Source organism: Triticum urartu, chromosome 1A, assembly GCF_056163025.1.
Source record: "Triticum urartu cultivar PI428250 chromosome 1A, HENAU_Tu73, whole genome shotgun sequence".
NCBI classification, from domain to species: Eukaryota; Viridiplantae; Streptophyta; class Magnoliopsida; order Poales; family Poaceae; genus Triticum; species Triticum urartu.
The window spans coordinates 268,182,720-268,326,898 of NC_141873.1; positions in this window are offsets into that span (position 1 = coordinate 268,182,720).

Sequence of the window (144,179 nt, forward strand, 5' to 3'; positions counted from 1 at the left end):
CCCGGCTTTATCAATCCTAAGAAACCAAATCATGTTTACAAACTTCACAAAGCTCTTTATGGTCTTAAACAAGCTCCTAGAGCATGGTATAAATGCTTGACCAAGTTCCTTACTACAAGTGGTTTTGAAACTGGTAAAATTGATTCTACTCTTTTTACTAAAAGGGTTAATGGAGAACTATTCGTATGCCAAATTTATGTTGATGATATCATATTTGGTTCAACTAACCCTCTCTTTAGTGAAAAGTTTGGAAAGCTAATGTCAGAGAAATTTGAGATGTCTATGATGAGTGAACTCAAATTCTTTCTCGGGTTGCAAATCAAGCAAACTAAGGAAGGTACATTTGTCTCTCAAACAAAGTACACCAAGGACTTATTCAAGAAGTTCAATATGCAAGAATGCAAAGGTATGTCTACACCCATGCCTACTAGTGGACATAATGATTTGACCAAAGATGGTGAACCGGTTGATCAAAAGGTTTATCGCTCTATGATTGGTTCATTGTTATACCTATGTGCTTCACGTCCCGATATTATGCTAAGTGTGTGCATGTGTGCACAATATCAAGCTGCTCCTAAAGATTGTCATCTTAAGGCCGTGAAAAGGATAGTGAGATATTTAATCCATACACCAAATTTTGGCATTTGGTATCCTAAGAGGTCTTCTTTTGATCTTGTTGGCTATTCTGACTCGGATTATGCCGGAGACAAGGTTGATAGAATGTCCACTTCGGGTACTTGTCAATTTCTTGGTAGATCTCTTGTGTCTTGGTCTTCCAAGAAACAAAACGCAGTATCCTTATCCACCGCTGAAGCGGAATACATTGCCGCCGGTTCATGTTGTGCTCAATTACTTTGGATGACCCAAACTCTTAAAGATTACGGGATTTATGTGAAACATGTTCCACTGCTTTGTGAAAATGAAAGTGCTATCAAAATTGGTCATAATCCTGTATAACATTCTCGAACTAAGCATATTGAAGTTCGTCATCATTTCATTCGAGATCATGTTGCTAAGGGTGACATCAATCTTAAGCATGTTCGCACCGATAAGCAATTAGCGGATATATTCACTAAACCGCTTGATGAGAAAGTGTTTTGCAGGTTGAGAGGAGAATTGAACATCATTGATGCTTCGAACTTGGAGTAGAAACTCCACTGGATACATGCAAGACATGAGCTTATGACTAATCCATGATATATCTCTTATGATAACTATCCTATGTCTTGGATATATTTGCACCTTGCATGTTGTCTAACCCATGTAGGTGCTTGCTTGAATCTTATTCCATGACATTGCGACTCACTCATATCTTGAGCAATCTCTACATCACCAAGACTCTACACAATAGTGGTTGAAGACAAGGAAGCACAAAACCATTCAAACATATCCTTTGACAAATTCTATATTAAGCTTCATGATTGTCATTTTTGGATACACAAGTGCTCTTCCTTGCAAGAACTAACCCATGTAGGTAGATGAACTCAAACTCCAAGTGGTGCTCCCAACTCTTGATGAACTGCATCAACCTTGAGCACCCACACAAGTTCAACTACATGAGCAAGAACCACATCACCACCCAAGGTATGTTATTCCATCTTAGAGAAGCTTTACTCCAAGACATGAGTCAAAGAAACTCAACAAGATGTGAATACATCAAGATGCTTAAATGAAAAATTGTAACCCCATTTTGAGCTTAAACGATGAGTATGACCTATGATCAAGTGTCCTCACTTGACTCCTAAGTCAATATACTCTAACATAGGTGACTATGTCACCGCCCAATTCCAGATGAAGTTCTCTTGTGTTCTTTTCTGCGTTATTGCACTCGTCCCTTGCATATTTGTTTATTTCTTTTTCAATCCAAAAAAAACTTCATCTAGAAACTTTCATTTTTTTTCTTTTGATCTTTGTTCTGCATATTTCTGCATCAAATTCCTTGCAAATCTTTCAGCTAATTCCCTGTAAATCTTTGTGAGATCTTACTTGTGTAGTGAGCTGAGGTGACAAGCGTTTTTGTCTGTGTAAACTCGGTTTCACCGACTTGCAATTTTCGGTCCAACCGAATCTTTCGGTACCACCGAAATATGCCACTCGGTGCCACCGACTTTGCAATCAGAAAAACAGTTTGCCACTTGTTCTACATTTCTTCTGATCCAGCTCCACTCAATGAATCTTGTCCTCTACAAGCATCACAATTTTATCCTCTGCTTTGTGCTGAATCTCAAGGACCAAACCTATTCGACGGATTCCAGGAAAAACCTTCTTGGAAATTGATGTCAAAGGGGGAGAGAGAGATCACATCAAAGCTTGTAGGAGAGAGAGATCACATCAAGGGAGAGAAACAGTCTCAAGGACCAAACCCACAAGAGAGAAAGTATTAAGGGGGAGAGAGAGACCTCAAGGGGGAGAGAAATACTCAAGGATCCCAGATGCTTGATGTTCAAGAGGAGAGATGCCACATGTCTTTTTGGGGGAAAGACATGTTCATATGAACTCATCTAAGTTCTATTCATATCTTTCAGCTCTGATTTTCTGTTTTCTATCTTCTCCAACATCCCATGTAAGATTCAGGGGGAGCAAGACACCTAAGGGAAAGAAATCAGTCGAATTCATTGCATATCTTTATTCTTGGGGACATGTTTAATTCAATATGGTACCTTGTACTCACTCTCTACATGTCATCCCAGTCTTGGTAGTCTTGTGGTTTCTTTTGTTTGCTCTTGCTAGTGGACGTATCTGTGTTATCTAACCTTGTTGTGCAGGTTCATTCCATCCTAAGCCAACTCAAGACCACAAGGTAAGTATATGCATCAAAATCATGAGTATGAGGAGTTCTTGCTTATGTACATACTGTTTGCAAGAAGGACTCATGAGCATGAAGGTATTTTCCTTGATAATCTTTTGCTCTGATGTATATGGCCAAGATGCATGTAACACATTGCCTACTCTGTCATGGTTATGCTCTCACATGTCTCTATATTTCATATTTACATGAGTGCATACATGTAGGGGGAGCCTATGCTTGTTACATGTCCTTCCAAAGCTTTACTTGCTGTTCTTTATATCTTTATCTAAAGCTTTGATGTATGTTGCCATCAATTACCAAAAAGGGGGAGATTGAAAGCACAAGTGCTCCCTAGGTGGTTTTGATAATTCATGACAACATATCTCTTGTTGGACTAACACTTCTATCTAGCATGTTTCAGATAAGTTCAACAATGGAGTGGCATGGACTAAAGGTTGTGGGAACTCCTTAAAGATGCTAAGCACAAAGGATCGGCTAAAGCTTCAAGCTCAAGACTCTTCACTTTTACATTTTAGTGATCCAAGATCACATTGAGTCCATAGGAAAAGCCAATACTGTCAAGGAGGGATGAGGTGTTGCTTAATGAGCCTCTTGCTTCATGTGCTTAGTGATATGCTCCAAAACCCTCAACTACTTTCCCATAATCCACATATGACCTAAACCCTAAGCCAAACTCGGTCCTACCGATTCTTCCTATCCGGCGCCATCGAGTTTCACTTGTCATAAGCCACTGCCAAACCCTAATCAGTTCGGTCTCACCGATGGGATCTCGGTCTCACCGAGATGGGCTTGCAAACTCTCTGTTACCCATTGCAATATTCTCGGTCCCACCGAGATATGCAATCGGTCCCACCGAGTTTGCTTGACCAAATCTTAGTTTCACTTATTACCCAAATCGGTCCCACCGAGTTTGAGTAATCGGTCAAACCGAGTTTTGGATTTACCCTAACCCTAGCACATCGGTCCCACCGAGTTGATCCAGTCGGTCTCACCGAAATCACTAACGGTCACTAGGTTTACATTTTCGGTCCGACCGAGTTTATTGATTCGGTTCCACCGAGATTGGAAAACTGTGTAACGGTTGGATTTTGTGTGGAGGCTATATATACCCCTCCACCTCCTTCTCATTCGATGAGAGAGCCATCAGAACACACACACCATTCCAACTCATATGTTCTGAGAGAGAACCACCTACTCATGTGTTGAGACCAAGACATTCCATTCCTACCATATGAATCTTGATCTCTAGCATTCCCAAGTTGCTTTCCACTCAAACCTTCTTTCCACCAAATTCAAATCCTATGAGAGAGAGTTGATTGTTGGGGAGACTATCATTTGAAGCACAAGAGCAAGGAGTTCATTACCTACACACCATTTGTTACTTCTTGGAGAGTGGTGTCTCCTAGATTGGCTAGGTGTCACTTGGGAGCCTCTGACAAGATTGTGGAGTTGAACCAAGGAGTTTGTAAGGGCAAGGAGATCGCCTACTTCATGAAGATATACCTCTAGTGAGGCAAGTCCTGTGTGGGCGATGGCCATGGTGGGATAGACAAGGTTGCTTCTTCGTGGACCCTTTGTGGGTGGTTGCTTCTTCGTGGACCCTTCGTGGGTGGAGCCCTGTGTGGACTCGCGCAACCGTTACCCTTGGGTGGAGCCCTGTGTGGACTCGCGCAACCGTTACCCTTCGTGGGTTGAAGTCTCCATCAACGTGGATGTAGGATAGCACCACCTATCCGAACCACGGGAAAAACATCCGTGTCTTCTATTGCGTTTGAATTCTCCAAACCCTTCTCTTTACATTCTTGCAAGTTGCATGCTTTACATTCCGCTGCTCATATACTCTTTGCATGCTTGCTTGATATGTATTGTGTGTGTTGAAATTGTGCCTAAACTCCACTTAAACCGAAAAAGCTTAAAAAATTGCAACTTTAGCACTAAGTGTCTAATCACCCCCCCCCTCTAGACACCTCTACTTCTAGATCCTACAGAAAGGGACACGAAGTTTTACCCAGGTTCAGGCCCTCTCGATGGAGGTAAAACCCTACATCCTGCTTGATTAATATTGATGATATGGGTAGTACAAGAGTAGATCTACCACGAGATCAGAGAGGCTAAACCCTAGAAGCTAGCCTATGGTATGATTGTTGATGTGTATGTTGTCCTACAGACTAAAACCCTCCGGTTTATATAGACACCGGATAGGGTTAGGGTTACATAGAGTCGGTTACAATGGTAGGAGATCTTTATATCCGTATCGCCAAGCTTGCCTCCCACGCCAAGGAAAGTCCCTTCCGGACATGGGACGGAGTCTTCAATCTTGTATCATCATAGTCCAGGAGTCCGGCTTGAAGGTATAGTTCGGCTATCCGAACACCCCTTAATCCAGGACTCCCTCACCCACTTCTAAAATGATTTTCGAAAAGATTTTCCTTTTATTCGCCTCTCTTCCGTTTGTCTTCTTCCTTTGCTTTTTGTGTGCTCGTGTGTTTGATCTCTTGTCTTTCTCCCAGGGCTAGTCCCCCCATCATTGTTAGCACTCCCGATAACGAAGTTCTCAATTTTAAACAAAGGGAGAGAGAAAATTTAAAAGATGCTTGGTATAGAATTTGCAATGCTCAAAATAGATCTACTCAAAAGCAATCTACTGACGTTCTTCTTCGCAATTTTTATGTGGGTATTACTCCTTGGAATAGATATGTTTTAGATACCATTACCGGGGGAAATTTCTTGGGGAGCCATACTTTTGATTCTTAAAATGCCATGATAGATTTGCTAGGCCCACCACCTCTTTTGATCAATGGAACTGCTTTAACCTTGGAACATGTGATGCAAAGGGTTGATATTATTGAGAATAAAATTGTTGCTGTAGAGTTGATTGAAATTTTGGATAAAAATATTCATAATCAGATTACTCAATATGGATCTAAGGTAGGAGTTAATTTAAAGAACCTTAGTGAAAAGGAACCCATAGTTAATGAAAAGATAGATCAAGATTCTACTAGAACTGGCAAGTTGTGTTCCGCTTTTTCCTCCATTAAAACTACTCAAAATCTTCCTCCTACTAAGATTGCCAAGTTTACTTACGTTCCTAAGAATAAAGGTGAATCTTCTAGTAAGGAAAATCAAGATCTCAAAACAATAAGTGTTCACCCCAATTTTTTTGATATTATTAAGGAACCAATTGCTACAAGTGAATTTCTTGATTTCTTGTCTAGGAGTTTGGTCATTACCAAAGAACCTACTAAGGATTACAAGGGTGCAATTGAAGAATTGCATACCAAATATGACAATACCTAGATCCATTCGTGTTTTTATGCCTAGCTAAGGGCATTAAACAATAGCGCTTGTTGGGAGGCAACCCAATTTTATTTTTGTTTTTACTTTTTAGGTTCTGTTTTGCAATAAATAATTCACCTAGCCTCTGGTTAGATGTGGTTTTTGAGTTTTATTTAGTGTTTGTGCCAAGTAAGACCTTTGGGATGGCTTACGGTGATAGTTGATTTGGTCTTGCTGAAAAGCAGAAACTTTTGCGCCCAGGAAAATAATTATCATTTTAACAGAAGCGTGATAAAGCACTAATTCATTTTTCAGAAGATTAACAAACAAATTGCTTAGGTTTTCCTACTTTTCAGAATTTTTGGAGTTACAGAAGTATTCGAGAGTTACAGATTACTATAGACTGTTCTGTTTTTAACAGATTTTGTTTTCTATGTGTTGTTTGCTTATTTTGATGATTCCATGGGTAGTATCGGGGGGCATGAACCATGGAAAAGTGAATGAGTTCACAATAGTACCAAAAGTGGTGATTGATACGTCTCCAACATATCTATATTTTTTATATATTATCTATCTTGGATGTTTATATGCATTTATATGCTATTTTATATGATTTTTCGGACTAACATATTAACCTAGAGCCAAGTGCCAGTTTCTGTTTTTTCCTTGTTTTTGAGTTTCGCAGAAAAGGAATATCAAACGGAGTCCAATTGAACTGAAAATTTACGATGATTTCTTATGGACCAGAAGAAGCCCCCGAAGCAAAAGAGTTGGGCCAGACGAGCCACGAGGCCTCCACAACGGTGGAGGGCGCACCCTACCCCCCGGGCGTGCCCTATGACCTTGTGGTTGACTTGTGGACCCCCTTGACTTGTTCTCGACGCCAAAAATTCCAATAACTATTGATGTGTGTCTTAAGGTGTTATTTTAGTATAAACTCTAGGGTTGTTTGTGACAGTTATAGGAATAGCCCAATAGATTGATCCGAAAGAATAACTTTGAGGTGGTTTCATACGCTACAATAATCTCTTCGTTTATTCTCTGCTATTAGTGACTTTGGAGTGACTCTTTGTTGCACGTCGAGGGATTGTTATATGATCTAATTATGTTATCATTGTTGAGAGAACTTGCACTAGTGAAAGTATGAGCCCTAGGCCTTGTTTCCAAGCATTGCAATACCGTTTTCACTCACTTTTACTACTAGTTACCTTGCTGTTTTTATATTTTTAGATTACAAAACCTATATCTACCATCCATATTGCACTTGTATCACCATCTCTTCGCCGAACTAGTGCACCTATACAATTTACCATTGAATTGGGTGTGTTGGGGACACACAACAGACTCTTTGTTATTTGGTTGCAGGGTTGTTTGAGAGAGACCATCTTCATCCTACGCCTCCCATAGATTGATAAACCTTAGGTCATCCACTTGAGGGAAATTTTCTACTGTCCTACAAAACTCTGTGCATGGAGGCCCAACATGAGTCTACAAGAAGAAGGTTGCATAGTAGACATTAGTGAATTATTTTCTTATACTAATGGAGCTTATGAGATTTTCTGTTGAGTTTTGTGTTGTGAAGTTTTCAAGTTTTGGGTAAGGATTTGATGGACTATGGAATAAGGAGTGGCAAGAGCCTAAGCTTGGGGATGCCCAAGGCACCCCAAGGTAATATTGAAGGACAACCAAGAGCCTAAGCTTGGTGATGCCCCAGAAGGCATCCCCTCTTTCGTCTTCGTCTATCGGTAACTTTACTTGAGGCTATATTTTTATTCACCACGTGATATGTGTTTTTCTTGGAGCGTCTTGTATGATTTGAGTCTTTACTTTTTACTTTGCCACAATCGTCCTTTTTGTACACACCTTTTAAGAGGGACACATATGAATCGTGATTTATTAGACTACTCTATGTGCTTCACTTATATCTTTTGAGCTAGGCAATTTTGCTCTAGTACTTCACTTATATCTCTTTAGAGCACAGCGATGGTTTTATTTTATAGAAATTATTGAACTCTTATGCTTCACTTATATTATTTTGAGAGTCTTTAAACAACATGGTAATTTGCTTTGGTTATAAATCTAGTCCTAATATGATAGGCATCCAAGAGGGATATAATAAAAACTTTCATATAAACTTCATTGAATACTATGAGAAGTTTGATTCTTTATGATTTTTTTGAGATATAAATATGGTGATATTAGAGTCATGCTAGTGAGTAATTGTGGATTGTAGAAATACTAGTGTTAAAGTTTGTGATTCCTGTAGCATGCACGTATGGTGAACCATTATGTGATGAAGTCGGAGCATGATTTATTTATTGATTATCTTCCTTATGAGTTGTGGTCGGGGACGTGTGATGGTCTTTTCCTACCAATCTATCCCCCTAGGAGCATGTGTGTAGTACTTCGTTTCGATGACTAATAGATTTTTGCAATAAGTATGTGAGTTCTTTATGACTAATGTTGAGCCCATGGATTATACACACTCTCACCCTTCCACCATTGCTAGCCTTTCTAGTGCCGCACAACTTTCGCCGGTACCACACACCCACCATATACCTTCCTCAAAACAGTCACCATATCAACCTATTATGGCATTTCCATAGCCATTCCGAGATATATTGCCATGCAAATTTCCACCGTTCCGTTTACTATGACACGTTCCATCATTGTCATATTGCTTTGCATGATCATGTAATTGACATCGTATTTGTGGCAGGTAGCGACCCGGCCGCAAATCGGTCAAGTCTCTGTGTAGCTTTACTATCCCAAGATCATGCTGGCACACATAGTACATTCATGAAAAGATTCAAAGTTCAATCACACCTGAATTTATTACACGATTCTCATATCGAGTCTTTATTAAATCATAATAAATTCGGCTGAAGGCCAACTCATGAGAAATAAACTAAATAAAGCCGAGGAAGTATAGATGATAAGCGAGTCCATCCGAATCCATAGGGAAATCACCGAGCGTAGATCATAGACTCACTCCTCGTTGGAAAACTCCTCTGCAACATGAGACGTTGAAGATGTGTAGGTCAGCATTTTGAATATGCTGGGAAGTCATAGAGAGAACAACAATAATAATGCTACCACTATATGCAATTCGGCTGTGGGGCTCTAAGTTTTATGTTTTTGCGAAAAAGCCAATTTTTTCCTACAACAAAGGACTTGCATGCAATTACTACAAAATGTTAGTTGTTAATGAGGTGGTTCTGCCAACCAGTGTCTCATACCCGAAATCATTAATAACACATCAATTAATAAATTAAGTTCGGTGTTGAGATTTCCGAAATACTCTGATTACATAGGCTCAGTTGTCCGTAACCGGGGACACGGCTAATCGATTAGGTTTCTACTCTGTAGAGTCTTGTGCACTTTACCCGCAAGAATCGTTCCCTCCTTTATTTCCTCGCACTGCCTGGTGTTTGAAGACGGGAAGAACGAAACAGGGTCTTCAATAGAGTTCCTCTGGGCCACTGCCTGTGCCCATCCGATCCTACCATTCTTCTACATCTCGTAGCACCGTCCGGCCAGAGTCACGCCTAGAGTCAACCAAGCCAGAGCCCACAATGGCTTGCGGATGCACAGGTAAGCTTCCGGTCAAGGTGTATCCATCCATCTCTTCATGGTTGGGTGAAGCTTTCCGCAATATGTCATGGCGCTTCTCCATGCATCCCGGCCATCCGCTGGTTGCTCCAAGGTGCCCGTCAACCGTCCTCCACCCAGTAGTGAATTTGAAGTCCATCTTGATCTTGAAATCATGGGGTTGTCATCATATTGACTCTCACATCTCCCTTATGAATCTCTCAACCACCCCGTCTACGAGCATAGCAAAATAAACTACATTGTCCCGGGGAATGGTAATAAGGGGAATTAGGTTCAACCTACCACATGATACTACTCAAGAACATAACTTAAAATTCTCCTACTGCAAGCATGGTGGGGAGGAATAATTGTAATGTAACAAATCATAAGTATTGTAGAACATGATCAAATGACTTGCCTGGCTGACGGTCTTCGAAAGCTAGCGACTCGTAATAGCATGCCTCGCACTCCGGGAATTCTATCAAGTCAAACAATAGCGCAAATAAGTACAATATAACAACAAGCACTCAAACCAAAACCAAAGAGAACTCGAAGAACTCCAATCAAAGTTTTCATTACTTCAAGCAAACAACTAGGAAATAGTTTTATCCTACTAAAACTTTTCTTAACAGAACCAAATCAAGGGTTTTGCTAACTAACGGAAAGGAAAACATCATATAAACTAGGTGCAAAAAGAATCACATCAAAAGCTATTATAGAACTCCTATTATGCCTAAAACAAAACTAGTAAGAAAACAAAATACAACTTTTTATTTTGCTGTAATTAAAAGTTCACCCTCTGTAACTACATAAACTAATCTAAAATAAGTTATAATAGAGGTAAAATAAAATTTGAAAATAACTAGAACAACAGAAAACAACAGCAAGCTAAAAAAACTAGAAAAGCTTGTTTTCGTGTAAAACTATTTTTAATAAAGACTAAAAATACCCAAATAAATTCCTACTGCTAGGCAATTTAAAACAATCAGTGACAAAAAGAATCACTAAAAAAAGAATAATCCTAGCTCAATTTATAGCAAAAATACTAATCTGACTAAAACTCATATAAAACAATTTTTCAAAACTTAAAGATGGCCGAATCTATTTTCTACAGATACTATAGGAAATTTTTAAACTAACAAAAAAAGAATCAACTAAAAATAATAAATAACCTAAAAGTTGTAGCTTTTACAAAAACAGAACTATTCTGCTAAAAACAGAAACTGACCTAAAAAAACTAACGCGCTAACGGGCCGAAATAGTGAGCGCTCTAAAACTAAACAGCGCCTAAGCGCTTAATAGACCAATATGTCCACGGGCTAACAGGAATAAACCGATCGGCCGGTCTAACTAAACAGCAATTAAATAAACCAATCTAACCAGGAATAAACTGAAACTAAACCGATCTACTAAAAAACTCTTCGTGTGATCTAATCTAGGCCCTAGATTCGAGATCTAATGGTGGAGGGGAGGCCGGCGGCTTACAACGGCGGTCGACGGCGAGGTTGGCTCAGGCGTCGGCGGTGGAGGTGATCCAATGGTCCGGGGCGACGCGACGGAGTGATTCAAGGTCGAGGGTGGCGGCTGTTGCAGTCGAGGACAACGGAGATGACCGGGGTGATGACGACGAAGTTTGGGTGCTCTGCGACTCTGGCGAAGTGCGGTGATGATCGGGGCGGCGGTGTTGGTGGGTCCTGGGTAGCGAAAAGATGTCAACGGGTTGCGCCTGGTCGAGGGCGATGCGTGGATGGAAAGAGGGGTCGAGGTGGTGCTCACCGGCGTCGGAACGGGCGGCGGACCGCGGCGGCGGCGACGAGATCCGAACGAAGGTGGCGTGGGATGTGGTGGGTTTTGGAGTAGGTGTTTAGGGGGCTTCAGGAGAGGAGAGGTAGGGTCTTTTATAGGGCACGTTACTTGGGCGAGGGGAAGCCTCGGGCTAGGGTTTAGACGAGGGCGCGAGCGCGGCCGGCGTCGGGCTGGCGAGATACGCGGGCGAGAGAATCGGGAGGTTGAGGACGAGGTGGGGTCGGGGTGTCGGTGACAGAGAGAAGGGAAGGTGCGGTCGGGCGACCGAGGGGGAGAGGGTTCGGATGTGGCGCGACGCTGGGCTAGCTGGCTCGGCTCGCTGGTGGGCCGCGGCTCGGGCGGCTCGGCCTGCTGGCCTGGCGCCTGGATTTTTTTTGAATAAGACATATATATCAAAATAATCAGGGAAATAAATCCTAAAAGATGAACTATTTTCTTGTGGTGAAAAACATGCTTTATAAAAAAAAATTTTTTTGAAAACTCCAAATAATTCCAAATTTGAATTCAAACTTTTGGAATTATTTTCTTCTGACATTTTTGGAGTGTCATTTTAACTCTTCTCATACTTTTGAACAAGTATTTGTCTGGTATTTTTGAAATGAATTTCAAATGCCAATTTGAATCCACATTCAAACAAAACTCAAATGCCTTTGAATTTTTTTCAAATGTCACGCAATTCAAACAAAATGCATAGATGCTTAACTAATAATTGTAAAACATTCCAAATTGGAAATTTGGGATGTTACATGGCAAAGCCACCGTTCGTAATTCTTCCATACATGTCACTCTTGATTAATTGCACATCCCGGTACACCGCCGAAGGCATTCATATAGAGTCATAATTTTGTTCTAAGTATCGAGTTGTAATTCTTGAGTTGTAAACAAATAAAAGTGTGATGATCTTCATTATTGGAGCATTGTCCCATGTGAGGAAAGGATGATGGAGACTATGATTCCCCCACAAGTCGGGATGAGACTCTGAACGAAAAAAATAGGCCCAAAAAATTAGAGAAGGCCCAAAGAAAAAAATGAGAGAAAAGAGAGAAGGGATAATGTTACTCTCCTTTTAAAACACTTGTGCTTCAAAGTAGCACCATGATCTTCATGATAGAGAGTCTCCTATGTTGTCACTTTCATATACTAGTGGGAATTTTTCATTATAGAACTTGGCTTATATATTCCAATGATGGGCTTCCTAAAATTGCCCTAGGTCTTCGTAAGCAAGCAAGTTGGATGCACACCCACTTAGTTTTGTTTTTGAGCTTTCATAAACTTATAGCTCTAGTGCATCCGTTGCATGGCAATCCCCACTCACTCACGTTGATATCTATTGATGGGCATCTCCATAGCCCATTGATACGCCTAGTTGATGTGAGACTATCTCCCTCTTTTTGTCTTCTCCACAACCACCATATTCTATTCTACCTATAGTGCTATATCCATGGCTCATGCTCATGTATTGCGTGAAAGCTGAAAGCGTTTGAGAACATCAAAAGTATGAAATAGTAGCTTGGCTTGTCATCAGGCTTGCGCATGATTTGAATATTTTGTGTGATGAAGATGGAGCATAGCCAAACTATATGATTTTGTAGGGATAAGCTTTCTTTGGCCATGTTATTTTGAGAAGACATAATTGCCTTGTTAGTATGGTAGAAGTATTATTGTTTTTATGTCAATATTTGTAACACCCACGATGCGGCTATATCTCCCATGTGTCGGAGCACGACTTAGAGGCATAACCGCATTGTAGGCATGTCGCAAGAGGGGTAATCTTTACACATCCCATGTACTGAATAAGAAAGAGGTACAGAGTTGGCTTACAATCGCCACTACACACAAAACATGAATAAAGCATTACATCATCCAGATACAATCAAGGTCCGACTACGGAACCAAAATGAAAGAAGACTACCCCTAATGCAAAAGATCCCCAATCGACCCCAACTGGGCACCACTACTGATCAACTGGAAACGAAACAAGACTACAAACACGATCTTCATCGAGCTACTCCTTAAGCTTGGTTGCGTCACCTGCACGGTATCATCGGCACCTGAAACTGGTTTTGGAAGTATCTGTGAGTCACGGGGACTCAGCAATCTCACACCCTCGCGATCAAGACTATTTAAGCTTATAGGAAGGGTAAAGGTATGAGGTGGAGCTGCAGCAAGCAATAGCATATATGGTGGCTAACATACGCAAATGAGAGCGAGAAGAGAAGGCAAAGCACGGTCGAGAAACTACAAAGATCAAGAAGTGATCCAACAACTACTTACGTTCAAGCATAACACGAGACCGTGTTCTCCTCCCGGACTCCGCCGAAAAGAGACCATCACGGCTACACACGAGGTTGATGTATTTTAATTAAGTCAAGTGTCAAGTTCTCTACAACCGTACATTAAAAAATTCCCATCTGCCCATAACCGCGGGCATGGCTTTCGAAAGTTCAAAACCCTGCAGGGGTGTCCCAATTTAGCCCATCACAAGCTCTCACGATCAACGAAGGATATTCCTTCTCCCAGGAAGACCCGATCAGGCTCAGAATCCCGGTTACAAGACATTTCGACAATGGTAAAACAAGACCAGCAAAGCCACCCGATGCGCCGACAATCTCGATAGGAGCTGCACATATCTCGTTCTCAGGGCAACACTGGTTGTGACATCCTACGAGTAAAACCAACCCTCAAGTTTCCCCGAGGTGGCCCCGCAGTCTACTCAGTTCGGACCAACACTTAGACAAGCACTGGCCCAGGGGGGGTTAAAATAAAGATGACCCTCGGGCCGGCCGACCCGAGGGAAGGGTAGGTGGGGGTGGGGCAAATGGTAAAACCAAGGTTGGGCCTTGCTGGAGGAGTTTTATTCAAGGCAAACTGTCAAGGGGTTCCCATAACACCCAACCACGTAAGGAACGCAAAATCAAGGAACATAACACCGGTATGACGGAAACTAGGGCGGCAAGAGTGGACCAAAACCTCAGGCATAAGGCCGAGCCTTCCACCCTTTACCAAGTATATAGGTGCATTAATATAAATAAGAGATATTGTGATATCCCAACAATAAACATGTTCCAACAAGGAACAACTCCAATCTTCATCTTCACCTGCAACTAGCAACGCTATAAGAGGGGCTGAGCAAATCGGTAACATAGCCAAACAACGGTTTGCTAGGACAAGGTGGGTTAGAGGCTGAACATGGCAATATGTGAGGCATGATAAAGCATGTGGTAGGTATCGAAGCATAGGCATAGCAAAAGAGCGAGCAACTAGCGAGCAAAGATAGAAGTGATTTCGAGGGTATGGTCATCTTGCCTGCAAAGTTCTCCGAGTAGACGAAAGCTTGATCCTCGTAAACGTACTCAATGGGTCCTCGAACACAAACTCGTCACCCGGCTCTACCCAAGGCAATAACACAAGCAAAAGAGTCAACAGTCAATCACGGTGCAATGTGCAACCAACATGATGCAAAACATGGCATGATATGCGGGATGTGATATGCAATGCATATGCATGCTTCGGAAAGGAAAGATTGAACCTGGCCTCAACTTGGAAAACCAAGAGTACCGCTGTAAAGATGAGTTGATTTCGGTCGAAATCGATATAAAGATCACCGGAATCGGATGCACGGTTTGCAAATGGCAAGCAAAACAAATATGGCACCGATCTGCGATTAACGGACGAGACCATCTAAATGCATCAAGAACAACAACCTACTGCACTCTAACATAACAACAAAGGACATGGCAGTGATCCACTCAAGATGCTTGACAAAATAGGAACACTGAGCTACGGCTAAATCATACAATAGCAGGTTCAAACAAGCATGGCAAAAGTGCAAAAGATATCAGGTTACAGACTTAGTAAAAATAACATGTCAGGAATTTAACATCAGGAAGCAATGTTTTGAGCAAGATAACAACATGCTACAAGAACATATCATGGCAAAGCAAGGCATGGCATGAAGCTACTCAAAGCATACAACAAAAGTCCCTTACTGACCATAAGCCAAAAGGGATCAGAAAATACAATGGCAGCCAAGTAAACATAGCAATTATCGTTAACAGATTTGACTTAGCAGAAAACTGGAGCATGGCAAAACAGATATTAAGTAGGCATATTTACGAGCTCGATACACTCACCACAAGGCAAAGCATGACAAGCTAAGCATACACCCAGCAAGTAGACATGGTATAGAAGCTAAACATGGCAAGAACAACCTCATAGCATGCATGGATCAACTACAACAAGCTTGGAAAAAATGCTTAACACGTGAACAATCCGCCAGGAACATTTTATAGCAAAAGTAGAGCTCAATTGACTCAAGCTAGGGTGCTCCATAATTTCAAACAAAGACATGGATGGATAGAGAACCACAATATCTACAAAACATCCTTACTGATCATGCTCAAAAGAGCCATGGATCAAACTGTAGCAACATGAATACATGGCATAAAAATATTAACAGGGCAAAGACTTTGAATATTTCTAAGTCCCTGAAATCAGCAACATTATGAGAGCTACTTAACATGCTTGTGCTAGTCACTACCAAGATCACAAAAATACATGGCATACACCCCTGTAAAGATGACATGGCATACTTCAAAACACATGCAGGGCTCAAGTTCATAGGAGGCACACATTAATCATGGCAAAAATGTCAAAGTCCAATTACAGATATGAATCTGAAACTAACATTACATAGCACTCTTGCAACAGCATTTAGGGCATCAAGATGAACTCAAATGAACATGGTGCAATGGGATGAAATGAAGTACTCATCGAGACAAACAATTTGATATGCTACACGCTCAAAACGGAGCCACGGATGCAAAGATATGGCATGATGAAGTATGCTCAAAATACTGGGGACTTAGTCGAAAATTAGACCTCCGAGAAGTCAACGGGATAAAGCGGTGCGGGACGACGAGATCCGGGACGGAGGGGCGCGTTTGGTTCGTGGAGCGGGTGGATCTAATCCACTCACTCCGGATCCGGCCGGAGAAGACTCCGGCGAGCTCCAGGTCGGTGACGAGGGAGACGCGGGGCCTACGGCGAGGACGGCAGTGGCGAGGCGGGCGCCGGCGGAGGCGGTCGGCGCCGGCGAGCTCGGGCGGCGAGGCGCGGCTCCCGATGGCGGCGCGGGGAGGCGCATGGCGATAGTGGTGGAGCAGCGCGGCGGAGGCGGTCGACGCCGGCGAGCGTCGGCGGAGGGCGGCGCACGGCGGTGCAGGTGGCGGGGATGGGCGGCGCGGCGAGGTATGGCCGGTGGGCGGCGCACGGGACCTGGCGGCGGCGGGGATTGGGCCTGGAGGGCCAGATCTGGGCACGGCGGCCCGCGCAATGGAGAGAGGCGGCGGTGAAAGGTGTCGGCATCCGATTGGACGAGAGAGGCGGCGGACGCGTCCGGTCCGGGACGGACATGTCCGGCGGCGCGAGGAAGGAGAGAACTAGGGTTTCGTCCGCGAATTTTGACGGGGTGCACATATTTATAGGTAGAGGGAGCTAGGAAGCTCCAAATGAGGTGCGGTTTTCGGCCACGCGGTCGTGATCGAACGACCTAGATGATGGAGGGGGTTTAGGTGGGTTTTGGGCCACTTTGGAGAGGTGTTAGGCTGCAACACACACGAGGCCTTTTTGGTCCCTTGGTTAACCGTTGGAGTATCAAACGAAGTCCAAATGGCATGAAACTTGACAAGCGGTCTACCGGTAGTAAACCAAGGCCGCTTGGCAAGTCTCGGTCCAATCCGAGAACGTTCAACACCCGCACACGAAAAGATGTAAAAGGGAACACTGTATGACATAGGAGCGCCGGATTGAGAAACGGACAATGGGGAAAAAGCTCGGATGCATGAGACGAACATGTATGCAAATGCAATGCACATGATGACATGATATGAAATGCATGACACGCAAGCAAATGACAAGGCAACAACAGCGAATAACTGGAAGACACCTGGCACATCTGTCTCGTGGCATTACAATACTCCACCACTACGAGAGGATCTCGTCCCGAGATCTAGGATGGCACCGGAGGGAAAAATGGAAGAGGAAAAGGAGAGGTAAAACTAAGTTGCTTCTTTGACGAACGAGTGAAACCAAAGAACCTTGCGAGGTTGAGCAAATTGAAAGAAAGAAAGCAACGACGATGAACGAAGTTGAAAGCACTCCGTTAAGAAAAGAGGAACAAGGAAGAACAAATTCGGACAGCACTCCGGTTGGAAATGGAGGTTAAAGAATATGAGCTTTGCAATATGAAAGCACTTGGATGAGACTCCGGTTAGAAGAGGAATGATAGACACAACACTCCGGTTAAAACAAGATAGACAAGGAATAAGACTGATATAATTTGGACAGCACTCCGACTGAAAATGGAAGGAATTGAAGATGAGCTTGACAAGATGAGAGGATACTTGATGAAATCAACAACACAATGCCTCCGGAACTATTGAAAGAATGGCACAAGGGTTAAGAAGGATTTCGGACGGCACTCCGGTTGAGAATGGAGGCAAAACTTGATAAGATAAGAGAACTTGAATGAAGAAAATGACACTCCGGTTGAATGGATAGGCACGAAAAGAAGACTACCCTCACCATTCGAGATGATGATTGAAAAGAGAAACATCACAAAGCCTCCGGGAGAAAGAATAGAAGATAGATAATTGAAATAAAAGAATGGAGAGGAAATGCCAACTTCTGCACAATTGAGCTTGAAAAGGCATCCTTAGGAGAAGGGTCGAACGGAATTGTTGGAAAAAACCAACAACGAAAGGAGCAAGCTTGAAGTGGGCTTATGGAAAACATCTCAAAAAACTGAGTTGAAATTCTGCCACTAACGGAAACAATAGATTGGATTGATAAGAACAAGGAGACGAGAAACTAATTCACCAGGAGGATAAATGAAGAACTTGGGTCATTTATACGCACCATAAATAGCAACAATCCTTAGGGAAAGCTTTAGGTGAAATATAACCCAAGATAATCCCAAAGAAGATATTGATGGATTTAAAATACCTCATTCTTAACAACATGTGAATCATGAAGCATGAACTCAAGTTATCAAGAATGACATAATACCACCTCCAATGATACGGTAGAAAGAATTGGACTTCGAATTGCAAGATGAAGAAAACTTGAGCTCCTCTGAAAAGAATCTTGATTAACACTTCGAGAAGGAATTGAATCCTTTATGAACTATCAAGTAGATCCTCCATGAAGAACTCCGGTAACAAAAGGATGATCAAATGAAAGGGAAGTTGAGAATATAAGGTGAAGCATTGCAATGATTTAGATGGATCTCAGTGATAATTAGAGCTTGGAACTCCAGGAAGGAAAGATGAGCACTTGAAACCAAGAATTTAACCATCGTGAACAAACTCCGGAAGAAGGGATTAACATATGGATGAAACAAAAATAAGAATTATGTTATGCGTATCCTTCACCAATTAAATTGATGACAAACAATGGATTTGGCATACTACTTATTCTCGTAAAAAGGATTAAGAGAGATATAGTGCAAACTTGAGAAAGGACTTCGAAGAACCACCGGTAGGATTTGAAACGACGAATGAAATGATATGATACCAAGAGAAAAGGAATCTTGAATGAACCACCATAAGAATTGAAATGAATGAAGTAAAGGAATGAATCACTGGTAAGAATTAGCAGATGAACAAAGATACATGAGAGAGTTTAGATACAAGAGAACGAAGAGATCTCGAGCTAATTAGAGAACACTTGAACGATGCACTGGTAAGATTTAGAGAATGAGACCTGAAAGCTGGAATGAATAATTCTGAGATGATGGCCTCCGAAGAATCAAACTGAAACGACTCCTGAATTGCTCCGGATGGGAGAAAAGAATTATCACAATTGAAAACAATTATGAGAGGATGGCATCAAGCTAGAGCCATGAATCCTTGAGAGAACGGATAAGATATGGAGGAAAACTCTTCTTTGGTCTTCAAATGTTGAAAATGATGATGAGAAGCACCACCATGAATCGTTGCGATACTCCGGGATGAAAATTAGAAAGGTTGAACCAACGATGATAGAATTTTAAAGATCTTGAAGAAAGACATATGACTGATGGCAAAACATTCTTACGTCAAACTTGGGAAATTTTTGATAAGCTCCGGGAAAATAAGAAGAGTCAGGTAAGATCGTGGAAGAAGACCTGTGGGTTAGGGCCCACTCAAAAGAAACATCGTTGAAAAGATTGCTTGAAAAGAGATATTGCACTGGTTGAATTAAATGGCTTGAAAGAGATAAGACCTCGAGATATCTTGAACGAATTAGGAATGAGAACACGAATCTCCTGAGATACCTTCAGCACTCTGGAACAAAAGAATAGTGAGAGGTGAATGATTAAGAGGTGCACCGGTATGAGAAGGCATTTGAAACGAGAAAAGGATATGATCAACAAAGCTTGACTTGAATCCACTGGAGAAGAAAAGAGAACGAAGAATGATAACTAGAAGCTCCGTTAGTATCCTCCTGAGAATCACCGGATAAGAGCACTGAAAGAATGGAATGAAGAGACTTCACATCCATAAAAGGATACTTGAATAAGAAATCTGAGTCCTCGAAGAAAAAGGGTGGGAGGGCGGGAAAATAAAGGCAACTTGGGATGGATGAAGCAAACACCATTGAGAAGAACTGATAATTGATCTCGCGAATGTTGAAATGATCGGATCCACCTGAAGAGAAAACACGCCGGATGAAAAAGGATTGACATGACAATCTCGATTATCATGAAGGATTAGTATTCACATAGGAATATGAGAACACCACTTAGGAAAGGTATGGAATCAACATTTGACTTCGAAGCAACTCGAATACCACAACTCAAAACAAACAAAGGATTGGCTCGCAGAATAAGCCAGAAATACCCGCGTGATCCTAAAAAAATCGTGAAATTTGAGAAGAGAAGAGTCAAAACTCTACGTCAGGATGCCTCACCAGAGCGACGAAGGGGCTGAGGAGTAAAAACAATCCTACTCTCCGATATATATAATCCTAAAAGACTCAAAACATTTTTCTAGACTCAACAACGCCAGCGGTTCGATCAAGAAGGGGGCTCCTAAGTCGGGGAAGGCTCTGATTACCAACTTGTAACACCCACGATGCGACTATATATTCCACGTGTCGGAGCACGACTTAGAGGCATAACCGCATTGTAGGCATGTCGCAAGAGGGGTAATCTTTACACATTCCATGTACTGAATAAGAAAGAGGTACAGAGTTGGCTTACAATCGCCACTTCACACAAAACATGAATAAAGCATTACATCATCCAGATACAATCAAGGTCCGACTACGGAACCAAAATGAAAGAAGACTACCCCTAATGCAAAAGATCCCCGATCGACCCCAACTGGGCACCACTACTGATCAACTGGAAACGAAACAAGACTACAAACACGATCTTCATCGAGCTACTCCTTAAGCTCGGTTGCGTCACCTGCACGGTATCATCGGCACCTGAAACTGGTTTTGGAAGTATCTGTGAGTCACGGGGACTCAGCAATCTCACACCCTCGCGATCAAGACTATTTAAGCTTATTGGAAGGGTAAAGGAATGAGGTGGAGCTACAGCAAGCACTAGCATATATGGTGGCTAACATACGCAACTGAGAGCGAGAAGAGAAGGCAAAGCACGGTCGATAAACTACAAAGATCAAGAAGTGATCCAACAACTACTTACATTCAAGCATAACACGAGACCGTGTTCTCCTCCCGGACTCTGCCGAAAAGAGACCATCACGGCTACACACGCGGTTGATGTATTTTAATTAAGTCAAGTGTCAAGTCCTCTACAACCGCACATTAACAAATTCCCATCTGCCCATAACCGCGGGCACGGCTTTCGGAAGTTCAAAACCCTGCAGTGGTGTCCCAACTTAGCCCATCACAAGCTCTCACAGTCAACGAAGGATATTCCTTCTCCCAGGAAGACCCGATCAGGCTCGGAATCCCAGTTACAAGACATTTCGACAATGGTAAAACAAGACCAGCAAAGCCACCCGATGCGCTGACAATCCCGATAGGAGCTACACATATCTTGTTCTCAGGGCAACACCAGATGAGACATCCTACGAGTAAAACCAACCCTCAAGTTTCCCCGAGGTGGCCCCACAGTCTACTCAGTTCGGACCAACACTTAGACAAGCACTGGCCCGGGGGGTTAAAATAAAGATGACCCTCGGGCCGGTCGACCCGAGGGAAGGCTAGGTGGTGGTGAGGCAAATGGTAAAACCAAGGTTGGGCCTTACCGGAGGAGTTTTATTCAAGGCGAACAATCAAGGGGTTCCCATAACACCCAACAACGTAAGGAATGCAAAATCAAGGAATATAACACCGGTATGACGGAAACTAGGGCGGCAAGAGTGGAACAAAACACCAGGCATAAGGCCGAGCCTTCCACCCTTTACCAAGTATATAGGTGCATTAATATAAATAAGAGATATTGTGATATCCCAACAATAAACTTGTTCCAACAAGGAACAACTCCAATCTTCATCTTCACCTGCAACTAGCAACGCTATAAGAGGGGTTGAGCAAAGCGGTAACATAGCCAAACAACGGTTTGCTAGGACAAGGTGGGTTAGAGGCTGAACATGGCAATATGGGAGGCATGATAAAGCATGTGGTAGGTATCGAAGCATAGGCATAGCAAAAGAGCGAGCAACTAGCGAGCAAAGATAGAAGTGATTTCGAGGGTATGGTCATCTTGCCTGCAAAGTTCTCTGAGTAGACGAAAGCTTGATCCTCGTAAACATACTCAACGGGTCCTCAAAAACGAACAAGTCACCTGGCTCTACCCAAGGCAAGAACACAAGCAAAAGAGCCAACAATCAATCACGGTGCAATGCGCAACCAACATGATGCAAAACATGGCATGATATGCGGGATGTGATATGCAATGCATATGCATGCTTCGGAAAGGAAAGATTGAACCTGGCCTCAACTTGGAAAACCAAGAGTGCCGCTGGAAAGATGAGTTGATTTTGGTCGAAATCAATATAAAGATCACCAGAATCGGATGCACGGTTTGCAAATGGTAAGCAAAACAAATATGACACTGATCTGCGATAAACAGCACGAGAACATCTAAATGCATCAAGAATAACAAGTTACTGCACTCTAACATAACAACAAAGGACATGGCAGTGATCCACTCAAGATGCTTGACAAAAGAGGAACACTGAGCTACGGCTAAATCACACAATAGCAGGTTCAAACAAGCATGGCAAAAGTGCAAAAGATATTAGGTTACAGACTTAGTGAAAATAACAACATGTCAGGAATTTAACATCAGGAAGCAATGTTTTGAGAAAGATAACAACATGCTACATGAACATATCATGGCAAAGCAAGGCATGGCATGAAGCTACTCAAAGCATACAACAAAAGTCCCTTACTGACCATAGGCCAAAAGGGATCAGAAAATACAATGGCAACCAAGTGAACATAGCAATTATCATTAACAGATTCAGACTTAGCAGAAAACTGGAGCATGGCAAAACAGATATTAAGTAGCCATATTTACGAGCTCGATACACTCACCACAAGGCAAAGAATGACAAGCTAAGCATACACCCAGCAAGTAGACATGGTATAGAAGCTAAACATGGCAAGAACAACCTCATAGAATGCATGGATCAACTACAACAAGCTTGGCAAAAATGCTTAACACGTAAACAATCTGCCAGGAACATTTTATAGCAAAATTAGAGCTCGATTGACTCAAGCTAGGGTGCTCCATAATTGCAAACAAAGACATGGATGGATAGAGCACCACAATATCTACAAAACATCCTTAATGATCATGCTCAAAAGAGGCATGGATCAAACTATAGCAACATGAATACATGGCATAAAAATATTAACAGGGCAAAGACTTAGAATATTTCTAAGTCCCTGAAATCAGCAACATTACGAGAGCTACTTAACATGCTTGTGCTAGTCACCACCAAGATCACAAAAATACATGGCATACACCCCTGTAAAGATGACATGGCATACTTCAGAACACATGTGGGGCTCAAGTTCATAGGAGGCACACATTAATCATGGCAAAAATGTCAAAAGTCCAATTACTGATATGAATCTAAAACTAACATTACATAGCACTCTTGCAACAGCATTTAGGGCATCAAGATGAACTCAAATGAACATGGTGCAATGGCATGACATGAAGTACTCATCGAGACGAACAATTTGATATGCTACACGCCCAAAACAGAGCCACGGATGCAAAGATATGGCATGATGAAGTATGCTCAAAATACTGGGGACTAAGTCGAAAATTAGACCTCCGAGAAGTCAATGGGATGAAGCGGTGCGGGAGTACGAGATCCGGGACGGAGGGGCGCGTTTGGATCGTGGAGCGGGTGGATCTGATGCACTCACTCCGGATCCGGCCGGAGAAGACTCCGGCGAGCTCGAGGCCGGCGACGAGGGAGACGCGGGGCCTTCGGCGAGGACGGCAGTGGCGAGGCGGGCGCCGGCGAAGGCGGTCGACGCCGGCGAGCTCGGGCGGCGAGGTGCGGCTCCCGATGGCGGCGCGGGGAGGCGCATGGCGATGGCGGCGGAGCAGCGCGGCGGAGGCGGTCGACGCCGGCGAGCGTCGGCGGAGGGCGGCGCCCGGCGGGGATGGGCGGCGCGGCGAGGTATGGCCGGCGGGCGGCGCACGGGACCTGGCGGCGGCGGGGATTGGGCCTGGAGGGCCGGATCTGGGAACGGCGGCCCGCGCGGTGGAGAGAGGTGGCGGTGACAAGTGTCGGCGTCCGATTCGACGAGAGAGGCGGCGGACGCGTCCGGTCCGGGACGGACATGTCCGGCAGCGCGAGGAGGGAGAGAACTAGGGTTTTGTCCGCGAATTTTTACGGGGTGCACATATTTATAGGTAGAGGGAGCTAGGAAGCTCCAAATGAGGTGCGGTTTTTAGCCACACGATCATGATCGAACGACCTAGATGATGGAGGGGGTTTAGATGGGTTTTGGGCCACTTTGGAGAGGTGTTGGGCTGCAACACACACGAGGCCTTTTTGGTCCCTCGGTTAACCGTTGGAGTATCAAACGAAGTCCAAATGGCACGAAACTTGACAGGCGGTCTACCGGTAGTAAACCAAGGCCGCTTGGCAAGTCTCGGTCCAATCCGAGAACGTTTAAAACCCGCACACGAAAAGAGGTAAAAGGGAACGCGAGATGACATAGGAGCGCCGGATTGAGAAACGGACAACGGGGAAAAAGCTCGGATGCATGAGACGAACATGTATGCAAATGCAATGCACATGATGACATGATATGAAATGCATGACACGCAAGCAAATGACAAGGAAACAACAGCGAATAACTGGAAGACACCTGGCACATCGGTCTCGGGGCGTTACAATATTAACTTTTGTTTTGAATCTTATTGATCTGAACATTCATGCCACAATAAAGAAAATTACACGAATAAATATGTTAGGTAGCATTCTAATGGGGAACGTAGTAATTTCAAAAAAAATCCTATGCACACGCAAGATCATGGTGATGCATAGAAATGAGAAGGGAGAGTATGTCTACGTAACCTCGTAGACCGAAAGCGGAAGCGTTTATCAACGCGGTTGATGTAGTCGTACACCTTCACGATACGTCCCGATCAATACCGAACGTACGACACCTCCGAGTTCAGCACATGTTCAGTTCGATGACGTCCTCGCCTTCTTGATCCAGCAAGAGGGGCAAAGTAGTAGATGAGTTCCGGCAGCACGACGGCGTGATGAAGGTGTTGGTGAAGAACAATCTCCGCAGGGCTTCGCCTAAGCACTACGAAAACTATGACGGAGGATAAACTAGAGGGGACGGGGTTGCCGGCACACGGCTTGGTGTTTCTTGATGTGTCTTGGGTGCTAGCCCTACCCCTCTATTTATATGTTGATCCTTGGGGTCGAAACTTGGATTAAAAGCCTCCATAAAGTCGGTTTCACCCGAAAGGCAAGAGTCTTTCTCGGACTCCAGGGCCAGACGCCAGGGTTCCCGGCGTCTGGACCCAGACGCCAGGGACCCTAGTGTCTGGCCCCTGGACTCCGCAAAACTTCCTTTTGCGCTTTCCAAAAACCTTGTGGGCTTTCCCCTTTGGCCCAAATAAAGTGTTCTCGTACCCAAACATTTCGGTAAACATCCGAAACCCCTTCCGGTGAATTCCGGAACCCTTCCGGAGACCAAACACTATTATCCCATATATCAAACTTTCTCTCCGGACCATTCCGGAGTTCCTCGTCATGTCCGTGATCTTACCCAGAACTCCGAACAACATTCGGTTGCTGACATACATAACTCACAAATACTAATCGTCAACAAATGTTAAGCGTGCGGACCCTACGGGTTCGAGAACTATGTAGACATGACCGAGACACTTCTCTGGTCAATAACCAATAGCGGAACCTGGATGCCCATATTGGCTCCTACATATTCTACGAAGATCTTTATCGGTCGAACCGCATAACAATATATGTTGTTCCCTTTGTCATCGGTATGTTACTTGTCCGAGATTCGATCGTCGGTATCTCAATACCTAGTTCAATCTCGTTACCGGCAAGTCTCTTTACTCGTTCCGTAATACATCATCCCGCAACTAAATCATTAGTTACAATGCTTGCAAGGCTTATAGTGATGTGTATTGCCGAGTGGGCCCATAGATACCTCTCCGACGATCGGAGTGACAAATCCTAATCTCGAAATATGCCAACTCAACAAGTACCTTCGCAGACACCTGTAGAGCACTTTTATAATCACCCAATTACGTTGTGACGTTTGGTAGCACACAAAGTGTTCCTCCGGTAAATGGGAGTTGCATAATATCATAGTCATAGGAACATGTATATGTCATGAAGAAAGCAATAGCAACATACTAAACGATCAAGTGCTAAGCTAACGGAATGGGTCAAGTCAATCACATCATTCTCCTAATGATGTGATCCCGTTAGTCAACTGACAACTCATGCCTATGGTTAGGAAACTTAACCATCTTTGATTAACGAGCTAGTCAAGTAGAGGCATACAAGTGACACTGTGTTTGTCTATGTATTCACACATGTATTATGTCTCCGGTTAATACAATTCTAGCATGAATAATAAACATTTATCATGAAATAAGGAAATAAACAATAACTTTATTATTTCCTCTAGGGCATATTTCCTTCAGTCTCCCACTTGCACTAGAGTCAATAATCTAGTTCACATCGCCATGTGATTTAACACCAATAGTTCACATCACCATGTGATTAACACCCATAGTCACATCGTCATGTGACCAACACCCAAAGGGTTTACTAGACTCAATAATCTAGTTCACATTGCTATGTGATTAAGACCAAAAGAGTACTAAGGTGTGATCATGTCTTGTGAGAGAAGTTTAGTCTACGGGTCTGCCACATTCAAATATGTATGTATTTTGCAAATTTCTATGTCAACAATGCTCTCCACGGAGCTACTCTAGCTAATTTCTCCCACTTTCAAAATGTATCCAGATTGAGACTTAGAGTCATCTGGATCAGTGTCAAAATTTGAATCGACGTAACCCTTTATGACGAACCTTTTTGTCACCTCCATAATCGAGAAACATATCCTTATTCCACTAAGGACAATTTTGACCGCTGTCTAGTGATCTACTCCTAAATCACTATTGTACTCCCTTGCTAAACTCAGTGTAGGGTATACAATAGATCTGGTACACAACATGTCATACTTTATAGAAACTATGGCTAAGGCATAGGGAATGACTTACATTCTCTTTCTATCTTCTACCGTGGTCGGGATTTGAGTCTTACTCAATTTCACACCTTGTAACACAGGTAAGAACTCTTTCTTTGACTGTTCCATTTTCAACTACTTCAAAATCTTGTCAAGGTATGTACTCATTGAAAAAACTTATCAAGCATCTTGATCTATCTCTATAGATCTTGATGCTCAATATGTAAGTAGCTTCACCAAGGTCTTTATTTGAAAAACTCCTTTTAAATACTCCTTTATGCTTTCCAGAAAATTCTACATTATTTTTGATCAACAATATGCCATTCACATATATTTATCAGAAATGTTGTAGTGCTCCCACTAACTTTCTTGTAAATACAGGCTTCTCCACAAGTCTGTATAAAACTATATGATTTGATCAACTCATCAAAGCATATATTCCAACTCTGAGATGCTTGCACCAGTCCATTGATGGACCACTGGAGGTTGCACATTTTGTTAGTACCTTTAGGATCGACAAAACCTTCTGGTTGCATCATATACAACTCTTCTTTAAGAAATCCATTAAGGAATGTAGTTTTGACATCCATTTGCCAGATTTCATAAAATGTGGCAATTTGCTAACATGATTCAGACAGACTTAAGCATCGCTACGAGTGAGAAAATCTCATCGTAGTCAACACCTTCAACATTGTCAAAACCTTTTTTGACAAGTCTAGCTTTGTAGATAGTAACACTACTATCAGCGTCCGTCTTCCTCTTGAAGATCCATTTATTTTCTATGGCTTGCCGATCATCGGGCAAGTCAACCAAAGTCCACACTTTGTTCTCATACATGGATCCCATCTCAGATTTCATGGCCTCAAGCCATTTCACGAAATCTGGGCTCATCATCTCTTCCTCATAGTTCGTAGGTTCGTCATGGTCAATTAACATGACCTCTAGAACAGGATTATCGTACCACCCTGGTGCGTATCTCACTCTGGTTGACCTACGAGGTCCGGTAGTAACTTGATCTGAAGTTACATGATCATCATCATTAGCTTCCTCACTAATTGGTGTAGGAGTCACAGAAACAAATTTCTGTGATGAACTACTTTCCAATAAGGGAGCAGGTACAGTTACCTCATCAAGTTCTACTTTCCTCCCACTCACTTCTTTCGAGAGAAACTCCTTCTCTGGAAAGGATCTACTCCTAGCAACAAAGATATTGCCTTTCGGATCTGTGATAGAAGGTGTACCCAAATGTCTCCTTTGGGTATCCTATGAAGACACATTTCTCCGATTTGGGTTTGAGCTTATCAGGATAAAACTTTTTCACATAAGCATCGCAACCCCAAACTTTAAGAAATGACAACTTTGGTTTCTTGCCAAACCACAGTTCATATGGTGTCGTCTCAATGGATTTAGATGGTGCCCTATTTGACATGAATGCAACTATCTCTAATGCATAACCCCAAAACGATAGCGGTAAATCGGTAAGAGACATCATAGATTGTACTATATCCAATAAAGTACGGTTATGACGTTCGAACACACCATTATGCGATGGTGTTCTAGGTGGCATGAGTTTGTAAAACTATTCCACATTGTTTAAATTGAAGACCAAACTCGTAACTCAAATATTTGCCTCTGCGATCAGATCTTGAAACTTTATTTTCTTGCTATGATTATTTTCCACCTCACTCTAAAATTCTTTGAACTTTTCAAATGTTTCAGACTTATGTTTCATAAAGTAGATATACCCATATCTGCTCAAATCATCTATGAAGGTCAGAAAATAACGATACCTGCCGCGAGCCTCAACACTCATCGGACTGCATACATCAGTATGTATTATTTCCAACAAGTCTGTTGCTCGCTCCATTGTTCTGGAGAATGGAGTTTTTAGTCATCTTGCCCATGAGGCATGGTTCAGAAGCATCAACTGATTCATAATCAAGTGATTCCAAAAGCCCATCAGCATGGATTTTCTTCATCCGCTTTACACCAATATGACCTAAATGGCAGTGCCACAAATAAGTTGCACTATCATTATTAACTTTGCATCTTTTGGCTTTAATATTATGAATATCTGTATCACTACGATCGAGATCCAACAAACCATTTTCGTTGGGTGTATAACCATAGAAGGTTTTATTCATGTAAACAGAATAACAATTATTCTCTAACTTAAATGAATAAACGTATTGCAATAAACATGATCAAATCATATTCTTGCTCAATGCAAACACCAAATAACATTTATTTAGGTTCAACACTAATCCCGAAAGTATAGGGAGTGTGCGATGATGTTCATATCATTCTTAGAACCACTTCCAACACACATCGTCACTTCACCCTTAACTAGTCACTGTTCATTCTGCAACTCCCGTTTCGAGTTACTAATCTCAGCAACTAAACTAGTATCAAATACTGAGGGGTTGCTATAAACACTAGTAAAGTACACATCAATAACATGTATATCAAATATATCTTTGTTCACTTTGCCATACTTCTTCTTCGCCAAATACTTGGGGCAGTTCCGCTTCCAGTGACTAGTCCCTTTGTCGTAGAAGCACTTAGTCTCAGGCTTAGGTCCAGACTTGGGCTTCTTCACTTGAGCAGCAACTTGCTTGCCGTTCTTCTTGAAGTTCCCTTTCTTTCCCTTTGCCCTTTTCTTGAAACTAGTGGTCTTGTTAATCATCAACACTTGATGCTCTTTCTTGATTTCTACCTTCATCGATTTCATCATCATGAAAAGCTCGGGAATCGTTTTCGTCATCCCTTGCATACTATAGTTCATCATGAAGTTCTACTAACTTGGTGATGGTGACTAGAGAATTCTGTCAATCACTATTTTATCTGGAAGATTAACTCCCACTTGATTCAAGCGATTGTAGTACCCAGACAATCTGAGCACATGCTCACTGCTTGAGCTATTCTCCTCCATCTTTTAGGCAAAGTAATATCAGAGGTCTCATACCTCTCGACACGGGCATGAGTATGAAATACCAATTTCAACTCTTGGAACATCTTATATGCTCTGTGGCATTCAAAACATTTTTGAAGTCCCAGTTCTAAGCCGTAAAGCATGATGCACTAAACTATTAAGTAGTCATCATATCGAGCTCGCAAAACGTTCATAACGTCTGCATCTGCTCCTGCAATCGGTCTGTCACCTAGCGATGCATCAAGGACATAATTCTTCTGTGCAGCAATGAGGATAATCCTCAGATCACGGATCCAATCCGCATCATTGCTACTAACATCTTTCAACTTAGTGTTTCTCTAGGAACATATCAAAATAAACGGGGAGCTACATCGCGATCTATTGACCTACAACATAGTTATGCAAATACTATCAGGACTAAGTTCATGATAAATTAAAGTTCAATTAATCATATTTGAGGGAGTCCTGGATTAGGGGGTATCCAGACAGCCAGACTATATCCTTTGGCCGGACTGTTGGACTATGAAGATACAAGATTAAAGACTTCGTCCCGTGTCCGGATGGGACTCTCCTTGGCGTGGAAGGCAAGCTTGGAAATACGGATATGTAGATCTCCTTCCTTGTAACCGACTCTGTGTAACCCTAGCCCCCTCCGGTGTCTATATAAACCGGAGGGTTTAGTCCGTAGGACCAACAACAACAATCATACCATAGGCTAGCTTCTGGGGTTTAGCCTCTTTGATCTCGTGGTAGATCAACTCTTGTACTACTCATATTATCAAGAACAATCAAGCAGGACATAGGGTATTACCTCCATCAAGAGGGCCCGAACCTGGGTAAAACATCGTGTCCCCTGCCTCCTGTTACCATCTGCCTAGACGCACAGTTCGGGACCCCCTACCCGAGATCCGCCGGTTTTGACACCGACATTGGTGCTTTCATTGAGAGTTCCTCTGTGCCGTCAACATTAGGCTTGATGGCTCCTCCGATCATCGATAGCGATGCAGTCCAAGGTGAGACTTTTCTCCCCGGACAGATCTTTGTATTCGGCGGCTTCGCACTGCGGGCCAACTCGCTTGGCCATCTAGAGCAGATCGAGAGTTACGCCCCTGGCCACCAGGTCAGGTTTGGAAGCTTAAACTACACGGCCGACCTCCGCGGAGACTTGATCTTCGACGGATTCGAGCCCCTGCGAAGTGCGCCGCACGGTCACGATGAGCATGATTTAGCTCTACCATCGGACAGTGTTTGGGAGACCGCACCGGCAAACGCTCCGACCCTCAATTTAGAGCCAATTGCGCCATCCATGGACGGGAGGATAGACCCCGCCACGGAGGCCGCATTCGCAGCGGTGACCAAGCCGAGTATCGACCTTATCCTTCGCGAGAGCCGTGATGCCAAACTGTCGGATTCTTCCCTGGCCACGGACTCCGAACCGCCTGCGCCCGTGCCTATCGAATCCTACTGGGCGCCGATCATGGAGTTCACCTCCGCAGATATCGTTCAGCACTCGCCCTTCGGCGACATACTGAACTCATTAAGGTCTCTCTCCTTGTCAGGAGAGTCCTGGTCGAACTATGTCCGGTAGGATTGGGATGCGGATGACGAAGAAATTGGCCGCCCACCCACCACCCACTTAGTAGCCACTGTCGACGATTTGACCGACATGCTCGACTTCGATTCCAAAGACATCGACGGTATGGATGACGATGCAGGAAACGAAACCACTGCCCACAGGGCACTGGACAGCCACCTCATCATATGATATATACATGGTGGACACACCCAAAGAAGACAATGGCGACGGGACAGCGGAGGATGACCCCTCCAAGAAGCAACCCAAGCACCGATGACAACGGCGCCGCTCTAAGTCTCGCCAAAGCAAAAGCGGTGATACCGGCATAGGAGATAATAGCACTCCGAACAGTGCCGAAGACGACGACAATCCCCTCCAGCAAGATTTAGAGCAGGAGGATGGAGAAGCCAGCCCTCCTGAGAGAGCGGCAGATGGAGAGGCAGAGGATGATAATTACATGCCTCCCTCCGAAGATGAGGCAAGCCTCGACGATGACGAATTCGTCGTGCCTGAGGATCCCGTTGAGCAAGAGCGCTTCAAGCGCCGGCTTATAGACATGGCAAATAGCCTTAAGAAAAAGCAACAGCAGCTTCAAGCTGATCAAGTCTTGCTAGCTGACAGATGGACTGAAGCCCTTGCACCCGAGGAATACGAATTCAAACGCCCCTCCAAGAGTTACCCAAAGCGCAGGTTGCTACCCCGACTGGAGGAAGCATTAAAACCTACATCTCCAGCGTATGACGTGGCTGATCGGTCACCTCGTGGCCGCGACGGAGAGGCATTTCAGCCAAAAGCTCATCCCGCACCCCGACGCCACTCAAATAAAAATGTCAAGGCACGGGGAAACATGCTAGACCTGTGAGACGTATTGGAGGACAAAGAAAAACACGCAAGATCGATCTACGGATCATGAGGGCGCGCCACTATGCGAGACGATAACCGTCATGTCGAATACAGTAAAAGTAAATACGGCCGGGCCGAGACAAGACTCATTTGATCTGCGTCGCGATATAGCCCAGTACAGAGGCGCCGCACACCCCCTGTGCTTCACAGACGAAGTAATGGATCACCAAATCCCAGAGGGTTTGAAACCCGTAAATATTGAATCATACGACGGTACAACATATCCTGCGGTATGGATCGAGGACTTCCTCCTGCACATCCACATGGCCCGCGGTGACGATCTACACGCCATCAAATACCTCCCACTTAAACTCAAAGGACCAGCTCGGCATTGGCTCAACAGCCTGCTAGTAGAATCCATTGGCTGTTGGGAAGATCTGGAAGCCGCATTCCTCGACAACTTCCAGGGCACTTATGTGTGACCACCAGATGTCGATGACTTGAGCCACATAATTCAGCAGCCAGAGGAATCGGCCAGGCAATTCTGGACACGGTTCCTGACAAAGAAAAATCAAATCGTCGACTGTCCTGATGCAGAGGCCCTAGCAGCTTTTAAGCACAACATCCGCGACGAATGGCTCGCCCGGCACCTTGGCCAGGAAAAGCCAAAATCTATGGCAGCCCTCACGACACTCATGACCCGCTTTTGCGTGGGAGAGGACAGCTGGCTGGCTCGCAGCAATAACATATCAAAGAACCATGGTACTTCGGATACCAAGGATAGCAATGGCAGGTCACGTCGCAACAAACACAAGCGCCGCATCAACAGCGACAATACAGAGGATACAGCAGTCAATGCCGGATTCAAAGGCTCTAAACCCGGTCAGTGGAAAAAGCCATCCAAAAGAAGCACTCCGGGCCCGTCCAGTTTGGAACATATACTCGACCGCTCGTGTCAAATACACGGCACCCCCGACAAGCCAGCTAACCACACCAACACGTAATGTTGGGTGTTCAAGCAGGCCGGCAAGTTAAATGCCGAAAACAAGGACAAGGGGCTGCATAGCGATGACGAGGAGGAGCCCCGGCCGCCGAACACCGGAGGACAGAAGAGGTTCCCCCCACAAGTGCGTACGGTGAACATGATATACGCAACCCACATCCCCAAGAGGGAGTGGAAGCGTGCGCTAAGGGACGTATATGCGTTGGAGCCAGTCGCCCCAAAGTTCAACCCATGGTCCTCTTGTCCGATCACCTTCGATCACAGAGACCACCCCACTAGTATCCGTCATGGCGGATTTGCTGCACTGGTCCTAGACCCAATCATCGACGGATTTCACCTCACTCGAGTCCTTATGGACGGCGGCAGCAGCCTGAACCTGCTTTATCAGGACACAGTGCGCAAAATGGGTATAGACCCTTCAAGGATCAAACCCACAAAAACGAACTTCAAAGGCGTCATACCAGGTGTAGAGGCCCATTGCATAGGCTTAGTCACACTGGAAGTGGTCTTCGGATCCCCGGATAACTTCCGAAGCGAGGAGTTAATCTTCGATGTAGTCCTGTTCCGCAGTGGCTATCACGCACTGCTCGGGCGAACCGCATTTGCGAGATTCAATGCGGTACCGCATTATGCATACCTCAAGCTCAAGATGCCAGGACCTCGGGGGGTCATCACAGTCAATGGAAACACAGAGTGCTCTCTCCGCACGGAGGAGCACACTGCGGCCCTCGCAGCAGAAGCACAAAGCAGCCTCTTAAGGCAATCCGCCAGTTCGGCGATTAAACACCCGAACACCTTCAAGCGCGCCCGGAGTAATCTGCAACAAGACCGCCTGGCACGTTCCGAGCTCGCATAGCAATGCGGCCCCCACCCCAGTCCCAGCCAAACAGTGAAATCCGTGACACGCGTACATAATTACGCATTGAAAATACCATGGGCATCGGTGGGGGGCACGACTACGGTATGCCCCAAAACGCGGCTCAACCGCACTAGGGGCTTCCCGCTTTGTTATTTTTTCTCTCTTTCAGGACTTCACTCTCTGGAAACCTCGCCCGGGAGTACGATCGCCGGACACACGATACAACAACCAAGGAGGCAGAAAGCTACATCGCACCATGGAACTCCCAGGTGGTCTCTGATAACGAGTGAAATACCTGCTTTAAATACCATTCCGCAGCTTGCCCTTGGAGGGGACATGTCAAATAGTCCTACTTTTTGCTTATCGCACTACTTGTATCATTATGCTTCGACGCACCTTTTTGAATAAACAATGCATAGCACTAGACTATTACCGCATTCTCTATTCTTTTTTATATATATGTTCATTCATGACATTCAACACACGTACACTCTAGTACGGCCAATACGCCAGGGGCTTAAGCGTACCCCATAATACGGCGTGAGAAGTCCGAACACTTTCGACAGTGCGGCACCCCGAACTTATAGCATTATATGCATCAGCTCCGAATCATGTCCTCGGTCAATAGTTGGGTTTGCCCGGCTCCCATGTTTTGGTACCTTACATTCTGCTATATCGGCTAAGGTAGCACTGGGAGAACTACTGCGATTGTGCCCCGGTTCATCTGGGCAAGCACCTCAGTAGAGAAAGCTAAAACTGACTGTCATGATAAGGAGAGAGTTGGTCGCTGTTCGAGAGGTCTCGAGTCCCTAAAGACTTATGCCGCTTAGGGCGAGGAGTCGGCTTTGTCCGGCTTAGGCGTGTATAGCGCCCCGAATTCGGCTTTCCGAGTACTAGGGGCTTCGCCAAAATTTAAAATTGTAGACTTCTATGGCTAAGTGAGAGTGATAAAGCATTATAGTCTGATTGCCTTGTTCGTTATGCTGAGCACCTCCCTTGAAGGACCCAACAATGGGAAAAATAGTGCTCAGATTTATCCCGAACACCCCAGCACTCGTGGCATGGGGGCAGAAGCCGACGACTGGCCATCTCTCAGATTTGATAAACATCAGCACAGAAGGTAATATTTTAAATTCAGACAAGCGTTGCATAGCGCACATGAACAAGTTTTCATAATACAGGATCAGACGAGCAAGTTCATTCAAAAATTACATCCTTCACACACTCGTCCACCACAAGACGGGCACCCTTCAGGACACCCTCAAAATACATTTTAGGGTGGCGATGCTCCTTGCCCTGCAGCGGCCCCTCCTTCACCAGCTTCTCGGCGTCCCTCTTGGCCTGTGCACCTTCGCACGGGCAAAACCCGGCATGCACCTTCGATGCAGACGGACCGCTTTATGACTTCTAGCCGTGGGCAGGCATCCACAAGCCGCCTCACCAGGCCGAAGTAGCTGTTGGGAAGGGATTCGCCAGGCCACATCCGAACTATAAGGCCCCTCATGGCCTGTTCGGCCACCTTGTGCAGCTCGACCAGTTGCTTCAACTGGTCGCTCACAGGCATCGGGTGTTCGGTCCCAGTATACTGAGACCAGAACAACTTCTCCGTCGAGCTTCCCTCCTCGGCCTGGTAGTACTTTGCGGCATCCGACACGCTGCGGGGCAAATCTGCGAACGCTCCTAGAGAGCTCTGGACTCGGGTAAGTAACAAGTAATTTACTTTCACATGCTTGCTTTGCATAATGAATGCCTTACCCGCCGCTATCTTTCTCATCACCTTAATTTCCTGGAGGGACTTTTGGGCTTCAGCCTTGGCACTCTTTGTGCTCTCGAGGGCCGCGGCAAGCTCGGACTCTTGCGTCTTCGAGTCAAGCTCCAAAGTCTCGTGCTTCTGCACGAGAGCCTGGAGCTCTTGCTACACCTCGCCCACCCATGCCTCGTCGATGGAAGCATCGCGAAGTGCTCCTAGCAGGTTGTCCGGTGCCTCTGGTTGGACAGAGGTCACCGGCACGAGCGGCTTGCCCCTCTTGGAAGGGGGCCGCCTGCCGGAGTCCGGAACCACTGGAGGTTCCGGCGCGGTGTTCGGCTGAGGGCCGAACTTGGAGCCCTTGGGAGTCTTGCTCCCTTTGCGCCTGGAGTCTGGAAGGTCGCCTTGAGGCGCCTCCAGGACTACCTCCCCTCGGCTTGGTGCCCCTTGAGACAATACCTCGACATTGTCCGTAGGGCGAGGAGAGGAGGCAGTTGGAAGTGAATAGCTATTCATATCCGACGAGTCCAAAGAACCACCCGACGAGGATACGTCGATACGGGTTCGGGGCGGACTGTATGATCATATTCGGCGTTAGGAGAAGCAGTGCAATAAAAGTATGCTATAAGTTACTCTGGTATCCGAATACTTACGACTTCGCCAGGGGCTTGGCCCTGAGTAACCACTCGTCTTCGCCGTCGGCGGCGGTGGTGGAACAGTCTGGAAGGAGAGTCCTTCCCTTCTTGGACCCTTCGGCCTCCCCGGTTGGGGCAGCCTTCCTTTTCTTATCTCCCTCGGCTAGAGGGGGAGAATCTTCATCTTCCTCCTCCTCGTTTTTATGGGAGGAGTGCGTCTTGGAGTTATCGGACGATGAATCTGATACCACCTGGCGCCGGGAACTCTTTCGGGTTCCCGTGGCCTTCTTCTTGATATTCTTCTCTGGCACCTCATAAGGAGCCAGAGTCCGCATCTCCGTCAGGAGAGCGTCTGCAGGGTCTACGGGCAGAGGGGTCGGGCAGTCAATCTGCTCCGATGCCTCCACCCAGTCTTGTCAAAGGCATGGGAGCTCAGATCCCGCGCATGGTTAAACTATGGAAAATAAATACCCTACAAGATGTACAGAACTTACCGGATTCGCAGGGCGCTTCGCGCTTAGCCCGCGGTTCTCGGTAAGGGGAGGGGGGACCTCGGCGCCCCTGAATAGCACCTTCCAGACGTCTTTATGCGTCGTGTCGAAGAGCTCGCATAGAGTCTGGTGCTGGGCCGGGTCGATCTCCCATAAGTTGAAAGCTCGTTGTTGACACGGGAGGATCCGGCGGAAGAGCATGACCTGGACTATGTTGACAATCTTGAGTTTCTTGCTTATCATGTTCCGGATACACTTCTAGAGTCCGTCCAGCTCCACCGATGAGCCCCAGGACAGGCCCCTCTCCTTCCAGGAAGTGAGCCGAGTGGGGGTCCCGGGTCAAAACTCGGGGGCCGCTACCCAGTTGGTGTCGCGCGGCTCGGTGATGTAGAACCACCCCGATTCCCACCCCTTTATGGTCTCCACATAGGAGCCCTCGAGCCATGTAACATTGGGCATTTTTCCCACCATGGCTCCACCGCATTCCGCTTGTTGGCCACCTACTACCTTCGTCTTGACATTGAAGGTCTTCAGCCACAGGCCGAAGTGGGGCCGGATGCGGAGGAAAGCCTCGCACACGACGATGAACGCCGAGATGTTGAGGATGAAATTCGGGGCCAGATCATGGAAGTCCAGCCCATAATAGAACATAAGGCCGCGGACGAATGGATGGAGGGGAAACCCCAGTCCGCGGACGAAGTGGGTGAGGAAAACCACCCTTTTGTAAGGTTCCGGGGTAGGAATGATCTGCCCCGCGGCTGGCAGCCGGTGCGCGATATCCACGGCTAAGTATCCGGCCCCGCATAGCTTTTTGATGTCTCCCTCCATGACGGAGGAGACCATCCACTTGCCTCCCGCTCCGGACATGATTGGAGAGAGTTCAAGAGAAGGATGTGGACTTGGGTGCTGGAGCTCGAGTGCGTGAGAATGGATGAGCAAGGAGGAAGAAGGCGTGGGTAGAAAAAGGTGAACCCTTATCCCTTTATAAGGGCGGACAAAACTATGCGCCCCCACCAGCCAGGTAAAACTCGCATATCCCCCAAGCGCCGTAATTGATGGCGCTCTTGGGTTACCCACATCTGTATTGATGGGAATCCCGTAATAAGGGGACACGATCTCTACTTCGACAAGACGTGCCAAGGAAACCGCCTCGCGAAGCACGCTGAGGTTGGTTGTGAAAAACGATTTGAATGGTAACCTGGCTGTGGTGTGATGTCACAATGCGGAATGCGTCGGCAGATTAGATTTGTGAAAATATTATTCTCTCTACGGTTGTATGTGGAACTTGTTTTGCAGAGCCGGACACGATCCTCGTGTTCAAAATCTTCTATGAAGTATTCGGAGGAGGAACCCGCCTTGCAATGCCGAAGACAATCTGCGCGTCGGACTCATCGTCATTGAAGCCTGGTTCAGGGGCTACTGAGGGAGTCCTGGATTAGGGGGTATCCGGACAGCCGGACTATATCCTTTGGCCGGACTGTTGGACTATGAAGATACAAGATTGAACACTTCGTCCCGTGTCCGGATGGGACTCTACTTGGCGTGGAAGGCAAGCTTGGCAATACGGATATGTAGATCTCCTTCCTTGTAACCGACTATATGTAACCCTAGGCCCCTCCGGTGTCTATATAAACCGGAGGGTTTAGTCCGTAGGACCAACAAAAACAACCATACCATAGGCTAGCTTCTAGGGTTTAGCCTCTTTGATCTCGTGGTAGATCAACTCTTGTACTACTCATATTATCAAGAACAATCAAGCAGGACGTAGGGTATTACCTCCATCAAGAGGGTCCGAACCTGGGTAAAACATCGTGTCCCCTGCCTCCGCCTAGACGCACAGTTCGGGACCCCCTACCCGAGATCCGCCGGTTTTGACACCGACAATATTACTTAAGAACTCCCACTTATATAGACATCCCTCTAATTATCTAAGTGATCATGTGATCCAAATCAACTAAACCATGTCCAATCATCACGTGAGATGGAGTAGTTTTCAATGGTGAACATCACTATGCTGATCATATCTACTATATGATTCACGCTCGACCTTTCGGTCTCTAGTGTTCCGAGGCCATATCTGCATATGCTAGGCTCGTCAAGTTTAACCCGAGTATTCTGCATGTGCAAAACTGGCTTGCACCCATTGTATGTGAACGCAGAGCTTATCACACCCGCTCATCACGTGGTGTCTCGGCACGAAGAACTGTCGCAACGGTGCATACTCAGGGAGAACACTTATACCTTGAAATTTTAGTAAGGGATCATCTTATAAAGCTATCGACGAACTAAGCAAAATAAGATGCATAAAGGATAAACATCACATGCAATCAAAATATGTGACATGATATGGCCATGATCATCTTGCGCTTTTGATCTCCATCTCCAAAGTACTGTCATGATCTCTATCATCACCGGCATGACATCATGATCTCTATCATCTTGATCTCTATCAATGTGTCGTCACATGGTTGTCTCGCCAACTATTTCTCTTGCAACTATTGCTATCGCATAGCGATAAAGTAACACAATTGTTTGGCGCTTGCATCTTATACAACAGAGAGACAACCAAAAGGCTTCTGCCAGTTGCCGATAACTTTAACAAAACATGATCATCTCATACAACAATTTATATCTCATCACGTCTTGACCATAGCACATCACAACATGCCTTGCAAAAACAAGTTAGGCGTCCTCTACTTTGTTTTTTGCAAGTTTTACGTGGCTGCTACGGGCTGAGCAAGAACCGTTCTTACCTACGCATCAAAACCACAACGATAGTTTGTCAAGTTGGTGATGTTTTAACCTTCTCAAGGACTGGGCGTAGCCACACTCGATTCAACTAAAGTTGGAGAAACTGACACCCGCCAGCCACCTATGTGCAAAGCACATCGGTAGAACCAGTCTCACGTAAGCGTACGCGTAATGTCGGTCCGGGCCACTTCATCCAACAATACCGCCGAACCAAAGTATGACATGCTGGTAAGCATTATGACTTGTATCGCCCACAACTCACTTGTGTTCTACTCGTGCATATAACATCTATGTATAAACCTGGCTCGGATGCCACTATTGGGGAACGTAGTAATTTCAAAAAAATTCCTACGCACACGCAAGATCATGGTGATGCCTAGCAACAAGAAGGGAGAGTATGTCTACGTACCCTCGTAGACCGAAAGCGAAAGCGTTAATCAACACGGTTGATGTAGTCGTACACCTTCACGATCCGTCCCGATCAAGTACCGAACGTACGGCACCTCCGCGTTTAGCACACGTTTAGCTCGATGACGTCCTCGCCTTCTTGATCCAGCAAGAGGGTCAAAGTAGTAGATGAGTTCCGGCAGCATGACGGCATGATGACGGTGTTGGTGAAGAACAATCTCCGCAGGGCTTCGCCTAAGCACTACGAAAACTATGACAGAGGATAAACTAGAGGGGACAGGGTTACTGGCACACGGCTTGGTGTTTCTTGATGTGTCTTGGGTGCTAACCCTACCCCTCTATTTATATGTTGAGCCTTGGGGTCGAAACTTTGAGTAAAAGCCTCCATAAATTCGGTTTCACCCGAAAGGCAAGAGTCTTTGTTGGACTCCAGGGCTAGACGCCAGGGTTCCCGGCATCTGGACCCAGATGCCAGGGACCCTGATGTCTGGTCCCGGGACTCCGCAAAACTTCCTTTTGCGCTTTCCAAAAACCTTGTGCGCTTTCCCCTTTGGCCCAAATAAAGTGTTCTCGTACCCAAACATTTCGGGAAACATCCGGAGCCCCTTCCGGTGAATTCTGAAACCCTTCCGGAGACCAAACTCTATTATCCCATATATCAAACTTTCTCTCTGGACCGTTCCGGAGTTCCTCGTCATGTCCATGATCTTATCCGGAACTCCGAACAACATTCGGTTACCAACATACATAACTCACAAATACTATATCGTCAATGAACGTTAAGCGTGCGGACCCTACGGGTTCGAGAACTATGTAGATATGACCGAGACACTTCTCTGGTCAATAACCAATAGCGGAACCTGGATGCCCATATTGGCTCCTACATATTCTACGAAGATCTTTATCGGTCGAACCGCATAACAATATACGTTGTTCCCTTTGTCATGGGTATGTTACTTTCCCGAGATTCGATCGTCAGTATCTCAATGCCTAGTTTAATCTCATTATCGGCAAGTCTCTTTACTCGTTCCGTAATACATCATCCCGCAACTAACTCATTAGTTACAATGCTTGCAAGGCTTATAGTGATGTGTATTACCGAGTGGGCCCAGTGATACCTCTCCGACGGTCGGAGTGACAAATCCTAATCTCAAAATACGCCAACTCAACAAGTACCTTCGGAGACACCTATAGATCACCTTTATAATCACCCAGTTACGTCGTGACGTTTGGTAGCACACGAAGTGTTCCTCCGGTAAATGGGAGTTGCATAATCTCATAGTCATAGGAACATGCATGTATAAGTCATGAAGAAAGCAATAGCAACATACTAAACGATCAAGTGCTAAGCTAACGGAATGGGTCAAGTCAATCACATCATTCTCCTAATGATGTGATCCTGTTAATCAAATGACAACTCATGTCTATGGTTAGGAAACTTAACCATCTTTGATTAACGAGCTAGTCAAGTAGAGGCATACTAGTGACACTATGTTTGTCTATGTATTCAGGCATGTATTATGTTTCCGGTTAATACAATCTAGATGAATAATAAACATTTATCATGAAATAAGGAAATAAATAATAACTTTATTATTGCCTCTAGGGCATATTTCCTTCACATTCCACATCAAAAATTCTGTTATTATCATTTACCTACTCGAGGACGAGTTGAAATTAAGCTTGGGGATGCTTGATACGTCTCCAATGTATCTATAATTTTTGATTATTGCATGCTATTATATTATCTATTTTGTATGCATTGTTATGCTATTTTATATTATGTTTGGGACTAACCTATTAACCTAGAGCCCAGTGCGAGTTTATGTTTTTCCTTGTTTTTGAGTTTCGTAGAAAAGGAATACCGAACGGAGTCCAAACGGAAAGAAACCTTCGCGATGATTTTTCTTGGACTAGAAGCAAACTAGGAGACTTGGAGATGAAGTCGGAGGATCCACGAGGCGGCCACAAGGACGGAGGGCGCGCCCAGGGGTAGGGCGCACCCCCACCCTTGTGGGCCCCCCGTGACCCTCCTGACCTAATTCTTTCGCCTATATATTGCCAAATATCCCCAAACCATCAGAGGCATCCACGAAAACACTTTTCCACCGCTGCAACCTTCTATACCTATGAGATCCCATATAGGGACCTAAGCTTGTGGATGCCCAAGGCACCCCAAGGTAACATTCAAGGAAAACCAAGAGCCTAATCTTGGGGATTCCCCGGAAGGCATCCCCTCTTTCATCTTCGTCTATCGGTAACTTTACTTGAGGCTATATTTTTATTCACCACATGATATGTGTTTTGCTAGGAGCGTCTTGTATGATTTGAGTCTTTGCCTTTTAGTTTCCCACAATCATCCTTGCAGTACACACCTTTTGAGAGGGACACACATGAATCGTGGTATATTAGAATACTCTATGTGCTTCACTTATATCTTTTGAGCTACGCAATTTTGCTCTAGTGCTTCACTTATATCTTTTTAGAGCACGGTGGTGGTTTTTTATAGAAATTAATGAACTCTCATGCTTCACTTATATTATTTTGAGAGTCTTTAAACAGCATGGTAATTTGTTTTCGTTATAAATTTAGTCCTAATATGATAGACATCCAAGAGGGATATAATAAAAACTTTCATATAAAGTGCATTGAATACTATGAGAAGTTTGATTCCTAATGATTGTTTTGAGATATAATGATGGCGATATTAGAGTCATGCTAGTGAGTAATTGTCGATTTGAGAAATACTTGTGTTAAAGTTTGTGACTCCCGTAGGATGCACGTACGGTAAACTGTTATGTGATGAAGTCGGAGCATGATTTATTTATTGATTGTCTTCCTTTGAGTGGCGGTTGGGGATGAGCGATGGTCTTTTCCTACCAATCTATCCCACTAGGAGCATGAGCGTAGTACTTTGTTTCGATGACTAATAGATTTTTGCAATAAGTATGTGAGTTCTTTATGAGTAATGTTGAGTCCATGGATTATACCCGGTCTCACCCTTCCACGATTGCTAACCTCTCTAGTGCCACGCAACTTTCGCCGGTACCATAAACCCACCATATACCTTCCTCAAAACAGCCACCATACCTACCTATTATGGCATTTCATAGCCATTCCGAGATATATTGCCATGCAACTTTCCACAGTTCCGTTTATTATGATATGCTCCATCATTGTCATATTGCTTTGCAAGATCAAGTAGTTGACATCGTATTTGTGGCAAAGCCACCTTTCATAATTCTTTCATACATGTCACTCTTGATTCATTGCACATCCCGGTACACCGCCGGAGGCATTCATATAGAGTCATATTTTGGTCTAAGTATCGAGTTGTAATTCTTGAGTTGTAAGTAAATAAAAGTGTGATAATCTTCATTATTAGAGGATTGTCCCAAGTGAGCAATGGATAATGGAGACTATGATTCCCCGACAAGTCGCGATGCGACTCCGGACGAAAAAAAGAGGCCAAAAAAATGAGAGAAGTCCCAAATAAAAAAAGAGAGAAAAGAGAGAAGGGACAATGTTACTATCCTTTTACCACACTTGTGCTTCAAAGTAGCACCATGATCTTCATGATAGAGAGTCTCCTATGTTATCACTTTCATATACTAGTGGGAATTTTTCATTACAGAACTTGGCTTGTATATTCCAATGATGGGCTTCCTCAAATTGCCCTAGGTCTTCATGAGCAAGCGAGTTGGATGCACACCCACTTAGTTTCTTTTTGAGCTTTCATAAACTTATAGTTCTAGTGCATCTGTTGCATGTCAATCCCTACTCACACTACTCCAGGATGCTGCTAACGCAACACTACGATCAGAGACCCTTTGACGAAACTGTGTGCGATTCCATAATTGCAAACAGTGGTGTAAAAACTGTCAAAAAATGTGCAAAACGTTTGCGATGGAGGATGCATCAAACACGGTTCAGATTTTAGTTGCATGTGTGATTCAGGGCATACAGTTCAGTTCAATTAACCGTTTTCGATGAGGAGGAACAAAAGAAACGGGCAGCCAGATGAAGGCATGTGAGATGTACAGCATACAGTTCAATCAGATGAACTGTTTGCGATTAGGCAACACAAAAGAAACGGGCAGCCAGATGACGGTGTGTGCGATATACAACATACGGTTCACTCCGATGAACTGTTTGTGATTAGGCAACACAAAAGGAATGGTCAGCCAGATCAAGGTGTGTGTGATTGAGGGCATACGCTTCAGAAGGATTAACTGTTTGTGATTAGGAAACAGAACAGAAATGGGTAAGCCAGATCAAAGTGTCTGCGATTGATGGCATACACTTCACATGGATGAATTGTTTGCGATTAGCCACAACAAACTGAAACAGTTAGATAGATCAACATGTGTGCGCTACACGGGCACACCCATTCTAATTAAAAGAAGCGTGCGTGATGGTAATAACAGCGCGCATGATTGTAGGAACAAGACGTGTGCTGACATTGCCTATTGCGGTGCACCCTATGGTGCAAATGCCACGTATGCGGCCGAGAAGGCATACGTGCCCACCTTACGCCTTCCGGAAATAGTGTCGCACTTATATCCGTCAGTAAATTTTGAGCATGCGTCCCGTCACAATTTTTTAGAAGAACAGGGAGGTTGCATCCCGTCACATTTCGAATTGCAAACCTGTTCACACCGATCAAAACCTAAACGGTTTCCCACTTGGGAGCCTATTACTACGCAGTTATAAATACTACTACTCCAAGATGACTGCACATTCCTCCTCAACTCCTCATCCACAAAATGTCAAAAACAAACAAGTTATTCATCATCGTTCCCTTGCGTCCGCCATGGCCAGCGTGAGTTCTGGGTCGAGAGATTGCCACCAGGGAGAGGTGAGCCTGGAAGCGGAAGCACAAGAGATGTCCCGCCTCACCGCGAAAGCAGCCAACATGTCCCGCCGCACGGCCGTTGCAGCAGAGAGGTCCCGTTGCGCCGCCGAAGCAGCACGGAGGACCCGCCGCACCGTCGATGCAGCAGACTGGTCCGGCCGCACCGCGGAAGCAGAAGAGATGTCCCGCCGCGCCGCGAATGCAGCAGAGATATCCACCCGCGCCACGGCGGCTTGGGAAAATATCTCACAGGCAGGCGACGACTCTTACAGGCGCATGCATGCCCTCGTCCTTAGGCAGATGGATCAGATCTCCAGGTGGGCGAGGTTGTAGGATGACCTGAAAGCCTCGTTTGAACAGTCTACCGACGTCATCCGGCAACTAAATGAGAGCAATGCGAAGCTCCAGGCACGCGACCTACTGAGGGCAAAAATCGTCGGAAGTGCGGAGCAGCAGGAGCAGACCACTGCCTTGTTGAAGAGGACCGGCGTCATCGTTGAGAAACTTATGGACGAGAATGCCATGTTGTGCATCGAGCACAGAAGGATGGTGGAGGAATCCGTGGATGCTCTCAAGCCGCATCTTGAGGACAAGAAAGAGCTCGTAGCCTCTCACCACGGAGACAAGTTCCCACGGCCTGCAGCAATGCATCAAGAAAGTAGAGATCAGCGAGCCAGATCGTTGTCTTCCATCTTCTTTTTCCCTTGTGTATTTCGGGCATTTCCGCATGTGGCTATTTTTAATTATGTTTCTAAATATGTAAGACAATTATTACCCAATGTCATCGTCCTTATATTCATCATGCTTGCTGTAAGTCGCAGTCGATGCTATATAGGTGCATCGGATCTTACATCAAGATCCATGCAAAACTTCCTTTTTAGATTTTCATTTTTCTCTCTTAAATATCACTCCAGTGAGACATATAGCCACGCCGTAGAACAGGTGCTTGGGCGGCATTAATGGAGACGTTGGGAGGGAGGTGCGCGGTGCGTAGCGGTCAAAGGGCTCTCCTCCCGATGAGCACACGCAGGGGTCTGATCGCACGGGTACCGTAATCAAATAGCTACCCCGCACGGCACCTCCTAGCCAATAAAAAAAGGGACGCATGGCCGCACGCAATTGGTAAGTCGAATGCCCATAGCTTCAATAATACTTGTGTTTCCGATTTGTAACGTGACATCACTTGTTCCAAAATGACTTTATGATTGTTAATGTGTGCGCCTTCGCAAATCGGACAGAAAAATTACCACAACATGTTGGTGCCATGTCATGAGACCATGCCAAGTTTCATGATTTGGAATTACAGGAATTGAAAAATCAAGTTTCACAATCTTTCCAGCCGAGACACGACGCCCAGATGTTTGAATTTCACTCACATCTCTTGCATGGGACCTAGAAATTCACACAAGGACACACATGTGATTTTTCAAAGAACTTTGGTGCACTGGAGCCTGTGCTTGTAGTTCAAATTTAATTTTGCACATTAAATGCCTAGAAACTCAATTAATGTGTAAAAAGGTCAAACGAACCTGAAATAATTCCAAAAATTAGGACGATACTTCTATTTGGTCTAATCTGGTTGTGTACAAAAATTAAAGCAGGAGAAGGCAGTGTATGTATGCCATTTCACACACGGAGGTGACACGTTCCCTCTCGGAACCACGAGCCTTCTTGAGGGAAGCTCCGGTTTGCAAGAAGCTTACACCAAATCTTGTCCCAATTCGGCCAAAAAATTACCGCTGCATGTTGGTGCCATGTCATGACACCATGCCAAGTTTCATAAATTTCAGGCATGTTTTGGAATTACAGGAATTAAAAAACAAAGTTTCTCAATCTTTCCGGCCGAGCCACGACGCCCATATGTTTGAATTTCACTCCCATCTCTTGCATGGGACCTAGAAATTCACCCAAGGACACACATGTGATTTTTTCAAACAACTTTGGTGCAATGGAGCCTGTGCTTGTAGTTCAAATTTGAATTATGCACATTAAATGCCCATAAACTCAATTAATGTATAAAAAGGCCAAACGAACCCGGAATAATTCCAAAACTTAGCATGGTACTTCTATTTGGTCTAATCTGGCTGTGTAAAAAAATTAAGGCGGGAGAAGGCAGTGTACGTATGTCGTTTCGCACACGGGGATGACACGTTTCCTCTCGGAACCACGAGCCTTCTTGATACGTCTCCAATGTATCTTTAATTTTTGATTGCTCCATGCTATATTATCTACTGTTTTGGACTATATTGGGCTTTATTTTCCACTTTTATATTACTTTTGGGACTAACCTATTAACCGGAGGCCCAGCCCAGAATTGTTGTTTTTTGCCTATTTTAGTGTTTCGAAGAAACGGAATATCAAACGGAGTCCAAACGGAATGAAACCTTCGAGAACGTGATTTTCTCATCAGATAAGACCCAGGAGACTTGGACCCTCCGTCAAGAAAGCCACGAGGCGGTCACGAGGGTGGAGGGTGCGCCCCCTGCCTCGTGGGCCCCTCGAAGCTCCACCGACGTACTCCTTCCTCCTATATATACCTACGTACCCCCAAACGATCAGATACGGAGCCGAAAACATAATTCCACCGCCGAAACCTTCTATACCCACGAGATCCCGTCTTGGGGCCTGTTCCGGAGCTCCGCCGAAAGGGGAATCGGTCACGGAGGGCTTCTACATCAATACCATAGCCCCTCCGATGAAGTGTGAGTAGTTTACATCAGACCTTCGGGTCCATAGTTAGTAGCTAGATGGCTTCTTTTCTCTTTTTGGATCTCAATACAATGTTCTCCCCCTCTCTCGTGGAGATCTATTCGATGTAATCTTCTTTTTGCGGTGTGTTTGTTGAGACCGATGAATTGTGGGTTTATGATCAAGATTATCTACGAACAATATTTGAATCTTCTCTGAATTCTTTTATGTGTGATTGGTTATCTTTGCAAGTCTCTACGAATTATCAGTTTGGTTTGGCCTACTAGATTGGTTTTTCTTGCAATGGGAGAAGTGCTTAGCTTTGGGTTCAATCTTGCGGTGTCCTTTCCCAGTGACAGTAGGGGCAGCAAGGCACGTATTGTATTGTTGCCATCGAGGATAACAAGATGGGGTATTTATCATATTTCATGAATTTATTCCTCTACATCATGTCATCTTGCTTAAGGCGTTACTCTGTTTTCATTAACTTAATACTCTAGATGCATGCTGGATAGCGGTCGATGAGTGGAGTAATAGTAGTAGATGCAGGCAGGAGTCGCTCTACTTCTCTCGGACGTGATGCCTATATACATGATCATACCTAGATATTCTCATAACTATGCTCAATTATGTCAATTGCTCAACAGTAATTTGTTCACCCACCGTAGAAATACTTATGCTCTTGAGAGAAGCCACTAGTGAAACCTATGGCCCCCGGGTCTATTCTCATCATATCAATCTCCAATCACTTTATTATTGCTTTGCTTTCTACTTTACCTTTTATTTTACTTTGCATCTTTATATCAAAAATACCAAAAATATTATCTATCATCTCTATCAGATCTCACTCTCGTAAGTGACCGTGAAGGGATTGACAACCCCTAATCGTGTTGGTTGCGTTGAGCTATTTGTTTTGTGTAGGTACGAGGGACTAGCGTGTGGCCTCCTACTGGATTGATACCTTGGTTATCAAAAACTAAGGGAAATAATTATGCTACTTTGCTGCATCATCCTCTCCTCTTCGGGGAAATCCAACGTAGTGCTCAAGAGGTAGCAAGAAGAATTTCTGGTGCCGTTGCCAGGGAGTCTATGCAAAAGTAAACATACCAAGTACCCATCACAATCCCTATCTCTCGAATTACATTATTTGCCATTTGCCTCTCGTTTTCCTCTCCCCCACTTCACCCTTGCCGTTTTATTTGCCCTCTCTCTCTCTATCCTCCCTCTCTATTTGCCTCTTTTTGCCCGTTTGCTTTTCGTTTGCTTGTGTGTTAGTTTGCTTGCTTGTCGCGATGGCTCAAGATAATACTAAATTGTGTGACTTCACCAATACCAACAACAATGATTTTATTAGCACTCCGATTGCTCCTCTTACCGATGCTGTGAAATTAATGCTACTTTGCTGAATCTTGTCACGAAAGATCCGTTTTCCGGCCTTCCTAGTGAAGATGCCGCTACCCATCTTAATAGCTTCGTTGATTTATGTGACATGCAAAAGAAGAAAGATGTGGATAATGATATTGTTAAATTGAAGATATTTCCTTTTTTCTGTTAGAGATCGTGCTAAAGCTTGGTTTTCATCTTTGACTAAAAATAGTATTGATTCATGGAACAAGTGCAAAGATGACTTTATCTCTAAGTATTTTCCTCCCTCTAAGATCATCTCTCTTAGAAACGATATTATGAATTTTAAGCAACTTGATCATGAACATGTTGCACAAGCTTGGGAGAGAATGAAATTAATGATACGTAATTGCCCTACTCATGGTTTGAATTTGTGGATGATTATACAAAAAATTTATGCCGGATTGAATTTTGCTTCTAGAAATCTTTTAGATTCGGCCGCGGGAGGCACTTTTATGGAAATCACTTTAGGAGAAGCTACTAAAATCCTAGATAATATTATGGTTAATTATTCTCAATGGCATACTAAAAGATCTACTAATAAAAAGGTGCATGCGATAGAAGAAATTAATATTTTGAGTGGAAAGATGGATGAACTTATGAAATTATTTGCTAATAAGAGTGATTCTTCTGATCCTAATAATATGCCCTTGTCTACTTTGATTGAGAATAATAATGAATCTATGGACGTGAATTTTGTTGGTAGGAACAATTTTGGTAATAACGCGTATAGAGGAAATTTCAACCCTAGGCCTTATCCTAGTAATCCCTCTAATAATTATGGTAATTCCTACAACAATTCTTATGGAAATTATAATAATATGCCCTCTGATTTTGAATCTAATATTAAAGAATTTATTACTTCGCAAAAGAATTTTAATGCTATGATTGAAGAAAAATTGCTTAAGATTGATGATTTGGCTAGGAACGTTGATAGAATTGCTCTTGATGTTGATTCTTTGAAACATAGATCTATTCCACCTAATCATGATATCAATGAGTCCCTCAAAGCCATGAGAATTTCCATTGACGAGTGCAAGGAAAGAACCGCTAGGATGCGTGCTACGAAAGATGCCTTTATTAAAGCGTGTTCTTCCAATTCCTATGAAAATCAAGATGAAGATCTAAAAGTTATTGATGTGTCCCCATTAAATCTTTATTTTGCAATATGAATCTTGCTGAATATGATCCTCCCTTACCTAGACGACGTTCGAAAAATTCGGAGTATTTAGATCTTGATGATGAAATTGATAAAAGTGGGATTGAAAAGGACAAAACCCTAGATGTTGCTAAACCCACTATATTGGATTTTAAGGAATTTAATTATGAAAGTTGCTCTTTAATTGATTGTATTTCCTTGTTGCAATCCGTGCTAAAATCTCCTCATGCTTATAGTCAAAATAAAGCGTTTACTAAACATATCGTTGATGCCTTGATGCAATCTTATGAAGAAAAACATGAATTGGAATTTTCTATTCCTAGAAAAATTTATGATGAGTGGGAACCAACTATTAAAATTAAAATTAAAGATCATTAATTTTATGCTTTATGTGATTTGGGTGCTAGTGTTTCCACTATTCACAAAACGTTGTGTGATTTGCTAGATTTCCGTGATTTTGATGATTGCTCTCTTAACTTGCACCTTGTAGATTCCACTATTAAGAAACCTATGGGAAGAATTAATGATGTTCTTATTGTCGCAAATAGGAATTATGTGCCCTTAGATTTTATTGTTCTTGACATAGATTGCAATCCTTCATGTCCTATTATTCTTGGTAGACCTTTCCTTAGAACGATTGGTGCAATTATTGATATGAAGGAAGGAAATATTAGATTACAATTTCCGTTAAGGAAAGGCATGGAACACTTTCCTAGAAAGAAAATTAAATTACCTTACGAATCTATTATGAGAGCCACTTATGGATTGCCTACCAAAGATGGCAATACCTAGATCTATCCTTGTTTTTATGCCTAGCTAGGGGCGTTAAACGATAGCGCTTGTTGGGAGGCAACCCAATTTTGTTTTTATTCCTTACTTTTTGCTCCTGTTTAGTAATAAATAAATTATTTAGCCTATGTTTTGGTTGTGTTTTTTGTTTAATTAGTGTTTGTGCCAAGTAGAACCGTTGGGAAGACTTGGGGAAAGTCTTGTTGAACTGCTGTAAAAAACAGAAACTTTAGCGCTCACGAGAACTGCTGCCATTTTTATTTGGAGAGTGCTATTTAGTTGATTATTTTCGCAGATGATTAATAGATAAATCCCTCACGTTCAGCAACTTATTTTAGAATTTTTGGGGTTCCAGATCTTGCGCTAGCTATAGATTACTACAGACTGTTCTGTTTTTGACAGATTCTGTTTTCCGTGTGTTGTTTGCTTATTTTGATGAATCTATGGCTAGTAAAATAGTTTATAAACCATATAGAAATTGGAATACAGTAGTTATAACACCCATATAAATAAAGAATGAGTTCATTACAGTACCTTGAAGTGAGACTTTATTTTCTTTCGCTAACGGAGCTCACGAGATTTTCTACTTTAAGTTTTGTGTTGTGAAGTTTTCAAGTTTTGGGTAAAGATTTGATGGATTATGGAACAAGGAGTAGCAAGAGCCTAAGCTTGGGGATGCCCATGTCACCCCCAATATAATCTAAGGACACCTAAAAGCCAAAGCTTGGGGATGCCCCGGAAGGCATCCCCTCTTTCGTCTACTTCCATCGGTAATTTTACTTGGAGCTATAGTTTTATTCACCACATGATATGTGTTTTGCTTGGAGCGTCTTGTATCATTTGAGTCTTTGATTTTTAGTTTACCACAATCATCCTTGCTGTACAAACCTTTTGAGAGAGCCATACATGAATTGGAATTTGATAGAATACTCTATGTGCTTCACTTATATCTTTTGAGCTTTATAGTTTTGCTCTAGTGCCTCACTTATATCTTTTAGAGCACGGTGGTGGATTTGTTTTAAATAAACTATTGATCTCTCATGCTTCACTTAGATTATTTTGGGAGTCTTAAATAGCATGGTAATTTGCTTAATAATAATAATATGCTTGGTAATCAAGATTTGTAAAACTTTCTTTTGAGTGCGTTGAATACTAAGAAAAGTTTGATGCTTGATAATTGTTTTGAGATATGGAGGTGATAATATCAAAGTCGTGCTAGTAGAGTAATTGTGAATTTGAGAAGTTCTTGTGTTGAAGTTGGCAAGTCCTGTAGCATGCACGTATGGTAAACGTTATGTAACAAATTTGAAACATGAGGTGTTATTTGATTGTCCTCCTTATGAGTGGCGGTCGAGGACGAGCGATGGTCTTTTCCTACCAATCTATCCCCCGAGGAGCATGCGCGTAGTACCGAGGTTTTTGATGACTTGTATATTTTTGCAATAAGTATGTGAGTTCTTTATGACTAATGTTGAGTCCATGGATTATACGCACTCTCACCCTTCCATCCTTGCTAGCCTCTTAGGTACCATGCATTGCCCTTTCTCACATTGAGAGTTGGCGCAAACTTTGTCGGTGCATCCAAACCCCGTGATATGATACGCTCTTTCACACATAAACCTCCTTATATATTCCTCAAAATAGCCACCATACCTACCTATTATGGCATTTCCATAGCCATTCCGAGATAAATTGCCATGCAACATTCCACCATACCATTCATCATGACACATTCATCATTGTCATATTGCTTAGCATGATCATGTAGTTGACATAGTATTTGTGGCAAAGCCACCGTTCATAATTCTTTCATACATGTCACTCTTGATTCATTGCATATCCCGGTACACCGCCGGAGGCATTCATATAGAGTCATACTTTGTTCTAGTATCGAGTTGTAATCATTGAGTTGTAAATAAATAGAAGTGTGATGATCATTGTTGACACCTGATTTTGGCAAGATACAGATTGCAATGAAGATGGTCTCGAGTGAATGAGTTTTCAGCATAAAAATATTCATGTTACCGAGTGGAACCACTTTGATGTTTCGGTTATATTCGTTCGACTTTATCTTACGGACCGAAACTATACTCCGAGTGGCATATTTCAATGTTCCAAGTGGTTTTTTGCCAATCACGTCTTCAAGATGACCTCGGATGAAGGAGCACTCTTAAGGAATTGTCTTCTTCTCATCGAGGCAATCGATTTTGATATATAAATCATCTCAATCCGAGTTCATATGCAAAAGTTAGAGGCAATATACTGCAGACTGAACCTCAACGGAAATATGGCGCGAGGTGCCAGACACTTGTCTGATAGGTTGCGCGAGTAATTCGGCCATCAATAAGGCCTTGAATCGAAAAACCTTCAACATGGAAAAGTTTCGTCTCGTCGAGCCGATTGATTTTCATATATAATTCGTCTCAATCCGAGATCATATGAGGCCTGGAGAGACAAATCAAGATCGGGCTATGTTTTCTGTCGGAAATCCGAGTGAAAAGTTTACCATCTGAGTGAAAGTTTACGGTCGAGTGAAAGTTTACGGTCGAGTGAAATTTTACGGTCGAGTAAAAGTTTGCTGACCGGATGAACTTATTATTATCCAAGTGGAAATATAGTCATCTGAGTGAAAATATGATCATCCGAGTGAAATTGTCGTCCAGGTGAAAATATTCCGAGTGAAAAGATTACCATCGGGACAAAAACTTGCCGATTGAATAAGATAGTGCCTTCCGAGTGGAAATATAGTCATCCGAGTGAATAAGATAGTGCCTTCCGAGTGGAAATATAGTCATCCAAATGGAAATATAGTCATCCGAGTGAAAGATTGTCTTCCAAGTGAAAAAGTCCAATCGGACGATCCGAGTGAAAGTATCTAATATCCGAGTGGATGAGCTCAAGTCCGAGTGAAATTGAACAAGTGCTCGAAAGTTTATCAAAATGACCTTGGATGAAGAAGTGTTCAATACAGAAGTTGTGCGTATCGTCAAGACGGTAAACTTTGATTTTGGAGTCATCATCATCAGAGATAATATATAGCCTACAAATTCACTACGAGACTCAGATAATCCAGTCTACTGTAAGACCGAGTCCGACTGGAAGATAAAGATGACCTCGAAAAGTATTCAAGATGGCCTTATTTGAAAAAGTGATCAACATGAGAGTTGTTCGTATCGTCGAGGCGCACAAGTTTGATATTTGGGCCATCTCGATCGGAGATCATATGCAAGCCCGGCGGCCCGCGCAAGAAGGAAGACAGAGTTTGGGCCAGATTCAGACTGAATCCGAGTTGGAATAGAATTAGGACTCTAGGACGTGAATTGATGTAATTTTTCTTGTAAGGAAAGCCTAGATGAATCCTTTACTTGTACGGGAAGTCCAGCCGCCTCTTATATATGTTGGGGGTGACGGCCGATTGAACAACACACAATCGAACAAATCAATATACTACTTTTTCATCTACGTTTTATCTCTCCATCGTTTTTCTATCTCGTTCTTCGCTGTTCTTCGTGTTTAAGAGCTGCGAATCTCGAGGCTCTAGGGGCGAGCGAATCGACCTAGGGCTGCCCATAGCCGCTGCACTCCCTGACGGGGTCCCTCCCGGGGGTGTGGGGTTTTCGGGTCTGCAAAAGCGCCCGTCGACTGTCTTGCGTATCGCGCTGTCGGTCGGGTCTCCTTCGACATGAGCTGCGGTGCATCACCCCCGGCGTCGAGGGTACACGTGACGTGTTCGTGTGTCAACACACTTTTTGGCAACTCCGCTGGGGAACGAAGATCAATCGTCATCATCCACCATGTCCGATCTTCCCAAGCCATCTGAGGTAAACGCCAATAACATCATTAGCCCAGTCTTGATGAGATATCGGCCGATCATCGCCAAGTCTATGAGGAGTACAAGAAGGCGCGCGAGGAGAAGGACCTGCAGGAGTTCCTTGCAAAATTTAAGAAAGATTGCCAAGGCAACATCACTCCGATTGAAGAAATCAAGTTCCCTTCTCTTCAAACTGAACAGGTTAAGCCTTCTGTAAGTACTGCCTTTTCTCCTGAGCAGTGGGCTGAGATTGAAAGTCGTATTGCTGATGGTAACAATCTAGTCTATCAAACTTTTATAGAAAATACTAATGCTCAGAAGAATATATCTCAATCGTCTAGTGGTAATAATGGTGTAGTTGCTAGTGTGCAAAACCCTAATCTGGCTTTACCTATTGCATCGGTGCCTCCCATGCCGATGACTTATTATCCTACCCAAACAAATTAGATTGTAGCTACACCCATTAATCCTATTATGAGCATGACAGGTTCGGTGGCAACGCCGAACCAAACTCTACCTACAGCTACAACCACTCGACCACTACCAAATTATGGGTCGACATACATGCCACAATTCCTACCTACAGCTAGTAACCATACTCTTCCTATGTCACTGCCACAAGCTTCATCGTCCACTACGGATGATGGTCTAGCTAATCTTAGAGAGGAGATGGCTAAGATGCTTAGAGAGAATTTTGGAGTTGAGTTACCTCGGAATCGGATTTACCAAAAGCCGTACCCGGAGTACCTTGATGCCATCAAGTGCCCTACGGGATATAAGATTCCAGATTTTTGTTAAGTTCAATGGAGAGGGCACAAAAACCACATGGGAGCACGTTAGTCAATACTTAGCACAACTAGGTGAAGCAGGCTCACTAAATGAGTTGAAAGTGCGTTTGTTTCCTTTATCTTTAACTAGTACTGCATTTTCATGGTTTTCTTCTTTACCACATGGTTCCATTTGGGTTTGGTCACAGCTAGAGCAGAAATTTCATGATCACTTTTATAGCGGCGACAATGAACTCAAGTTATCACATCTAACATCGGTTAAACAGAAGCATGATGAATCGGTCTCCGATTACGTCAAGAGATTCAGAGAAACAAAAAACCGGTGTTTTAGTTTGGTGAAAACCGAGAGAGACATGGCAGACCTAGTGCTGAGTGGTTTGAGAACTCCCATTAGAGAAAAGCTAGAAGGTTATGAGTTCTTAAATATCAACCAAGTCTTACAAAGGGCTTTGGCTCAGGAAAGCCGAAGCAAAGATCTCAAAGAAGTGCATAGATACAAAGCCGATCATCCAAAGATGAATATGGTGGAATATGATAGTGATCACTCGGACGATGAGGGTGATGTTTTTGCTACTGAATTTGTTTGACCATCTAAGGCCAAACCCTTTACTTGCAATGATCTAAAACCGATTCATAAGAATCGTGATGCAGAGATGAAGTTTACTTTTAACATTGCTAAGTGTGATAGAATATTTGATGCTTTGCTGCAGGCTAAGATTATTAGAATATCTCATACTTTACTGCCGTTTGAAGAGCTAAAACGGCATGCTTATTGCAAGTATCATAATTCTTTTTCTCATGCTACTAACGATTGCAATGTTTTTCGACGATAGATACAATCGGCCATTAATGATGGACGATTGAACTTTTCTGAGATGCAAGTTGATAAACAGCCTTTTCCAATGAATACCATGGATTTGGAGGGGAAGAAGCTACTCATTCGGCCGGAGGTAGCCGAATCTGCTAATAAAGCTAATGTCATTGTTGGTGAGCCCAGGAAAGACAAGGAGGACAACAAGGTATTGGGGAGACAGGTTGTGCTTGGTAAGCAACCCGATGGCAAGGAAGTGATCAAAATCACCATCAAGAATCCTACACTCGGGGGGCAACTGCAAGTGCAAGAAAATGCTCGTGTGAGATTTGTCAAGCCCAAGAGTCCAGAAATTGGCAAGTGGAAAAGGAATGAAGTTAAAGTACAGCGCAAGCGGATCAAGCCAACTTTTGATATGTTGTTGTCCAAGTACACCAACCAGTCGGCCGGTTCTACCTTTAATCGGCCGACTCATCTGAAGCGACCAAGGTCACCATCAGCTGATATGTTCGGTCAGTATATGAAACCGAGTGGACCAAGGGTGCCGTTTCCAGAAGAGCATACGCAATCTGTTTGGGATCGACTTGACTATTCATATAGAGGCCGACTGAACATCGGTAACTATCGGTCGGCTGGTCAAAACATGCGACCGGATGGAAATTATCCGAGTGTAAGAATGCACCCAGGTGGAAGCTATCCGAGTGAAAAAATGTGGCTGAGTAGATTCCATCCGACTAAATTCCATCCGAGTGACATCCATCCGAGTGGATTCCATCAGAGTAAAAAGGTGTGCCCGAGTGGAAATTTCATGCATCTGGAAAGTCGAAAAGAATGGCGTGTTAAATCACCAAGTGTTGCAGCAGTTGAGTCAAGAAAAGGCAAGGAGAAAATGGATGTCGACTCACTTATCTTGGGCACCGAAACATTCGCCATACAGCAGCCGATTGTGCATAGCAATCCGACTGAGCCGATACTTGCTATCACGCCAAAGCACTCGGCTAATGACCATGAGGCAAGCACCAGCCAGGTAAAGACAAGAGATCCTAAATACACTCAGCCGAAGTGGTGTCCTCCAGGGCTAACAAAGACACAAAAGAGGAAACTACAGAGGTTAAGGAGTCGAGAGATGGCAGAACAGGAGGCTGAGAAACAAAGGGATAAGTTGTTCAATGACACTCGACCCATGGTTCCACCAAAACAAGTGTGGAGGCCTAAACAAATACAAGATACAATAGCTTCTACATCTATCACAGCAATACCTACATCACCAAAGGAGGACGATGCAACAGATATGACATCGTCTGCGACACTTCTTACTTATCCTTCACTCGGACAAATTTCAGAATCGGTGGATGCACTCGAGGAGGAGGCTGATATGTTGGACTATGAGTCTACGCCTGTTCATGAAGGTATGGATATCAATATGGTGTACTACTTACCTGCTGAGTTTTGTGCTGTAGATGAAGAAGGGGAGGTGGCTCAGCTGGATTTTGGCCCTAAAAATGCAATATTCGAGAAGCCAAAAGAACCAGTAACACATCTTAAACCATTATATCTCAGAGGTCATATCAATGGGTCGCCGCTCACTCGGATGCTTGTTGATGGTGGTGCTGTGGTAAATCTTATGCCCTATTCGGTCTTCAAGAGATTGGGTTTGCCTGATGAAGAATTGATCAAGACCAATATGGTGCTCAATGGATTTGAAGGCAAAGAGAAAACTGAAGCCAAAGGTGTGATGTATGTGGAGCTTACAGTCGGAAGCAAAACTTTGGCTACTGCATTCTTTGTCGCTGAGGTGCAAGGTAACTACAACGTCATACTAGGCCGCGATTGGGTTCATGCAAACCAGTGCGTGCCATCCACTATGCACCAGTTTTTGATTCAGTGGGTTGATGATGAAGTGGAAGTTATTCACGCAGATAACTCGGCCTGTGTTGCTTTGGCCGATGCATCAGTGGATTGGCAACATCCCAATGCTACTTGCTTGACGGGACGTGACTTGTCAGAATTTGATTTTCTCAGCGCAACCAAGAATGGTTTTGTGCCCGTCTCTTTAAAGCCAAGTGAATGCAATCGGCTCCAAGGTATGATATGTTTAAATGGATCCTAATTCCGAGTGGTTACAAAAACGTCTTGTAAAGTATCGGTCCAATGAGAACGATATGTATGAGTCTATAGAGGAGTTGGATGACATGGATAAACTTGGACAAGGTTTTACATCAGCCGATCCGTTAGAAGAGGTAGATATTGGAGATGGTTCAGTCACTCGACCGACATTTATAAACAAAAATTTGAAAGCCAATTGTAAGGCTAAGTTAATCGAGCTAATGAAAGAATATGTTTATTGCTTTGCATGGGAATATCATGAGATTCCAGGGTTAAGCCGAGAGCTAGTGGAACATCGGTTGCCTATAAAGGCCGGTTTTAGACCTTATAAACAGTCGGCCAGAAAATTTAATCTGAAAACATATGACCGGATCAAGGAAGAGATCGGTCGACTGCTTGAAGCTAATTTCATTCGACCTTGCAGGTATGCCAAGTGGATTTCTAACATTGTCCCGGTATAGAAGAAAGGATCTGGCAAGTTGAGGGTGTGCATTGATTTCAGAGATTTGAATAGGGCTACACCCAAAGATGAGTATCCTATGCCAATAGCCGATATGCTTATTAATGATGCTTCTGGACATAAGGTTATTAGCTTTCTAGATGGTAATGCCGGATACAATCAAATTTTTATGGCCGAAGAGGACATGTACAAAATGGCTTTCCGATGTCCTGGTTTCCTTGGTTTATTCGAGTGGACAGTGATGACATTCGGATTAAAAAATGCTGGCGCCACGTATCAAAGGGCTATGAATTTGATTTTTCATGATTTACTCGGTGTCATACTTGAAGTTTATATTGATGATATTGTTGTCAAATCGGATGATTTTGAATCTCACTTGGCCGATTTGCGTTTAGCTTTTGAAAGAATGAAAAATTATGGATTGAAAATGAATCCTTTGAAGTGTGCTTTCGGCATGTCAGCTGGCAAGTTTTTGGGTTTCATTATTCATGAAGATGGTATAGAGATTGATCCCAAAAAGATAGAGGCTATACAGAAGGTGGAGGCTCCAACATGCAAGAGAGATATGCAAAAGTTCCTTGGCAAGGTCAATTATTTGAGAAGGTTTATAGCTAATCTATCAGGGAAAGTTGATGCATTTACTCCTATCCTTTGGTTAAAGAATGATGCTGATTTCACTTGGGGGGAAAAACAGCAAGAAGCATTTGATATGATCAAGAATTATTTGTGCACTCCTCCGGTGATGAGAGCACCCAAGCATAGGGAACCCTTCAGACTTTACATTGCAGCAGAGGAAGGAGTTATTGGTGATGTTCTAACTCAAGAGACCGAAGGAAAAGAGCATGCCATCACTTATTTGAGCCGCCGCTTATTGGACGCAGAGACAAGGTATACATTTATTGAGAAATTATGTCTATGCTTATATTATGCTTGCACAAAACTGAGACATTATTTAGTGCCGAGTGTTTGTGTAGTATCTTGTCAAACCGATGTCATTAAATACATGTTGCATAGGCCAATTCTTAGTGGTAGAATTGGCAAGTGGGCTTATGCTTTGATTGAATATGATTTGGCTTATGAATCTCTAAAATCCATGAAAGGCCAAATTGTTGCTAATTTCATTGTTGAACATCGGATTAATAACGAGCATGATGTTGATATGAACCTTGTTTCATTAGTACCATGGAGATTATACTTTGATGGTTCAGTTTGTAGCAATGGCCAAGGTGTTGGTATTGTTTATATATCTCCTCATGGTGCTGTTTTTGAAGCCTCATGCCGCTTAGAATATTTTTGCACAAACAATCAAGCCGAATATGAAGCATTGTTATTCTTCCTAGAGATGTTACTTGCTATAGGTGCTACACATATTGAGGCTTATGGTGATTCGTTACTAGTGGTGCAGCAAATATCCAAAGTCTTTCAGTGTTTGGATGAATCACTTAATGTTTATCTTGATAGATGTCTAGATATAATTTCTACTTTGGATTGCTTTAGCATTGCTCATATATCTAGACATGACAATTGGAAAGCAAATGAATTGGCACAATAAGCATCCGGATATCATGTTGATCATGGCATGTTTCATATCTCTCAAAGACCGATGTCTTGTCTTGCCAATATGGGAGACGCCGAACCTGAACCCACTGATTCGGCCATTAACAAAAAGTCTAGTGCAGGTGACAATCCCGACTGGAGGAAGCCCATTGTTGATTACTTGTGCAATCCGAGTGAAAGGGTGGACAGGGATGTTCGGCGTATGGCTTTCAAGTATACAATGAGAGATGATGGTCTTTATCGCCGAACCGTCGATGATGTTCTTCTAAAGTGTTTGGACGAGGACCAGGCAAGAGTTGCTATGGGAGAAGTACATGAAGGTATTTGTGTCACTCACCAGTCGGCTCCCAAGATGAAATGGTTATTGCGACGTGATGGGTTTTATTGGCCGACTATGATTAATGATTGCTTCAGATATTATAAGGGGTGTGAAGCTTGTCAAAAGTTTGGTGATATTCAATTGGCTCCTGCTGCTATGTTACATCCTATTATCAAACCGTGGCCTTTCAGAGGTTGGGGTTTAGATTTCATTGGACAAATCCATCCGTCTTCCTCAAAAGGGCATCAGTTCGTATTGGTGGCAACTGATTATTTCACTAAATGGTCTGAAGCAGTACCTCTCAAGAACATGACGCATACGGAGGTAATTCAATTCATAACCGAGCACATTATTCATAGATTCGGTATTCCTCAAACGTTAACTACAGATCAAGGTTCATCTTTCATGTCACACCAAGTCAGAGAGTTTGCCGAATCTTATAACATAAATTTGCTCAATTCCTCTCCATATTATGCCCAAGCTAATGGACAAGCTGAGTCTAGCAATAAAATTTTAATCAAGCTCATCAAGAAGAAGATTGAGGATAATCCAAGGAGATGGCATGACTTGTTGTCTGAGGCATTATGGGCACATAGAATCTCAAGGCATGGTGCTACGAAAGTGACTCCATATGAGCTAGTATATGGTCAAGAGGCTGTTTTACCGGTGGAAGTAAATTTGAATGCTTTGAGAATAGCCAAACAAAATGATTTATCAGCAATAGACTTCTATAACTTGATGATGGACAACATTGATGAGGTTGCTGATAAACGTTTGTCTTCTTTGAATGCCATAGAGAGAGATAAGTTGAGGGTGGCAAGGGCTTACAATAAGAAAGTCAAGTTGAAGAATTTTCAAGTTGGTGATCTCGTTTGGAAAGTGATTCTGCCGATTGGTTCAAGAGATAGAAAATTCGGGAAGTGGTCTCCAAGTTGGGAAGGTCCTTTTAGAATTGCAAGAGTTGTTCCCGGAAATTCATATTTGGTGGAATCAATACAAGGGGCATTGTTACCTCGAGCTCTCAATGGCAAATATTTGAAGAAGTACCACTCGAGTGTGTGGCAGGAAGCCTAAGTGGGCAATGGCCGATATACGATTACCGCCCTTAGCACAAACATGGCCGATACATAATTATCGCCCTGAGAAAAATAAATGGCCGATGGAGTGTTGATATCGTCCTTAGAACAAACACTATGCATATTATTTTTCGGCGTGCAAGCTTTGCCGAAAAACAGGGGGCATGTGTTGACACCTGATTTTGGCAAGATACAGATTGCAATGAAGATGGTCTCAAGTGAATGAGTTTTCAGCATAAAAATATTCACGTCACCGAGTGGAACCACTTTGATGTTTCGGTTATATTCGTTCGACTTTATCTTACGGACCGAAACTATACTCCGAGTGGCATATTTCAATGTTCCGAGTGGTTTTTTGCCAATCATGTCTTCAAGATGACCTCGGATGAAGGAGCACTGTTAAGGAATTGTCTTCTTCTCGTCGAGGCAAATGATTTTGATATATAAATCATCTCAATCCGAGTTCATATGCAAAAGTTAGAGGCAATATACTGCAGACTGAACCTCAACGGAAATATGGCGCGAGGTGCCAGACACTTGTCTGATAGGTTGCGCGAGTAATTCGGCCATCAATAAGGCCTTGAATTGAAAAACCTTCAACATGGAAAAGTTTCGTCTCGTCGAGCCGATTGATTTTCATATATAATTCGTCTCAATCCGAGATCATATGAGGCCTGGAGAGACAAATCAAGATCGGGCTATGTTTTCAGTCGGAAATCCGAGTGAAAAGTTTACCATCTGAGTGAAAGCTTACGGTCGAGTGAAAGTTTACGGTCGAGTAAAAGTTTGCTGACCGGATGAACTTATTATTATCCAAGTGGAAATATAGTCATCCGAGTGAAAATATGATCATCCGAGTGAAATTGTCGTCCAGGTGAAAATATTCCGAGTGAAAAGATTACCATCGGGACGAAAACTTGCCGATTGAATAAGATAGTGCCTTCCGAGTGGAAATATAGTCATCCGAGTGAATAAGATAGTGCCTTCCGAGTGGAAATATAGTCATCCGAGTGGAAATATAGTCATCCGAGTGAAAGATTGTCTTCCGAGTGAAAAAGTCCAATCGGACGATCCGAGTGAAAGTATCTAATATCCGAGTGGATGAGCTCAAGTCCGAGTGAAATATAACATGTGCTCTAAAGTTTATCAAAATGACCTTGGATGAAGAAGTGTTCAATACAGAAGTTGTGCGTATCATCAAGACGGTAAACTTTGATTTTGGAGTCATCATCATCAGAGATAATATATAGCCTACAAATTCACTACAAGACTCAGATAATCCAGTCTACTGTAAGACCGAGTCCGACTGGAAGATAAAGATGACCTCGAAAAGTATTCAAGATGGCCTTATTTGAAAAAGTGATCAGCATGAGAGTTGTTCGTATCGTCGAGGCGCACAAGTTTGATTTTTGGGCCATCTCGATCGGAGATCATATGCAAGCCCGGCAGCCCGCGCAAGAAGGAAGACAGAGTTTGGGCCAGATTCAGACTGAATCCGAGTTGGAATAGAATTAGGACTCTAGGACGTGAATTGATGTAATTTTTCTTGTAAGGAAATCCTAGATGAATCCTTTACTTGTACGGGAAGTCCAGCCGCCTCTTATATATGTTGGGGGTGACGGCCGATTGAACAACACACAATCCAACAAATCAATATACTACTTTTTCATCTACGTTTTATCTCTCCACCGTTTTTCTATCTCGTTCTTCGCTGTTCTTCGTGTTTGAGAGCTGGGAATCCCGAGGCTCTAGGGGCGAGCGAATCGACCTAGGGCAGCCCATAGCCGCTGCACTCCCTGACGGGGTCCCTCCCGGGGGTGTGGGGTTTTCGGGTCTGCAAAAGCGCCCGTCGACTGTCTTGCGTATCGCGCTGTCGGTCGGGTCTCCTTCGACGTGAGCTGCGGTGCATCACCCCCAGCGTAGAGGGTACACGTGACGTGTTCGTGTGTCAACAATCATCATTCAATAGAGCATTGTCCCAAAAAAATAGAAAGGCCAAAGAAAAAAAAGGAGGCCCAAAAAAAGAAAAAAGAAAATAAAAAGGGGCAATGCTACTATCTTTTTTTCCACACTTGTGTTTCAAAGTAGCACCATAATCTTCATGATAGAGTCTCCTGTTTGTCACTTTCATATACTAGTGGGAATTTTTCATTATAGAACTTGGCTTGTATATTCCAACGATGGGCTTCCTCAAATGCCCTAGGTCTTCGTGAGCAAGCAAGTTGGATGCACACCCACTTAGTTTCTTTTGTTGAGCTTTCATACATTTATAGCTCTAGTGCATCCGTTGCATGGCAATCCCTACTCCTTGCATTAACATTAATCGATGGGCATCTCCATAGCCCATTGATTAGCCTCGTTGATGTGAGATCTTCTCCTTTTTTGTCTTCTCCACATAACCCCCATCATCATATTCTATTCCACCCATAGTGCTATATCCATGGCTCACGCTCATGTATTGCCTGAAGGTTTATGAGTTTGAGATTACTAAAGTATGAAACAATTGCTTGGCTTGTCATTGGGGTTGTGCATGATGAGAGCATTCTTGTGTGACGAAAATGGAGCATGACTAAACTATATGATTTTGTAGGGATAAACTTTCTTTGGCCATGTTACTTTGAGAAGACATAATTGCTTTGTTAGTATGCTTGAAGTATTATTATTTTTATGTCAATATGATCTTTTGTCTTGAATCTTTCGGATCTGAACATTCATACCACAATTGAGAAGATTTACATTGAAATTATGCCAAGTAGCACTCCGCATCAAAAATTCTTTTTTTATCATTTACCTACTCGAGGACGAGCAGGAATTAAGTTTGGGGATGCCTGATACGTCTCCAACGTATCTATAATTTTTGATTGCTCCATGCTATATTATCTACTGTTTTGGACTATATTGGGCTTTATTTTCCATTTTTATATTACTTTTGGGACTAACCTATTAACCGGAGGCCCAGCCCAGAATTGTTGTTTTTTTGCCTATTTCAGTGTTTCGAAGAAACGGAATATCAAACGGAGTCCAAACGGAATGAAACCTTCGGGAACGTGATTTTATCATCAGATAAGACCCAGGAGACTTGGACCCTCCGTCAAGAAAGCCACGAGGCGGTCACGAGGATGGAGGGCGTGCCCCCCTGCCTCGTGGGCCCCTCGAAGCTCCACCGACGTACTCCTTCCTCCTATATATATACCTACGTACCCCCAAACGATCAGATACGGAGCCGAAAACCTAATTCCACCACCGCAACCTTCTGTACCCATGAGATCCCATCTTGGGGCCTGTTCCGGAGCTCCACCGGAAGGGGAATCGATCATGGAGGGCTTCTACATCAACACCATAGCCCCTCCGATGAAGTGTGAGTAGTTTACCTCAGACCTTCGGGTCCATAGTTAGTAGCTAGATGGCTTCTTCTCTCTTTTTGGATCTCAATACAATGTTCTCCCCCTCTCTCGCGGAGATCTATTCGATGTAATCTTCTTTTTGCAGTGTGTTTGTTGAGACCGATGAATTGTGGGTTTATGATCAAGATTATCTACGAACAATATTTGAACCTTCTCTGAATTCTTTTATGTGTGATTGGTTATCTTTGCAAGTCTCTTCAAATTATCAGTTTGGTTTGGCCTACTAGATTGGTTTTTCTTGCAATGGGAGAAGTGCTTAGCTTTGGGTTCAATCTTGCGGTGTCCTTTCCCAGTGATAGTAGGGGCAGCAAGGCACGTATTGTATTGTTGCCATCGAGGATAACAAGATGGGGTATTTATCATATTTCATGAATTTATTCCTCTACATCATGTCATCTTGCTTAAGGCGTTACTCTGTTTTCATTAACTTAATACTCTAGATGCATGCTGGATAGCGGTCGATGAGTGGAGTAATAGTAGTAGATGCAGGCAGGAGTCGATCTACTTCTCTCGGACGTGATGCCTATATACATGATCATACCTAGATATTCTCATAACTCTGCTCAATTCTGTCAATTGCTCAACAGTAATTTGTTCACCCACCATAGAAATACTTATGCTCTTGAGAGAAGCCACTAGTGAAACCTATGGCCCCCGGGTCTATTCTCATCATATCAATCTCCAATCACTTTATTATTGCTTTGCTTTCTACTTTACCTTTTATTTTACTTTGCATCTTTATATCAAAAATACCAAAAATATTATCTATCATCTATATCAGATGTCACCCTCGTAAGTGACCGTGAAGGGATTGACAACCCCTAATCGCGTTGGTTGCATTGAGCTATTTGTTTTTTGTAGGTACGAGGGACTCGCGCGTGGCCTCCTATTGGATTGATACCTTGGTTCTCAAAAACTGAGGGAAATACTTACGCTACTTTGCTGCATCATCCTCTCCTCTTCGGGGAAATCCAACGCAGTGCTCAAGAGGTAGCACTTCTTAAGAGAAGCTTCGGTTTGCAGGAAGCTTACACCAAAGCTTGTCCCAATTCGGCTAAAGAAATTACCGCAGCATGTTGGTGCCATCTCATGACACCATGCCAAGTTTCATGATTTTCAGGCGTGTTTTGCATTTATAGGAATTAAAAAACAAATTTTCTCAATCTTTCTGGCCGAGCCACGACGCCCAGGTGTTTGAATTTCACTCCCATCTCTTGCATGGGACCTAGAAATTCACCCAAGGACACACATGTGATTTTTCAAGCAACTTTGGTGCACTGGAGCACGTGCTTGTATTTCAAATTCGAATTATGCACATTAAATGCGCAGAAACTCAATAAATGTATAAAAAGGCCAAACTAAACTGGAATAATTTCAAATTTTAGCACGGTACTTCTATTTGGGTCTAATCAGCCTGTGTAAAAAAATAAAGGCGGGAGAAGGCGGTGTATGTATGTCTTTTCGCACACAGAGCTGACACGTTCCCTTTCAGAACCACGAGCCTTCTTGAGAAAACCTCCGGTTTGCAAGAAGCTTACACCAAAGCTTGTACCAATTCGCCCAAATAAATTACCGCTGCATATTGGTGCCATGTCATGACACCATGCCAAGTTTCATGATTTTAGATGTCTTTTGGAATTACAGGAATTAAAAAACCAAGTTTCTCAATCTTTTCGGCCGAGCCACGATGCCCAGATGTTTGAATTTCACTCCCATCTCTTACATGTGACCTAGAAATTCACCCAAGGACACACATGTGATTTTTCAAACACCTTTGGTGCACTGGAGCATGTGCTTGTATTTCAAATTTGAATTATGCACATTAAATGCCCAGAAACTCAATTAATGTATAAAAAGGCCAAACGAACCCGGAATAATTCCAAAATTTAGCACGGTACTTCTATTTGGTCTAATCTGGCTGTGTAAAAAAATTAAGGCGGGAGAAGGCAGTGTATGTATGTCGTTTCGCACACGGAGGTGGCATGTTCTCTCTCGGAACCACGAGCCTTCTTGAGGGAAGCTCCGGTTTGCAAGAAGCTTACACCAAAGCTTGTCCCAATTCGGCCAAAGAAATTACCGCAGGATGTTGGTGCGATGTCATGACACCATGCCAAGTTTCATGATTTTCAGACGTGTTGTGGATTTACAGAAATTAAAAAACCAAGTTTCTCAATCTTTCCGACCGAGCCACGACGCCCAGATGTTTGAATTTCACTCCCATCTCTTGCATGGGACCTAGAAATTCACCCAAGGACACACATGTGATTTTTCAAACAACTTTGGTGCACTGGAGCATGTGCTTGTAGTTCAAATTTGAATTATGCACATTAAATGCCCAAAAACTCAATTAGTGTATAAAAAAGGCCAAACGAACATGGAATAATTCCAAAATTTAGCACGATACTTCTATTTGGTCTAATCTGCCAGTGTACAAAAATTAAGGTGGGAGAAGGCAGTGTATGTATGTCATTTTACACACGGAGGTGACACGTTCCCTTCCGGAACCACGAGCCTTCTTGACGGAAGCTACGGTTTGCAAGAAGCTTACACCAAAGCTTATCCCAATTCGGCCAAAAAAAATTCTGCAGCATGTTGGTGCCATGTCATGACACCATGCCAAGTTTCATGATTTTTAGCCGTGTTTTGGATTTACTGGAATTAAAAAACCAAGTTTCTCAATCATTCCGGTCGAGCCACGACGCCCAGATGTTTGAATTTTATTCTCATTTCTTGCATGGGACCTATAAATTCACCCAAAGACACACATGTGATTTTTCAACAAGCTTTGGTACATTGCAGCATATGCTTGTAGTTCAAATTTGAATTACGCACGTTAAATGCCCAGAAACTCAATTAATGCATAAAAATGCCAAACGAAGCTGGAATAATTCCAAATTTAAACACGACACTCATGTACTAGTTGCATGTTCACTCTACGTAAATGTTCTAGCAATTCAAACACCATCCTTTCCCTCCGTAACACCATTTTGTCTTTCAAAACATAGTAAAAAATTAGGTATACCACAAACAGTTTACTAGAAAGAATCATGTGGGATGCAATATAAAATATCTTGGGGCACCATCTTTTCTGGCTTACGAGGGAAGCTTCGTCGTCTACAGTCCACCGCCCACGCTTGAACCACACTTGCACGCCAGTTTCTCACGGCACCGAGTGAAATTTTTTTGCCACCCCGGAAATATCTATCTCACCGCCCCCTCCCTCCTACCAAAAGGCACATTTCCACTGTTCCCCCTTGTTTTCCAAGTTCAAACCTTCACTGCTACTTACTGGCAGCTCAACCTCCTCGTCGGCGACCCTTCTTCTTGCAGCGCCGCCTCCTCGTCGGCTACCCTTCTTCTTGCAGCACCGCCTCCTTGTGGGCGAGCCTTCTTCTTGCAGCGCCGCCTCCTCGCCGGCGACCCTTCTACTTGCTGCGCGGCCTCCTTGCCGCCGACCCTTCTTCTTGCTACACAGCCTCCTCGCCGCCGACCCTTCTTCTTGCTACGTGGCCTCATCGATATGGTCAGGTAATCCACACCCCACTCACACCATCCTCCTCCTTTCCCGTCCCACATGCCCCGACCGACGGAACGACACCTTCCACCGAAATCACTGCCTCCCTCCTCCAATTAAGCGCCGCCCATAGCAATTTTACACGCAGTATAACGTGGAGCTGGGTAGCATGTGGCCGTACGCGCGAACGAGGTCGCTATGGCTGCCATGCGTGTCGACCGCCAGATCTTGTAGGAGAACCTCGTCTTCGAGGCCACCGTCGACACCGCCATGCGGTTGTCTACTTTAAAATACAGTTCGTGATGTTTCTCGAGGCCACCGCCAGTGTGTTCTAGTGATTTGTCCTCTATAATGTTAATATGCAATCTGATGTTTAGTTAACATCTTGGTCCTCTGAAATGTAATGTTCAGTTAACACTTTGGTCCAACAATTGCTACATTTCGTAGTACTGTTCTCAAGCATTCTTTGTTTTGTTAACTGTCCTATCTTCTAGTACATGTTTCTATTCTGCAATGTCATGCTCAGTTAACTATTTTGGTTCATTTGGTATGTTGTCCATTTGACTATTTGGTTCAGTTCTGCAATTTGATTTTTATTTGTTGTGGGTACAATTTTGTATTGTTATGCATGTGACACCAATCGAATTTGGCTGTACTCAATACATATTCTACTGATAGTATGGCAACTCTCAGTTAACCTGATCAAGATCTTCCTTATGTGTGTTGCAGGAAAATAATGGGGGACACTGCGTTTTATCATCGAGGTTTGTTCAAGCAGGGTCCTTTGGCTCATAGCACATTATTGTGCAGTTGCGGGAATCATTCTAATATTTAGGTTTCTTACAATTTGGTTTTGCACATGTAAGTCCTGCTGTGAGAGGCTTAGACCCACTGTTCGACCCATTTTGCATATGGGGAAATGAGATGTCCATGAATATCAGTCAAGTCAAGAAACTCAGAAAGATTGTTAGGATGAAGAAACTTGCGACGAATAACAGCAAGATCTTTGTTTGCACAATGAAGAAGACATCAGTCAACTATAGGATGGTACCAACTCTTTTACCTTGTTTTTACCCCTTGCGCCATTTCAAAATTTACAACAGCGATTTATGCATAGCTTTGTTTTCAGCACTTTTCAAAGCAGTTTACCGATGATTACCTCTCAAACCACCTGCATGGTCAAGAGGCGAGGAAGGTATTCATTCAACACCCACGGTACAATATTGAAGTCTTGCTGAAGAGGACGAAGGTTGGGCAGGCAATTATCCATAGCCACTGGCCTAAAGTTGCAAGGACATTCAACTTCACTGAAGGCTCAATATTTGCCTTCCGCTTCTGCAATTTCCCAGATGAGATTCATCTGTCTATTTACCGTGTATGATGCTACTTTCCAAAGGTTTTTGATGCTGCATGTGAAAGTTGGTGCTGTTGTGTAATGGCGTAACTGAGTGCCGAAGCTATCTAATGTAACTCGATTATGAAATCCTTGTTGCTTTTATACGGATATTAAATATCTGACGTGTTTTAAAAGAAATATCAGTTTGATTAGTACATGGATTATCAATAATAGCCTAATTACCCTGCTTAGGGGTTTTCTATTGCAAACGGTTACTCAGACAGCACCGTGGGCGATGAACTCAAACAACCCGCATGGTTTCTAGAAAGTAGGCGTGTTCAATCAACTAACAATCACACACGGCTTCCGGCAGTGAACTGCTTGCGTTAGGCCACCTTGCACAAATGTTTCCACACAAAGAACTGTGTGTGATATACATACCTATGGAAATGTTTTTCTAGGATTCGCCGTGTGGGATGTACATACCTACGGAAATTATTTTCTGGAATTCACCGTGTGGGATGTACATATCTATGGAAATGATTTTCTAGGATTCACCGTGTGGGATGTACATACCTACGGTGATTTTCTCGGATTACCGTGTGGGATGTACATACCTACAGAAATGATTGGGTTTCGATGCCTTGCCCGATCGCACAAGGCTCCAGCCTGGATCCCAGGAGGGCCTCTCCCCGACGATTTATGGGTCGTGTGGGAAGGACACCCTATCGCACATACTCACTTGGCGACGGTTCCAAATGCCGTCGCGGAAAGGGGTTAAAAACCGTTTGTTTAGGACGTCATTGTACCAGTGTCACTCACATTGATATCAATTGATGGGAATCTCCATAGCCCGTTGATATGCCTAGTTGATGTGAGACTATCTGCTTTTCGTCTTCTCCACAACCACCTTCTATACCACATATAGTGCTATGTCCATGGCTCATGCTCATGTATTGCGTGAAAGTTGTAAAAGTTTGAGAACATCAAAAGTATGAAACAATTGCTTGGCTTGTCATCAAAGTTGTGCATGATTTGAATAATGTGATGAAGATGGAGCATAGCCATACTATATGATTTTGTAGGGATAAGCTTTCTTTGACCATGTTATTTTGAGAAGACATAATTGCCTTGTTAGTATGCTTGAAGTATTATTGTTTTATGTCAATATTAAACTTTTGTCTTGAATCTTACGGATCTGAACATTTATGCCACAATAAATAAAATTACATGGATAAATATGTTAGGTAGCATTCCACATCAAAAGTTATGTTTTTATCATTTACCTACTCGAGACGAGTAGGAATTAAGCTTGGGGATGCTTGATAGGTCTCCAACATATCTATAATTTTTTATTGTTCCATGCTATTATATCATCTATTTTGGATGTTTCATATGCATTACTATGCTATTTTATATTATTTTTGGGACTAACCTATTAACCTAGAGCCTAGTGCGAGTTCCTGTTTCTCCCTGTTTTTGAGTTTCGTAGAAAAGGAATACCAAACGGAGTCCAAACGGAATAAAATCTTCGCGATGATTTTTCTTGGACCAGAAGACAACCAGGAGACTTGTAGATGAAGTCAGAGGAGCCACGAGGTGGCCATAAGGACGGAGGGAGCGCCCCCACCCTTATGGGCCCCTCGTGCACCTCCTGACCTAATTATTTCACCTATATATTCCCATATATCCCCAAACCACCAAAGGCATCCACGAAAACACTTTTGGACTGTCGCAATCTTGTGTACCTGTGAGATCCCATCTAGGGACCTTTTCCGGCACCCTGCCGGAGGGGGATTCGATCACGAAGGACTTCTACATCAACTCTATTGCCCTTTCGATGAAGCATGAGTAGTTTACCTCAGACCTACGGGTCCATAGCTATTAGCTAGATGACTTCTTCTCTCTCTTTGATTCTCAATACCATGTTCTCCTCGATGCCCTTGGAGATCTATTCGATGTAGTACTTTTTTGCGGTGTGTTTGCCGAGATCTGATGAAGTGTGGATTTATGATCAGCTTATCTATGAATATTATTCGAATCTTCTCCGAACTCTTTTATGCATGATTTCATATCTTTGTAATTCTCATTGAACTATCGGTTTGGTTTGGCCGACTAAATTGGTTTTTCTTGCAATGGGAGAAGTGCTTAGCTTTGGGTTCAATCTTGCGGTGTCCTTTTCCAGTGACAGTAGGGGCAGAAAGGCACGTATTGTATTGTTTCCATCGAGGATAAAAAGATGGGGTTTTCTTCATATTTCTTGAGTTAATTCCTCTACATCATGCCATCTTACCTAATGCATTACTCCGTTCTTTATGAACTTAATACTCTAGATGCATGCTGGATAGCGGTCGATGTGTGGAGTAATAGTAGTAGATGCAGAATCGTTTTGGTCTACTTGACACGGACGTGATGCCTATATTCATAATCATTTCCTTAGATATCGTCATAACTTTGTGCTTTTCTATCAATTGCTCGGCAGTAATTTGTTCACCCATCGTATTATTTACTATCTTGAGAGAAGCCTCTAGTGAAACCTATGGCCCCCGGGTCTATTTTCCATCATATAAGTTTTCGATCTACTATTTTCCATCATATTAGTTTCCGATCTACTATTTTGCAATCTTTTACTTTTCAATCTATAAACCAAAAATACCAAAAATATTTACTTTATCATTTATCTATCTCTATCAGGTCTCACTTTTGCAAATAACCGTGAAGGGATTGACAACCCCTTTATCGCATTGTCTCCTACTGGATTGATACCTTGGTTCTCAAACTGAGGGAAATACTTATCTCTATTTTGCTGCATCACCCTTTCCTTTTCAAGGGAAAAACCAACACAAGCTCAAGAAGTAGCATGACTCACGTTCGACCTTTCGATCGCCAGTGTTCCAAGACTATGTATGTACATGCTAGGCTTCTCAAGTTTAACCCAAGTATTCTGCATGTGCTGTCTTACACTCTTTGTATGTGAACGTAGAGTCTAGCACACCCGATCATCACCAGGTGCGTCAAAACGATGAACTTTGGCAACGGTGCATACTCAGGGAGAACACTTTTATCTTGAAATTAAGTGAAGGGATCATCTTATAATGCTACCGTCGTTCTAAGCAAAATAAGATGCATAAAGGATAAACATCACATGCAATCAAAATATGTGACATGATATGGCCATCATCATCTTATGCTTTTGATCTCCATCTTCAAAGCATCGTCATGATCTCCATCGTCAACGGCTCGACACCTTGATCTCTATCATAGTGTCGGGGTCATCTCGCCAACTATTTCTTCTACAACTATTGCTAACACATAGCGATAAAGTAAAGCAACTATGTGGCGCTTATTGATTAACAGGCATGTCATACAATAATTAAAGACAGCCCTAAGTCTCCTGCTGGTTGTCATACTCATCGACATGCAAGTCATGAACTTATTACAAAACATGATCATCTCATACATCAACATATATCATATCATATCTTGACCATATCACATGACAACATGCCCTACAAAAGAAGTTGGACGTCCTCTACTTTGTTGTTGCAAATTTCACGTGGCTGCTATGGGCAACTAGCAAGAACCGTTCTTACCTACGCAAAAACCACAACGGTGATTATCAAGTTTGCTGTTTTAACCATCTTCAAGGACCGGTTGTAGTCAAATTTGATTCAACTAAATTAGGATAAATAGACACCCGCTAGCCACCTTTATGCAAAACAAGTTGCATGTCAGTCGGTGGAACCGGTCTCATGTGCATGGACATGTAAGGTTGGTCCGGGCCGCTTCATCCCATAATACCACCGAATATAATAAGACGTTGGTGGTAAGAAGTATGAACATCACCACCCCACAACTCTTTTGTGTTCTATTCATGCATATCATCTACGCATGGACCTTACTCATGATGCCACTGTTGGGGAACGTTGTATGGAAAATAAAAAAATTCTACGCACACGCAAGATCTATGCATGGAGATGCATAGCTACGAGAGGGGAGAGTGTGTCTACATACCCTCGTAGACCATTAGGCAGAAGTGTTTATCAACGCGGTTGATGTAGTCGTACACCTTCACGATTCCCCCGATCAAGTATCGAATGTACGGCACCTATGTGTTCAGCACACGTTCAACTCGGTGACGTCCTCGTCTCCTTGATCCAGCAAGACGGGCGAAGTAGTAGATGTGTTTCGGTAGCACGACGGCGTGGTGACGGTGGTGATGCAACTATCTCGGCAGGGCTTCGCCGAGCACTTGGAAAATATGGCCGAGGATGAACTAGAGGGAGAGAGGCGCCGCACACGGCTAGGGAATCGTGGTGTGTGTTGCCCCTCTCCCTCCACACACATATATATAAGTGGATGGGGAGAGGAGGCAGCCCCTAGCCCCCCCCCCAAGTGGCCGACGGCAGCCTTAGAGGACTGCCTAGCCACGCCCCCCTTCCATATTTTAGCATCGGGGGAGGAAAGGGGAGCTGGCTGCCTTAGGGCGCCTCATCTTTCCTTCCCTCGCTCCTTGGTGCGTGGGCAGGGGTAGAGGGGCGCGCCAGCCCCCTTGTGGGCCGGCGTGCTCTCCCCCTTTGGCCCACAAGGCCCAATAACCTCTCGGGGCCTCCCGGGACCCCTTCCGGCACTCCGATGAATACTAGTACATCCCGAAACCTTTACGGTGGCCAATAGCATCGTCCTATATATCAATCTTTACCCCAGGACCATTCCGAAGCTCCTCGTCATGTCCGTGATCTCATCCGGGACTCCGAACAACATTCAGTCATCAACTCACATAACTCATATAATACTACATCATCAACGAACGTTAAGCGTGCGGACCCTACGGGTTCGAGAATGATGTAGACATGACCGAGACACCTCTCTAGTCAATAACCAATAGCGGAACCTGGATGCCCATATTGGTTCCTACATATTCAACGAAGATCTTTATCAGTCGAACCTTTATGACAACATACGTAATTTCCTTTGTCTGTTGGTATGTTACTTGCCTGAGATTCGATCCTCGGTATCTCCATACCTAGTTCAATCTCGTTACCGGCAAGTCTCTTTACTCGTTCCGTAATACATCATCTTGTAACTAACTCCTTAATCACTTTTCTTGAAAGCTTATTGTGATGTTGTATTGCCGAGAGGGCCCAGAGATACCTCTCCGATACATGGAGTGACAAATCCCAATCTCGATCCATGCTAACTCAACAGACATCTTTGGATATACCTGTAAAGCATCTTTATGATCACCTAGTTACGTTGTGATGTTTGATAGCACACAAGGTTTTTCTCCGATATCCGGGAATTGCATGATCTCATGGTTAAAGGAATATGTATTTGACATTAAGAAAGCGGTAGCAATAAACTGAACGATCATATGCTATACTAACGGATGGGTCTTGTACATCACATCATTCTCCTAATGATGTGATCCCGTTATCAAGCGACAACACATGTCTATGGTTAGAAAACCTTAACCATCTATTGATCAACGAGCTAGTCTAGTAGAGGCTTACTAGGGACACAGTATATGTTTTTGTATCCACACATGTATTTAAGTTTCCGGTCAGTACAATTCTAGCATGAATAATAAACCTTTCTCATGATTAAGGAAATATAATAATAACCACTTTATTATTGCCTCTAGGGCATATTTTCCAACAGATGCGACCCCGTGTTTTCATGATCGTGGGCAGGAACTCCTCCTTGACGGGATGACGATTGCGACGGGGCAGCGGTTGCGGTTGGGCACACCGCGGACGTACTGGATGTGCGTCGGCAGTGACGCGGGCTCGTCGTTGATGCGGCGTCCGATCTGGACGCCGTAGTTGCATTGGGGTGATGCCGACTCCTCCTTCACGCGACGCCCGATCTGGATGTTGCGGTTGCGCGGGGCTGGCGCCGGTTCCTCCTTCACTCGCGCCGGCGATGGTGGCACCGGGTCCATTTCGCGGAGCGAACACTTTGCCATGATGTCCATCTGATGGACGAATTCTTCATCTATTAGGGCGGCCTCCACGGGGAGACGGGGCCGATGCTTCGGTCGCTACTGTGGCATTTGGTCCTCATCGTCACCGAAGGAGATGACGATCTCCTCCTTGCCGAAGGAGCCGGGCACCGTGGATGCCGAGGGGCCCGGGGAGCAAGGGTGGCGGGGCCAAGATCCTCCCTATGAAGAACTGTCACCACCATCGCCTCCGCCTACCGGGGCGGAGAACCACAACTTTGGCATCGCCGCTGGAGTTTTTGCGGCTCGGAGAGGAGGAGATGTGGATATGCATCGCCGGCGCGCGGCTTAAATAGTCACTGCCACGTCCAGGCGAACGGGCGGTCAACCCACTTCAATGCGGCGCAACAGACGGAGTTGATTTCTTGGGACACGGCGTCCGCATTGAAGCGGCGAGGCCGTGTCTCACGTCCAGTCACGTCAAGCGGCTTCAATGTCGGCCGCTGCATACTCTAAGCTAACATAAATGTTACGCGGTAAGCGGCGGAGGCTTTCGTTGAAAAGCATGGGAGAGGCAAGTGGGTTTTTTTATGGGCTAGAAGAGTAGGTGTGGCAGTGATCCGAACGACGGCAATGTCTTCGATTTGTGAGAAAAACATATCCGAACCAACCTGCAGACCGTCACAAGACCACATTTGATGATAAAATACGTCCAGCCCGTACGGTCCAGACGATTATGGATGGTTTGAGAGTCGATATTGGAGATGCCGTAAAGTAGTTTCGAAAGCAAAATAGTGAGAGGCCGGCACGAAGGAAGCCCAGGACCCGCGGCACGCACGGTTGGTAGCATATCAAGCTCATCCTCCCAACCGGGTACACGGGACACTCGCGTCGATCCCCACGGAACCGCCGAGAAATAGGCCCGGCCGGCCATAGCTGGTACCCCGTCAGGCATCAGCGCAGCGAGGCGTCGAATCCATCCATCCATCCATGACGCGCGTACGTTGTACTACTACCAGTTGTACGCACAGCACCGTGGTCCACGCACCGTGGTCCGTTCACTGCACGCAGAAACGCATCCATCCACCAACAGAGCCGGCCACTCAATCCGGCGGCCCACGCCGCCCACAGTTTCTCACGCTTGTCGCCGTGCGCGCCTGCATGTGCGCATGGACGAATTCAATTCACTCGGCCGTGCAGTGCATGCATCAATCGGATGGCGTAGTGTGGGTAGTGTGGGCATGTGCTAGATTCTTTTCCTCGTCTCACGTCCAGAACTAGCCCCGGGCCTGCCGGCGGCTGGGCGACGCCTTCGGTCTGAGAGCGGCCTGATTCCATTTCCATGCACGTAGTGTACTTTAATTCAACGTTCATGGTCTCACGGATGATCTACCGATATAGTGGGCTTGTTTGGTTCTAGATCTAGCATTGTCATATTTTGTCACATATTTTTATCAAGATTGTCTAAGGTTAGTTCATCAAAATAAAAACCATAAATTGACAAGTCTAAGAAAATCTTGCCATACTTTTTATGTATATACCATGTGGGGTTCAAGTGTGGCTTGCTTAAGGTGTGACTTGAACCAAACACTTACCTAAGTTGGTCAAACATGTCTAACTTTAGACGTGGCAATCTTTGACAAAGTTAATAACAAACTAAACAGCCCCAATATATCGTCTCTTTAATGCCCGCCCTGTGTCTCGTTTGAACCTGCATGCATACGATCCATGGGCGAGGCTATATGCTTGAGTGCTTCAGTCCCACTGGCAAAACGATGGGCAGGATAGGTGAAAATCAGTCGGCTCATCAGCCGCCCAAAATCGGTCGGTCGCAGCATTTATTCCGTCCTCCCCACTTTCTTCACCCATTTTTTCTTTCTCATTTTATTTATGCCACTCTAAAATTTGAATTTCACTTTTGTCATTTTTATTTTTTGACAATACATCACAATTGTCTTTCCGTAACAAAACCAAAATTTTCAGAGTGATAATTATAACACATTATCAAAAGCCAAGAATGGTAAAAGTGAAATAAAAAAATTATTGCTTTTGCTATGGAATGACGTTTGTGATATATTGTCAAAAGTCAAGAGTGACAAAAGTAAGATGCCAAATTCTAGAGCGGCATAAGCAAAGTGGGCAAAACTAGAGTGGCAAGAGCAAAAGTTTCCTTTGCTAAAACCGCAGCACCGCCGGGCACCCCCGCCCAGTGGCGCCCGCAGCATCGTCGAAAGCCGCCACAACAACGTCGGTCGCTTCATTCGCATCGCCATTGCAGCACTGTGACACGTCGTCGCAGCATGGCCACCAGCCCGGGTCACAGCAATTACTGTGTAGTCTATATTGTACGTGCTTCTATATAACTCCCGTGCGGCAGCATTTGACCGTGTTGCCTGCCAGTATAGTTAGACTATCTCCAACGCCCTTCATCAAAACAGACACTCTAAATGTCCATGCGTGCCGGCCATCCAACCCTATATATCAGATGTCCGTCTCAGTTTGTCCTCTTTCATTTGACATGCATATATAGATCAATATTAATTTATATGAAGTGTAAACATATGCAACAACAGTCAAAATGCACTGGATGTCAGATATTCATAAAGTTTTGTACATGCGGTTGATTCCAAAAGTTATTAATCCAGATGTCCATGCAGAAAACCTTTCGTTTGCCTCCTAGACCGGTTGTTTGTACCGAATTCTTCACTGTGCGACCAACTCCTCCTCGTCGAACGGCTCCTCCAAATCGATCGCCAAGTGCTTCAACATCCTAGTATGGTAGGCTTACACGGTCTTCGTCGCATCAGGATCCAAGTCTGACATCTTCATGATCAATATCATGGTGTCCTTCGAAGCGGCCACGAGCTCATCTTTCTTCTCTTGGAGTTCGATCAACTTCTCTTGCACCACGATGAACTCGTCAAACCGCTCAACTTAGTTTTCCTCTTGGAATTCATTGCACTTGACACGTGTCTCCTTCTTCACCATGAGTCCTCAAACCTTCGCGTCATTTTAGCCGCGGGACCTTCTCGCTCCTCCTTTCACTTCCTCCCAGGTTCCAAGTCATCCTTGCCGGAGCAAGACCTTTTTTGGATCACCATCTTCTCATACATTGGACATGGTGGTGGTTTTGACGGAATTAGCAACGACAATGAGCTACTTGTGGTGCACATTCAACTTCAACCAACAATGCATGAAGATGAAGTTCTTCTCCACATTTAAGAACAATGTGACCGCACAACCGGGCTACAAAGAGAAGTCATGATCAACTAGTAGCATATCCGGCCAAATGACCAACACATAAAGCATATCCGGTCAAATTCTCAACACACGAGGAGCAAAAAATACCTACGGTGTCATAGAAGCCGCACCATTTACTTGCAATTGTTTGTAATAGCCACAATTCTTACTCATGGCCCCTTGAATGGTGTACCATTGATTGGTGAGCGACTTTGACTTACGCTCACGGATCATCATCGTAGTTTGACACGGATCAAAGTCTCGTGCTCATGGAACCAAGCATGCATATTTGTCCCAAAAGTAGTGCCCCTTTGCTCAGTGCCATGAATTCTCAATGCCAATGCATGAACCAACAATTCATCATCCGTCAAGTTCATTTTTTTCTCCCCTTTCTTCTTTGCATCCGCACCCACTGCCCACACATTGTTGGATCACCTTTTAGCTTGTCACTGTCCGGCTGTCGAGTCTGCATCGATTGTGTCTGTGACCGTTGGGCCTGTGACTGCTGGTTGTCCAGTATCTGAGTCTGTGTCTATTGAGTGTCCACCTTCGGCTAGGAGTCGTCCACTTGCCCGTCCTGTTAGGCACCACCATCTGGATCATATTAATCAACGCCTCTTCATCATCCACCACCGTGCCCGGCTGAGACATTCCGGCAAATAAAGACTGGGCACCAACGGACGTGGAAGTTGACATCCACGAATGTACAAGCGTCTGCGACTGCGACTCCGTGAAGTTATTGTCCCCATTGAGGTCAATGTTGTACAAGATGTGATGGTCGGCTGTGATGGTAGGCGGAGGCTGCTTCTACGAATAGAGCTTTGTGGCAGCTAAGTACTATGGCGGAATCTTCTACGTCGGATAGGGCGGAGGCGATTGCACGACCATCACCCGCCGAGTCACACACTTTTGGTAGACAAAGAACTGGGTGATCGGCCACCGCCAAAGCATCCTCCCTCTTTCTGTGTTTGCGGCGGCGGGCGGTACGTGTTACCGTGTTGGCTTTACAGATACGAAGGCTAGTACGACATCTGGAACAAATGGCCTTCTAGTCCTCTTCTTTCAAAAGTTCTGGGTGCAACTGTAGCCTGTAATCATGCCAATGTTCCATGAATTCTATATTGGAATGTTGGACATCTCCCGCCTGAACTATGGTGTCATTACCTTGATCCCCAAAATAGTTGGCCCGACGAATATCCTGCACTTTAGGCCAATCACGGTGATTAATGTGATCCAATGGATTGCCTCGAAGGTGTGTGTGATGCGGTTTTCCCAGGTGGTAGAACGCCTCTCCCACCCTTGCTAGTATGCCTTCTAGAAGGGGCTTCGTATACATGATGGAATCCTGGCTCTTCATGAAATCATCCATGAAGTTAAGGTACTCCCTCCGTAAAGAAATATAGGAGCGTTTAGTGATCTAAACACTCCTATATTTCTTTACGGAGGGAGTACAATGTAGGAAAGGCGTTTTCCTTAAGCGACTTACAAAAGGCATATGATCGCCTTGAATTGTCTTTCCTCCGCTTAGTCCTTGAGCGGAGGGAGATGGACGACCATTGGTGTTCATGGATCGCAATTGATCAAGAGCAGAAATACAATGATTAATATTAATGGGGAAGTTGGACCATATTTTAGGTCTTCCGCAAGGTGAGGCATGGGGTCCTATCTTCGCTCTCCTCTTCAACCCTGTGTTTGATGCCCTTGCAGCCATCCTGGATAAGGTTAGGATGGTCGGCCACATCTTTGGTCTGGTTGGGCGTATCATCCCTAGAGGTGGTTTTACTCACCTCCAATATGCGGATGATACAATGATCATGGTGGAGGGATCTAAACTTGACATCATCAACCTCAAGTTCCTACTCATCTACTTTGGGTTATGTTTTTCCTTAAGATCAATTTTGATAAAAGTGAGGGGGTGGTGTTAGGGTTCTTTGCCGACGATCAGTAGCGGATTGCGGACAACCTTAATTGCAAGTTTTCCTTAATGAGTGATATTTTTACACTCATCTGGAGTTTAAACCAAGTTATTTCATAAAAATCGAGATATTCGACAAATGATTCCAAATATCCGATCTTTATTTTGTTTCCACGGGAAATGACCTATTTATGGACGAAATCAAGTAAATACATGGAAAGGAGTAAAGTGGAGATATAGTAGATCAAGTGGGAGGGCAACAGTGGGGCCAGAGTAAAAGATGGCGTTCCATACGACCATCTCCGCTCGTATGGATGGTGGTATGCACTACCAACGGAGGCGTGTGGTGCACCTGAATAACCTTTATAAAAGACTCGATGCCAAATGAGCACCAGGACAAGTCACCACATTGCCATCTTCGCAGCAGTCATCTCCATCAACCCTAGCCGCCGCCATTTCCCATCTACATCTCCATAGCCACCACCTTTATCACTACCATAGTTCTCAGGCATCTAGCCATACTTTGTAATCGTGTATCACATCCAGCATCATCATAAGACATATTATTAATCAATCAATCATCATGGTGTGTTCTTCAATGATTCCTTTGTGTGATCCGATCTCCATGCGTGAGTAGTTCGGTAAGGTCATGGGTTGAGGCAATGCCTTGCAACCCGATGTATTTGTTGGAGGAATCGATGGAAGTACTTTGAATTGACGCCCCGTATCTGTAGCATAAAATTGCTTCGCAATTGTCTCCTGTATCATTCGCGTTCTTCATCCCTGAAGGTATGTAGCATCATGGAGAGCGAGCCACAGACAGGCAAGGGCAGTGAGACCATGATGTTTTATACTGAACACCAGTGACCCATGATGTTTTATACTGAACACCAGTGATAGAAGGGTTTAGTACAGTAACATGGATCCTATCTCTGGGTATACGAGAGGTGTAATCATTAAACGCCCAATGCTTTTGTCTGACTATTGCTATCTTAATTACCGGGGAAACTCCACATGAAAAAGAGGGCCTTCGGTTGGACAACTAACTCTTGATGCAGGATGCGTGCCAGTCAAGACATAATTTGGACACATCCCTCACTTCAATACGTAGCAAGCACATCGCGATGGATGACTTTCAGGGCACAAATTAAGATCATAATGGTCCCGTCACAAATATATTGTTGTAAGAATAATTACTCATACCCATGTCTATTTTTATTTTAAGTGTTTCTAGTGTCAACTTGATTCCGATCTGGTCAAAAGCTATAATTTAATTCTCTTACAAAAGCTTGTTAGAAACCCTTGACTTAAAGGGTACTATCCTCTCATGGGTTCGATAACTCAGGGTCACCTCTAGGGAAAAAGGCGAGAATTCTTTCCGCTCCTTTACCGAATCACTAAAGGAACTAATCAGTCCTTCTTCCCCGTCGCTAACCTGGGGATGCTGTTGTTTGACTCGACAAACCCCTTTTAAGGATTTTTGGCGCGCTTATGGGGAGGGTGGCCTCTAGGTCTGAGCCGTGGTGCATTTGATTTACGTCCAAAGGAAGCAAATATGTGCTCATTGACTCGTGTCTTTTTAGTGTCCCGATGTATATAATGAGGATGCATATTTTTCCTGAAGGTCTGCGTAGCTCCTTTCATAAGGATCTAATATGTTTTTTTGGCAGGCAACTGATGGACTACGGAAATACCAATGGTCAAGTGGATAGATATCTGCTTTCCCAAGGACTTGGGGGCCTAGGTATTCTCGCATCCCGTCTCATGAACATGGTCCTTATGATGAGATGGGTTTGGCGGGTCCTCAACGAATACGGTGGCCTGTGGTTGTAGCCTTAGCTTATTAAACACTACTGGAATCAGCAAATTTGCCGTCTGCCGTCTCTTTGCCGTCAGCTAGCGGACGGCAAAGAAAGGCTTTGCCATCAGCCACCAGAAAGCGGACGGCAAAGAGGCAGCGGACGGCAAAGGTAAGCTTTGTCATCAGCCATATCTTTGTCGTCTGCTAGTGGACGACAAACAAGCTTTGTCGTCTGCTAGCTGACGGCAAAGAGGGCAGGTGGTGGGCTTACGAGAACAACCTAACGGCCTGTTTTTTTGCCGTCTGCTCGCAAACGGCAAAGAGAAAGCACACCACGCGGATTGATCACACGGATCGATGACATGGCACAATCTGCTCCACACATGCATCTCCACAACGCAAAACTGATGCGGCCCATCCCACGCCCCCACCACCCACTCTCTCCCTTATCATCCTGAGAGCCACCCCCACCACGACCTGTCTCCCTTCTCTCTCGTATGCCTCTTCTCTAGACCCAGAACACCGGACCCCGCTCCCCGTCTCCCGTCGCCTCAGTCGGCCGCCGGCCCCAGCCCCTGTCGCCCCCTTCCGGCCACCACCTCACCCGCCGGCGCCGGCCCCTTCTCTCTTCGCCCCTGACACCGCCGTGCCCGGCCCCATCCCCGTATGCCCCCGCCGGCCCTGGGCCCCGTCTGCCCCTTCCGGCCACCACCTCGCCCACCGGCGCCGGCCCCTTCTCTCTTCGCCCCCGACGCCGTCGTGCCCGGCCCCATCCCCATTTGCCCCCGCCGGCCCGGGCCCCCATCGTCCCCTTCCGGCCACCACCTCGCCCGCCGGCGCCGACCGCTTCTTTCTTCGCCCCCGACATCGCCGTCCCTGGCCCCGTCCCCGTTTTCCCCCGCCGGCCCCATACCTCGACGCCACACCACATCCCACCTCGAGCAGCGGCGGCCTATGGCAGCTCTGCCCGCAATGAAGGGTGGTGGGTGCTGGCCCTCATAGAAGGACTGCTGGCCGGGCGGCGGATACACCGAACGCAGGACGCCGGACAGGCTGCTCGCTGAATGCTTTTTAATATTTACTAAGTTCTTTGTCATCCGTGATTTTACGAGGCTGGCGGCAAAGGTTGTGTTTGGCAGACAACAAAGGGGAGGGCATCTTTGCCGTCCGCTGGCGAACGACAAAGACCATTTCATCTTTGTCGTCCACCAGTAGACGACAAAGTGCCCTTTGCCGTAGCTTATTTAGCCGGACATGTTGCCGTCTGTTGGCTGACGGCAAAGAAGCTGATTCCTGTGGTGAAAGTGAAATATTTATATGGATGTCCTCTACTGTCAAGTGAGCATAGGAAGGGATCTCAGTTCTAGAAGTTGATTCGCTTGATCAAGAACAATATTTGCTTGGGCTCTCTATCTCCGTAGCCAATGGAGATGAGACTTTCTTTTGTCCTCACCCTTGGGTGGATGGATCTGTGATATGCGTGGATATACCGGACTTGTTCGCTATGTGCGTGGACATGTTGGTATCCTTGACAGCCCACAATGGGGTCTAGAATGTCCCGTTTCGTTGGTCATTTGGACAAAAGGAAACCATTGCTTGGGCTGTCCTTTGAGCGACTCATCTAGCTTTGCGCCTGCAATATCATGACGCCATATCTTGGTGCCTAAACTGTCGGGGTTCTTCTCTGTTGGCTCGACATATCATGCCCTATGTCTAGGGTCGTCGCTTACATGGACCACACCTTTGTGGAAAGTGCCATGTCCTCCGAAGATCAAGATCTTTATGTGGCCGCTTCTTTGTGATCGCCTCCATTATGCACATAGGTGGCCAAGCAGCACTGGCTGGGCGATGGGTTGTGCCCTCTGTGAGATCCCAGAGATAGGAACCCACATCTGCTTCGCCTGTCCCGCGCGGCTCGCTTTCTTTGGTGCTTTGTACGTGAGGCTCTGGGCCAGTAGGGGAGGTCCTGGATTTACCTGGACTTCTCAAAACTCGGGTCAACCAAACTGTCTGGGAGGAAGATACACCTCTTTTGGTTAGTGATCGCGGCCATGGCCTGTATCTTATGGATAACGTGTAACAAGATGGTAATTGACTGAGTCTTTCTACAGTGAGCTACTGACTCTATCTTCAAATTCCTGGAGTTATTGAAGCTCTAGCACCTGCTCTCTAGGAAGTGTGATCGAAATCGACTTGGCGATATGATGGACGCGATGACTCAGGTTGCTCGTGTCCATGCCCCGCATATTAGCCGTGATCTATTGGCCACTTGGTGAATGTTTCCTCTTTCTTTATTTCTCATTTGGGCATGTGTATTTTTGCCTCATCAGACGTATATTTTTTTGCTGCTCGTGAACTTGCTGTGTAGATTTGATGGTTCCTTTATCTATAAAGTGGGGCGAAAGCCTGTTTTGGCAGAGAAGATAAAGTCACCACACGGCTTGCAGAAATTCACAGGGGCACACAACTGCCTGGGCACGCACCTGCCAACTCCTGACTCACCGCTGGATTGCCTCGCAATTCACAAAGTAGTTGGATCTCGCACTAGGGCACAATAAGTTTTAACTTTCAGTTGTTGAAACTTATGATTTTTCAAGCCAAACTTGTGATTTTTTTCTCACTCTTATCAAGTTTTATAGATAAAATTTTAAGAAATTTTAAGACATTTTTTTGTCAGTCATAGACACAAACATCGTGATTTTTATCGGTCCCTTGTTCTAAGTTTCAAGAGTTAAAACTTTACATTTATTTTGAAAATTCATCAAAACGTTTCTTATTTGAAACCCCTCATCACAAGAAACACGAATATGAAAACAAAAGTTAATTTGACCTTTTGTTTAAGATATACAAAAATTTGCAAATCAAAAGACAAAAATAAAAACACGTGCAAGAGACTCGGTGCCCTAAGACCCGCGTGCCACAAATCCTCTCGCACACGGCTTGTCCCGTATTTAGAGAGCTGCAAGGAAGAACGGGAGCACCTGAGGAAGTTAAAACACGTCCGGTGTGAAAACTTCCGTGTTAGAAACATGCCCAAGGGTCATACATTGCTGCCTAGTTAATTCGTGATAGCTAGATCAATAATATACAGGTAATTATTAAGAGTTGAGACTGTGCCACGCATGGAGATGAGGATAAGGTAGGGCCTCTCAGAAGGATCCTTAATGACTATGATGTATGACCACACTTATATGCTTCGATGAAAAGATAGTTACTCGAGAATTATGAAACTTAAAAGTTCGTGCATCCACAGCAAGAATTTGGTATGGGCATCAATCACAAAACAGTTTGTTCGTTCTGCTTCAAAGACCATCAATATTCTCAGAACAATGCATAAACAGTCACTCAGTGCTGAACTAATTTCTAAGACATAAGAGCCTCTACAATCGGACTTGGCAAATCCAGCCTTCTATACACCCGTGGGCCGCCCTCCTCATATAGGCTGCTGCACATCTACACACCTCAAATGTGAAGACTCAAATCCACATAATCTATGCACGTCGATATGATATAAATTGTCCGAATTCAACAGTCCTAAATAAAGCAAAGCAAATCATAATTCAACATTCCGGACATAACAAAATGAAATCAATGTTCGAGCGTGACGGATGCCTCGCTTGCTGGCCAGATCACTCGCCGGACACCATCCATGCCACGTGCTACGAGGCTATCCTTGCGTCCTGCTCCGCATGCATCCGGGCCGCACGCTTTGCCTGCATCCGTGATGCATGCTCCGCTGCTGCCGCAGCCGTCCTAACTGCCTCGTACTCCATACGGTCGCTGATCTCCTTCTTCTTCGCAAGCCACTTCTTTGCATTCTCATCCAAGAGGGTTTCGTCCTCCAACATGATTTTCGCATCCTCCGCGTTCGGTGCGAGTTGCAATCTCTCTTTCTCAAGCTCAATCTCTCCAAATGTCTTGGCCTTCTCGAGCTCCCATTTGATCGCCACCTCTTGCTTCCCCAACTCGATCTTCTCCCTCTCAATTTCCAGCTCCTTCTCTGGCCTCTTTCGGTCCCAATCCATCCTCTTCTTTTGCGCATCCAGCACGAGCTTGTACCTCTCCTCTTTCTTGTTCTCCTCACCAAAAAAAGCCCGTCCATGGGGAGGATATTTTTGTAGCTGCGGCGTCACGGGAGGCCCTTGCCTTCTCCCACTTGTTTCCCATGACTTGTCGATTATCCTTTCCATTCTCAACGATGATATTTTCCTCTTCATCGTCCAACCCAATTGATTGGTGGGATCTTGAGCCATCATTCCTCTTTTTGTTGGCCTTGAGATTGGCCACAAGTTGTGTCCACTTTGGCTTGCCATTCAATATGATCCAACATTGACTAAAAGCAAATGGCTTCTTCTACGTTTCATGATATAAAGTGGCCGCCACCGCCATCTAGCAAACAACATATGTATGTGCACGAGAATGCAAAACAAACAAGCATACAAAAATGATGACAAGATGAAGTAGTTTACATGAGTTGTCACTCCCATCCCACTTTGAGGGCGGCCGGTCACTTGTCAGTAGTACCCAACGTACTTCTTCACATCCCCTTGAATGACCCTCCATCGATATTGAACAGATGCCACATTGCGGTTGGTGATGATAGGATGTGGGTCCACATATTCCTTTTGTTCGTGATATTCCTTTCAAATTTTCTCCCAATGCTTGTTCCCCTTTTGCTCGGTGCCGCATATTGATTTATTGTTGTGGCCAACCAATCTTTGACCAAGAAGATATCCTGAAAAGTTGAGAATGCCGGACCTCTTGCCTTCTTTGCTTCTTCTTCTCCTTGCTCAGATTGGGATCAGATGTTGTCCCAACTTTAAATGTAGTGCAAATTAGATTCCCCAATTCGTACTCCATTCAGGTCGGACCTTGGTTATCATTGATCATGTCCGATAGGAACACCTCCAAAATTATCATGGTTTGCAAGCATTCATCATGTTCGAAATGAACTAGCGGTCTATGCAAAATATTGAACATGCCATATTCAAAGTTGATCAGACATGAGCAACAAGAACATACCGACTCTTGTTGTGTCATTTCGTCGAACAAGTCGTGGGCAGCCCGGGCGTCGTTGATGCCCATGCTTATCCGCGCCCGAGCGAGTTGTCGCGAGTAACATACGTCCACCGCTGGCATCTGCGTGAGCAGAAAGCTCTCGGAATGCCCCAACCGGCTGTCGGATCCTCCTCTGTCACCTGGTCCAACGGCGTAATCCGCGTCGGCGGACATATGGATGGGGTGCAGGGTTCTGAGATCGGCAGGGGGGCAGCTACTCGTCCATGTCCGCATCCACTCCCTGCCACGCCGCCACTTCCCTCTCTCACCGCGGGATCACCGGTTTCTCCGGGCAATGTTCTCCGGCTCGCACAACGAAGCCGAGGACGGGACACCGATAGACGAGGCGGATGCAGCTTTTGTCACAGCGGTCAGGGATGGGCTGGGTGACATCTAGAGCAGCGGACCGGGATCGACAGTGAGGATGGGAGCATGGGTGGCGGACGGCGAGCGCTCGGACCTGGGAAAGGTAGGAGGAAGGCGGGAGGAGGAGGAAGGGTTTGGTGGATTTGGTGTAAATTATGATAGGGTAGGGCTGTCGGGTATGACGTGGCGTACGCGTCCGGGCGCTCCATATCCGCTTTATATTTGGGCTAGGTATGAAGTGTGCCGGTCAGCTTGGGCCTTGGGCGTTTGAGGTCCGTTTAAAGAGCCTGTCTAAGTCGCATTTTTATGACCGGTCAGTAATCGGGCCGTCAGCCCGGGCATTTGAGGCGGATTTGAAATGCGCGGCTGTAGATGGTCTAATCACTTATGTTGTGGGTTTAAACAAATATCAGTACCCCAAATCTCTATCATTCAGTGTTGTACTAAGTTCGAAGACATAACAACTACTGTTTTCGGTTTAATAGCATTCCTGCACCATCACTCAAGGATGTATCCATCTGTACAACACGGTTGTGCAAGAGCGCAAAAGATACCACATGCACTCGTGGACATGTTCTTCTCGAACTTTTACTCTATTTTTGTTTTAACCTGTGTGATGTCCGTTTGATATTAGGTCCAGACATTTGGCACATCTTCATCAAAGAAATAGAAGTAGCAACAACGTTGTCAAGATGATGGCTTCAGGCTTATTGACGTCCTTGTATGGTCTTTGTGAATAATTAGTAATATGACTGCATCGTCCTGATGTAGAGGCAGGGGATACATCCTCCTTTTTTAAAAAAGAAAAAAAATATACATGAGACAGGAAAAAGAGAGAAGCGAGTTCAACACACTGTTAAGAAACCCAGTTTATCCATCCTATATTGAAACGGAAACTATGGGGCGAAAACCTGGTTTGCACAAAAGTATAAGTTAGTCCTATTACAGATAAGAAAAAGTACCTTTAAACCCAATGTATTTCCCTGAACTTTTACCCTATGAGATCATTGAGATGTACAATACAAAAGAATAAAAGAATGACGCACCAACTGTATTGGTGAACAACCACTTGTGCATAATTAGAATGTGGCTGCGAGGTCTGTTTAGTATTAGGCTTAGACTATCAGCATCCCTATATCAACTGGATAGGAGTAGTGATAGATGTTGCCTAGACGGTGACTTTATTTTTAATATTGTATAACTTTGTAAAGTCTTGTGTGAATAATCAATAATGTGACTGAATGCATCACCCAAATGCAGAGGCCGGGGTCCTCACTAGACTACATCAAAATAGAGACAGTTTCATATACTCTATAAAATTCCTACTGTTTCTGATCTTGATATTTTCTCCATGATAGCTGCCATATAATGCTATGGAATTAAGGATAGCCCACAGGTACTACTGAATAGTTCTATTTTATTTTGCTGCCAGAGAACACATTGAGTTTGATTCCTCTAAATAGGATTACGCTTGGCTATCAGAAGACTAGAAATATAATCTGGTGGTTCATGTTGTTGCCGTGGCTATGTCTTGCCTTAGTTCTATCTCTCTCTGCTGCACCTTTTTCTCTGGACTTGATCGGCAGAAGAAAAGAAAGAAAAACACAGCCAAGTTTCCAGCGCACGAACGCTGCCGCCGCTTGAACGGCCTGATATTTCACGAGCACGAACTCGTTCCAACCACGGTTACAAGGATTCCATACAGGGCTTAAATACTTGGGCCACCGTAGGAGCACATACTCCACGTCCCCGGCCCGCCCACACGTTCGATCTGCCCGCTCTGGCTGCGTCCTCGTCACACACGTACGCGAACGACGCGCCCCGAGCCCACACGATCCCCACGCGCGCCCCCTACGGATCAACCTGAATGACCGCCTACATCTACGGCATGGCTACCGCGCGCACATACGCGCACCCACGCACATACACGCATGCACTAGCTACGGGCCCGACGCGGCCAGCGCGTGCCCGCACACGCGCTCGCTGCGCCCGCTCGTCGCCGCGGCTTACAACGGCCAACACTCTTCCCCTAAGCCGTGGCCTAGAGGAGACCGATGTCCTCGACGCTGCCGTCCACCCGCAGCGCGCGCTCCGCCGCGCCGTCGACGTCGTCATCGTAGCCGCCACTGCCCTGACGTCGCTGCCGCGCCTACCATCGTGCCGCCGTGCCCTTCGCGTGCAGTCCCCACGTCCCCGCGCTCCCGTCGCGCACGTACGCGATCTGCGCAACCAGGTCCAGCGCCTCGACGCGGTCCACTCCCGCGCTCCCGGCGCGCCCGCTATGTCTGGCGCGCGCCCATACACGTGCCCGATGCGGTGAGCCCGTCGTCGCGGCTTGTTCTGCCACGCTCCGCACACCTCCAGCTCGCACCATGATCGCGCTCCGACGCGATCAGCGCGGCCGATCCGGCGTGTCCCGGAGCTTGGCCTTCCCTCCGCCGAGCCACGCCGCGCCACCGCGCAGGTCCGCCGCGGCCGCCGCGCTCCCCGCACGCACGACATCACCGTGCCCCGCCGCCGCACGGGACGAGCGCCATCGCCGGCGAGCTCCTCCGAACCCGATGCTCCAATACCAATTGTTGTTGCCGTGGCTATGCCTTGCCCTAGCTCTACCTCTCTCTGCTGCACCTCTCTCTCTTTGGACTCGATCGGCAGAAGAAAAGAAAGAAAAACACAGCCAGGTTTCCAGCGCACGAACGCTGCCGCCGCTCGAACGGCCTGATATTCCACGAGCACGAACTCGTTCCAGCCACGGTTACAAGGATTCCATACAAGGCTTAAATACTTGGGCCACCGTAGGAGCACGTACTCCACGTCCCCGGCCCGCCCGCACGTTCGATCTGCCCGCTCTGGCTGCGTCCTCGTCACGCACGTACGCGAACGACGCGCCCTGAGCCCGCACGATCCCCACGCGCGTCCCCTGCGGATCAACCTGAACGACCGCTTACATCTACGGCATGCCTACCGCGCGCACATGCGCACACCCATGCACACACACGCACGCACTAGCTACGGGCCCAACACGGCCAGCGCACGCCCGCACACGCGCTCGCTGCGCCCGCTCGTCGCCGCGGCTTACAGCGGCCAACAGTTCACGGAACCAACAGTGCATCTCTCCACTCTAACAAAATTCGCCAGACAGACGACAACCCTATTTTGTTCACGATCAACTTTCTGTTGGATAAATTCATATGTTTTCCAGTAATCTTCGAATTTCCGAGATCAAGTATCCGTAGCAAGACCTGTACATGCCATGACAAGAGATGGGAATGAGCGCAGCAGAGCAGTCAGACTGGATTATAACTGGGTACACTACTGGAGTGTAAGCACGATGTCCTTCATGAGTGCACATGATTCAGCCTCCATTTTTTTTTGTAGTGGAACACCATAAGGCAGTTCGAAAAGATTACGTCACCCGAACAAGTACGAAGAACCATCCCTGCACCGGCGCTTTCGTCTGACTGAATTGTTGCTACAACAAAAGTGATGTTTACTTATTTTTTCTAATTAAAGTGATGTTTACATAGTTCTCTGCCTAACAAAACGTAATCCTCTCAAAACAGGGTTATGACTTATGAGCTTCAGGCCACTCCCAGTAGTTGACCTTTTATTCTTTGAGATCCAGTGGTTGACATTGGCATTGTCTTTTAGCACTAACGCATCAGATTTTGTATAGGTGAAGAATAATTAACACAGGAGACCGTTTGTTATCTTAGGCTGGTTGTAAAATGAAAGTATCATAGTTATTATCATGTATGCCAACTAGGCAATTTTCATGAGATGACATAAAATTAAATGAAGAAAGAAATGGTTGAGTATCATATGCTGGAATCTATGGAAGCAGCGCAACGACGGGGTGTTTGGCAGAATGGACTTACAGAACGTAGAGGACACCGTGGACTTGATCTGGCAAGAACTTGAGATGTGGACGAGGGCCGGAGCGACCGGAGTAGCTACGTTTTGTGAGTAGTAGGCTTGGGTTGTGTATGGAGGCTATGGTAGGACTGTGTGTGATGCCTACCTAGCGATGATGTAAACTTCTGTACATATTTTTCTCCCTTCTATAAAGCTAAGGTACGCCATTGGCGTATCCTCGAAAAAAGATACAACCCACTACAGACAGCCTTAGTATTGTCCCTATACTATTTTTTTTCTGAGGCGGACTCCTCCACTACAATAAATACTTAGAGCATCTACACGCGGACACCCATACCGTCCCCAAACGCATGCGTGGACGGCCCGGCGACTAACCGGTCGTGAAAACCGACCCAGTCGGGTGCCTTAAACCATCCTGAAACGCCCAGGCTGTCCGACGCCCCTCATACCTAGCCCAAATATGGGGCGGATATGGGGCGTCCCGGGCGCGTCCGCCACGCCGACTTGGCTCACCCGCGCCCACAAATATCCCCATCCGAAAAATCCTAGACCGCAATCAATCTGAACTCCACTTCACTCCCCTCTTCGTTGATCCACTTCTGATCCCCTCCGATCCCATTCGATGGCCGGCGACAGAAGCAGCGCTTGCTCTGGTGGGGAATTCGGCAGCTCCGATGATGACTGGTGACCCTGCTGCGCGAAGCGGGCCCTGATGATGTGGAGGAGGTCGCCCTCCACATCGCGCTGAAGCGCTCGCAGCTCGACCAAGGCGGATTTGGGAGTGGTGGATCAACTTCTCAGCGCCCATCGACGCAGCGCTGGTGACGTCCTCGGCACATCCCGCCCGGCATGCAGCTCTGGCCGCTCCACTCCTTCAGGCACACCTCCGACCACCACCCACTGCTCCGGAAGTGGTACCCGACAACCGCTCGGTCCTCGTGCCCACCCGGCGCTGGCGTGCACGAGAATGCTCGAGTCCACGACACGAGCAGCCGGGCGCGAGCGACAACGGGCAAGGGAGAGGACGACGGCGGGGGAAGCACCTATCGTGCGCCGCTAATACAGGAGCTTGCCGGTCGATCCCGAGGCTGCGCTCCTCACGCCGGTCTTCCGCCACTCTCAAGCAACGGCGTAGACGGATGCAGAGCGCAAGGAAAACAAGGAGGCGACAGCGAAGGCGGCCCACCATGCGAAGGAGCTGGACCACCTGCTCTGCAGGTTGTCAGGCCCAAGGTGCAGCTCTGACTCCGACTTGACGGACGGCTCCACCTCCAGCTCTGACTACGACGCACCTCCGCACGCTGACATCTACATGGAGGAGGGACACAGCCGTGCCGACGACCGGAATGGGAAGGGGCCGGCGAGGAAATGGTGATTTCCTCCGCCCTTCCATGTTTTATTTATGTTCTATCTATGTTCTAAGTATTTGTAGTATGTGTTTGCACTGTTTGCCAATGAACTTCAATGAACTATGGTCCTTTTGTCTGGTGATGCAATTGTGATTCGGCGTGTTTATACGTAGCGTTGCATGGGTGCCTGGGTTTGGGGTTTCGGATATGAGGGACGCATATGTGGAAGCTAACATATAAGGTGTGATTGCGCAGTGCCTGAGGGGACGGATTTTCCTAGTCCGGATGTAGATGCTCTTTGTATTTGTACAATATGATGCATTGAGTTTGCATAACACAATGCAACATCGTAGTCATTGTAGTTGTATCCACTTGATGCTGCATTTTGAGTCAATAAAATTCATTCTTTATCCAAAAAGCATATATAATATGATGCATCGAGATGTTAACTATCCAAATGACAAGGATGTTGTAATACATGATACACATGTTTGTGTGTATTCGAGAAAAAATGACAAGGTAGAACTAAAAAACTGACAAGGCAAGTGAAATGCGGACAATATGAGACATCTACTAGGACTGTCCCAATCAGCATGGTTCTTGATTTTGAAAAAAAATCACAATTGCTGACGATGTCTTTCTCAATGAGGGCAACAACACAACAATGTGCTCGCGCTTCGCCTGGGACCGGCGCCCCTTTATTTCTCCTCACATAGCGGATAGTGTCACTGCCAATGGGATCCGTCCCACGCGCATGGCCTCGGTCGTGCTATGGTTCGTCGGCAGGATCCCTCCTGGTTGCGCCCCCGGTGGCTGGTGACCGATCTGGTTCACCTTATCCCGGATCTGGTCCATGCTGGCGCCCTGCTGCCCTCCGCTGGACCTCATTCATGGCTCATGCCCTTGCTGCAGAGCACTCTCAGTGAGGAGGACAGGGTGGATGGAGGTGACTAGAGCAACTCGTTGGGGCCAGTGTGGTGTTGCATGGGCTGGCTGGTGGCTAGCCCTTGGCTCTAGCAGGTCTTGGCGGCACCATGGCTACGAGGGCAGCATTGGGGGCAGCCATGGCGGCCGATATGGGGTTCCCGACCCAGATATGTTTCCCTCCGGCAGAGGTCCTAGGGTTCTTCTAGTGCCAAAACGGCGTTCTGCTTGATGCTAGCCCTCATTGATCTGGCCGTTGATTTCTGGATCGGATAGGATTCAGTCGTGTGCACCCCTATTTCAGCTCAGGTGGCTTTAGGAGGGCGTGAGGCGAAGCTTCATTGTCTGTTAACATTATGGAACATCTCGATATTTTGATTGTCATGGTAAAGATTGTGGCGGAGAGCGTCATGGCAGGTGAGGTCTGGGGTCTTGTAATGGCGGATCGCATCTTCGTGGCGATGATGACTTTGCTTGGTGATTCATGACTCGTAGCAGCGACATTGGCAAGTGGGGGAGGAAACACAGGTGGAGTATAGAGTCCTAGCTTTCAGGGTGAAAACCCAAGGCCTAGCTTTAATTGGTTGTGCCTGACAATGACCTTGTTGAAGCCATTATTTTGAGAGCGCGGACCTTCTCAAGGGTGAAAACCTAAGATCTAGTATCGGACGATGACAATGTTTGTGCGCTGTTTTCTTCTTGTAGGCGTCGTTTTGGAGGATGTTGTCTAGGTGGTGGTTTGTGCTACATCTACAAGGAATTGATCAGTATAGCGGGATATTTTTCTTCTTCTTCTTTTAGTCTTTTGGTTGTGTGCATCTGTAATGTCTTTATGACATTGCATTGTTGCAGAGACTTGGTGTAATTTGTATCTCCGCGATATTAATATATTCTCCTTGTTGAAAAAATAACAACACATCAATGTCATGGAAGGACGACATATCAATGGTATCTCTCAACAGTCACGTTGATAAAAAGTGACGAGTGTGTATACACTTCTACACTTCTCTTGATCTTTTTCTTGGTGACACGACACCTACAACAGGATGCCGTCGAAGGATGACATACCAACGACATAGGTGAATAACTGCATGGACAATTAAGGGAGTATAAAAAATTACACTAATCTTTTCCTTTCTCTTACACATAGATTTTGGACCCTGATAAATGCTACACGTGTGGGCTGAAGGAGGCTACACCACACGCCCTTCTAGCCATCCATTGTGACACGTTAGCTTTTTTGTTTTTTCCACACATGCATGCAAACAGGGAAGAAAACAGATGATGCCAGCTTGAATTTTTTGGGGTTTTCAAACTTTAAATTGTCTCTTAAATGAAAAATCCGATTGAAAATCCATTTTCGTCATTAAATCCATTGCTACGAGGACTTCAAAACTAGATCACATATCGATATGTTTCAACGATATTTTTTGGCGGTCCAAAGTTGCCATGTCTATTGCACATAAATTGCGACGGTATTTACACTGAAGTTGCCATGAGATGTTTGAACTACTTTTTCTTCTATGTTTAAAGTAAATTTTGATATGTTATAAAGAAATTAAATTTGTCATGGTGAATTACTAAAATTTTCCATGATCCATGAAATAATTTTGACATGGTTCATAATTAAAAAGAAATCTGTCATCAATTACTTTAAAAATGCATGGTCAATGACTCAAATTTATCATGAACCAAAACCTAAAATTGCTCTAGTGAATTACTTAAATTTGCCATGGTTCATAAAAAAATAATTTCTATGGTCAAAATACTAGAACTGCTATGTTCAAAATACTAAAATTGCTATGATCTATAAACTAAAATTGCCAAGATGAATTATTAAAAATTGCCATGATCCATGAATTAAATTTGATGTGGTTAATTACTAAAAATTGACATGGTCTATTAATTAAATTTGGCGTGAAAAGTATTTGAAATACAATGGTAGCTTTAAATCTAGAAGAAAAAAATGGATGAAACATATCATGGCAACTTTAGTGTAAACACTAGGGCAACTTGAGTGCAACATCATGGCAACTTTTGGCCCCCCAAAAAAGTCGTCGAAACATATCAATCTGGGATCTAATTTTGAAGAACTCGTCGAGACGGGTTTAATGGTGAAAACAAATTTTTGATCATATTTTTTGTTTAAGAGATAAAACATTTTGAAGTCCGAAAAATCAAAAAGATTTCGCTAGTGTCATATGTTTGATGTGGCAAAATGGATGGTAATGGAAGCGTTTGGACCATGTTGCTTCGTGCCCCACGTGCAACACCTATCATTTGGGTAGATTTTTTTTTATAGAAAAAGGCATATGCCCGACTTTATGAGTAAAGCCACCACGTAGAGGTCTAGTATAGAAAACAAAAAACCGAATTTAGAGTCTCAAAGCACATAAAAGGCAACTCATCCATAAATAGGTGGTGCGGGGGGGGGGGGGATAGGGCATCTTGCCAACCATCAGGGTAATAGCTTCAACATCAGCAACCTTAGCAAGAGGGCTCCACTCTTGTACAAAAGTAGCCAATTTAAACAAGATGTCAGTCGGTTTGTTAGAAAATAATTGTTTAATGGTAAATTTGTGGCACACATTCCACAAAGACCAAGACAGGTCACCCAGCTTCATTGGCCAGCCCCGCCCTGGACTCTCCTTCTCTTTGCCTGCCATTTTGGAAGCTGGCGAGAAAGGTGACCCCGACTTATCGAACCCATAGGAGGATCATGCCCTTTAAGCTATGGTCTCAGACAAGCTTTTGCTAACAGAACGATTCTAGATTTTGACCGGATCATAAATCAAACTTGGCACTGCAAACACTTACAATAAAAATAGGTACAAATATGCATTCTTAATGCTTACAACCATATATTTGTGAAGGGACCAGATATGATCTTAATTTGTGCGACGTAAGTCACCGATCGATATGTGCTTGTTATGAACTGGAGTGGGGGATGTGTCCAAATTACGTCTTGACCAACACGTGTCCTGTATCAAGAGTCAGTTGTCCAACTGAAGGCTCTATCCATCTCGCGGGATTGCCTCGTACATAAGATTCAAATAATCATACAAAAGCATTGGGCGTTTAATGACTACACCTCCTGAATCCCCAGAGATAGGATCCGTGTTATCATACTAATCCTTTCTGTCGTTGGTGTTCAGAGTAAAACTTCATGGTCTCCCTGCCCTTAGCCTCTCTGTGGCTCATTCTCTATGATCCTGGGTACCTGCAGGGATGAAGAATGCGAACGAGACAAGAGACAATGACGGAATAATTTTTATTCACACATACGGGGCATTAATTAAAAGCACTTCTATTGATCCCTCCAACAAATACATTGGGTTGCAAAGCTCTTGCCTCAATCCATACCTTACCGAACTACTCACACATGGAAATCAAATCACACAAAGAGCACATCATGAAGGTAGATTGATTGGTAATATGTCTTACAATGGATGCAGGAAGAACTATGGTGGAGATGAATATGGTGGCTATGGAGATGGGAATTGGTGCCGGCTAAGGTTGATGAAGATGGGGATGAAGACGACTCTCTGTTTTGCGGTTCCATGGCTCCTCTATTGACATTTTGGCCTCGACCCTTTATAAATTTTGTTTAGGTGGACGAGAAGCGTCGATTTCCATGCCATACGACCTCTCATTCGAGCGGGCACGGTCGCATGGAACGTCTTCTTCTACTCCGTTTCTTCTGGTGCGCCTCCACTTGATTTCTTCTATCTCCTCATTTACTCATTTCCATATTCTGACTTGATTTTGTCCATAAATAGCCCATTTCCCATGAAAACAAAATAAAGAAAGGATTTTTGGAATCATATGCATTCATTAGTCATTGGTGGCAATATCAGAGTGAATATCTTAGTTTTAATTAAATATATCTGTTTAAACTCAGGTAAGAGTGTAAAATAACACTCATCAGGCGCCGACCGACGAGGCCAAGAAAGACACAATTTTCGGTGTGCAGGACACCTGGACGTCCATGGCTAGGACTACCCCACCAACACCGAGGGAGAATTCAAAAAAGGTAATAGGATTAGCATGTTTGGGTGCAATAGCAACAATTTCATGTTTAACATATCGAACAATAGCAAGTTCTTCTCCATAAGCATAATTCATATTGGCATCTTGGCCACAAGCATAGTAAGCATTAATTCCATCAAAAAGGTATATCTCAAATGAATCCAAGGAATCATAGCATTCATCCTTCGGTAAGCACGAAGGAAAATTAAACAATGTATGGGATAAAGAGTTACTCTCACTAGAAGGTGGGCATGAGTAGCTAATCCGCTCTTCCTCCTTTTGTTCTTCGCTCTCCTCGTCATCTTTTTCATCCAATGATCTCACAGTTTCAGCAATTTCTTCATCCATAGATTCCTGCAAAAATATTAGTCTCTTCCTGGACAACGGAGACTTTCTCAATAAATGCATCAATATCGACATTGTATTTTTATAGTTCTCGTAGCAAAAAAATTATGTCTATAAATAGCATCATCAAAATATTCATACTTTTCAAACAAAGATTCAATTTCATAAGCACCCTCACAAATTCTTCTATTCATTCCACATCATAGTAATCATATATACCATTAGCATAAGAAGCCAAAGTTTCACTATCATAAATTCACATAAAAAGGAAAGGTGTGGAGCCTACATCCTAGAGTAACAAGTATAATCATATCTCAAGCATAAATCCCAAGCATACCATTGCAAATAATTAATTTGATCCCATAAGAGTTTCCCTTTATGAGTCAAGTGATAATCCCTAAAGTATTCACGTCGATCCAACGTGTCCCGTTATCAAGTTGAATGGGGTTTTGTCAGGATTATCAACATAGTGTTTAATATTTTCCACATAACGAGCATCGAGGGTTTTAGGAGGTTCCCCATCTCCATGAGTAGCAAGTACAACTATTTTTTTTGGTATTTCATGTTCCATATCCATAACTAAAGATAGAGAATAACTTAGAACAGAAAATAAAAACTACTTAGTGATAAAGTAAACAAGCACACATGAGAATATTCACCCCACGCTATTGCTCCCCGGCAACGACGCCAGAAAAAGGTCTTGATAACCCACAAGTATAGGGGACCAATTGTAGCTTTTTCGATAAATAAGAGTGTCGAACCCAACGAGGGGCTAAAGGTAGGATTTATATTCCTTTCAAGTTCTATCGACCACCGATACAACTCTACACACACTTAACGTTCGCTTTGCCTAGAACAAGTATATATAACTATTTTGTAGGTGTGATGCTAAAACTACTTTGCAAGAATAAAACTAGGAGTACTTTGTGAGATAATAATAGTTAGTTGTTTAGTAGAAAGATTTTTATAACACAAGAGAAGTATTTTGTCCCTAGGCAATCGATAACTAGACCGGTAATCATTATTGCAATTTTATATGAGGGAGAGGCATGAGCTAACATACTTTCCATAATTGGATCATATGCACTTATGATTGGAACTCTAGCAAGCATCCACAACTATCAAAGATCATTAAGGTAAAACCCAACCATAGCATTAAGTATCAACTCCTCTTTATCCTATACGCGACAACCCCCTTACTTGGGTATAAGCTTCTGTCACTCTCGCCACCAACCATATATAAGCAAATCATGAACGTATAGCAATACCCTAGAGTGTTAATCCCACACGCTTGCGCGACACGGAGGACACCATAGGACAACACCAAAATAAAACATACAACTCAAACTAATCACGATCATCAACCAACCCATAGGTCAAAATGAATCTACTCAAACATCATAGGGCAGCCATACATCATTGGATAATAATATATAGAATTAAGCACCATGTTTAAGTAGAGATTATAGTGGGGAGAAGAGGTGTCACACTACTGCATAGTGGGGTAGAGAGTTGGTAATGAAGGCGGCGAAGTTGTTGGTGTAGATCACCATCACGATGATTGCTCAGGCGGCGCACCAGGAGAAAGGGGGGGTGGGAGAGCCCCTGCTCCACTACTAGGGAAAACCTTATACACAGAGGATTATTAGTAGCGTTGGTCAAAAACAAGTGCTACTTCTATTTACCTGTAGCGCTTGGTCACAAAACGCGCTACAACTAAGGCGGTAGCAGTAGCGCCTCTACAAGGAAAAGTGCTACTACTACAATTCCCACACAGTTCTCGGCAGGTTAGGAATAGTAATAGCGAGCTTAGGTAAAATGCATTGCTACTAAGTTGGTTGTAACACCGCGTTTTCTGTGGAAAGCGCTACTGCTGTTAAAAGAAAATAAAATGAAAAACAAATAGAAAAGTAAATGAAAATGGAAGAAATAGAAAAAGGAGAAAGGAAAAAATAAAATGTAAAGGAAAATAAAAGAAAAATAAAAATAAAGGAGAAAGGCATAGTAGTAGCGTGCTTTTAGAACAAGCGCTATAGCTAATGTAGTAGTAGCGAGTTCCTTGTACCCCCGCTATAGATAAGTTCCTTAAATAAAGGAGAAAGGCAAAAAGAAAAGGAAATAAGAAAAGTAAAAGGAAAAGGGAAAAAAGAAAAGAAAAGGAAAATAAATTGCTACTGCCTATAGCAGTAGCGTGTTTTGACAGCCAGCATTATAGCTAAGTTAGCTATATCGCTTTTCTAGGCCGGCGCTACCGCTATTTTTGACTTAACCCCGCGCGGTTTTTCTCCCCCCCGGCCACTTCCCCCAAATCCCCCCTCTGCTGTCACCGCCACCGTCGCCCTACATCGCCGTCGGTCTTCGCATGCCCTCCCATCGCCCTCCACACGCTGTCTGCTGCCCTCGGTGGCCGTCTGGTGACCGCCCTCCGCCGCGTGCCCGAGCTCTAACCCTGACCTCGACGCCACGCGCCCCCTCCCTCGGCCGCTCTACCTCCTCCTGCTCCCTAACTCCGCCAACACCCGAGGTGAGCATGCCTACACCTCCACCTCATCCTCCCCTACCTCTGCCTAGCTAGGGTTCCTAGAGTTCATTAAATTTTAGGGTTCATCAAATTAGCTAAGGTTCTTCTAATTAGTTAGGGTTCATCAAATTAATTAGCTAGTACTTGTAGATGCTTAAGTAGTTATATAGTTGTTGTGCACCCAATGTAGTTAACTAAATATAATGTTTAGGATAAATTTGTATATGCTTAAGTAGTTAACTAAATATATTTTTTAGGACAGATTTGTATATGCTTAAGTAGTTAAATAAATATATTTTAGGGTTGTATAGTTGCTTAAGTACTTGTATAGTTGTTTTGCACCCAATGTATGCTTAAGTAGTTGTATAATTCCTAGGGTTCATCAATGGTTTCTTAAGTAGTTGTAGATTCTTAAGTAGCTAGCTAGGGTTCATCTAATTAGTTAGTACTTGTAGATGCTTAAGTACTAGGCGGTAGGGTTTAACTAGATGTTAATTAGGGCAGTAGTGTTTAGTTTAGAGAAAAAATTAATATAAAAATATAAATTTCTATTAGTGTTGCAAGTCCATTTGAGCGAGAGTAGTACTAGGATGGGTGACCTCCTGGGAAGTCCTCGTGAAAGGGTTTCATATATAAGGGTTGTGATAGGCTTGGGGAGCCAACGTAAAAACTAGCCAGTCATTTGCGTATGAAACCCATTTGGGCGAGAGTACTACTAGGATGGGTGACCTCCTGGGAAGTCCTCATGAAAGGGTTTCATATCTAGCCTACCCCAACTTGTTTGGGACAAAAGGCTTAGAAGAAGAAGATTAGTGTTGCAAGTCCAGTAGGTTCTTAGTTTTTATTGATTTTTTTTATTATGACAGAAATTTAGGACATAATTTGAATTGAGTTATAGGGTTCATAATTTGAAATTTAGGGCATAAATTGAGTTTGAGGTTTCATAATTTATATTAGGACATATTTTTTTTATTAGGACAACAATTTAGAACAGAAATATGTAAAGGTTCTAGGTTTCTAGGGTTCATCCATCTATATTTGGTTTTTGAATTGAGTTTGAGAGAGCATGAGATTTGTGTAGATTTTCTTGAAGTATCAAACACTAGGAGATGCATATTTGAAGTGGTCATGTTCTATGCAAATTCCTCAATAGTGTTGGATCATGTATATCTACTTTTGTAGTTGCTCATGTACATGTTCTTAAGTGGTCATGTTATATGCAACATTGAAGTGGTTCGGTTGTGCCCAAGTGGATTTTGTTGTTTGCAGGGAATGATTCCGAGTGGTCTATGTTTTGCCGGAATGTTGATTCATTTACGTTCCAGCAAATTTCCGGCGCTCGATTTGTGCACTTTGTAACAAAGGTCATGCCAAAATTTTCCGTGAATTTCGGCATGACTTGTGCTACAAACTAGGACATATCGAGTGCCCGAGATTTACCACAACGGGAATGAATCAACATTCCTGCAAAACATAGGCCTTTTTATGTCATTATTCATTTTATTAGGTCTAGAATTAATTGACTAGATTTAATCGAAGCAAACATGGCTAGCAACAATGAAGGACAGGGCTCTGGTGATTGCAACGTCTACGAGGAGGCAGATGCCTATTTGAACCTTCTCGAGGAGCAAGGGTTGTTGCAGTGCCCACCTGTCACATCCGAGACTGAGACCGACATCGAGACCGGCGCTGAGACCGACACCGGCACCGAGACTAGCGAAGCCGGTATAGAACTGAAACCGAAGAGGATGTGGTGCCCAAACCAGCTCAACACTACTAGACTGGTGGTCACGGAGGTGGACTCCGAAAATTTTGAGCCAAAAGAGCCTGCGAAAGCGCGCACGTGCTACGACAATCAAATAGGCTGCATCCTACGGGCAACCGCCACCATCAACAATGAGAGATTAAATAAGATACCAAATATGGAGCACTACCTCCTAAGGAACCTTCACCAGATATTCGTGTTCCCTGGCCGGGATGAAATCAAATATACTCAACCGTGGCAAGACCCATCAACGAAGAAGATAAATAGATGCGCCATGGGCATGTTTAGCGACGCGTTGTCTGCCTCGAAAGTAAGGGTGAAACATCGGATCATCATCAAAGAGGAACCCTACTCCGAGATTGTAAAGGATAATCCGACAATTACGGAAGATCAGTTTGAAATACTCAAAAAGGCTTGCGTTGCCGAAGCTGCCAAAGAAAAGTCGGAGTACATGAAGGGGATTCAAGAGAGGAACATGGGGTGCCACTGTCGGATTTCGGGTTCCGGCAAAACCCTTGAGGTTCGAACACTGGGGTGCGCACGAAGATCTCTCCTCCCCCTTGCACTCTCCCTCACCACGATCTCAAGGCTCAGCGCGTCGAACTCACAGAACAAAGGGACACAAGATTTATACTGGTTTGAGCCACCGATGTGGTGTAATACCCTACTCCTGTGTGGTGTGGTGGATTGCCTCTTGGGCTGAGGATGAACAAGTACAAGGGAAGAACAGCCTCCTGAGGAGAGGTGTTCTTGAGCTTGATGAGCTTGTGCGTATGAGGGTGGAATGGATCTCTCCCTCTACCTATGGTGATGGCTAGTCCTATTTACAGAGGCCCTGATCCTCTTCCCAAATATTAGGCGGGAAGGGATGCCACAACGGCCAAATTTGAAGGGGGACAACTAGTATGAGTTATCCTGACTAAAGGTGGTCTTCGCGTGCCAAAGGCTCTGGTGGTGAAGCCGTCCTGGGCTCCACGGTGACCTCTGTCCTGCCGTCCTACTGGTCTTGGTCTTGTTGTACTGATATGGAAACCTTTGCCTGATGCCTCGAGACTCCTCGCCTGCGCCTGTCCCTTTCGCACCAAAGAGGAAACAAGGACACTACGCGCGCTGGCGCCCGCCTGGTGCCCGCCTGGCCTTGGTCATCATGGCTTGCGTCACAAGAACCTCTCGAAGTGCCCCTTGCCTTGATCTCTCCGCCCCTCATGAGCCAGCCTGGTGAGGCCACCCCTGAGGAGGTCTTGCGTCGTCCACCTCACGAGGCTTGGCCCCTCGTGAGGGTCTTGAGTGTTTGCTGGCGAAGATGGGCCGAACGGGGCCGATGGTGCAGCCACGCCATGGGCCGCAGGCAGGCAAATCTGGGGACCCCCGTTCCCAGGATGCTGATAGTAGCCCCCGGGCCTAAGGCGCGCTCGGACTTGGCTTCGAGGCGAAGCCAAGGGGCAAGTGCGGAGCGCTGCGGGCCCGAACAACCTACGACCTCGATTGACGCATGGCGATTGATGGGACATGGGCATCTCCGCTTCCCCACGCTGCCTCGACAACTGCCAAACTTGATGAGTCCCTACTGCATGCAGAAAAAAGGTCATTATAAATGGGAAGGGGGGGGGGCGGAGCCCCCATCACCCATCTCTTCCTTCGCTTTTCCTGCTTCTTCTCCCTTGCTTCACTACTAGCAGCGACACCTATGGCGCCGGTGAAGAGGTTCTCGGCCATAGAAAAGGGGAAGGCCCGCTAGGAGGGGTCGGCGAAGAGGTTCTCAGCCGCAGAAAACGGCAAGGCCCGCCAGGAGCGGCCTGTCTCGCCGCCACCCAAGAGGGGGCATGGTCACCCGCGTAAGCACGCCGCGCCCCCCATCGTGGCCCCTCGCGGCTGCGGTGGCGCCTCCTCGCGTGATGGGAGTCGCCCAGGTCGTAGCAGTCCCATCGATGATGTGAGGCGCGCCATGGTTGCGCCGCCTCCTCGTCCGTGCTTTGACTCGGCGCAGGTGATGCCGGAATTCATCGTGTGATCGGAGAACTCGACTGGCACCTGGCTTCAGCTCCAGTGGTTCTTTGCCGGCGAACTGCCGGCCGCAGGTCCAGGTGGTCTCCGGCTGTAGGCGGACGGCTGCTGCAGCAAAGCTTTATGGGTCGTGGTGGAAGTCTCCGTCGCAGGAAACGCATCCCTGGCCCGCGGCTGGCAGACGTTTGCCCTTGCGCGCGGCCTGGGCAGGCGGTGTACTCTCCACTTCAAGTACGACGGCGACGCGACCCTCTACGTGCGGGTATTCGGGGAAGATGTTCGCCACATCGGGTGCTGCCCCGAGGACAACGACAACGATGAGGTGCTTGGCCTTGGCGACAGTCGTGACGAGGATGAAGGTGGCCTCGTCCTAGGTGCTAGCCGCGACTCGTCTAGCTACGACAGCTCCTCCTCTGGCGACAGCTCCACCAGCGGCGACTATGACCAGCCGCCGCTCCCACTTCGAAGGCGGTAGCGGATCGTCTCCTCGCCGCGCCCCAGTGAAGCGCGAGGAGGGGTCTGGTTGAGTCTGGGGGCGCATCGAGGTCCTACCTGATGTCTACTACACAACCTTCTTCTTGTAGACGTTGTTGGGCCTCCAAGTGCATAGGTTTGTAGGACAGTAGCAAATTTCCCTCAAGTGGATGACCTAAGGTTTATCAATCCGTGCGAGGCGAAGGATGAAGATGGTCTCTCTCAAACAACCCTGCAACCAAATAACAAAGAGTCTCTTATGTCCCCAACACACCCAATACAATGGTAAATTGTATAGGTGCACTAGTTCGGCGAAGAGATGGTGAAACAAGTGCAATATGGATAGTAGATATAGGTTTTTGTAATCTGAAAATATAAAAATAGAAAGGTAACTAATGATAAAAGTGAGCACAAACGATATTGCAATGCTAGGAAACAAGGCCTAGGGTTCATACTTTCACTAGTGCAAGTTCTCTCAACAATAATAACATAACTGGATCATATAACTACCCCTCAACATCCAACAAAGAGTCACTCCAAAGTCACTAATAGCGGAGAAAAAACGAAGAGATTATGGTAGGGTACGAAACCACCTCAAAGTTATTCTTTCTGATCGATCTATTCAAGAGTTCGTACTAGAATAACACCTTAAGACACAAATCAACAAAAACCCTAATGTCACCTAGATACTCCAATGTCACCTCAAGTATCCGTGGGTATGATTATACGATATGCATCACACAATCTCATTTTCATCTATTCAACCAACACAAAGAACTTGAAAGAGTGCCCCAAAGTTTCTACTGGAGAGTCAAGATGAAAACGTGTGCCAACCCCTATGCATAAGTTCACGAGGTCATGGAACTCGCAAGAAAAACATACATCAAGTGGATCACGTGATATCCCATTGTCACCACAGATAAGCACATACAAGCCATACATCAAGTGTTCTCAAATCCTTAAAGGCACAATCCTATAAGATAACTTCAAAGGAAAAACTCAATTCATCACAAGAGAGTAGAGGGGGAGAAACATCATAAGATCCAACTATAATAGCAAAGCTTGCGATACATCAAGATCGTGCCGACTCAAGAACATGAGAGAGAGAGAGAGATCAAACACATAGCTACTGGTACATACCCTCAGCCCCGAGGGTGAACTACTCCCTGCTCGTCATGGAGAGCGCCGGGATGATGAAGATGGCTACCGGATAGGGATTCCCCCCTCTAGCAGGGTGCCGAAATGGGTGTAGATTGGTTTTCGATGGCTACGGAGGCTTCTGACGGTGGAACTCCCAATCTAGGTTATTTTCTGGAGGTTTTAGAATATATAAGAGGTTTTGGCGTCGAGAACAAGTCAGGGGGTCTCCGGGCTGTCCACGAGGTAGGGAGGCGCGCCCAGGGGGTGGACGCGCCCCGCACCCTCGTGGGCAGCCCAGGACTCTTCTGGCCCAACACTTTTACTCCATGTCCTTCTTCTGGTCAAAAAATAAGTTCCGTGAAGTTTCAGGTCAATTGGACTCCGTTTGGTTTTCCTTTTCTACGAGACTCAATAACAAGGAAATAAACAGAAACTGGCACTGGGCTCTAGGTTAATAGGTTAGTCCCAAAAATCATATAAATGCATATAAAATGATGATAATATAATAGCATGGAATAATAAAAAATTATAGATACGTTGGAGACGTATCAAGCATCCCCAAGCTTAATTCCTGCTCGTCCTCGAGTAGGTAAATGATAAAAACAGAATGTTTGATGTGGAATGCTACCTAACATATTTATCAATGTAATCTTCTTTATTGTGGCATGAATGTTCAGATCCGAAAGATTCATGATAAAAGTTTAATATTGACATAAAAATAATAATACTTCAAGCATACCAACTAAGCAATTATGTCTTCTCAAAATATCATGGCCAAAGAAAGCTTATCCCTAAAAAATCATATAGTTTGGCTATGCTTCATTTTCGTCACACAAAAATGCTCTCATCATGCACAACCCCAATGACAAGCCAAGCAATTGTTTCATACTTTAGTAATCTCAAACTTTTTTCAACTTTCACGCAATACATGAGCGTGAGCCATGGACATAGCACTATGGGTGGAATAGAATATAATGATGTGGGTTGTCTGGAGAAGACAAAAAAGGAGAAAGTCTCACATTGATGCGGCTAATCAACGGGCTATGGAGATGCCCATCAATTGATGTCAATGCAAGGAGTAGGGATTCCCATGCAACGGGTGCACTAGAGCTATAAATGTATGAAAGCTCAACAAAAGAAACTAAGTGGGTGTGCATCCAACTTGCTTGCTCACAAAGACCTAGGGCATTTGAGGAAGCCCGTTGTTGGAATATACAAGCCAAGTTCTATAATGAAAAATTCCCACTAGTATATGAAAGTGACAAAACAAGTGACTCTCTATCATGAAGATCATGGTGCTACTTTGAAGCACAAGTGTGGAAAAAGGATAGTAGCATTGTCCCTTCTTATTTTTTTTCTTTTTTTATTTGGCCCCGTTTTTTTATTTAGCCTTCCTTTTTTTAGTTGGCCTTTATTTTTTTCTTTTTTCGGGACAATGCTATATTAATGATGATCATCACTTCTATTTATTTACAACTCAAAGATTACAACTCGATACTAGAACAAAGTATGACTCTATATGAATGCCCCCAGCGGTGTACCGAGATGGGCAATGAATCAAGAGTGACATGTATGAAATTATGCATGGTGGCTTGCCACAAATACGATGTCAACTGCATGATCATGCATGGCAATATAATAATGATGAAGCGTGTCATAATGAACGTAGCGGTGGAAAGTTGCATGGCAATATATCTCGGAATGGCTATGGAAATGCCATAATAGGTAGGTATGTTGGCTGTTTTTAGGAAGATATAAAGAGGTTTATGTGTGATAGAGCGTATCATATCACGGGGTTTGGATGCACCGGCGAAGTTTGCACCAACTCTCGAGGTGAGAAAGGGCAATGCACGGTACCGAAGAGGCTAGCAATTATGGAAGGGTGAGAGTGCGTATAATCCATGGACTCAACATTAGTCATAAAGAACTCATATACTTACTGCAAAAATCTACAAGTCATCAAAAACCAAGCATTACGCGCATGCTCCTAGGGGGATAGATTGGTAGGAAAAGACCATCGCTCATCCCCGACCGCCACTCATAAGTAAGACAATCAAAGAACACCTCATGTTTTAATTTTTTCACACAACGGTTACCATACATGCATGCTACGGGACTTGCAAACCTCAACACAAGTATTTCTCAAATTCACAATTACTCAATTAGCACGACTCTAATATTACTATCTTCATATCTCAAAACAATTATTAAGTATCAAACTTCTCATAGTATTCAATGCACTTTATATGAAAGTTTTTATTATATCCCTCTTGGATGCCTATCATATTAGGACTAAATTTATAACCAAAGCAAATTACCATGCTGCTTAGGACTCTCAAAATAATACAAGTGAAGCATGAGAGTTCATCTATTTTTTCAAAATAAAACCACCGCCGTGCTCTAAAAGGATATAAGTGAAGCACTAGAGAAAATGATAAACTACTCCGAAAGATATAAGTGAAGATCAATGAGTAGTTGACTAATTATGCAACTATGTGAAGACTCTCTAACATTTAATAATTTCAAATGTTGGTATTTTATTCAAACAGCAAGCAAAACAAAACAAAATAAAATGATGCTCCAAGAAAAACACATATCATGTGGTGAATAAAAATATAGCTCCAAGTAAAGTTACCGATGAATGAAGACGAAAGAGGGGATGTCATCCGGTGCATCCCCAAGCTTAGGCTCTTGCCACTCCTTATTCCTTAGTCCATCGAATCTTTACCCAAAACTTGAAAACTTCACAACACAAAACTTAACAAAAAACTCGTAAGCTCCGTTAGTATAAGAAAATAAATCACCACTTAGGTACTGTTGTGATCTCATTCTAAATTCATATTGGGTGTAATATCTACTATATTCTAACTTCTCTATGGTTCATACCCTCTGATACTACTCATAGATTCATCACAATAAGCAAACACCACATAAAAAATAGAATCTGTCAAAAACAGAACAGTCTGTAGTAATCTGTATCAAACGTATACTTATGGACTCAAAAAATTATGAAATAAATTGGTGGACGTGAGGAATTTGTCTATTAATCATCTTCAAAAAGAATCAACCTAAACGCACTCTCCAGTAAAAAATGACAGCTAATCTCGTGAGCGCAAAAGTTTCTGGTTTTTACAGCAAGATCGCAAAGACTTCACCCAAGTCTTCCCAAAGGTTCTACTTGGCACAAACACTAATGAAAACATAAAACCAAATCTAAACAGAGTCTAGATGAATTATTTATTACTAAACAGGAGCGAAAAGCAATGAACAAAAATAAAATTGGGTTGCCTCCTAACAAGCGCTACCGTTTAACGCCCCTAGCTAGGCATGATGATTTCAATGATGCTCACATAAAAGATAAGAATTGAAACATTAAGAGAGCATATGAAGAATATACCTAGCACATTTAAGTCTAACCCACTTCCTATGCATAGGGATTTTGTGAGCAAACAACTTATGGAAACAAGAATCAACTTGCACAGGAAGATAAAACAAGCATAACTTCTGGATTTTAAGCACATAGAGAGGAAACTTGATATTATTGCAACTCCCACAAGCATATATTCCGCCCTCATAATAATTTTAAGTAGCATCATGAATGAATTCAACAATATAACTATCACATAAAGCATTATTTTCGTGATCTACAAGCATAGAAAATTTACTATTCTCCACATAAGAAAAATTCTTCTCATTCGGAATAGTGAGAGTATCATAAGAAACTCGAATACTATAAATTGTTTCCACATTGAAAGAATAAAATTCAGAAAAATGGTAATCATAATCCTGACAAGTTTTATAAATATAATCATCACTAATTTTTATAGCATAAGTATCATCACAATGAGTAGTAGGAGCAACATCATTTGAGAGGGATGCCTTTTTACATTTGCTTCTCCGTCTTTTCTTTTTCTTCTCCAAATCATGTGTGGGTTTAATCCTCTTTTTTGAGCTCCTTATTAATGAGATTGGTTGAATAGAAGGCTCCTCCTTGTTACCTGATTCGTCATAAGAAATAATAGGAGGATATTGGGAAGTCTCTTCCCTTTCATTAGTATTCTCTTCATCTTCTATTTGTTTTCTTGTCTTTATGTAATTGGCAATATAAGGATTTTAAATGCAATTCACTGCACAATACATATAAATTTCCTCTAGATCAAAATCAAGAACATTATCGAGGGCAAATTCTGGAATATCCTTAATTATACATTTCATCTCTTCATAACCCAGAAGAAAACTAAGTTCATTATGATGCGCAAGGGAAATCAAGTCATCAAAAATTTTGGACACGATTCGATCATGAAACAATTTGCATTGGATATTTAAATGACCACGTTCATTGCAAAGTTCACAAGGATGGCTAAGAAAATTTAAATTTCCAGCACAAACATCTAGCCTTTCTTGCAACCATTTAGTTTCTAAATACTTATGCCTCTTGCAAAATCTATCTTCCCTATTTGGTGTGTACTTGCAAACTCTATGCACTCCAGAAAAATTGACATGCTTATAAGAGCCATTTTCATCATGACTAGTGCAATCATTATTAGTATCATGGATATTCAAAGAGGTCGTACTACCAACATTGCAATCATGCTCATCATACAAAGATTTAGTGCCAACTATTTTAATACATTCTTCTTCTAGCATTTTGGCACAATTATCGGAATCCTTATTTTCATGAAAGATATTAAAAATATGAAGCATATGAGGTACCCTTAATTCCATTTTTTGTAGTTTTCTTTTATAGACTAAACTAGTGACAAAACAAGAAACAAAAAGATTCGATTGCAAGATCTGAAGATATACCTTCAAGCGCTAACCTCCCTGGCAACGGCGCCAGAAAAGAGCTTGATGTCTACTACACAACCTTCTTCTTGTAGACGTTGTTGGGCCTCCAAGTGTAGAGGTTTGTAGGACAGTAGCAAATTTCCCTCAAGTGGATGACCTAAGGTTTATCAATCCGTGGGAGGCGTAGGATGAAGATGGTCTCTCTCAAACAACCCTGCAACCAAATAACAAAGAGTCTCTTGTGTCCCCAACACACCCAATACAATGGTAAATTGTATAGGTGCACTAGTTCGGCGAAGAGAAGGTGAAACACGTGCAATATGGATAGTAGATATAGGTTTTTGAAATCTTAAAATGTAAAAATAGCAAGCTAACTAATGATAAAAGTGAGCACAAACGGTATTGCAATGCTAGGAAACAAGGCCTAGGGTTCATACTTTCACTAGTGCAAGTTCTCTCAACAATAATAACATAACTGGATCATATAACTACCCCTCAACATGCAACAAAGAGTCACTCCAAAGTCACTAATAGCGGAGAACAAACAAAGAGATTATGGTAGGGTACGAAACCACCTCAAAGTTATTCTTTCTGATCGATCTATTCAAGAGTTTGTACTAGAATAACACCTTAAGAAACAAATCAACAAAAACCCTAATGTCACCAAGATATTCCAATGTCACCTCAATTATCCGTGGGTATGATTATACTATATGCATCACACAATCTCAGATTCATCTATTCAACCAACACAAAGAACTTCAGAGAGTGCCCCAAAGTTTCTACCGGAGAGTCAAGACGAAAATGTGTGCCAACCCCTATGCATAAGTTCACGAGGTCACGGAACTCGCAAGTTCATCACCAAAACATACATCAAGTGGATCACGTGATATCCCATTGTCACCATAGATAAGCACATGCAAGACATACATCAAGTGTTCTCAAATACTTAAAGACTCCATCCAATAAGATAACTTCAAAGGAAAAACTCAATTCATCACAAGAGAGTAGAGAGGGAGCAACATCATAAGATCCAACTATAATAGCAAAGCTCGCGATACATCAAGGTCGTGCCGACTCAAGAACACAAGAGGAGAGAGATCAAACACATAGCTACTGGTACATACCCTCATCCCCGAGGGTGAACTACTCCCTCCTCGTCATGGAGAGCGCCGGGATGATGAAAATGGCCACCGGAGAGGTATTGCCCCCTCCGACAGGGTGCCGGAACGGGTCTAGATTGGTTTTCAGTGGCTACGGAGGCTTCTGGCGGCGGAACTCCCGATCTAGGTTATGTTCTGGAGGTTTTAGTATATATAAGAGGTTTTGGCATCGAGAACAAGTCAGGGGGGTCTCCGGGCTGTCCACGAGGTAGGGAGGTGTGCCCGGGGGGTGGGCACGCCCAGCACCTTCGTGGGCAGCCCGAGACTCTTCTGGCCCAACTCTTTTACTCCATGTCCTTCTTCTGGTCCAAAAATAAGTTCCGTGAAGTTTCAGGTCAATTGGACTCCGTTTGGTTTCCTTTTCTGCGAGACTCAAAAACAAGGAAAAAACAGAAACTAGCACTGGGCTCTAGGTTAACAGGTTAGTCCCAACAATCATATAAAATAGCATATAAATGCATATAACATCTAAGATGGATAATATAATAGCATGGAACAATCAAAACTATAGATACGTTGGAGACATATCACTACCCTCACGAACCGCCGCAGGGGTGTGCGCCGCTTTTGTTTTGTTCTTTCCTTCCTGCATTTAAAAAGAAACAAGTATGGGGCTGATACGTCTCCAACATATCTATAATTTTTGATTGTTCCATGCTATTATATTATCTGTTTCGGATGTTAATGGGCTTATTTATACACCTTTAATAATATTTTTGGACTAACCTACTAACCCAAGGCCGAGTGCAAATTGCTATTTTTTTTGCCTATTTCAGTGTTTCGTAGAAAAGGAATATCAAATGGAATGAAACCTTTGGGAGAGTTATTTTTGGAACAAACGTGATCCAGGAGAATTGGAGTAGACGTCAAGAAAGAAATGAGGTGGCCACGAGGCAGGGAGGCGCGCTTGCCCCCTGAGCGCGCCCCCACCCTCGTGGGCCCCTCGCAGCTCCACCGACCTACTTCTTCCTCCTATATATATCCATATACCCCAAAACATCCAGGAGCACTACGAAAACCTATTTCCACCACCGTAACCTTTTGTACCCAAGAGATCCCATCTTGGGGCCTTTTCCGGAGCTCTACCGGAGGGGGAATCGATCACGGAGGGCTTCTACATCAACACCATAGCCTCTCCGATGATGTGTGAGTAGTTTACCGCAGACCTTCGGGTTCATAGTTATTAGCTAGATGGCTTCTTCGCTCTCTTTGGATCTCAACACAATGTTCTCCTCGATCTTCTTGGAGATCTATTTGATGTAACTCTTTTTGCGGTGTGTTTGTCGAGATCTGATGAATTGTGGGTTTATGATCAAGATTATCTATGAACAATATTTGATTCTTCTCTGAAATCTTTTATGTATGATTGGTTATGTTTGCAAGTCTCTTAGAATTATCAGTTTGGTTTGGCCTACTAGATTGATCTTTCTTGCAATGGGAGAAGTGCTTAGCTTTGGGCTCAATCTTGCGGTGTCCTTTCCCAGTGACAGCAGGGGCAACAAGGCACGTATTGTATTGTTGCCATCAAGGATAAAAAGATGGGGTTTATATCATATTGCTTGAGTTTATCCCTCTACATCATGTCATCTTGCCTAATGCGTTACTCTGTTCTTATGAACTTAATACTCTAGATGCATGCTGGATAGCGGTCGATGTGTGGAGTAATAGTAGTAGATGCAGAATCGTTTTGGTCTACTTGTCGCGGACGTGATGCCTATATACATGATCATGCCTAGATATTCTCATATTTATGCACTTGTATCAATTGCTCGACAGTAATTTGTTCACCCACCTTAATACTTATGCTATCTTGAGAGAAGCCACTAGTGAAACCTATGGCCCCCGGGTCTATCTTTTATCATATAAGTTTCCCATCTATTTTGTAATCTTTATTTTCCTAGCTATATCATAAAAATACCAAAAATATTATTCTTATTATTATTATCTCCATCAGATCTCACTCTCGTAAGTGATCGTGAAGGGATTGACAACCCCTTTATCGCGTTGGTTGCGAGGTTCTTATTTGTTTTTGTAGGTACGTGGGACTTGCGTGTAGTCTCCTACTAGATTAATACCTTGGTTCTCAAAAACTGAGAGAAATACTTACGCTACTTTGCTGCATCACCCTTTCCTCTTCAAGGGAAAACCAACGCAGTGCTCAAGAGGTAGCAAGAAGGATTTCTGGCGCCGTTGCCGGGGAGGCCTACTCACAAGTCAAGACATACCAAGTACCCATCACAAACACTTATCCGTCGCACTACATTATTTGCCATTTGCCTCTCATTTTCCTCCCCCCACTTCACCCTTGACGTTTTATTCGCCCTCTTTTCCGCTCGCCTCTTTTTCATTCGCCTCTTTTTGTTTGCCTATTGCTTGCTTGTGTGTTGGATTGTTTGTCACGATGGCTCAAGATAATACTAAATTGTGTGATTTTTCCAATACCAACAATAATGATTTTATTAGCACTCCGATTGCTCCTCTTACCGATGCTGAATCTTGTGAAATTAATACTGTTTTGCTGAATCTTGTCATGAAAGATCCGTTTTCCGGCCTTCCTAGTGAAGATGCTGCTACCCATCTAAACAACTTTGTTGATTTTTGTGATATGAAAAAGAAGAAAGATGCGGATAATGATATTGTTAAATTGAAGCTATTTCCGTCTTCGCTTAGAGAAGGTGCTAAAACTTGGTTTTCGTCTTTGCCTAAAAATAGTATTGATTCTTGGAACAAGTGCAAATATGCTTTTATCACTAAGTATTTTCCTCCCGCTAAGATCATCTCTCTTAGAAATGATATTATGAACTTTAAGCAACTAGATCCTGAGCATGTTGCACAATCTTAGGAGAGGATGAAATTAATGATTCGTAATTGCCCTACAGATGGTTTGAATTTATGGATGATCATACAAATTTTTTATGCTGGATTGAATTTTGCTTCTATAAATCTTTTAGATTCGGCCGTAGGAGGCACTTTTATGGAAATCACTTTAGGAGAAGCTACCAAACTCCTAGATAATATTATGGTTAATTATTCTCAATGACACACCGAAAGATCTACTAGTAAAAAAGTTCATGCTATAGAAAAAAAATCAATGTTTTGAGTCGAAAGATGGATGAACTTATGAAATTGTTTGCTAATAAGAGTGTTTCTTCTGATCCTAATGATATGCCTTTGTCTACCTTGATTGAGAATAATAATGAATCTATGGATGAATTTTGTTGGTAGGAACTATTTTTGTAACAACACGTATAGAGGAAACTTTAATCCTAGGTCGTATCCTAGCAATTCCTCTAGTAATTATGGTTATTCCTACAACAATTCTTATGGAAATAATAATATGATGCCCTCTGATTTTGAATCTAGTATTAAAGAATTTATTAGTTCGCAAAAGAGTTTCAATGCTTTGACTGAAGAAAAATTGTCTAAGATTGATGAGCTGGCTAGGAACGTGGATATAATTTCTCTTGATGTTGATTCTTTGAAACTTAGATCTATTCCACCTAAGCATGATAGCAATGAGTCTCTCAAATCCATGAGAATTTCCATTGATGAGTGCAAAGAAAGAACCGCTAGGATGCGTGCTAAAAAAGATTGCTTCATAAAAGCATGTTCTTCTAGTTCTGATGATAATAAGGATGAAGATCTAAAAGTGATTGATGTGTCTCCTATTAAATCTTTGTTTTGCAATATGAATCCTGATAATGATGAGTCAACTTTAGTTAAAAGGCATGCCAATGGTTCGGAGTTTTTAGATCTTGATGCAAAAATTGGTAAAAGTGGGATTGGAGAGGTCAAAACTTTACATAGCAATGAACCCACTATTTTGGATTTCAGGGAATTTAATTATGATAATTTCTCTTTGATAAATTGAATTTCCTTCTTGCAATCCGTGCTAAATTCTCCACATGCTTATAGTCAAAATAAAGCTTTTACCAAACATATTGTTGATGCTTTAATGAAATCTTATGAAGAAAAGCTTGAATTAGAAGTTTCTATCCCTAGAAAACTTCATGATGAGTGGGAACGTACTATTAAAATTAAAATTAAATATCATGAATGCTATGTTTTATATTATTTGGGTGCTAGCGTTTCCATGATTCCAAAAACTTTGTGTGATGTGTTAGGTTTCCGTGAATTTGATGATTGTTCTCTAAATTTGCATCTTGCGGATTCCACTATTAATAAACCTATGGGAAGGATTAATGATGTTCTTATTGTTGCAAATAGGAATTATGTGCCAGTAGATTTCATTGTTCTTGACATAGATTGCAATCCTACATGTCCTATTATTCTTGGTAGACCTTTCCTTAGAACGATTGGTGCAATTATTGACATGAAAGAAGGGAATATTAGATTCCAATATCCGTTAAGGAAAGGCATGGAACACTTTCCTAGAAAGAAAATTAAATTACCTTATGAATCTATTATGAGAGCCACTTATGGATTGCATACCAAACATGATAATACCTAGATTTATTCTTGCTTTTATGCCTAGCTAGGGGCGTTAAACGATAGCGCTTGTTGGGAGGCAACCCAATTTTATTTTTGTTTCTTGATTTTTGATAATAAATAATTCATCAAGCCTCTGTTTAGATGTGGTTTTATTATTTTAACTAGTGTTTGTGCCGAGTAGAACCTTTGGGAAGACTTGGGGCAAGTTTTAGCGATCTTGCTGTAAAAAACAGAAACTTTAGCGCTCATGTGATTTGCTGCCATTTTTTTTACTGGAGAGTGCGATTAGGTTGATTCTTTTTGAAGATGATTAATAGACAAATTCGTCACATCCACCAATATATTTCAGAATTTTTGGGATTACATAAGTATTCGAAACCTATAGATTACTACAGACTGTTCTGTTTTTGACAGATTCTGTTCTTCGTGTGTTGTTTGCTTATTTTGATGCATCTATGGCTAGCATCAGAGAGTATGAACCATAGAGAAGTTTGAATACAGTAGGTTTAACACCAATATAAATAAAGAATGATTTCATTACAGTAACTTAAGTGGTGGTTTTTCTTATACTAACGGAGATCATGAGATTTTTCGTTGAGTTTTGTGTTGTGAAGTTTTCAATTTTTGGGTAAAGATTTGATGGATTATGGAATAAGGAGTGGGAAGAGCCTAAGATTGGGGATGCCCAAGGCACCCCAAGGTAAAATTCAAGGACAACCAAAAGCCTAAGCTTGGGGATGGCCCGGAAGGCATCCCCTCTTTCGTCTTCTTCCATCGGTAACTTTACTTGAGGCTATATTTTTATTCACCACATGGTATGTGTTTTGCTTAGAGCGTCTTGGATGATTTGAGTCTTTGCATTTTTGTTTACCACAATCATACTTTCTGTACACACCTTTTGGGATAGACACACATGAATTGGAATTTATTAGAATACTCTATGTGCTTCACTTGTATCTTTTGAGCTAGATAATTTTGCTCCAGTGCTTCACTTATATCTTTTAGAGCACGGTGGTGGTTTTATTTTATAGAAATTATTGATGTCTCATGCTTCACCTATATTATTTTGAGAGTCCTTTAGAACAGCATGGTAATTCGCTTTGGTTATGAAATTAGTCCTGATATGATAGGCATCCAAGATGGGTATAATAAAAACTATCATAGAAAGCGCATTGAATACTATGAGAAGTTTGATACTTGATAATTGTTTTGAGATATAAAGATGGTGATATTAGAGTATGCTAGTTGAGTAGTTGTGAATTTGATAAATACTTGTGTTGAAGATTGCAAATCCCATAGCATGCACGCATGGTAACCGTTGTGTAACAAATTTAAAACATGAGGTGTTATTTGATTGTCTTCCTTATGAGTGGCGGTCGGGGACGAGCGATGGTCTTTTTCTACCAATCTATCCCCTAGGAGCATGGCGTAATGCTTGATTTTTGATGACTTGTAGATTTTTGCAATAAGTATGTGAGTTCTTTATGACTAATGTTGAGTCCATGGATTATACACACTCTCACCTTTCCATCATTGCTAGCCTCTTCGGTAACGTGCATTGCCCTTTCCCACCTTGAGAGTTGGTGCAAACTTCGCCGGTGCATCCAAACCGCATGATATGATACGCTCTATCACACATAAACCTCCTTATATCTTCTTCAAAACAGCCACCTTACCTACCTATCATGGCATTTCCATAGCCATTCCAAGATATATTGCCATGCAACTTTCCACCGTTTCATTTATGACACGCTTCATCATTGTCATATTGCTTTGCATGATCATGTAGTTGACATCGTATTTGTGGCAAAGCCACCATGCATAATTTATCATACATGTTACTCTTGATTCATTGCCCTTCCCGGTACACCACCGGAGGCATTCATATAGAGTCATATTTTGTTCTAGTATCGAGTTGTAATCATTGAGTTGTAAATAAATAGAAGTGTGATGATCATCATTAATAGAGCATTGTCCCAAATAAAAAAAAGAGAAAGGCCAAAAAAAAGAAAGGCCCAAATAAATAAATAAAAAGAAACAAAAATGGACAATGCTACTATCCTCCTTTTCCACACTTGTGCTTCAAAGTAGCACCATGATCTTCATGATAGAGAGTCTCTTGTTTTGTCACTTTCATATACTTGTGGGAATTTTTCATTATAGAACTTGGCTTGTATATTCCAACAATGGGCTTCCTCAAATGCCCTAGGTCTTCATGAGCAAGCAAGTTGGATGCACACCCACTTAGTTTCTTTTGTTGAGCTTTCACACATTTATAGCTCTAGTGCATCCATTGCATGGAAATCCCTACTCCTTGCATTGACATCAATTGATGGGCATCTCCCTAGCCCATTGATTAGCCGCGTCAATGTGAGACTTTCTCCTTTTTGTCTTCTCCACATAACCCCCGTCATCATATTCTATTCCACCCATAGTGCTATATTCATGGCTCACGCTCATGTATTGCGTGAAAGTTGAAAAAAGTTTGAGATTACTAAAGTTTGAAACAATTGCTTGGCTTGTCATCGAGGTTGTGCAAGATGAGAGCATTCTTGTGTGACAAAAATGGGGCATGACCAAACTATATGATTTTGTAGGGATGGACTTTCTTTTGCCATGTTATTTTGAGAAGACATGATTGCTTAGTTAGTATGCTTGAAGTATTATTATTTTTATGTCAATATTAAACTTTTGAATTGAATCTTTCGGATCTGAACATTCATGCCACAATAAAGAAAATTACATTGAGAATTATGCTAGGTATCATTCCACATCAAATATTCTGTTTTTATCATTTACCTACTCAAGGACGAGCAGGAATTAAGTTTGGGGATGCTTGATACATCTCCAACATATCTATAATTTTTTATTGTTCCATGCTATTATATTATCTGTTTTGGATGTTAATGGGCTTATTTATACACTTTTATATATTTTTGGGACTAACCTACTAACTCAAGGCCCAGTGCAAATTGCTGTTTTTTGCCTATTCCAGTCTTTCGCAGAAAAGGAATATCAAACGGAATCCAAGCGGAATGAAACCTTCGGGACAGTTTTTTTGGAACAAACGTGATCCAGGGGACTTGGAGTAGACATCAAGAAAGAAACGAGGTGGCCACGAGGCAGGGAGGTGCGCTAAAAACATCCAGGAGAGGCACGAAACCACTTTTCCACCGCCGCAACCTTCTGTACCCGTGAGATCCTATCCGCGGACCTTTTCCGGCGATCTGCCGGAGGGGGATTCGATCAGGGAGGGCTTCTACATCAAGACCATAGCCTCTCCGATGATGTGTGAGTAGTTTACCACAAACCTTTGGGGTCCATAGTTATTATCTAGATGACTTCTTCTCTCTCTTTGGATCTCAATACAATGTTCTCCTGGATCTTCTTGGAGATCCATTTGATTTAACTCTTTTTGTGGTGTGTTGGTCGAGATCCGATGAATTGTGGGTTTATGATCAAGATTATCTACGAACAATATTTGATTCTTCTCTGAAATCTTTTATCTATGATTGGTTATCTTTGCAAGTCTCTTTGAATTATCAGTTTGGTTTGGTCTACTAGATTGATATTTCTTGCAATGGGAGATGTGCTTAGTTTTGGGTTCAATCTTGCGGTCTTCAAGGGAAAACCAACGCAGTTCTCAAGAGGTAGCAGGGGTCCTGCAGGGGCGTGTAATGAACCATGATTTCCAAGTCACTATATTATGTTTATCGTTCCCGCGTCGTGTTGCAGTATCAGCGTTTTATGTAGGCATGTAGAGATAACTTAGCTTTTTGTGTCTGAAGTAGTTTCCGCGGTACCCAAGGGGCACAGATTAAGGGAGCTCGAGCGAGGGTGTGTCGTGAAGAACAGGAGAAGCGCTCACGAGTGCACCCGTCCAGCCCCCTCACGAGGCAGGTGAGGGAGAGCATGGGCCAAAACAAAGAACCAAGGGAAGAACAGAGGAAAAGGTGATCGAACCAAGATGACAAGAAAAACCAGAATGCGAACTTCCTTTAAGAAAAGGGGCATGCCAACTACGGAAAGCAAATGAAAAGCCGCGTCTGGCACCTAGTCTAGTCTTCTCACCAGCGCGGAGCTAAGTGCTGCCACTAGGACGTGGGAGGGAGCCCCCGAGGCCCGAGGGCGGCACTCCTGAGACTCTGGGGCGTGTACAACCCCACTCATTATTACGTTAGAGTGTCATGAGCGGAGACCTTCACAGGCACAGGGCCTTGCTTCACAGGCGCTGGGCCTTTCTTCATGGGTAGAACTTCCGGAGGTGCTGGATGTTACAGGCGTTCTGGATGGGGATCCCGTCTCGCGTCTCCAGGCGCGCGGCGCCAAGCTTGGAGACACGGGTAATCCTAAACGGGCCCTCCCACATGGGCGAGAGCTTATGCAGCCCTTCCCTGGAGAGCACGCGCCTCAGGACGAGATCACCCCCCTCGAGCGTCCTGGAGCAGACGCTGCGACAGTGGTACCGCTGCAATGCCTGCTGGTACCTTGCCGCTCAGAACGAGGCTTCGCGACGGCGTTCCTCCCCCAGCACAAGGTCCATCCCTTGCATGGCGTCCTGCTGCGTCTCATCAAACGCAAGGACCAGCGTGAAGCGATGCTTGACCTCGTGAGGGAGAACCGCTTCTGCTCCATAGATAAGGAAGAATGGGGTCTCACCTGTTGGCTTGGTGGCGATGGTGCGGATGGACCACAACACAGACTGGAGCTCGTCGTGCTAGCCCTTGCCATAGGCCTCAAGCTTCTTCTTGAAGGTCCTGGTCTTGAGGCCTCTGAGGACTTCCGCGTTGGCGCGTTCGGCTTGACCATGGCTCCTGGGGTGTGCCACCGAAGCGTAGCAGATCTACGTTCCCAGGTTAGCACAATATGTCTTGAAGAGATTGCTAGTGAACTGTGAGCCGTTGTCGGTGATGATGCGATTAGGGACCCCAAATCGGCTCACGAGACCCTTGATGAACTTGACCGCAGATCCGGTCGGGATGGTGCAGACAACTTCTACCTCCGCCCATTTGGTGAACTTGTTGATGGCGACGTAGAGGTAGCGATAACCCCCAGGCGCTCGAGGGAACGGGCCTAAGATATCCAGCCCCCAGACTGCGAACAACCACGAGAGCAGAATGGTCTCGAGGCCCTGAGCTGGCTGCTGGATTTGCTTGGTGTGGAATTGGCAGGCCTCGCAGGACTTCACTAGCTCGCTTGCATCGTTGAGCGCCGTAGGCCAGTAGAACCCTCTGCGGAACGCCTTGCCGATGAGGGTTCGTGACGACGAGTGGTGCCCGCAGTCTCCGCCGTACATGTTAGCCAGCAACTCGTTCCCCTGTTCCCTATAGATGCATCGTAAGGAAACATCATTTGGCCGCTTCATGTATAACTCACCGTCCTGGATGCAGTATGGCGTAGCCTGTCGGGCCATGCTCTCCGCGTCCTCCTCCTCCCCCGGCAGTGTCCCTTGCGTCAGGTATTCCTTGAGCTCCTTGGTCCAGTACCCCTCCTGAGGCTCGAGCACCATGAGTAGGTGCACTCCCGAGGTCGGGCCGCAGGCCGGGGCTCCCGAGGCAGGTGGTTGGGGGAGCTCCTCCTGAGGCGGCGCCAGCCCTGAAAGCGGAGGTGCTGCCGACGGCTTGAAGAGCCGCTCCTCAAAGGCGCCAGGCTCTTCGGGTTGTCACTTTGACGCCCTTTTGGCGATGTTGTCGGCCTCCTTGTTGGTGCCACGGGGTGCGTGCTGCAACTCTAGACCTAGGAAAGTCTTTTCCATTTTGCGTACCTCCACGAGGTATGCCTCCATGTGCTTGTCCTTCGGCTCGTATACCTTGTTGGAGAAGTTGGCGAGGAGCTGCCAGTCACCCCTGATGGTGAGGTGCTTCACCCCCAGGGCCACTGTGGCCTTGAGGCTAGTGATGAGGCCTTCGTACTCCGCGATGTTGTTGGAGACCTTCTCGCCTTGCTGGAAGCAGAGCTGCACGACGTAGTAGAGCTTATCCTGAGTAGGCGAGATGGGCACTGCTCCAACCCCCGCGCCCTGGCGTGCAAACATGCCATCCAAATACATGACCCAACCATCTGGTGCTTCACTTCCTAGCGAGAGGGATCGGTCCTCGTCTGCTTCAAACCTCGGGGCGTCAGTCCATTCTGCCACGAAGTCGGCGAGCGTGGCCCCCTTGATGAACCTAGTTGTGCTGAACTCCAGCTAGAATGCTTGTAGCTCGATGTTCAATTCGGTGACTCTTCCAGTAGCGTTGGGGTTCCTGAGTACCCTCTCCAGCGGGTAGTCCGAGACGCCCTTGATTGGGTGACCTTGGAAGTAGGGCCGTAATTTATGCGAGGCCACCAAAAGCGCGAGCAAGAGCTTCTGAGGCATGGGGTATCGTGCCGTTGCATCCCGCAGTACCGTGCTGACAAAATACACTGGGTGCTCAACGAGGGCGGGAACGTCAACGGAGCTTGTGCCTGCCGGCAGTTGGGGCGTTTCCTGAGATGACAGGACCCCAAGAGCCTGATCTCCTGCTGGGGCCTCTGCCGGCCCGCGAATGCCACCTTCCTGGGCCTGGTCACTCATTGACATTGCTGCAGCCTTTGCGGTGCCCTCTGGGTCCTGTATCGCCTCGGCTGGTGGTGCAGAACGGCACGGCAGCCTCTTGGCCTGGCGCTCTTCCAAATCTGCCACTAGAGCTGCGCTAGCAGAGTAGGGAGTGGCGGGAAGGTAAAGCACCAGGGGCTCGAGAGGGCGAGGCGCCACCATCACCGGAGGACTGGTCAGGTATCTCTTGAGGTCTTGAAACGCTTGGTAAGCTTCCGGGGTCCACTCGAACGGGCCCTTCTTCATCAGCTTGAAGAATGGCAGGGCGCGCTCTCCCAGCTTGGAGATGAAGCGCCCCAGCGAGGTCATGCAGCCTGCAAGCTTCTGCATCTCCTTGAGAATTTGTGGTGGGCTCATGTCTTCTATTGCCTTGACCTTCTCTGGGTTAGCCTTGATCCCCTGTGGGAGACGAGGAAGCCCAGCAGCTTGCCAGAGGGGACACCGAATACACACTTTTATGGATTGAACCGCAGGTCTACCTGGCGCAGGCTTGCGAAGGTCTCCTCCTGGTCTTGAATCAAAGTCCTTGCCTCCCGAGATTTTAGCACATTGTCATCGACATAGGCCTCTGCGTTCCTCCCGAGCTGCTAGCCCAGGGTGATGTGCATCAGCCATTGCAAGGTCGCGCCTGCGTTGCGCAGCCCGAACGTCATGCAAGTGTAGCAGTAAAGGCCGTCTTCTCCACATCCTCCACTGCCATCTTGATCTGGTGATAGCCTGAAAACGCGTCCAAGAAGCACAGCAGGCCGCATTCGGCGGTGGAGTCGACGATCTGGTCGATGCGCGGGAGCGGGAACGGGTCTTGGGGACAAGCCTTGTTAAGGTTGGTGAAATCAACACACATGCGCTCCTTCCCACCTTTCTTTGGTACGACAACGGGGTTCGCCATCCACTCGGGGTACCGAACCTCGTGAATGACACCTGCTGCCTCTAGCTTGCGGGTTTCCTGGACGATGAAGGACTACTCTGTGGATTGTCTCCGCGCCTTCTTCTTCACAGGGCACACATTGGGGCACACCCTCAAGTGATGCTCGATCACCCCTCTTGGGACCCCTACTAGTTGCTTGGGTTCCCAGGTGAATACATCCTTGTTCGCGCGCAGGAACCTTACCAATGCCTCCTCTTGATTTGGGTCGAGGTTGGCGCCTATGGTGAAGGTGGCTCCTGATGACCCATCTTCCTTGACCGGCACCTGCCTGGTTTCGGCCCAATCTTGAGTGAACAACTCCTTCTTGTTTGCTGGCGTGGCCTCCTTAACCCCTAGGGTGGCCTCGTTGGCCGGTCGCGCTACTGTGACAGTTTTGAGGGCACACTTGAGCGCTGCTAGAGCCTCCTTGTTATCTCCAACTACGGTGAGGACGTCCTTGCTCCCGGGCATCTTCATGAGGTTGTAGGCCGGATGGGTCGCCGCCATAAACTGAGCCAGAGCCGGTATCCGAGGATGGCGTTGTATGGGAGGCCGATGCGGGCGATGTCAAAGTCGATCAGCTCGGTGCGGTAGTTATCGCGGGTGCTGAAGTTCACAGGAAGGCGGATCTGCCCCAAGGGGCTGGTGGAGCCGCCGGCCCCGGAGAAGGGCTTGCTGGGTCAGAGCCGTTGGAGTGGTACGTGAAGAAGGCTGAAAGCCTCCATAGAGAGCACGTTGAGACCGGCGCCGCCGTCGATGAGGGTCTTGGTGAAAGCTATGCTGCAGATGATGGGTGTGCACATCATTGGGAGCACGCCCGAGCCGACGGTGGCGGCGGGGTGATCCCCCGTGTCGAAGGTGAGGTCGGCCTTGGGCGCGGCCCAACCCGGGGGAGCTCCTTGCCGTGCGGAGGCGGCGCCAATCTGGCGAAAGAACGACTTGGTGTGACGGTCCAAGGGTTGTGCTTGCGAGCCGCCGAGGAGGGCCGCGACGGCGAGGGGCGCTGGTGCTGTGAAGGGCGCGACGAAGAGACCATGCAGCTCCTCCCAGGAGGTCACCGAAGATCCTGGCAAGCTGAGCAGCAAGGCGCGTGGCACGCCGGCCAGGGCCAGGGGGAACCAGTTGGCCATGACCTGGTCGTCGCCTCCGGCTTCGAAGACGGCCTTCTCATACGCTTGCAAGAAGGCCGCCGGATCTGCTGCGCCATCGTAGTGGGGCGGCATCTCTGGCTTGAACTTGCGCGGCCACCGCACCTGCCGCAAGGTGTGGGTGGAGGCCCGGACGCCCGCGGCGCATCCGCCGGCACCCGCCGGCCTAACTAGAGGGATGGCGTCTACCATGGAGATGGACGAAGCAAGCGGAGAGGCGGAGCTTCGGCGCACCCCTACCTGGCGCGCCAAATGTCAGATTTCGGGTTCCAGCAAAACCCTTGAGGTTCGAACACTGGGGTGCACATGAAGATCTCTCCTCCCCCTTGCACTCTCCCTCACCGCGATCTCAAGGCTCAGCTCGTCGAACTTGCAGAAGAAAGGGACACAAGATTTATACTGGTTAGGGCCACCCATGTGGTGTAATACCCTACTCCAGTGTGGTGTGGTGGATTGCCTCTTGGGCTGAGGATGAACAAGTACAAGGGAAGAACAGCCTCCTGAGGAGAGGTGTTCCTGAGCTCGATGAGCATGTGCGTATGAGGGTGGAATGGATCTCTCCCTCTACTTATTGTGATGGCTAGTCCTATTTCTAGAGGCCCTGGTCCTCTTACCAAATATTAGGCGGGAAGGGATGCCACAATGGCCAAATTTGAAGGGGGAAACTAGTACGAGTATCCTGACTAAAGGTGGTCTTCGCCTGCCAAAGGCTCTGGTGGTGACACCGTCCTGGGCTCCACGGTGACCTCCGTCCTACCATCCTACTGGTCGTGATCTCGTTGCAATGATATGGAAACGTTTGCCTGATGCCTCGGGACTCCTTGCATGCGCCTGTCCCTTTAGCACCAAAGAGGAAACGAGGACACTGCGCGCGCTGCCGCCCGCCTGGCCTTGGTCGTCATGACTTGCGTCACAGGAACCTCACGAGGTGCCCCTTGCCTTGATCTCTCCACCCCTTGCAAGCCAGCCTAGTGAGGCCGCCCCCGAGGAGGTCTTGCATCGTCCGCCTCGCGAGGCTCGGCCCCTCGCGAGGGTCTTGAGTGTTTGCTAGTGAAGATGGGTCATACGAGGCCGCTGGCGGAGCCACGCCGTGGGCCGCAGGCATGCAAGTCTGGGGCCCCCGTTCCCAGGACGCCGACAACCACCACCTCGGAAGCCGTGGTTACACGGGTAAGAGGCCCATATGGGCCAAGGAGTACATGGAACGCGAAAGTCTGGGGATCCCAGACCCCTTGGTGGAGTTCACCGTCCCGCAGGAGCGTGACATCATCAGGGCCTGGTACCGTTGGGACCGAGTTAAGAAGGTTTTCGATACAGACGCGGTCACGAGAGTTCATGAGACTGCTGGTAATTATTAATTTAGCCCCTAATTTCAGCTTCTGATCAATTTGACTGCAGGTTTGGTCACATTTGTAAACAATCCACGTTCCTTTTGCAGAAAGAGCAACACGGGATTGCAGCCGAAAGAGGCTCGCCGTCTGAGGCGTTGGTGAGGCCCAAGTGGGACACCCATTCAACCGGGCCTTGAACATATTGAAAGGACTCCGGGTGGACACTCGACCGTCGTATGGACGTGTGCACGGCGTCGGAGACGATGCCACGTGGAAGAAGTACTACCGTGAGACCACCAAGGAGACAAAGGGAAGACAAAGGTTAAACGAAGAAAACATCGACAAGAAGGTTGAGATTGCGGCTGATAAGAAATCAGCTGAGACAGTCAAAGCAGCGGTAGCTACCGCAAGAGAGGAAATGGCAACTTCGTATAGTGTCTTGATTCCGGCTATCACCAATTGGACCAAGAAAAATCCAGATAAAGAGGCAATGGACTTTCCCCTTTCCAACTTCTTCGGGAGTAGCTCGTTTAGCATTGCACTAGCACCTGCTCACGCAACTGCACCTGCTCCTTAGTCCGCAACAAGAAGGGCTTCCCAGATACAATATCCGCAGCTTTATGCAGCTCCTCCTTCATTGCTCTAATTTTGGAGCGGGCTTCCTTGGCAGCCACCTGGGCCTTTTCCAGGTCCGTCGCCGTCGCCCGGTTTTCTTCTTCAAGAAGCTGGTAACGGTCAGCAACATCTTTTAACTCTACAGCCATCTTGGCTATTTTTTCTTTGCTCTCGCAATGCGCGGCCTGTTCGGCCCTTAACGCTTCGGCCGCCTTTAAAGCGGCCGCATTGCTACTCGCTTGCTCCTTGGCTCGGGCAAGCTCCGCCCAAAGGGTCTCCATGGTGGCAGCTCCATCTGCAGTCACAACATATTAAATATACTGGCATCATGCTACTCTTATTATGTGACAATCACTAGAAAAATCACTTACCCTGTGCCTCATCAAGCCGCTTGTTAACAAGCAGGATGTCGGCATCTGCCACATCCAGTTGCCGCCTTAGTTAGGCAAACCCATCAGTCCGGCTAGCCACCGGAGCTTCAACCACCTGCACATAAAGGCGGTCTGGTTATTACCTGGGACTATGATCCTCTGTTTTCCGCCGTTTTCGACGACAACCAGAGTCTCAGGGGCTACTATCTACACAGGGCACATCTAAAAATGTGCGGTACTGTAAAAAATGTACATCATTTCGCGTACCTCAAAACCCGTCACTATAATCATAAAGGCTTCATGCAACTCGCTTTCGGCGGACGAAATCCTTTCAATCACCGTACCCATCAACATGCGGTGCTCTTCTGAGATAGCCGCTTGCTCTAGCAGATCCCTCAGTACGTCCGACCGCACACCAGACGGTGCCGGACTCTTTTGATTGCTCTATTCAAGAGCCGGATACTGAGGACTTCGGGTGGCCATAGGATTACGTTCTGGCCTTGCCAGATCAGGAGAAACCCTCCACAATGACACCTCGGGGTTGCCCGCCTCGTGAGGCGGTATGGCAGGGGAGGCGTTTCGCTCTCCATCATCTCTGGAAGAAGATCCCCTGAAGACGAGCTCTACTGAGATGGGCTAAGATCCGAACTGCAAGATAAATGCTTCGATTATTTTCCTCGGAAGTAAAGCGAGATATTTTCATTATTAAGTACCCTTTTACTTACAACTCAGTGGAGGGCTGATCCCCTTGAGGGCATAGTAAGGCCGGGGTATCCCCCAGGGCAGGACCCTTCGGTGAAGATTTCTTCCCCCGTTTGGAGATCATGGTCTCCGGGTCCTCAGAGGCGGTCCTCTTCCTTCCCTGGGGAGAGGAAGTTTCAGTTCCTCCTCCCCGGTTAACCTCCTTCGCGGAGGCGCTAGCCTCCTTGTTCCCCCCTTTATCTTCTCCTAAGGGCGCTTGATAAGGCGCGATCTCCAACATCCTGGTTAGCACGGGATTTGGTGAGGTCTCAGGGAGGGGGCCGGACACCTGATCAACTTTGCCTTCGCTATCCAATCCTGGTCAAAGGGTGGCTTTTTTAGGGAAACATTGCGATAAATAAAAGGACAGTGTGTTCGGAGGTCGGGCTACTTACTTGGGTATCCGGGCGATTGTAGCTCAGACCTACATCCTCAGTGGTGTCCGGACACATTATTTGTGGTCCGAAGAACAATTTGTACATATCTTCGTGCGTCATGCCGAGGAAATGTTGAATAGCTCGCGGTCCTTCCGGGTTGAATTCCCACATGTGAAGGGGCCGGTGTTTGCAAGGCTGGACTCGACGAACTAGCATAACTTGCACTACCATAACCACACTAAAATCTATCTCAAAGAGATCTCGGATACGGCTTTGCAGTATTGGCACGTCCTTGGCTGGACCCCAGCTCGGCCCCCCTGCTGATCCATGACATCAGTTGTGGTGGGGGGCCTGAGCGAAAGGTGGGGGAAGCTACCCACTTGGCACTTCGGGGAGCTATGATATAGAACCACTCCCGCTGCCACAATCCGGACACCTCTGGGTAACAACCCCCAGGCCATGGAGTGTCAGCGATTTTTCTTATTAAAGCGCCTCCGCACGCTGCGTGCTGCCCCTCGATCATCTTCAGCTTCACATCGAAGGTCTTGAGCCACAGGCCGAAGTGAGGGTTAATGCGGAGGAAGGCCTCACATACGACAATAAATGACAAGATGTGAAGAAGGGAATCCGGGGCCAGATCGTGAAAATCTAGCCCATAATAGAACATAAGACCCCTAACAAAGGGATCCAGAGCGAGGCCTAGTCCTCGGAGGAAGTGGGAGACGAACACGATGCTCTCGTTGGGTTCGGGAGTAGGGACGACCTACCCTCGGGCATGCAGCCGATGCAAAATTTCAGCAGTCAGATATCTGGCCTCTCTCAACTTCTTGATGTCCTCCTCCGTGACGGAGGAAGGCATCCACCGACCTTAAAGGTTGGATCCGGACATAGTTGAAGGTCCGAAGCACCTGACCTGAGTTTTGGGTGTTAGAACTCGAGGCGGGGGAAGGATTTGATTGAGCACGAGAGGGAAAAAAAGAAAAAGCCTTGTCCCCTTTATAAAGAGGGTGAATATCAAGCGCCCTCCTCGTGGCCGTTTGGGACTTGTCTAAGATCTAGGAGTCCTACCAATAGGCACAGTTGGGTTACCCACGTCCGTATTGATGAGAATCCCGTGATAAGGGGTACACGATCTCTGCTTTGACAAGACGTGCTAAGGAAACCGCCTCGCGAAACACGCTGAGATGGGTTATGAAAAACGATTCGAATAAAGACCTGGCTGTGGTGTGATGTCACACTATGGGGTACGTCAGCAGATTAGATTTGTGGAAGTATTATTCTCTCTACGATGGTATGTGGAACTCGTTTTGCAGAGCCGGACACGATCCTCGTGTTCAAAATCTTCTATGAGGTACTCAGAGGAGGAACCCGCCTTGCAATGCCGAAGACAATCTGCGCGCTGGACTCATCGTCATTGAAGCCTGGTTTAGGGGTTACTGAGGGAGTCCTAGATTAGGGGGTATCCGGATAGCCGGACTATATCCTTTGGCGGGACTGTTGGACTATGAAGATACAAGATTGAAGACTTCGTCCCGTGTCTGGATGGGACTCTACTTGGTGTGGAAGGCAAGCTTGGCAATACGGATATGTAGATCTCCTTCCTTGTAACCGACTCTGTGTAACCCTTGCCCCCTCCGGTGTCTATATAAACCGGAGGGTTTAGTCCGTAGGACAAAGAACAACAATCATACCATAGGCTAGCTTCTAGGGTTTAGCCTCTTCGATCTCGTGGTAGATCAACTCTTGTACTACTCATATTATCAAGAACAATCAAGCAGGACGTAGGGTATTACCTCCATCAAGAGGGCCCGAACCTGGGTAAACATCGTGTCCCCTTCCTCCTGTTACCATCCGCCTTACACGCACAGTTCGGGACCCCCTACCCGAGATCCGCCGGTTTTGACACTGACAACAGGACATGGCAAGATCAGATGAACCTCATGAGCATCAACACCAAGACGGTACATGACCGAGTCAAGTTGCAGTTGTATGCTCCTTTATATGTACTCTCACAGTTTGATGTACACTAACACTTTCCATATTTGTTGTTGAACTAGCACCACGACGCAAGCGAAAACAGACATCAGGGATAATGCTTGATAGATCAACAAAATCTAAAGGAGGAAGAATGGAGATCCATTTTGAGGCAGGTTTAAAAAGGCCACGTGATGCTACAGAGTCAGCCAAGTTAGTATCAGAGGCAGCCGTTGCCATTAGGTGTCATGCACGTATCCTCCCAACGTGGATCCAGTACAGGAATGAGAAAGACAATACCCAGTTTAACACCTTCCTTGACCATTTATCCGTAAGTAATGTTATTCATCGCAATTAGTAATATTGTCTTGCTCCGTCCCATACTTTCTAGCTTCCTCCTAATAAGACTCACATTCTTTTTTCAACAGATGAGGTTCAAGTTGGATCTGAAAGATGATGCAACTAAACAAGCATGCACTCATGTTTTTCAGTCTACTCTGCGACAGTATCGGTACCACCTTATAAAATCTCACTTTGAAGGCAAGGCTAACAATAGGCTGTTAGTAGCGCACATGTTTTTGCTATTAATGGCGCACTATAGGTGCGCCACTATTAACACGCCACTAGTAACAAATAGTAATGGCACACCTCTGGTGCGCCATTAGTATCCCAGATAATAGTGGCGCACCTGGCAGTGCGCCATTACTATGTCCAACAGTGCGCCATTACTTTGCCTCCTAGGGGGCCATATTTACCTTCACGTATGCCCCCAAGTGCGCCATTACTATGCCCCATAATGCACCACTGGTATTTAGCCCTGGTGCGCCACTAATGCTCAATATGGTGCACCCCTACTATGAACATTAGGAATTATTATTTTTTGCTTTTCTAGTATTTGCACAGGTTACAAAATACACGTTACACAACACAGAATGTAAACATCACACAATAGAATTCATCATATTAGTCTCCAAATTCGAAATAGCGAAAAAAGTTCAAACATTAGCCAAGTTTAGGTCTCGAGACATTAGCAAAGTTCATCATATATATTAGCCGAGTTTGTCGTCACATTACAAAGTCGATAACGATCATCTAAACTACAATCACATAGAAGAGAGCTGCGGTCATGATGATCATCATCGTGATGAAACTGGTCTTCATACGGTTCCTTCTCCGCTCCCTCCTCTCTCCCGCTAGATAGCGCGCGTATCTAGCTTCCGCCTCCGCCATAGTGGTGTACCCTTTGTAACTGTTACCGCTGAAATGGTGAACCTGTCTCCGACACTCCTCCCAGTCATCGTAGACTCCGGGAACCTTACCCTTGTGCATGATACGTCTCCAACATATCTATAATTTTTGATTGATCCATGCTATGTTATCTACTGTTTTGGGCAATATTGGGCTTTATTATCCACTTTTATATTATTTTTGGGACTAACCTATTAACCGGAGGCCCAGCCCAGAATTGCTGTTTTTTTGCCTATTTCAGTGTTTCGAAGAAAATGAATATCAAACAGAGTCGAAACGGAACGAAATCAACTTGAGAAGTTATTTTTGGAAGGAAAGCTACCGGATGGACTTGGACCCCACGTCAGGAGCCAAGGAGGTGCTCACGAGGGTGGGAGGCGCCCCCCCTAGGGCGCGCCCCCTGCCTCATGGGGCCCCCGAAGCTCCACCGACGTACTTCCTGCACCCATATATACTCACGTACCCTAAAACTTCCAGAACACACAATAGATCAAGAGTTCCGCCGCCAGAAGCCTCTGTAGCCACCGAAAACCAATCTAGACCCGTTCCGGCACCCTGCCGGAGGGGGCAATGCTTCTCCGGTGGCCATCTTCATCATACCGGTGCTCTCCATGACGAGGAGGGAGTAGTTCTCCCTCGGGGGTGAGGGTATGTACCAGTAGCTATGTGTTTGATCTCTCTCTCTCTCTCGTGTTCTTGATTTGGCACGATCTTGATGTATCGCGAGCTTTGCTATTATAGTTGGATCTTATGTTTCTCCTCCCCCTCTACTCTCTTGTAATGAATTGAGTTTCCCCTTTGAAGTTATCTTATCGGATTGAGTCTTTAAAGATTTGAGAACACTTGATGTATGTCTTGCCGTGCGTATCTGTGGTGACAATGGGATACCACGTGATTCACTTGATGTATGTTTTGGTGATCAACTTGCGGGTTCCGCCCATGAACCTATGCATAGGGGTTGGCACATGTTTTCGTCGTGATTCTCTGGTAGGAACTTTGGGGCACTCTTTGAGGTTCTATGTGTTGGTTGAATAGATGAATCTGAGATTGTGTGACGCATATCGTATAATCATACCCACGGATACTTGAGGTGACATTGGAGTATCTAGGTGACATTAGGGTTTTGGTTGATTTGTGTCTTAAGGTGTTATTCTAGTACGAACTCTAGGGTTGTTTGTGACACTTATAGGAATAGCCCAACGGATTGATTGGAAAGAATAACTTTGAGGTGGTTTCGTACCCTACCATAATCTCCTCGTTCGTTCTTCGCTATTAGTGACTTTGGAGTGACTCTTTGTTGCATGTTGAGGGATAGTTATGTGATCCAATTATGTTAGTATTGTTGAGGGAACTTGCACTAGCGAAAGTATGAACCCTAGGCCTTATTTCCTATCATTGCAATACCGTTTGTGCTCACTTTTATCACTTGCTACCTTGCTATTTTTATATTTTCAGATTATAAAAACTATTATCTACTATCCATATACCACTTGTATCACCATCTCTTCGCCGAACTAGTACCTATACAATTTACCATTGTATTGGGTGTGTTTGGGACACAAGAGACTCTTTGTTATTTGGTTGGATGAAGCTTTCTTCTATGTGATTGTAGTTTTTGAGATTTAGGGAGACCGTGATATGAGAGACACTAGTACCTATACAATTTACCATTGTATTGAGTTTTGTGTGGGTGAAGCTTTTGAGATTTAGGGAGACCGTGATATGAGAGGAATTAAGGAGACACAAAAGCTCAAGCTTGGGGATGCCCAAGGAATCCCAAGATAATATTTCAAGAAGTCTCAAGGATCTAAGATTGGGGATGCCCCGGTTGGTATCCCACCTTTCTTCTTCAACAACTATCGGTTAGTTTCGGTTGATCCTAAGTTTTTGCTTCTTCACATGATGTTTGCCATTCTTAGAATGTCATTTTATTTTGCTTTGCTTGCTGTTTGAATAAAGTAACAAGATCTGAAATTCTTAAATGTTAGAGAGTCTTCACATAGTTGCATAATTATTCAACTACTCATCGATCTTCACTTATATCTTTCGGAGTAGTTTGTTGTTTGCTCTAGTGCTTCACTTATATCTTTTAGAGCAAGGTAGTGGTTTTATTTTATAGAAATAGATGAACTCTCATGCTTCACTTAGATTATTTTGAGAGTCTTAAATAGCATGGTAATTTTCTTAAAATCCTAATATGCTAGGTATTCAAGATTAGTAAAATTTTCTTATGAGTGTTTTGAATACTAAGAGAAGTTTGATGCTTGATGATTGTTTTGAGATATGGAGGTAATAATATCAAAGTCGTGCTAGTTGAGTAGTTGTGAATTTGAGAAGTTCTTGTGTTGAAGTTTGCAAGTCCCGTAGCATGCACGTATGGTAAATGTTATGTAACAAATTTGAAACATGAGGTGTTATTTAATTGTCCTCCTTATGAGTGGCGGTCGGGGACGAGCGATGGTCTTTTCCTACCAATCTATCCCCCTAGGAGCATGCGCGTAGTACCGAGGTTTTTGATGACTTGTAGATTTTTGTAGTAAGTATGTGAGTTCTTTATGACTAATGTTGAGTCCATGGATTATACGCACTCTCACCCTTCCATCCTTGCTAGCCTCTTCGGTACCGTGCATTGCCCTTTCTCACATTGAGAGTTGGTGCAAACTTCGCCGATGCATCCAAACCCCGTGATATGATACGCTCTTTCACACATAAACCTCCTTATATCTTCCTCAAAACAGCCACCATACCTACCTATTATGGCATTTCCATAGCCATTCCGAGATATATTGCCATGCAACTTTCCATCATTCCGTTCATCATGACACATTCATCATTGTCATATTGCTTAGCATGATCATGTAGTTGACATAGTATTTGTGGCAAAGCCACCGTTCATAATTCTTTCATACATGTCACTCTTGGTTCATTGCATATCCCGGTACACCGCTAGAGGCATTCATATAGAGTCATACTTTGTTCTAGTATCGAGTTGTAATCATTGAGTTGTAAATAAATAGAAGTGTGATGATTATCATTTTTCTATAGCATTGTCCCAAGTGAGGAATAAAAAAAAAGAGAAATACCATAAAAAAGAGAAGGACCAAAAAAAGAGAGAAAGGCCATAAAAAAGAGAAGGCCCAAAAAATAAAAATAAATGAGAGAAAAGAGAGAAGGGACAATGCTACTATCCTTTGCCACACTTGTGCTCCAATGTAGCACTATGATCTTTATGATAGAGAGTCTCTTGTTTTGTCACTTTCATATACTAGTGGGGATTTTTCATCATAGAACTTGGCTTGTATATTCCAACAATGGGCCTCCTCAAGTGCCCTAGGTCTTCGTGAGCAAGCAAGTTGGATGCACACCCACTTAGTTTCTTTTGTTGAGCTTTCATACATTTATAGCTCTAGTGCATCCGTTGCATGGCAATCCCTACTCCTTGCATTAACATCAATCGGTGGGCATCTCCATAGCCCATTGATTAGCCTCGTTGATGTGAGACTTTCTCCTTTTTGTCTTCTCCAGATAACCCCCATCATTATATTCTATTCCACCCATAGTGCTATATCCATGGCTCGCGCTCATGTATTGCGTGAAGGTTTATAGGTTTGAGATTACTAAAGTATGAAACAATTGCTTGGCTTGTCATCGGGGTTGTGCATGATGAGAGCATTCTTGTGTGACGAAAATGAAACATGACTAAACTATATGATTTTGTAGGGATGAACTTTCTTTGGCCATGTTATTTTGAGAAGACATGATTTCTTAGTTAGTATGCTTGAAGTATTATCATTTTTATGTGAATATGAACTTTTGTCTTGAATCTTTCGGATCTGAATATTCATGCCAAAATTAAGAAGAATTACATTGAAATCATGCCAAGTAGCACTCCGCATCAAAAATTCTTTTTTATCATTTACCTACTCGAGGACGAGCAGGAATTAAGCTTGGGGATGCTTGATACGTCTCCAACGTATCTATATTTTTTGATTTCTCCATGCTATGTTATCTACTGTTTTGGGCAATATTGGGCTTTATTATCCACTTTTATATTATTTTTGGGACTAACCTATTAACCGGAGGCCCAGCCCAGAATTGCTGTTTTTTTGCCTATTTCAGTGTTTCGAAGAACAGGAATATCAAACGGAGTCGAAACGGAACGAAATCAACTGGAGAAGTTATTTTTGTAAGGAAAGCTATCGGATGGACTTGGACCCCACATCAGGAGCCAAGGGAGGTGCTCACGAGGGTGGGGGGCGCCCCCCTAGGGCGTGCCCCCTGCCTCATGGGGCCCCCGATGCTCCACCGACGTACTTCTTGCACCCATATATACTCACGTACCCTAAAACTTCCAGAACACACAATAGATCGGGAGTTCCACCGCCAGAAGCCTCCGTAGCCACTGAAAACCAATCTAGACCCGTTCCGGCACCCTATCGGAGGGGGAAATCCTTCTCCGGTGGCCATCTTCATCATCCCGGTGCTCTCCATGATGAGGAGGGAGTAGTTCTCCCTCGGGGCTGAGGGTATGTACCAATAGCTATGTGTTTGATCTCTCTCTCTCTCGTGTTCTTGATTGGCACGATCTTGATGTATCGCGAGCTTTGCTATTATAGTTGGATCTTATGTTTCTCCTCCCCCTCTACTCTCTTGTAATGAATTGAGTTTCCCCTTTGAAGTTATCTTATCGGATTGAGTCTTTAAAGATTTGAGAACACTTGATGTATGTCTTGCCGTGCGTATCTGTGGTGACAATGGGATACCACGTGATTCACTTGATGTATGTTTTGGTGATCAACTTGCGGATTCCGCCCATGAACCTATGCATAGGGGTTGGCACATGTTTTCGTCATGATTCTCCGGTAGGAACTTTGGGGCACTCTTTGAGGTTCTATGTGTTGGTTAAATAGATGAATCTGAGATTGTGTGACGCATATCGTATAATCATACCCACGGATACTTGAGGTGACATTGGAGTATCTAGGTGACATTAGGGTTTTGGTTGATTGGTGTCTTAAGGTGTTATTCTAGTATGAACTCTAGGGCTGTTTGTGACACTTATAGGAATAGCCCAACGGATTGATTGGAAAGAATAACTTTGAGGTGGTTTCGTACCCTACCATAATCTCCTCGTTCGTTCTCCGCTGTTAGTGACTTTGGAGTGACTCCTTGTTGCATGTTGAGGGATAGTTATGTGATCCAATTATGTTAGTATTGTTGAGAGAACTTGCACTAGCGAAAGTATGAACCCTAGGCCTTATTTCCTATCATTGCAATACCGTTTGTGCTCACTTTTATCACTTGCTACCTTGCTGTTTTTATATTTTCAGATTACAAAAACTATTATCTACTATCCATGTACCACTTGTATCACCATCTCTTCGCCGAACTAGTGCACCTATACAATTTACCATTGTATCGGGTGTGTTGGGGACACAAGAGACTCTTTGTTATTTGGTTGCAGGGTTGCTTGAGAGAGACCATCTTCATCCTACGCCTCCTACGGATTGATAAACCTTAGGTCATCCACTTGAGGGAAATTTGCTACTGTCCTACAAACCTCTGCACTTGGAGGCCCAACAACGTCTACAAGAAGAAGGTTGTGTAGTAGACATCAGTACATGACATATGATGGCATCTCTATGCATTAGACAAACAAAACGTTAGTAGCAATTCATAGACCATATATAAGCAATATATAAGTACGCAACAAAAGGATTGGAAGAGAAAAGCAACACATTAATAGCATAATTCATGGTGCTACTAATAAATAGCATCGATTACATATAAGTTGAACGACTGTCAAAACTAAAGAGACATACAAGTTCATTAAAGTTTAATTACAACATGAGCTAATTGATATTTCAGAACTACATAGCATCATTCCTTTTGACTCGACTCAGGGACCAGAGCATGGATGAAGCCGCCATCTTTCGTGATGGTCATGAAATCTCGATCGTTGTCAGCCTGCATTTGTAGCATTGTTTCTATCTCACTGTTGGACGGTTGGTATTTGAGGTAGAACTTCCCCGAGGTACGAAGGACATCTTGATGGATGATTTCAGCGAAATCTGACTGGATGCGAAAGAATTCTTGTCTGATGTCCGCGTCCTGGATTGCCGACAAGCGTGCGGCCCAATATTTGAGATTAGTGGGTAGCAGAAGGTGCTTATGGTCCCGTACGATCGCCTGCATGTGATGGAGGGCGTAGTAGCCATCCTTCTGACCGCCAGGCGACTGGTTGATGTAGGGGAACGTCGTTACGTGGGTGAACACGTGCTTGTCGTACCTAAAATTTGGCCTCCTGAAGGTGCCTCTAGATTTGGCGTAGGCCGGGAGAGCATCATCAAGAACTTTCTTGATATTTGTGTAGTCTTTCTTCGACTGACGGTCCGAGTCGAAATACGTTGCAATGGAATATTTCGGGCTTAAGAGGATGAGTGTGCAATGTGTGTCACTGCACAAAACACGGAATGTTAGAAAAAAAGAACGATCTAAATCTAAGAAATCATATGTTACGGGGCGGTGAGGGGATGACTTACTCGGGAAAGTAAGGCACGAGGAAGTTATCCTTATCTAGGTTCGCCAGAATGACGCCTTCGAGGTATGAACTTGCAACTTGCCGGTCCCCAGCGCTGCCCAAGATCTTGGCACGCATGTAGAAGGGGTCGACTATCACGATGTCCGGGGTCTTGTCTCTAATGATCCGCATCTCCATACTGAGCGAAAATAGCCAAATGAAGGTGTAATGCAGCGGATGAAGGTTAAACATAGCGAAGATGTCATCAAACCGCAGGACGATCAAACCCCCGATGGTGCTATCGACAAATCTTATGCCCTCTCGCACCTTGGCCACGAAAACCGGGTATGCCACATCATTCTCGGAGAGACGCCGCTTCTCCATAGAAATAACACTGTCATGCAGACTCCACATAGCACTGGTTGCAGCATTGAGAAGATTAGTCGGTAGCATCGTCCTACCCGTCACATGCACCCTCCTCGAGATATCCTTAGGTGAAGGTGGACCGTCCTGAGCACGGATCGTACTTGGTGCCGGCTGGCTCGCACCCTTGTTATTTTTTCTTTTCCGTCCCTTCTGTTTCTTCTGCTGTAATGGGATCGAGTTCTGCTCAGAGACCACCTTCTTCAGTGTGTTGGGGCTGATAATATTTCACACCTCAGCTATCTGAGGCTCGATGAAGGCAGCAGCTGGAGGCGTCTCCTGAGAACTGAACGCCAGACGACGCCTGTTCCAATTGGGTTTCTCCGCGGTACCTGTTAGATCGTGATCGTCTTTTGCAGGGTTGGATTCTTGAGAAGGAGGCCCCAAGAATTCGTCACCGTACCCATGTTCGTTGAAGTACTTATCAACGTTGGTAAATGTACCATCGTCGTCGTCCGAATCCTGTGCCATATGCATGTCCGGATCAGCTGACGGCGGTAGCATTGCGGCGGTCTTGCCATGGCTTGGCGCCGGCACGACTGGCGGTGTTTTCTGTGGGGTGGTGTCCCCCGCCCCCAAATGAATCTAGATCTTCGGCCAAAGCATGGACCAGCTTATGCAGGCGCTGAGGGTCATCACATCATCTTCGTCGGCCCCAGGGGGTCGATACGGAGGTAACAAGTCGTCGAAGCCCCACAGCACCCGAACCAGTTGAACCCTATACACGGTGGGTGGCATCGGATTACCGTGGAACACGCGGTTGCCCGGTTGAACAACTCTGGCCTTGGTGACATCAATCAAGTCGCCGTCCATGAAGTGCAGGAGAGTACATGTAGGGCGTCAAGGATACCCAGTCAAAGGCATGGAGATGAAGTCATCGGCCAAGAGGCTTAGTTACCGTGATGGCGTCGAGCTCCGCTAATGTCGAGCCACTGCCAACGACAGGCATGCAAGTGACGGAGGGGCCGCTTGCTGCCGAGGTGTCGGCCGACGTATTCTTCCCACACCCAGGTAAGTTAAGCTCCAATGCCGGCGCCGACACCGGAGACACCAATGTCGCCTCCGCCGGAAGCACCAATGGCGCCGGCGCATTGTGCGAGTTGCTGCCCGTGAAGCTGGGAATCGGGGGCTGCCCCTATTGGCCACCCGCAATCCACCCCCTCAGCCCCTCAAGCAAGGTAGGCATAATGGCGGTGATCATCACTCCCACTTGGTCTCACACTTGCTCTTCGACTATCTCCGGAATCCGCGCCACTTGTGCCTTGAGTTCTTGAACCTCGCGCTCCTGGCTTTCCGAGCTAGTGTTTCTCTCCTTTCGCTCAACAGTATAGTATTCCGACCATTTCATGGACAAGCCTTTGCCGGCGACACGACCAGCTGATGATGGCTTACTGAACTTATCCTTGTGTTCCATTACGTTCAACACCCTATTTAAAGTGGTGTCCCAAGGGGAGCTCTGAGACGACCCCACGCTACTGCTTTCAGTGTCCTGCGGAAGGAACGTGAACCATTTAGACATTTGGCTTCATTTACTAGAATGCAACCATATGGAGCTAATTAGGCAGGGGTGTATTCCTTACCAAAACAATATCAAGCGCCTTGGTCTTCGGATCCGAGGTAAGCTCCTTTGTTACCGGGTCCACCTTGCACCGGGCCTTGACATAGTTCCTGGTCTACTTGTCACGGTATTTAAAGAAGAGGGGCGGTAGGCCTTGCTCGGTACACTCCGCGTCCTCCTTGTCCCATATAGGTTCCACCACTCTGTAACCGCCGGGACCGAGTTTGTGGACCCCTAAGTTCAAGTCCCGCATATCTTTCCCCCCACTGACTTGATTCCGCAGATGCGTTCCTCTCGCACTTGATCTTGAACTCCAGGTAGTCAGCTTCACTGATCGAAGGATTTGTATCCTTGATCTTCTCATAACTATCACCTCTTAGAATCCTTCTCTTCACCGCGGCTCTCCAAGTAGCCAGGGCCGTGCTCATCTTTGTGAGGGCGGCATTGTTCACTTTATTCCCTGAGAAGCCTGTGTTTGCAAAGTCATCGGGGAACTTGTATCGTTCGTGCAGCTTCGTGAAGAGGAGGTTGTGAAAATTCTCTTAGTCACGATGCCTTAGGTTCTCGGTGTTGATCGAGACGGTGCTTCGGTGAATGCAGCCGAGTTGTCCCGCATACCCACTGACTAATTCTGGGGGCGCCGTTGGATGCCCACTGGAGGACACTTCAGTAAATTCCTCTTTGATGGTGCCGAGCACGTTTGGGCACCGGTCCTTCTGTTGTCTCTTCGGTTGGCTGCCATCTGTGCGTGCGCTGCCATCATCAGTGGTGGCATCCTCGGCGGCACCATCAGTGGTGTCATCCCCGACGCCACTAGGAGTTGTGTAGTCGGGATCGGTGTCTTCCGTGGCGTCCTCATAGCGGTGAGGTTCTTCCTCCATCTCCTGGAACAGCTCCCAGAATTTCTTGCCCGAACCGCCAGCCTCATCATTGTTAGCCATGTTCGCTCTAAATAGGAAAAAAGGCTACTAGAGTTATTGGACGAGATCAGGGTAGTATCTATTCTTCAAAAAAGGTGAATAGACTTAACAAAGCAGCAAAATGAGCAGGAACACAAGGCCATCAACAGTAGGTTGCAGATGACATTAAACAACTGGTTCCATCCCAAACAGCATAGGAAATTTGACCAAACTCACAATCTTGTATCATGACATCAACTAGTTCTGGAGGGATGTGTCCAGAAAGTTGGTTGCTCTCAAGATCCAAGGTTGTGAGTTTGGTCAAATTTCCTAGGCTATTTGGGATGGGACCTGTCAGTGAATTATTTCTAAGAGATAAGGACAATAAGTTGACCAAATAACCTAATTCTTGGGGAATGTGGCCAAAAAATTGGTTATTGTCAAGGAACAAGATCTCTAAGTTGACCAAATAACCTAATTCTCGAGGAATGTCGCCAAAAAGTTGGTTATTGTCAAGGAACAATTGAGAGATGTTTGTGATATTGCCTAGGTGTTTTGGGGTGGAACCTGTTAGTGTGTTGTTGCTAAGGTCCAAGTCCACGTTCTCAAGGTAACCTAGTTCTTGAGGGATGTGTCCAGAAAGTTGTTGCTGCAAAGATACAGGGCTGTGAGTTTGGTCAAATTGCCTATGCTGTTTGGGATGGAACCTGTTAGTGTGTTGTAGCAAAAAAACAACTTCTCTAAGTTCTCAAGATAACCTAGTTCTCGAGGGATGTGTCCAGAAAGTTGGTTGCTCTCAAGATCCAAGGTTGTGAGTTTGGTCAAATTTCCTAGGCAGTTTGGGATGGAACTTAGTGTGTTGTAGAAAAGCCACAACTCCTCTAAGTTCTCAAGATAACCTAGTTGTCGAGGGATGTGTCCAGAAAGTTGGTTGATGTCAAGACACATGCTGATTAATTTTTGTTTCGGTTGAGAATCGAGCACCTTCTAGGTCAAGAAAATTGGGCATGACCTTTGCTAATTTTCTTGACCTAGGAGTGCCCCATTCTCAACCGAAACGGAAATTAATCAACATTTCGGAGAAAGGGGTATGAACAAGCAGATTTTACTCCAGAGAGTTCTTGCAGGTGCGTATAAACTGCAACACCTCAAAGTAGATAACAACACAACAACAAATGAAATTGCCAGAACTGAATGCTCTGCTTCTTCTCATGCCCTCCAAAGAACTGTGGTGATTCACAAGATATATAATTCAGACACATAGTAATCCTGGACACTAGCAGTACTAATGAAATAGAACATGGACATAGTAATCCACACTTGGCATCTGATCTAGGGTTAATCTAGAACATGGCATATGATTTTAGTACTAACGAATGACAGTTCACACTTGCATGCACAGAAGAAATTTAGTGTCACATCTACAGCAATACAGAAATGTAATCATTGCAGACCAATACCAGTGAAGGACATGCTTTTTCAGAGGGGCAATCACATCATTGACAATAGTCAAAATATTAAGCATGGGTGAGGTAAACAATTAATAATCAGGAACTCAGATCATTGACAATATTAAGCATTAACTAAAACATTTTGGTGGCTTAGTGGACATATCTAAGCACTGAAGCACGGGGTGGGGGCTGTGCACAAAGGCACATGCCATGGCCATGGTCAACAGCAGCGTATAACAGCAGTAGTAGCAAGAATAAGAAGCGGTACTACAAGAGTAGTGGCACAACGGCGAGAGAAGCAACAGGGCATCAGCGGAAGCAGTAGCATACGGGAGCGGGTAGCAGT